Raw genomic sequence first — 144179 nt, 5'->3', positions numbered from 1 at the left:
CAGAAAAATATGCCACAAACATAATATTAAAGGCCACATTTCTTGACTCTAAGAAAAACTTTTTTTTCCATTTTTAAAAATTCCTAGAATCAGAAGGTAACATGAAATTGGTGTGGATTCAGACATGAGTGTATTACTTTGCCACTCCCCTCTCCCTGTAAAAAAAAAAAAGGTGTTATTTAGTAAATGGCTCATCTGACAACTGACAGTGAAACAGACTCAAGGAAGTATGTGACTTATACTCAATTGTTCCCACACCTCATCTGCTGTTTCCAGGTGAAACATTGATAACGATAGTGCAAGTTTAGCAGCTGTTGCCCAAACTGATTCTGACAATACTCAGCCCTCTGGAAAATGCCTGCATTCTCTCGAGTTCACCAAGCTCTCTAGAGCCAGCACCAATCCTGCCCATCTGGGCTGAAACATAGCTTATTTCTCCACATTTCACAGACACCTTTACTAAAAGAGCTCCTGTAGCAACTGCTTGGAGCTTTCTCTCCCTAGAGTCTGACCATGAGACCAGGTATAGCAAGCAAAATAGGGGATTCCATTCTGGCCTCCTGCCATGCCTGCCATGTGTGTCCTCCCCATGGGTCCTTATGCCCATGTAAATGAATTCCTCAAAGACTTATCTCTGCACTGCATGCTCCACCGTGTCATCTGATACTCCAAATACACCCAAATCCTACCAACTCAGTTGGTTCACTCTCAAGACCCTCTCCCACCCACTATATATCTGTTTGTCCCATGTGAGTAATCCCATATATGGCTCTAATATACAATTACAATTTCTTCTTGTAATAAAGAGAACAATGATCCATCTGACCAGAAATGCTCATAAAATAAGAGAGACCCAAGAGAGGGCCTAAGAGCTAAACATATATAATCAGGAAAATATGGTAAGATTATGTGGGAAAACTGTGTAGGATGGGGTCATTTTATATTAAGTTAGACTGTGTAGCAAAATCTTAATGTTAGCATTTCATAAATGCATGCTTTTCTGATGTTCACCATGACCACTGGCAATGAAAACCAGGCTCCTTCATTAGTAGCCCGGAACAACCACCAAGCAGCTAGAAGTAAGGACAGTAGGAATGAGGCCAGGGAGCCTCTTCCACTGTCACAAGCAGAAGACTTTCATCAGGGACAAATCACAGAGTCCATACTTATTAACAAGAACACTTTGAGAAAAAGAAAGGGATCTAAGATGAGATGTGAAGTCCATTGTTCTGGCACCAGGAATCACAAATAAATAAAAAGCATCAAACGACAGCTGTAAACCTCTCTTTAAAATGTAATAGTAACAGCTACCACTTATTGAACACCTACTGTGTGCCAGATTCTGTCCTGAGCCTTTTGTATAACACAATTCTTTATCAAATAAGTAAAATGAGCTTTAAAAACCAAGTGTCACTATGCTTAAGCCAATAACTAAAAGAAGTTAAAGTTAGAAAATAGAATGGTTTCTCCAGAGCTTGGGGGAGAAACCCAATAACCATTAACCAATAACCATTGGAGGTTATTGTGTAGTGAATTTAGAGTTTCCATTTTTTATAAAGTGAAAAGAGATACGCCAATGGGTGGCGGTGATGGTGACACATTGCCAGTGTATTTAAGGTCACTGAACTATACATTTGAAAATGATTAAGATGGCACATTTTATGTGTATATTTGTACATTTTACCATAATTTCTAAAATTGTAACAAAAACATCAAAAGAGAACCAGAACACAAAATAAGAGGTTGAATTTACTAGCATACATATTCTTCTGGATGACACATACAATTTTAGACTTTGGTCAACTCATCTAAACATAAGCAACACCACTAAGCTGTCCTCAGAAGGGCTGCTGGCGTGTTCCTTGCCCCCAGGGAAGTCAGAAAGTATGCCGTTAATGCTGGGAACAGACATGATTTTGAGGATCAGCGTGTTATTTACTACACTGTAGCCAGCCCAGAGAGATGAGAATTGTCCCAATCACTATGATCTCCAGGGAGAAATTAATGCTCCTTTCTGGAACATTCATACTCTAACATGAGGAGGATTTCCCACCAGAACTCAAGAACTTAAAAATAAAAGAAAATCACTCTTAAAAACCTGTACTTTGTTTAAAAGAACACATGAAGCCTTCCAGTGCCCTTAGGATAAAATCGAGCCCCTTAAGATGGTGTTAAAGGTCCATATGGACCTTATTGACCTATTGACCCTACTCACCCTGCCAGCCTCACCCACAGCCTCTGATGACTCTCATCCTCTCTAATGAGAAGGCCTTGGAGTTACACAAAGGCTTCGCTCACCACTTACATCTTTGCAGTTTCCTCTGCCTGGAATTCTCTTCTTTGCCTCTTACCCCCTCAGATGGGCCAAGTCCTGTTTATGCCTTGGAGCTGAGTTTAACTCTCACTTTCTCTGGGAAGTCTTCCTTAATTCCCATAGCATGAAATAAGCCTCCCTCCTTTAGGGACTGTCCTCGAAGACCACACTTCTCTGTCTCTCTCAGCACGCTGTGATGTTCTTGAGCACAGGGATTATTTCACTTGTCTCATCTTCCCAGGGCATAGAACCAAATGCACAGTTGGCCAGAATAACCATTTGTAGAATGACTTAAATATCTAGATGAATGCCACCACCATGACCACAAAGCCAGGTATAGGACACAGTTCTTCCCAGTACATTTAACCTGTGCAGTGCTCCTTCTGAGTAAAAAAGTAAAGCAAACTGGCCATCATCTTGTGTACATCAGTCTTTTAAAATATATGACAATCTTTTATACTTCTTATGGGAAAATAAAAACCCAACGACTTTAAACTTTCTTCTCAGGTCTTATCACTCAGTCCTTTAGTCTTGTTTCCTTCTTCTAAACCATCAAAATAACTTTTGAGATTTGATGACTCCAAATTATTTTAGGAAGGAGTTCGTACAATCTAGCAAGAATGTAGTCAGGGCTAGTCAGGGTTTCCTGATGAATGATTCCTTCACTAGAGGATCCCTTGGTAATATACAAATAAATTATCACAATTCCTCTGCTTAAAACTCCATTTTGAGCCTGGCACTGGTGGCCCACACCTGTAATCCTTGCTACTCAGGAGGCAGAGATCAGAAGGATCACAGTTTGAAGTCAGCCCAGGCAAATAGTTCGAGAGATCCTGTCTCAAAAATACCCAACACAAAAAAAGGCTCGTGGAGTGGCTCAAGATGTAGGCCCTGAGTTCAAGCCCAGTACCACAAAGTTAAAAAAAAAAAAGAAAGAAAACAAAAAAAAACTCCATTTTGAGCCAGGCTCTGGTGGCTCATGCCTGTAATCCTAGCTACTCAAGAGGAAGAGATCAGGAGGATGGCAGTTTCAAACCACCTTGGGCAAATGGTTCTGAAGACCCTATCTCAAAAAAAAACCCATCACAAAAAAAGGGTTGATATAGGCCCTGAGTTCAAATTCCGGTACCACAAAAACCCTCCATTTGCTTTCTCACTGTACTTAGGTTAAAAGCTAAGCTCCTGACCCACAGAGCATGCCAATTCTTGCCTGCCTTCCTCGTGAACCTAATCCTCTACCTTTCAGCCTGCTCTGGTGCCATTCACTCCACTCCTGCACCCTTGGCCTCCTGGCTGATCCTTAAACGTGAAAATTTGTTCACACCATGGACCCTCATCCCCACTGCCCTCAGGTATTTCTGTAGCCTTGATGCACACTTTGTCAGGTCTCCACCCATATAAATTCATTCTATTGAGATCTTTTGTTTCCATCACATGCAGAGCACCCCTCTTCCCACACTAGTGAATATCACTTTATCTTGTTTAATTTTCATAGCTGTCCTCACCACATAAAAATGTATCATTTATCATGAAACACATAGATGTTGGTTTATCATGTGGTTTGCATCCTCCCTCCCCCACTCAGTCTTTCTTGCCTGTCCTGACCACTGCATCTCCAGCTTAGGACAGTGTCAGAACTTAATGGAAGCTTGTGAAGTGTTGACTGAACACATACATTGCTTGCTGGTATGGGTTTACTATAAGCTGGTTTTGGAGTTGGTATCTGTACAAATATTCACCATTTAAAGGGAAAGAAAGACTTCTAAGCCCTGATTGGATCAGCTTGGGGATTGAATTCTGACTCTTCCCATTACATGATCTTGTAGGAAGCTATTTATTCTCTCATAGGCTTGGCATCCCCTTCACAAAATGTGGATAATAATAACCACTGCATACAACTATTATAAGGATTAAATAAACTTACCTACATGCTCCATGAAAATGCATTTTCTCTACCCAGGGCTAAATTAGTACCTTAAAACTGGTAAGTAGGGGTCTTTGCTGAATGATCTGAATGATCCATCAATCGAATGACTGTGTCAAGGGGCCTGCAGGCCTGAGATGCCAGGAGGCTTAATAACAGGGAATTCCTTCCCTATCCCCTCAAGTCAGAAGAAACACTGGAATATCTGAAAGAGAATGTTCCTGAGAAGAAAATTTTGCCAAAAAAATAATTAGGTTGAAAAGCCATGAAAATGACAAATGGGTTCTGTGAATTATAAAAATCCTCAGTAGTGAAGCCAAACCCCTTATCCTGTTGTTTTCTTTCAGGGACTTTAAAGCTTTGTTTTGGGACACACAGAATATTTTGTTGTTGTTGCTGTTATATAAACCAGATATTAAAGATGATAAAATAAAAAAGTAAGGCGTGTTGGCACTGCACTGTCTGAACACACATTATCTAATGTCTAATCAAGCCCTGTATGGGGCTCCAATACAGCCCCATGGCAGGTCAGATCAGCACACAACCCTAAACTTTACCCCAGAGATCCCTGTGGAGTGATCTAAAGTCAAGGCCAGAGACCATGTCACCTCTCAATTGAGAGAATCATAAAGACACATGGGAAGGTGTTGAAATGGCCATTAAACACATTTGCTGCCCCTTAAATGTGACAGCATACATAAGAGCATATTCAATCATTTAGAAGCCTGTGAGTGGAAGGATATTATGGGAGAACTTGTTGCTAGTAAGTAATGATCTAATGCTAAAGTAAACCACTCTCCCTTTAACGAAAAGGTTGATGATTGCAAATAGCTGGAGTTTTTCATAGTTTTCTCCCTCCTTGATATTTTAATCATTTTAACCCCTTTCCCCATCCCTTCATTATAATTTGTGCTTCTACAGAAGAAAGGAAAGCCGTGCTTTGTAGAGAAAGTACTTAATGAGAAAGATTTATAGGAAGTAGAAAAAAGTATTTATCCACATGTGCGTGTAGTATGTCCCAAATGGATGGCAAGTCCTGCTCACTCTGGCATAGGCATGGCGGCTGCTCAGCAGGCAGAGGAAGCTATAACTCATGTTATAAAAGACAGGCTGCACAGCATGACAGATACTAGCGGCTTTGAACAGTTGTCATTAAATAAATATCTATTCTTTTAAAAAGTATCATAAAAGCAATACTAATATAAAATTGCTATAAAACAAATAAAGGAGGAGTGGTGCTATCCATATGCATGAGTAATTTTATACTCATGTGTGGTCAGAGAAGAACACAGTCGACATTTTTTTGTATAACAGAGTAAACATTTTTGCAAGTGGCACTCATAATGATCATATTTGATTATCACATAAGATTCTACTAAGTAGATGAACCATAGCCTATGCCTTATGATCTCATTTAACCTTAATTACTTCCTTAAAGACCTCCTCTCCAAATACAGCTACACTAAGGGTTAGGGCAACAACATAGGAGTTTTGAGTGACACAAATATTTTGTTCCTGACATTGAAACCATATGTGAAATATGGCATCATGTTATTTGGAATTATGGCCTTGGTATTATCTTCATTTGAAGACTAAGCGTATTGCTGGATCAAATGGTAGATCGATGTCCAGCTTTTTAAGTAGCCTCCAAATTTTTTTCCAGAGTGGTTGTACTAGTCTATATTCCCACCAACAGTGTAAGAGGGTTCCTTTTTCCCCGCATCCTCGCCAACACCTGTTGTTGGTGGTGTTGCTGATGATGGCTATTCTAACAGGGGTGAGGTGGAATCTTAGTGTGGTTTTAATTTGCATTTCCTTTATTGCTAGAGATGGTGAGCATTTTTTCATGTGTTTTCTGGCCATTTGAATTTCTTCTTTTGAGAAAGTTCTGTTTAGTTCACATGCCCATTTCTTTATTGGTTCATTAGTTTTGGGAGAATTTAGTTTTTTAAGTTCCCTATATATTCTGGTTATCAGTCCTTTGTCTGATGTATAATTGGCAAATATTTTCTCCCACTCTGTGGGTGTTCTCTTCAGTTTAGAGACCATTTCTTTTGATGAACAGAAGCTTTTTAGTTTTATGAGGTCCCATTTATCTATGCTATCTCTTAGTTGCTGTGCTGCTGGGGTTTCATTGAGAAAGTTCTTACCTATACCTACTAACTCCAGAGTATTTCCTACTCTTTCTTGTATCAACTTAAGAGTTTGGGGTCTGATATTAAGATCCTTGATCCATTTTGAGTTAATCTTGGTATAGGGTCAACCAGCAAAACCCCTTGTTCCTTCCTATTATTGCTTATACTCTCTCTACAACAAAATTAGAGATAAGGGCAAAATAGTTTCTGCTGGGTAGTGAGGGGGGGGAGCGGGAGGGGGTGGAGTGGGTGGTAAGGGAGGGGGTGGGGGCAGGGGGGAGAAATAAACCAAGCCTTGTATGCACATATGAATAATAAAAGAAAAATGAAAAAAAATAAAATAAAAAAAAAATAAAACTGAGTAATGTTCAAGAAAAAAAAAAAAAAAGACTAAGCGTGGTTTAATGAGAGGTATGTGAGTGTCAAGCACACAGGGTAGAATAGTGATGATTAATTTTGTCTTAAGTTAACCAAGCCGTCAGGTGTCTACGTATTTAGTCAAACATTATTCTAAGTATTTCTGTAAGAGTATTTTGGGTAAACTTAACATTTAAATTGATAGACTGAGTAAAGCAGGTTGCCTTCTCTAATGTGACTAGGCTTTGTCTAATCAGTTGCAACCCTGAGTAGAATTAAAAGTTGACCTTCCCCAAAATAAAAGGGAGGTCCTCCTGCTGAATGGCCTTTGAGCTGGGACATCATTTTTTCCCCTGACTTCAGATGCAAGCTCAAACACTATTCTGTCTTCTTGAATCTTCAGCCTAGAGCATTTGGACTAGCTCTATACTATCAGCTGAACAGGCCTTCAAACTGCCATAACATTTCCTTATAATAACTCTCTGTCTCTCTCTCTCTCCTCTCCGCTCTTCTCCTCTCCTCTCCTCTCCTTCTCTTTCTCTAACCTTCTCTCTCTCTCCCACCTTACCTCTCCCTCTCTCTCTCTCTCTCTCTCTCTCTCTCTCTCTCTCTCTCACACACACACACTATTGCTTCTATTTCTCTGAAGAATACTGACTAATACACAATTCCTTCCATATACTTTTTAAATATTTAAACATTCTCAAACTTAAACTGAAGTGTGCCTTAAGCATAAGTGTTTTGAAGTAGAAGTATGGTGGAGTTTTCTGATTTTCACAGAGCTCTATTTGAGTTTAAATCATCTACTTCATTTTACCACAGTTGGAACCTCAAATTGTTTCAAATAAAATTTTAAATGCCAGAAACAACTTCCTTAAGATAAACCTAAGCTTGGAGGATGTACAAAGCAACAAATGGAATGGTGCTTGCTTCTTCAGGCACAACCCCTAAGAATTATCTCCTCTCCTTAACCCAGTGTAATACAAAAGGCTTTAAAATCATACATCTATACAGGTGATGTGAATATGTATATGTGTGCGTGATGAAATAAGGATGCAGGATGAGAGAGCGAGCGAGTGGGAGAGAGGGAGGGAGATAAAGAAAGAGAGAGCATAAGAAATATTCATTAGAAAGAAGAATCTCCTATTTCCATACCAAGAAAGAGATGAATTTCAAATTTCTTCCATATTTAAACTTGAAATCACTAAAATACCTTGTAAAGACAAGGAATGACTATAAAACCAAAAGAGAAAGGGAGTTTAAAAATATATCTCTCTTTCCAAATATTGCCTACAAGGAAAGTCACCTTCCAATTACTTCCAATTACTGGTCATCTGATCTCTTTCATTTGCAAGTAAAGAAGAACAAAGTTTAAAAATGTTAACAAAGAAACATTATTTTAAGAAAAAAGCCATTAGGACAAGTCAAATGGTCACTGGGAACTTATGGGTAAAAACTAAGGGAAAATTAAAGCTACATAATTATTTGAAAGTGATCTGCTCACTTCTCAAAGATACACTTAGATAACAAAGGTGTCTGAAAATACGTGCTTACAGACATCCTGAAGAACATGCCAGCTAATTTTTAGGGTGATGCTCCAGACTCAGAAAATGTCCAATCATTCATTCTTTTGATACGCAAGTCATTTGCTTAATAAATATTCATTGAACATTTCCTTTTCTTTCTTCTTTTCCAAAATCCCAAACTCTAGAACTTTCCATCACCAGCTTCTGCCCCCAACACCTCCATCTAATTCCATACTGATCTTGTTTTTTGGGGCACAGGGTCTCACTATGTTGTATAACTGGTGTCAAACTCCTGACCTCAAGTGATCCTCCCTGTCTCAGCCTCCCAATTAGCTTGAACTACAGGACTTTCAAAGACATTCTTATATGGTTCTTTATGTATCTTACATTCCAAACATGAACTCCCATATCGCTTCCCCATTAAACATGCTCATGCATGGACATGTGCACACATAGACACAGCCTTCCACCCTTTCAGCTAGGGGTACACTGTGAATGATGGCTAAAACTTTATCCACAGGGCATATGAATTCTTAAATATTAATTGGTGGAGTATGAGGTATTCTAAAAAAGAGATGACAGCAAATACATTCTATTCTCAACAAATACCACCCACTCACATGCTTATATTCTGTGTCATACAAAAATACAAACACCCACATTGTTAGAGGAATAGAGATAAAAACCTTAGGAATTAACTTGCAAGAGTTTTCCACTTCCAAAATGTTGCCAACTTTATCTACAAGCACAGTATGAAAGAAAACACAGACTCTTCTGGAAATACAAGAAAAATTTGAATGTTCCATTTTATCTAGAGATCCAAAAAGAAAGGCAGAAATGAGTTACGTCATTGTCACTTGCAACGTAGTCATCATCTTCACTATCAACAACATCACCACTTCTTTAAAGGGGAGCCATAGGAAATATTGTCTAGTCTACACAACTTTCCAGAACCATTTGGGTTAATTTTATCACAGGCTGACAATGTTGGAGGCTATCCATTTTTCTCCCTTTTTTGTTAACAAAGATCATACTTAACCAATTGTAAAGATTAAAAGGAGACCCTGAGTCTTCTTTTGGCTTTGCTTGCCTGTATCTTTGGCTGTATATCAAAAGCACTCAAGCATTCAATTTTGCCATCATAATTCTTTAATAATGTGCCTTGTAGTATTGATTTCAGTAAACAGACCCTAGAGAGCCTAATACATTTCAGAGATTTTTATGAATGGTAAATAGGCCCATTTGGTCGTGTCTTACAGAGTAATAAATGTCTGAGCCAATTTCCTTTGCCTTTCTACATGAAGCACCCACTTTTTGCCTAATGCAAGTGTTGAGCAGAAGTGGAACTGGCTGATTTAAGAGTTCAGGCTTCAGTGTAGACCACAAAGATGGGTACCTGACTCTGCTAATGACTGGTGGCTTGAGAATAATTAATTCCTTCAAAAATAATTCAGAAATATTTATTGAATAATGACAATCATCTAGACACTATTTTAGGACCTTATGATATACTTAAGAACAAAACTTAACTCCCTACCCTTCTGAAGTTTACATTGTAACAGAAAGAGAGTGAGAAAGAGCAATAGTTATCATAAAAAAGTAAATAACTACACATTGCATTTTTGAATGTGTTAAGTATAACAGAGGGAGAAAATACAGAATTATAGAGATTCCTCAAGAAACTGAAAATAGAATTACCATATATGATCCTTCTATACCACTCCTAAGTACATCTCCAAAGAAATATAAGTCAGCATACCACAGAGTTACTGGCATACCCATGTTTATTGCAACACTCTAAATAATAGTCAAGTAATGGAATCAGCCTAGTGCCCAACCACCAATGAGTGGATAAACAAAATGTAGTACACATACACAGTGACGTATTACTAAGCCATTCAGAACAACGAAATTATGTCATTTGCAGAAAAATAGATGGATTTAGAAATTATTGTGTAAGCAAAATAAGCCAGACTCAGAAAGACAAACATCACATTTTCTCTCACATGTGGAATCTAGACCAAAAAAAAAAAGAAAAGGAACAATTACACGAATATGAAAGGAGGACTGGCGGGGCAGGGAAAGAGAAGGGTGAGAAGAGGGGGTAAGTATGATCAAATACAACGTATGAATGTATAGAAATATCACAATGAAACCCCTTTGAATTATTAACAAAGCTAATAAAGTGTTTTTTGAAAATAAAGAGAACACAAAGTAAGAGGGATGGAAAGATGAGAGGTTGTCATTTTAAATAAGGCAGTTTAGGTAGAACTTGTGGCCATTTGAACAAAAATATGAAGTGGATAAGAGATTTTGCCATGTCTGTAGAGTTCCAGGAACATCACAGGAGTCAGTTTAGCTAGTACACAGTAAACCAAGGACAAAACAGTAAAAGAAGAAGTCACATAACTAAGAAGAGGTGATGGAATGTGTAGGTCATAAAGCAACTCGGAGTACTTTGTAAGAGTTACACTCTGAGTAATACTGCAGGGTTTCACTGCACAGATTTGAACAGATGAGTCGCATCATTTGACTGATATTTAAAATGATTACTCTGTGTCCTGTGTGATGAATAGACAGGGGTAAGAGAAGAAATGGAAGATCTATTCAGAGATTATTCCAATAATCTAGAGAAATGCGAAGCTGATTGCACTATGGATAGTGAGACATGGTCTGACTCTGGATGGATTTTGAAGGTAGAATTTTTTTAAATACCCTAAGAGATTTAGATGTGTAGATTGAGAATAAGAAAGACTCAAGAATGACTTGGCCTGGGTCCCACAGTTGTATGAGGAGATAATGTTGCAGTCAGTAGAAATGAGGGAGGCTGCAGGTGGAGCGTGTTAGGGAAGACAATGAGTCCAGTTGTGGGCATATTGATCTGAAGACCACACATGAGATTTCTAAGTGAATGGAACAAGTCTTATTCATTGGGTATGTATGCCTGGAGTTTCAGACTAGAGAGGTTCAGACTAGAGATATAAATTCAGGATCGTTGTCCTCAAGGGATCACCAAAGAAGTGAATACAAATAGATAAATATAAAACAAAGACTGAACCATGAGGCACACCAGTACTAATAGATCAGGGAAAGCAGGAAAACTCAGCAAAAAGAAACCATAAAGGAACAACTGCTGAAATAGGAAGAAAATGAGAAGACATGAACCCTGAAAATCAAATGAAGAAAAGAAGACAAGAGTGAACAACTCTAAATGCTGGTGAAAATTCAATTAAAATGAAGAATGAGAATCAACTACCAAATTTAGCAACCTGAGGTTACTGGTAACCATGACAAGGACAATTTAGGTGAAGTAGTGGGTGTAAAACACCTAATTGGAATTGGTTTAAGAGAGAAAGAGAATAAGTGGAAACTAAAAATAGTGAGCATAAGCAATGATTGTGAAGAATTCCAGTAAAGGAATGTGAAGAAACAGGTCTGTAGAGAAAGTTTTCATTTCGTTTCCTTTTCTGTGTTTTTTACAAAGAGAGCATGAACTGTATCTGTATGCTAATGAACCTGTTCCAGTCAAAAGTGAAAACTGACAAGTGTAAGAGAGGAAAGCAGATGCCAGAGCAATGCCTTTGAGTAGATGAGAGGGTAGGTAATGCAGAACTTCTAAAATTGGTCTCAAATTTGATGATGGAAGGTCATTCATGGTACTCAGTGAAAAAGCAGGTAATGAGGGTGGATAAATGTAGGAATGGCAGGCATTGTGAGATCTTATTGAGTGCTTCCTTTTTTATTGCTTTGTTTCATTTATTTTACGAAGTAAGAAAGGTGATCAGCTAAGGGTAGCTTGGGGAAGTTGATGTTGGGGGTTTGAGGAGAGAAAAAGTCTGAAGTAATCGTTTCAAGACTGTAAGAGTGAACTTACTAAAAAAAATACAGTCATGGTGTCAAGCATTAAACATGTCACACATTCTGAGGTTCTCAGCCTAATAGCAAATAACTATAATCAGATGTCTCTAAGGTATCCAAGATTTGCATGTCTAAAGTAGAATTCTAGAGTCTCTCTCACAAAGCATCTCTGTCACCAATTCCAATCTTTATTTATTTACTTATTATTTGGAGGTATGGGGTTTTAAATCAGGACTTTGTACTAGTGAAGCTTGAGCCATACCTCCAGCCCAATACCAATTCACCTCCAGCCCAATACCAATTCCTGCCTTTTGCATTTTACTGCCATCCATCAACTGCAGAAGAAAAACCTAGAGAACAAGCTTGACTCCTCCCTGTCCAGCAGTACCTACATCCAGTGCATAGCTAAGTCCTGCCAACACAGTCTCAGAACTGTCTCGCTGCTGTCCACCTCCCTGCGAGGTTCTCTGCTACCATATCATGCCAGGGCTATCATCACCTTTTTGCCACTGGTCTCCACACATGCATTCTTGCTTTCTTTGAGTCCATAGCACCAAAAGTGAACTTTTGAAATATAAATCAAACCATTATTTCTCCTATGCTTTAAAATATTCAAAATAATGGTTCTAGATGACAGGTAGCTGAATTTATTCATAATTCATTTATGTTGTGAGAGTGGAAAAGGCCTTTGAATCATGGCATAAAACCTAGGTGCCAAAAAGTACAATGTCATGCATTTGACCACCAGAAATCAAAGCTCTACATAACAAAACATCAAGCTGGTAGGATGTATTTGTTACAGTTATCACTAAGCATATTTTCTTAAACTACAAATTGATCATTTCATGGGGAACTCAGATAAATCAATTGCATAGTGGAAAATGGTTAAAAACATTCACAAAATACAAATATAAAAAGCTATAAACATAAGAAAAGAAACTCAAAAATTCAAACTTTGCATAAATATATTTCAAGAGATAATAAGTTGCCATTTCCTGTTTCCCAAATAGGCAACACTCTGGTTTCTCTTCATATAAATACTTTGCCTTTTACCAACTAGTTAAAAAGGAAAATATTTTACTGACATCCAATGTTCAGGGGAAAAGAGGCCCTTTCATTTATTTGGAGGGAGAAGTTTTAAATCAATGATTCCAGAAGGATAATTCAGCATTATCTTTCAAATTTTTCAAAATACATAATAATATTTCTTAATGATGACACTTGCAAAAGTGTGCCAGGATTTTCATACAGACAGGTTTCTTCTAATATGGTTTGCTATGACAAAGCAAAACAAAAAGACACAAAAATCTCAATAGGTGATTTTATTCTTTTTAGTACTGGGGATTGAACCCAGGGCCTCACACTTGCTAGGCACTTAAGCAAAACCTCCAACCTAGATAACTGATTTTGAAAACAAAATCCTACATTCTTAAAATGCAATATTATGTAGCTTTTAATACTAAGAAGATATTCTATAAGTGTTGATATATTTTAAGTGAAAAGATAAGGTACAGAACATAATACAAACATTTTCCCATTTATATATGTGTATACACATAAATATTTACATATTTCACATGGTTTTGAAGGAAACAAAATAAACTGTTTAATAATGACCCCCCTCTGGGAAAAGTGCTTAAGTATCAGAGTAAGAAAGAAAATGTGTGTGTGTATAAAAATAGAATTTTTCTTTTTAATTGAAAAATACCATAAGGCTAGTCTAGGTGTAGCAATTATAGATCATTTAATTTTTGCATTTCTCTATATGAAAACACAATTAAATACTGCACTTTTTTTGTGTATGTGTGCTAGAGAACAAACCTAGCACCTTGAACATGCTAGGCAAGTGCTTTACCCCTGAAATACACCCTCATCCTTTAAATGCAATACAATTTAAAAAATAAATGATTTTAAAATCTTTCCAATGGCTCCCTACTATTCTTAAAATTTAACCTTGGACTTAGTGCTCTGGACCTAAACAACATCCTCAGGGTGTTTCCTCAATTTCCCAAGCATGCCATTGTATTAGTGCTGCCAACAGTTTCACTGCCCTTCTGCCAGGGTATTCTTCCCTGAAATCCGTATGGCTAATTCCTTATCTTGTTCTCATTGCCTAAATGTTATTTCCTCAGATCTTTCTCTACTCGCTCTAATTAAAGATGTTCCATCATTTCAAATTATCATCGCAGGTCCTGTTTGAGTTCTTCATATTCCCCTGTGATTATTTTTTCTTTAACTTTTTTTGGCCTACTACTAGAATAGCCATATTGTTGATCATCCAAACAGTAAGACTTTTGAGAAAGAAAATTGTTGAGCAGCATTGGCTCAAGCCTGTAATCCTAACACCAAATGGCCTGGGGCATAATCCAGGTAGTAGAGCACCTGCCGAGGAAATATAACTTCAACTCAACTTCCAGTAGCACCAAAAATGAAAGAAAATGGGAAAAAGGAAATTACCAGATAAGCTTAGAAGCTCAATTACCAGTTCATCCATTGATGGACATTTAGGTTAATTCCATATGTCAGCTATTTTAAACAATGCTGTAATAAACATGGAAGGGCAGATATCTCTTTTCAATATACTGACTTAATTTCCTTTGGCTATATGCCCCATGGTGCTATATCATGTGACAGTTCCATTGTTAATTTTTGAGAAACCACCATATCCTGTTTTCCATAATGGCTTTAACAATTACATTCTCACTGACAGCAATAACACAGATAAACATGGAGAACATGATGTTAAGTGAAATAAGCCAGGCACAAAACAATAAATGCTGTGTGACATCACTCACATGTGGAATCTGAAGGAGTTGACCGCAGGAAGTAGAACATGAAATGTTGGTTGTCAAGGGGCTGTAGAGGAGGGAGGACACTGAAGAGATATTAGCTAAAGGATATAAAATTTCAGTTACAGATGAGGAGTAAGTTCAAGAGATACATTGTACAACATGGTGAGTACTGATAATAATATAGTATATTCTTGAAAAACACTAAGAATGGGTATAAAGTGTTCTCATCTCAAAAAAAATTAAATACCAAAGAATAAACTTAACAAAGGACATAAAGGACCTCTTCAGGGAGAACAACAAATCACTGAAGAAAGAGACCGAGGAAGACTATAGAAGATGGAAAGATCTCCCATGCTCACGGATTGGTAGAATCAACATAGTAAAAATGGCTATACTACCAAAAGCAATCTACTTGTTTAATGCAATTCCCATCAAAATCCCATTCATCACAGAGATTGAAAAATCTATCATAAAGTTCATTTGGAAACACAAGAGACTGTGAATAGCCAAGGCAATACTGAGCAAAAAGAACAATGCTGGAGGTATCACAACACCCAACTTCAAGCTATACTACAGAGCCATAGCAATAAAAACAGCATGGCACTGGCACAAAAACAGATATGAAGACCAGTGGGACAGAATTGAGGACCTGGATATGAATCCACACAACTATGCCTATCTTATTTTTGACAAAGTTGCCAAAAACATATGATGGAGAAAAGACAGCCTCTTCAACAAATGTTGCTGGGAAAAGTGGATATCCATCTGCAAGAAGCTGAAACTAGATCCATGCCTGTCACCATGTACTAGTATCAACTCAAAGTGGATTAAGGACCTTAATATCAGACCTGAAACCCTGCAGTTAGTGCACAAAGGGAATGCACTGGAAACAATAGGAATAAGCAAGGACTTCCTCAGTAGAACTCAAGTGGCCCAGCAACTAAGAGAAAGGATGGACCAATGAAATTAAAAATATTCTGCACAACAAAAGAAATGGACTCTAAATTGAAGATACCACTCCCAGAGTGAGAGAAAGTATTTTCTAGCTATACATCAAAGGACTGATAAACAGAATACACAGGGAGCTCAAAAAACTAAACTTCCCCAAAATCAATGAACCAGTAAAGAAGTGGGCAACTGAACTAAACAGAACTTTTTCTAAGGAAGAAATCCAAATGGCCAAAAAATACTTGAAAAAATGCTCACCATCTCTGGCCATAAAGGAAATACAAATCAAAACCACACTAAGATTCCACCTCACCCCTGTTAGAATAGCCATCATCAAAAACACCACCAACAACAAATGCTGGCGATGATGCAGGGGAAAAAGGAACTCTCATACACTGATGTGGGAATGCAAGCTAGTACAACCACTCTGGAAAACAATATGGAGGCTTCTTAAAAAACTAAACATAGATCTGCCATATGATCCAGCAATCCCACTCTTGGGGATCTACCCAAAGGAATGTGACTCAGGTTACTCCATAGGCACCTGCACACCCATGTTTATTTCAGCACTATTCACAATAGCTAAGCTATGGAAACAGTCAGTATGCCCCATAACTGATGGATGGATCATGAAAATGTGATATTTGTACACAATGGAATTTTGCTCAGCCACAAACAAGAATGAAATTTTACCATTTGCAAGTAAATGAATGGAACTAGCAAACATCATCTTAAGCAAAGCTAGCCAGGTTCAGAGGCCAAAAATCACATGTTCTCCCTCATATGCTGATTAGAGACCCCAAATAAATGCAGTAATATTATTGGAAGTGGGTCACACACTAAGGAGAGAAAGTGCACGGGAGGAATAGGGAAAGGGAAGGGAACCTAAAACTTGAATGTGGTTGATGAGCTCACTGTAGAGGAGTGAATATAGTAATCTTAAACTGGCAGAGGCCACTATGGGAAGGGGACCAGGAAATAGGGAAGAGGTCTGGCAGTGATGAACCAATGTGGATTGCAATACACAAGTGCATGAAAGCAACACTAGGAATCTCTCTGTATAGCTATCTTTATCCCAAACTAGCAAAAATGCTATGTCTTTCTTATTGTCTCCAATGTTTTCTCTTCAACAAAATCGAAGAGGGCAAAACAGGGTCTGCCTGGAAGTGGGGGTTTGGGGGAGGAGATGGTACAAACAATGTATACACATGTGAGGAAATGTAAAAACAATAAAATAAAAGTAGAAAAAACAAAAAGAAATGACTCAAAACAGGCAAATATTAAGAACTTATTTTAGAAAGTAATTTCCTGACCTCCTCCTTTCCCTTTATGCTGTTTTTTGTTGTTGCTATCCATAAACAAGAGTAGTGAGCTTTCCAATTTATTTTTGGTTGACCTTCAAATTTAATTTAGCCAGCTAATCTATAGGAACCACCTCAAACTGTAATTCTTTCCCTACTTCTGACAGTCTCTTTACTGCACTTGACTAAAAAATACTACCATGCAAATAGTCCTAAAGAATCATTCCCAACTTAGAAAGGGCCTTTGTCAGGGTAGAATTCAGAACCACAGTTAAATATGTTGCCAATTTCCCTCTAAATTGTGATATCTAAATTAAGGAGAATCACTTTTATTTCCCACTGCCTGGCCATAATAGATTACAAATCAGTAAAGCTTTAGTTACACATCTACCATGATCAATCTTTAAATAATTCAGCATTTGACAATGACATGGAGCACTACCATTTATCAGTGCTATTACACATATGCATGTGTGTACACTGAGTAAAATGGAGCCTGTGGGAGTATAATTCTTTTATGTTTCACTACTGGGGTTTGAATTCAGGGCCTCATACTTACTAAGCAGGCACTCTACCACTTGAGCCCCTCCCCAATCCCTTTTTGCTTTGGTTATTTTTTTTGGATAGGGTCTCATGTTTATGGCCAGGTTGGCCTGGATCTCAGTCCTCCTCTTTACACTTCTTGTGTAGCGGGGATAACAAGCATGTGCCACCATGACCAGATTTTTATTGGTTGAGTTTGGGGTCTTACTGTTTTTTGCACAGGCTGGCTTTGAACCAAGATCTTTCCAATCTCAGCCTCCTGAATAGCTAGGGTTACAGGTATGAGCCACTGTACCCAGCAAAAGAGTGTAATTCTTGAGACTCCAAATAACTCAAAGGAACAGTTGTGTTCCTTCTTAAATTCGCACTTGGGACAATAGCATGAGTTGGTAAGTTCAAAGGAAGCCAAAAAATTACTATTGAATTATTTCACCTCATTTTCTTATCTTTCCAGATGAGGTAGATGGTATCTAACTTGTGAGGTTTTGTGGAGGTAAAGTAGGAATCTGAAAGCAAATCTTGTTATCCAAATAGCAACCAGCATGGTATCTGGTATGTATCAAATGTTCAATATGCAAACTTGTTTCACATTCCTTCCCACCTCCAGTCCTCCACAGGACACCTGCGTGCATTTCCATAGGACACCTGTGTGCTTAATCTCCCTGTGGAAATGCTTTTGCTTTCTTGATATTGCTGTCATTCTCCCTCCACTCTGACTCATACAGACCACACACATGATGCTTTGACAAGCCAACTGGAGATAGGCATATTTTTACATTTTTGATTTGATCCTAAGAAACAATCTATTCTACTTTATCTTTTTTAAATTACAAAGTCCTATACATAAGAAACTTCTCCCTCACTTTCAGTGAGGATGAGTGACTTATCTGAGAATCTGGGAGAGGGTAAAAATCAAGAGTGCACCATCCAAAACACTGTAAGAGTTGGGAGTGTAGACGGAGTTCAGAGTCTAAGTGTCTAGTGGTGCTATTTAGTAGCACCATGAGCTAGAGTTGATTTTAAGATCATGAAATATCTATGGCATAAAACCAGACATATCAACATGTCTTGCTTGCTTCAACAACTCCCATCAAGACTATAGATGTTGACCTTGTTGCTGAAATGGCTGCTCCATGCCAAATACTTTGACCACAGATCCCAAAAGAATAGGAAGAATTCTCTTTTATCAGGATTCCAAAAGTGCAGCCTGGCCTTTTCCTTTCACAGGTCTTTGGGCTAAGCTGAATTCACCACCACTAAATGACAGAACACCAGCCTGGGTCTCAGAAGGCAGTTGAGGAATTGCAAATTTTCTGGAGTTTACGGATTGGTGGCAACATTGACTCTTCCTTGTCCTATACCACTTTATCTGAAGACCTCAGCCCCACAGCTCTAGAGTCACTCTGTCAGGCAAGTCTATTTATCCTCATTCAAGTAGGGCTTTCCAAAGATCCCTCCATTTCCCCAGAAACATAGAGTCAAGCACTTGGATTGGAATTTACCTGTTCTCATCTTACTACCAAAAACATCAACTATATAACTTTTAAACTCCACAATGATGATAATGTTAAAATGCAAATCTTGTCAAATGCCTTTGCAACCCGCCTATTTTTTTTCCGGTGCAAAATATGAATGTAATTAGTAATCAGTGTTTGAAGTTTCTCTTTATCTATGTAAAGCTCCAGCTCAAAATATTTTAGTATCTGTTCTTTCCATCAGCAATGCCAAATGAAGCATTGAAAATTCAGCTTTACACACAACAATTAAAAAAAATAAATCCCCAAAGGATATAATTACTCAAATTCAATTTCATAAGGATTGTAACTGCTTGAAAAAATGAAAAATAATTGCAAGACTGTAACTGATATTTTTGTCTAACAAAACACAACTAAATAGAATAGGCTAAAGTCTATATGTATGTTTATTAAATATAAATGAATGGTTCCCAAATTAAGCATATTTATTTTCAAGATAATTTCCTGATCCACAAAAATTTATAAGTGGTATTAAGTTAGGAAAAGTAAGAAGCCGGGTGAGGTACTGGTGGCCCTTCATTTTGTCTTAAAAGTGGCAGAGCTAAGTCAGATCACCTGAACAAATGGTACTAGGTTTCTTTTCATTTTTGGCTGCACCGATGTATTTTTTAGTCTTTCACTGTGACTCTCTTGAAATGTACCTTTATCTTCTCACAGGTCTCTTGGGTACATCATATTCCCCTCAAAAATGATCATACCTCTTTAAGGACTTTTGCATCTGGAATAATCACTTTATATACACCCCTCTCAAGTTTTAACCAAATATCAAAAGGAATCAGACAGACCTGAATTACACCTCTATCTCTGCAGTTTTGTCAACGTATGATTCTTATGGTTGATGAGAAGGCTTGGTCCCTCACCATAAAGGCTTCTTGTTAAAATATAGCAGCTAGGTTTTTCCCAGGGTAAATAATGTAAAAGAGAGTGAGTGGCACATACTTGTAGTCCCAACTACTTGTGAAGCTGAGGTAGGAGAAAGACTTGAGCCCAGGAGTTCAAAACCAACCTAAACAACATACTGAGACTCTGTCTCAAGAATAAAATTAAAATATAACAAAACAGAGTGAAACAGTACTCACAACAGAAGCATCTCTTTATTTCCTAACCTCAAAAGCAGCATCTTATCACTCCTGCCATATTCTGTTCATTAGAAGTAAGTCATTCACTCCAACCCACACTTGGAGATGGAATTACACAAGGGCACACACACGTACAGAGGTGGATATCATTGAGAGCTGTCTGTCACCAAGTCCTTGACCAATCACTTGTGTCTCAAAGCAAATCTAGATGACTTCTCTGAGATGGAGAGTTCCTGGATGGGCAGGCTTCTGCTCTCCTCACTACCTCTGTACCAAGTTAAGAGGAACTGAAAACCTGTGACCCTTTTAGGAGAGTTCCTATTTGACAAGTGTGTTGCAGTGCTTCAGACCATGTTGATACAAATGCAGTTGTACTGCAATTTCATGATGCAAGTTCATATAAAGGGTAAGTGGAGAACATAGTCCAGAAGACCCTTTGTTACCAGTATATCTGTCCAAATTCTACCCTTGCCCAAGCTGATACAATTTTCTCAGAATGCTGTGCATTCCCTGGATTGTCCTGGTGTTTACTTACAAGTCTTCCAACCCAAGCATGAATATTTTCATAAGCATTAATTCTGTCCTTTGGAAAGCTTTTCATGCCACTATGGAATTTATCGGTGTGTTAAATTTACAGATGCTACCCTTGGAGTTTATATAATGATCCTCTTGTGACCCGAAGGAGTTAATGTGACACACAAGAACAAATTTTTAATGAAGATAACATCTGAGCACTGAAGATAATAAAACACTTTGTTTTGGCATCCTACGGAGATCTTGTTTTATGATTTCTGAAAACAATGCATAAACACATAATGACTTTTGTTCTGTGCCTGCAGAACTAGAAATCATACTTAAATACCACTACAACTTCAAAGATAATCAGCAAAAGACACACACTGTTAATTTGAAAGCTAAGTATCTTTGCTTCAAATGCTATAAAAGGTATATCACTATTACCTATGAAACAAAACAGTCATACAGACAAACTAGAAAACCCTGATGTTCAGTGTTTAACAAAGCCCAGAGGTTCTCCATAGATGCTCCCAAGGACCCACAAGGAAGGAAAAGGTGAAACCAAGTAGACAGAGCTCCAGACTTCCTGACCATGGCTCCCACTTCAGTCAAGGTAAATCTGTCTCCATCCATTTCACACACGGGCTTTTCTACAAGTGCTTGCAAAAATGGCACATATCTAGGGCTGAACAAGTAGATTGCTTTGGGTAGTATACCTATTTTTACTATGTTGATTCTGCCAATCCACGAGCATGGGAGATCTTTCCATCTGGCGTCTTCTTTGATCTCTTTCTTCAATGGTTTGTAGTTTTTCTTGTAGAGGTCATTTACGTCCTTTGTTAAGTTTATTCCTAGGTGTTTCATTTTTTTAGGCTATTGTAAATGGAATTGTTTTCCTATATTCTTTCTTATTTGTTCATGGTTGGTCTATAGAAAGGCTACTAATTTTTGTTAAGTTGATTTTGTATCCTGCTACTTTGCTGAAGCTGTTTATGGTGTCTAGGAGTTTTTAGGTCTTTAAGGTATAAGATCATGTCATCTATGAATAGGGACACTTTAACTACTTCTTTATCTATTTGTATTCCTTTTATTTCTTCTTCTTGCCTTATTGCTCTTGCTAGGAATTTTAGGACAATGTTGAATAGGAGTGGGGAGAGTGATCACCCTTGTCTTTTCCTGACTTTAGAGGTAATGGTTTCAGTCTTTCCTCATTAAGTATGATGTTGGCTCTAGGTTTGTTATATATAGCCTTTATGATGTTGAGGTACATTCCTTCTATTCCTAGTTTCCTCATGAAATGCTGCCGAATCTTTTCAAAGGCTTTTTCTGCATTTATTGAAATGATTGAGTGTTTTCTTGTTTTTGCTTCTATTAATGTGCTGTATTACATTTAATGATTTGCATATGTTGAACCATCTCTGCATCCCTGAGATCAAGCTGACTTGGTCATTGTGAATGTTACTGGATTTGGTTTGCATTATTTTTATTGAGGATTTTTGCATCAATGCCCATTAAGGAGGATGGCCTGTAGTTCTCCTTTTTGGATGTGTCCTTGTCCAGTTGGGGGATGAGTGTAATACTGGCTTCATAAAATGAGTCAGGCAATATTCCTTCCCTTTCTATTTCATGGAAAAGTTTAAGGACAATTGGTATTAGTTCTTCTTTAAAGAAGAACTCTGAACTCTGGTAGAGTTCAGAGGAGAATCCATCAGGTCCTGAACATTTCTTTCTTGGGAGATCCTTTATTTTCATTGTGTGTTATAGATCTGCTTAGGTTATTAATACCCTCTTGGTTCAGTTTTGGATGGTCATAAGTATCTACAAATTTGTCCATTCCATTTCTTCTAGATGTCCAATTTATTTGAATATAGTTTCTCAAATTAGTCCCTGATGATTCCCTGGATTTCCTTGGTGTTTTGTTGTTATGGCCTCTTTTCTGTTTCTGATTTTGCTAATTTGGGTCTTTGCCTTTCTCATTTTAGTCAGATTTTCCAGGGGCTTGTCAATCTTGTTTATTTCTTTCAAAGAACCAGCTTTTTGTTTCATCAATTCTTTCTATAGGTTTTTTGTTTGTTTGTTTGGTCTCTATTTCATTGACTTCAGCCCTTATTTTTATTATTTCTGTCCTTCTGCTTGTTCTGGGTTTCACTTGTTTTTGTTTTTCTAGGAGTTTGAGATGTAGCATTATGTTACTTATTTGTGATGTTTTTGTTTTTAGTATATGCATTCATGGCTATAAACTTTCCTCTTAGAAATGCCTTTGTTGTGTCTCTTAGGTTCTTGTAGGTTGTGTTTTCATTTTCATTAAATTTCAGGAACTTTTTGATTTCCTCCCTTATTTCTTCTATGACCCACTGATCACTGAGCAATGTGTTGTTCAACCTCCAATTGTTTGCATATTTCCTGCTGCTGCTTTTGTTGGTGAGTTCTAGTTTTAATGCATTGTGATCAGATAGTATGCAGGCAGTCGTTTTAGTTTTCTTATAAAGATATGGTTTATTTTGGTGAAAGTTCCATGGGCTGCTAAGAAGAATGTGTATTGTGCTGTTGCAGGGTGAAATATTTTGTAGACATCTGTTTAGGTCCATTTGATCTATGGTGTCATGTAGTTCTAGGATTTCTTTGTTGAGTTTTTGTCTGGATGACCTATCTGTTGGTGATAGAGGAGTATTAAAGTCTCCTGCTACCACTGTGTTGGGGTCTGTATGTGGTTTTAAGTCCTTTAAAGTATGCTTAATGAAGTTGGGTGAACTGACATTGGATGCATATAAGTTGATAATTGTTATTTCCTTTTGATGCTCCTTTTATTAGTATGAAGTGACCTTTGTCTACTTTGACTACTTCACCTGTTTTGAGATACTAGGATGCACAGGTAATTATAAAATTTGAAGGGAAGACCACATGCAGGACAATGTTGTTTCTATTGGACAGTAATATTTTTTGTTTTTTAAAAGAGGTCATAGTTTGCATTTTAATATCTAGCATCAAAAGCCACAGCCTAATACAAAAAAGTATTCAAAATATGTTTGCTGAGAAGACAAATAAATGCATGTTGAGCAATATATAAATATGTAAAGAAAAGGTGACAATGACTTCTTTTGCATGACAGTATAGCTGGAAATGTTCCTTTCAGGAAAACTAAACAGCTGCTTCTTATATATTCTCTCACCACATGTGTATGTGCACACACACACACAGAAAATGGTAAATTAAACAGATTATTCTTTCCCTTGGAAAGAATTGTCTGTTATATACCCATTATAGTAATAAGTTTAGAAGTATTTTCATTGTCATGAGGGCAAGCACTTTATTTGACCTCTCCAGGCAACAGGAGGAAAATGTACAGTTAGTTTTATTATATTGGTTAAATATCAAGTCACAAAAATTATAATTCTATTGACTATTTTAAGTGTTAGCCTAGAAGGAAATCTTGCCTTTTCTGGAAATACTTTTCCTTGATGAATTCTGTCACTCCATAAATACTCAGTGGACAAGATACAGAAATACGACTTTTTGTCACATGCTAGGGAAAATAAATCTACACTACAATGTGACCTGCATTGAACTTTTCCTACCAAGAAGTGAAATATAGGTTTAATACCCAAAACACTATCACAATAAGGACACACAATACATCTTTTATATTTTATATTCAGCAGTTAGTATGCAATTTGACACACAGTAGATGTCAACAGACATTTGGTGATAGATAATGCCCCTCATGATCACTGTGCCCACACTATTCATCCTTGAAAATGAATGATAGCATTTTTTAAAGTTTAATACAGGTATAGTTTAGATACTATAAAATTCACTTGGTTTGTAGAATTTGTATCCTTCACTGGGTGAGCTAAACCTCAGAGATACTTGTCATCTAAGGAATTCCATTTGAGTCCCTTTCTAAACTGCTTTCACATAAGTCACCAAGCTACTGCCACATACCCTCCAAACTAATTTAGTGAAGGAGGGACCCAGACCTAAAGGAAGTCAGCCTGCAGGTTTTCCTTAGTTCATGAGGTGAGCAAATAGGAAATTTATGTCCAGTAGGGAAAAAGGTGAACACCTATACTAATCATACACATTTCTCACAGAGAATGAACTCAAGGCACAGAGAATTAAGGACCTGGAAGCTTAGCTACCACACTTAGAGTGTAGCTGAGACACAATGAGAAGCTGTACCACAGCAGAGGGCAGAGCATGGAACCCCTACTGTATGTGCATACTCCCTTTGCCAGCTAGCTCCATGCAGGAGTGAGTGAGTCCCAACTAGCAACTGGGACATGAGGATATTAAAGCTTGGAAGACAGAAAGAGTGTGCACACAACAATTATATCAGTCAAGGCCTCAGCAGGAAACAGCTGGCACACACAAATTGGAGAATTTGAGTTTACTTAACAGACAATTTACAAAGGTCTAGGTAGGCATCAGAAAAATCCAATAGATGATGATTCCATTCACACCTAGGCCTGAAACAACAAGGGAGTGAATGAGTAGCTAGAACCTAGAAGCAAAGATAACATGTGAGGAGGTTTGTGCAAGCACCCCTGTGGCCTCTAGTCATTGGAAGGGGAACCAGCAAATCCAAAGTGACTCTTCAAGGAAGGATCCAGGGAAGTATACATCCTGACCCTGCTCACCCTCTCTTGAACCCCTGCTGTGGTCACCATTAGCCAAATCCAACTTGGAACCAGAGGTCTAGGGAGCTCTAACTAGCAAAAGTTGTAGAAGGGGAAATTGGAAGATATCTTCAGAGCGGTAAAAAGAAAAGGTTGGCAGGCACCACATTTAAGAAAGAGAAATGAAATTGTGTTTCAATGGTGTTTTAAATTTGTAATTTTTACAAAAACCTGTTTCCTGTGAAGAAACAGGAATGTATGCCACATTTTTAGGGAGAACAAACTAGGATGAAATGTCCTTTTGGGCTAGATATGTAACTAAATCCTGTAATCCTAGCTCCTCAGAGGGAGAGATTGGGAAGATTGTAGTTAGAGGCCAACCTGGACAAAAAGTTCACAAGACTCCATCTCAACCAATGGCTGTGTGCAATGGTATACACCTGTCATCCCAATTACAGAGGTAAGCAAACATACAGGATTGTGATCCAAGCTGGCCCAGTCATAAACTGAGATCTTTTCTCAAAAATAACCAATGCAAAAAAGGCTGGCAGAATGGCTAAGATGGTAGAGAGCCTGCCTTGCAAGCAGGAGACCCTGAGTTTAAACCCAGTATTATTTTACTGGGGTCTATCTGTGTTTTTATGTCTAGTAGTATTTGGTCTGTGAAATTTGGTGTGCCAACATTCAGTGCATATATGGTTACATCAGTAATATCCTCTATCTTTCAGTGGTTTTCCAGAGACCTTGCATGTCTGTACTTCTCTACTTTTTTTCTTTAGCATATCTGAATTTTTTAATACATCTACCTTGCCTTCAAGTCCTGATGTTCTTCTTCAATTTGATCCAGTCTATTGGACAGGCTTTCAACTGAGACTTTTTTTTTTAATTTGTCTTATTGAACTTGGTATATCCAGAATTTCAATTTGATTTGTTTCAAAATGTCTACATCTATATGGAATTTCTCTTTCTTATCCAACATTGACTTCCTTATTTCATTCAGCTCTTTATTATATTCTCTTAGAATTCATTCAGGCATTTATTTACCCTCTTTAATTTTGTTGACAATTCTTATAATCCTTATTTTCAGTTCTTTTTTCTGAGACATACATCCTCACTTCACTATCACTAGTATCCATTGGTACAAAGTTGTTGACTTTTGGAGGGGTCTTATTTTTTTCATATTTTTTGTGTTTCTGAACTCAGATTTGTGCATCTGAGACCAAATAGTTTATTGGAAATTTCAAGTGCCTTTAATCTTTCCATTGAAGTATTCTTAGTATTCTGGCAAGACTATGGTGTGGCAGGGTTGAAATACTTTTTGTTTCTCACCACCAGACTGCAAGGATGGCTCAGTAAGCCAAACTTTTGCCCACATGCTCAGGCCATTCAGCTTGATCTCTGGCACTGCTCAAATTGAGGAAAACTAGCTTGAGTCTCTTCTAGAGGAGTCTGTCATCTGTTTCTTGGCTCCTTTCACTATTGAAGTTTCCCTTCTTTAGGGACTAATAGCTGCCACTAACCACTTCTTAAGTCATGAACCCAGGCTTTTTTTTACTTTAGTATGCTTTTAGATAGGGTCTCCCACTTTCACCGGGGCTGGCTTCAGACTGTGATCCTCCTACTTCCACCTCCCACATACCTAGAAGTACAGACACGTGTCACCATGCCAAGCTTATCTTTTGAGATAGTGTCTTACTAACTTTTTTGCCTGGGCTAGCCTTGAACCACAATTCACCTATCTCTGCCTTGTGCTTGGCTGGGATTACTTGAGTCACTTTTTAAAAATAATTATTGAACATACACGTCTCAACAAACATAATGTGAAGACAAAGAATATAAAGATAATATAAAGAAATACCCTCTGTTCATAGGTGCTTAGGTTCTGATCAGGAAGTCAGATGCACACAGATAACTATCAACCCCAAGGTAAGTGCTAAATCAAGAAGATGACCAACTATCTTGCTGGGCTTAGCATAAAACAGATGAGGAATAAAACTTTATAATTAAATGTCTTGGAATTAACACTCATCTGAAAAATAGATATTTTTAACTGAGATTTTTGTCAAAATTAGAATATTCTGAGTTACTAAATCTTTCTTAGAATGAGTTAAATTGCATTCTTACATACATTATCAGTTTTTTAAGTACAATTGCTATAATAAAATTATTATTAAGTATAATAGAATAATAGTAAGTACTAATCAGTACTTAAAATAATAATATTCTCTATTTATTAGATATTGTTTTCCTCTGGTGGATTAAAAGTTCTGTAGAATTATTTAATTACCTGAAGTTGTGACTAAATAATATATATTCTTTTCAGAATTCCTCTGTTGTTGCGATTAAGTATAATTAGTGTAGTATCTGACTTTCTCTAACATGAAGGAGAAGGGCTCACTGTATGGATTATTCCATAGGTGATGAATAATACACCATAGCTATTTGGTGTAGCCCAGTCCTGAGAAGTCCTGCTTGTGAATCATTCAGCATACATTTACAAATACTGTGTGTCAGACACCAGCCGAAGAGAAAAGCAAATAAATGACAATCATTGGTGACCAGCTAGTCTTTGATGCTCTGTGAAAATATTTCACTAGGGTGGCTAAGCCAACATTGTCACCTCTGGTCACACAGAAACTGAGAGTCTATATGTTAAACATCATCAAATATATAAAGTGCTAGATAAATCACAAGTTACCAATAAATGCGACCACCCTTCTTCCCTTCTCAGAGATGTTTCTTTAATTTGTACTAATTTATGACATTTTCCCATGTCTTTAATAAACACATGTCTTGTTATTTCACTTTTTATATTTCATGTGAAATGAGTGCCTTCAAACAAAACTCTCCATGTTATCCAGAGTTGTTTCTGTGCACTCATCTGTCTCTGATCTTTTTCTCATCCAAGGCTGGAGTTCCTCTAAGTGCTGTTTTGTTTTGTTTTCCTGATGAAAAGGCCAGGAGGTGACAGGGTGAATATGTGCAAGAAATGTTGACTTCTGGCTTCTGTGAGAAGACAGCATTTGACTCCTTTCCAAAACAATCTAATCTGCAGAGAGCATCAAAGGTTAGTAGGCTGCTCTGTTGTGATTGGAGTATTTCTGGCAATCTTTTTGAGAAAAAAAAAAAGGATATGTTTCTTCTCTGATACTCAAATCTCCCTAGAATGGGGCATTTTGCATATGGTTTACAATACAATGTGTCCGTCCTCAGGTTATCTCCAGTCTGAGTTCACAAAGAGAAAGGATAGAAATATGTAATTTTTAAATAAATGCTTTTAGCTTCCAGGTCCTGATCAAACACAGGACAGTTCTAATCACTGTGCCTTGCTCTGTATAAAATTCCTTTTATAGCTAACAGAACATAATTTATTTATTTATTGTTTTAAGTGACAGTTTTACCAGTTCATGATGTTTCAAGATTCTTACATGAAAAAGAAAAATGTCCTGATAAAATCTTCACTGTTTATCATAGAGTGACTTATAATATTTTTGTCGTGAGCTTTTTCCCCTTGGGGCATTTTTTTCTGAACCACCACAATTGCTCTGGGCTATAGAAGCATCTTCTTTGGAAAATTCTGTTTTTCTTCTGCAAAGTCTCCAAAGGTTTCAAGAGTCTCAGACTAGTAATTTTTGAACAGCTTTATTAAGGTTCAATAGATCTAAAAATTTGCATGATTAAAGTGTACAAGTTTATAAATTAAGCACCCATGAAATTATAACTGCAATCACAATACTAAACATATGCGTCACCCAAAAGCATTTCTTGAACCACTTGAAATCCCTTTCTCTTGATCCATACCCAAGTCTCAAATCCCTAGGCAACCAACAACCCACTTTGTGACACTATAGATTAGTTTTCATTTTCTCTATCCTGTGTAAATGAGATATTATTAACTCTTTGTTGACTTGTTCCTTTCATTGAACTATATTTTCAGATTCATCCATGCTATACTATGATTAGTAATTGATTTCTTTTTATTGCTGAGTGTATAACATTGTAATAGACTATTACAGTTTACCAGTTCACCTGATTGTAGACATGTAAAGCTGTTTCTAGTTTGGTACTATTACAAATAAAACTGCTGAAATAATTCTTGTATGAGGCTTTATACATATTTTTACTGGCAAAATATCTAGGAATGGAATTTTGGGATAATATAGAAGGTATGTGTTTCAATCTTTAAATTTCAAAGTATTTATATAATTTTGCATCCTTGAAATCAGTGTATGAGTTTTGTAGTTCATCCATTTGTTTTTCAGCCTTGACATGGCCACCTCAGTTCCTGCCATTCTAATAAGTCTACAGTGGCCTCTCACTATGGTTTTAATTTGCATTCCCTGGTGACTAACCAGGATTAGGGATTACCCTAAGACTATGACTCTAGGAATACTTTCACGAAAGTCTAAACACAGCTTCAGAAATCATCAAGCTCACCATGTGACTGTTTCTAAGGTTTGTGGCTCTAGCAGTTTCTGTTCTGGGTACGCAGATTCTCTCTGGTGTGTCTCTCTCCAGATTTGGGGGTGGCAGTTTGTCTTAAAACTTTAGGTCTCTAATAGATCCAAGAAAAGTCGGGTGTTTTTTTTTTTTCTCATTTTAAAGATGGCAGTGATGACATCCAAGCTTCCTGCATGTCAGGGCTGAAAATCTGTGTGTGGAAAGGTTTTTGTTATAAATTTCAACCAAAATTGATTCAATAGGACTATTCTGGCTACCGGTTCTGTTTCTTTCATGAGCCTTGAAAGTTTGTGTTTTGAAAGAGTTTGTTCATTTTAAGTTGTCATATTTATTAGCCGAGTTTCATATCTTTTAAGGTCTATAGAACCTGTAATCATGTCACCTAACTGTGACATTAATAATTTGTACCTGCTCCACTTCCTAATTACTCTGGCTGGAGGTTATCATTTCTATCATCTTCTGATACCAGCATTTACTTTCACTGATTTTCTCTATTGGTTTATGTTTTCTGAATTACTAAATTCCATTTTCATCATTTCATTTTCTTTATTTTGTTCGATTTAGGCTTCATTTTTTTCTTCACCAAACTTATTTTTAAAATTTTAGCATGTTTTTGTATTAGTATACAATATTAACACAAGGTACATACTTTGAATAATTTCACCCCCTCCTTCATATTCCCATCCCCCTTCCTCTACTCAGTAAGCTTCTTAATAAGACGAAAGCTAAGACCACTAATTTGGTAATTTCTTCTAAAAAGGTTGTTTTCGTTCTTATAAACTTAGCTGCATCCTACACATTTTGATATGTTGCTTTAATTTCCATTTAGTGAAAAATATTCTAATTTTTATCATTTCTTTGAGTTTGGATCATTTAATAGTATGAAGTCTCTTGGTACCTTTCTCTCTCTCTTTTTCTCTCTCTCTCTCTTTCTCTCTCTCTCTCTCTGTTTCTCTCTCTCCTCTGTCTCTTTCTCTCTCTCTCTCTCTCTCTCTCTCTCTCATTACTGGGAATCAAACTCATGGCTTCATGATCTCTGGGCAAGAACTCTACCACTCTACCACTGAGCTACACCCTCATTCCTTCAACCTTTAACAAGTCTCTCTTCCAGTGCTGTAAAAACGCCGTAGCTCTATTTTTTTGTCTGATATTCTCTGCAAGTGGTCTCGAGATCCTCTTTGCATCATGGTTTTAAACAATGTGACTTTTTTCATGTTTGTTTGGGTTCACTAAGCTTTTAGATCTGCACATTCATAGTTTTCACCAGGTTTTGAACTCTTTTTTTTTTTTAATGTTTTTCTTCGGTTCCTCCTCTTTATCCTTTCCTGACAGGACTTCAATTACTTGCATGTCAGCTCCTTGAATTGTTCTCTTAGTTCATTTTTCAGTGTTTTATTTTTCTCTCTGTTGCATTGTGGCTGTTTTCTATTGCTATGTCTTCAAGTTCACTAATGTTTACTTCTGTGTCATCTAATCTCCTGTTTACTTCACCCAACATATTTTTAATCTCAAAAATTGTCATTTGCATCTCTTAAAAAGTTTGAGTTTTCAGCCTCTCCTCCAGCTTGTGAATAGATTTAATATAGTCACCACTAATCTTTTAATGTCTTTTTAACTAAGTTTACCATCTGTGTAATTTTCAGACCATTTTTATGATTGACTTTCTCCTCAAAATGGGTTTCATTTTCCTGTGGCTTTGCACCCTTGGTAATTTTGCTTGAATACCAGGCATTTCATTTTATTCCTTGTTAGATATTGGATAATTCTGCTTTCCTGTAAATATTTTTGAGGTTTGTTTTGGAACATAGTAAGTTCTTTGAAAACTGTTTGATCTTTTGGAGTCTTTTATGCTTTGTTAGGTGGGAACAGAACACTTAACACAGGACTAAGTTTTATCCACTACTGGTGCTCTCCAAGTTAGGTTTTTCATTCTGGCTGATAGCAATACACATGCTTCCCAGCAATATGTGAGCTCTGTGCACTGTTCCCTTTACTCCTTTGGGATAATGTGTGTGTGTGTGTGTGTGTGTGTGTGTGTGTGTGAGACTGGGGTTTGAACTCAGGGTCTAGTGATTACTAGGCAGGAGCTCTATCACTGGAGCCATACTCCAACCAGCTTTCCCTTTTTGCTCTTGTTATTCCTCAATAAGGCCCCATGTTCATAGCTAGTTCACAATCCTCCTATTTATTCTTCCTGAATAGCTGGATTGACAGGCGCATAATACCACATCAAGCATTTGTTAGTTGAGATGGAGTCTTGTGAACTTTTTGCCTGGGCTCCCTTCAAACCACAATCCTCCATATCTCCACTTCCTGAGTAGCTGGGATTACAGAAGTGAGCCATGGAACCCAGCTCCTTTGGGATGTGTTTTACCCCTGCTTTGATAGTTCCTCATGTGTATGTACTGGTGAGTACATGACTGAATGTTTGTGGTAGAGCCTCTGCTGATTTCCAGTGTTTTCTTGCTGTGCAGGTGCCTTTTTTCTGTTCCTCTGCCCTGCCAACTCCAGAGGCCTTCATCTCTCCAAATTTCCAGATCATCCATCTCCCCAGGGCAGAGAGGAGATCATTCTCCTGGAGTCCTGTCCTGCAAATTTTCCAGGGAACAAACTGAGACAATCACAGGACTCACACAATTTCCTTCCCATCTCTAGAAATCAATATCCTCAACTGCCTCACGCCCAGTGTCTTGAGAACCTCTGTTTCATATATTTTGTTGTTTGTTTAAGTTTCAAGTGGGAGGATAAGTCTGATCCCAGTTACTTCATCATAGCCAAATAAGAGCTTCTTAGAGTAGTTTTACATTACTTACTATTTAATTTGGTATACTTGTACCATTTGTAATTAAATTGGAACTCATACTTGTGCTTCCAAGGGCTGGAATGGGTAGATGGTGCCTTAGAGGTGACTTGTTTTTCTACTGACATTAGATTTTTTAAAAAGATATATAAAAACAAATCTATACTTCAATTTCCAAGGAGGGTATACAGAGGGTTTTTTCCCAGTTTAATTTTAAAACATGAAGCAGTTGTTTGATAATTCCTGCAAATAGGGTGGGCTTCATTTAGCTATGCCAGGGAAATCATTTTACTTAAGTTTTTCATTGGTTTTGAAAGTTCCTTAGGCATGATATAACACATATCATTTTAAGCTATAGAGAGCATAACTTTCAAATGATCCATGGTTTTATTTGCTCTCTTTCCTGCCTTTAACATCAAAATCTAATAATTTTGTTCTAGAGAGCGATGTGTTATGATTATTTTGGGGAGGTAATTTACTGAAAATATCTAAGGGTGTATGTTATGTTCTTCAAAGGTCTAAGGTAGGAAAATTTCTTATTGTATTGCACTTTTATTATTATAACTATTATGACAACTATCATATTTCATAATCTTAACCAAGATCATATATCTGCATATTCTATATTGGCAGTAGAGGCTTTGTCACTGCATACATTTAAAATATTATTTGGAGTTTATATTACTATCATTTTGGCATATATAAATCCATCTTTTGTGGATTGTTACAAAATGTCATTCACATAAAAATAATTAAGAGGTAAATTCTGCAGTGCAATACAACAGGCAAATGATATAAAATCAGGTGAATTGAATACTAAATGAGACTAGACTAGTGAAGTCCTAGATCATTCACAATCCTTACAAATATACTGATTAAAATAGAGAATAGTATATTTCTCTGACAATATAATACATCTTACATTTAAAATGTTTAATGTAAAATGTATAAAGTTGTTCTATTTCATTTTCTTCTAAGATTTCAGAGAGCCTGCTGAGTACTCTACAGATTTACAGGAACTCTGAGTGGTACAATAGTCACATTTTAAGAAACCCTGCTATAGAAAATCCAAACCATCAACCCTTTTAAAGAAATACGTACAAATGTTCCTGAAATCCATCCTCAGACTTCAGGCTGGGAATCATTCTTACAGATGTTAACTGTAAGATCATTAGGATACAGATTCTCCAATAAATATATTATAGCCAACATAACAGTCTTTTGCCCCCAAAAGCCAAATAATCTTTGAAGAAGAAACTAGCTGGGATTGGTTTCTCAAAGGAGATAATCGCAATCCCATAGGTTATCCAGTATGAAAACCTGTATGAAAAAAAAGGGTGCAGTTTTATAATTACAGGAATGTTGGCAGTCAGATATCATTCATAGGCAATTGATTATCCTTTATGGGTAATCAGATTTGAATAAATAGTTAGAGTCTTTTTTAGATATTGCTAGACTGGAGATTACTAGAAAGACGCATGATAAATCTAGAATATCAGACAGGCCACAGATATATTTCCTTAGTGAGACAACGATGCTTTTATAAAACACAAACAAAAACCCTGATGTGAGTCTTAATGTTTGGCTTCGGCACCAGTACAGTGCCTCATGAGAACAGATCTTATTTAGATAAGACTAGAAAGAGGACATTTATACAGATTACATCCACTTCACTACTTAGGTGGCAGAGTTTTAAGATCACTAATTACTATTCACGTGCATGCAACTTTAAAAAAATCAAAATGATAATATTCTTTTCAAACATATGATAATAATTCTACTTTCTAAAAAAAATCTTCCTGATTCAATTTTCTTTACAGTTAAAAATCATTTTAGTGTAAAATAAAAAACAAACAAAAGTGCTTTGGATAGGCATAATTCAAGTTTCATTGAATATGTTAGAATTTCATTTAAGATGTTTGTTTAAACTTCTCGTTCCCATGTCCTCCAGTAACCCCACAGTACATGGCTTGACACATGTTGGAATCTAATCAGCTACTCTGATGTGCTGTTAAGTCTCTTGCTGATATCTCCAGGTGCAGGTGGACATCCATCAAAGGTACCATTGAAAGAGATCAAGACAGTAACCTTTCTTCCTACCAGACACAGTGTTAGTACTGTAGATAATTCACAGAGATTCTGCCATCCCACAAAGTAAAACAGCTCAACCTTTTTCAAAGTGAGGAGATAACTGAAACAGATGAGTACTGCAAGCTTTACAACAAGCGACTGTCAAGTAATTCTGGAGACTCTAACCCAGTATCTCAACACCAAGTAATTAACACATCCTAGTTATAGTCAGGACTTTCAAAATTTCTATTCCTCTGGTGGCTTTTTAGAACAGTATAAATAAAGGGCTTATAAATAAGCATGGCTTTCCCCCACTGGCTTCCTTCAAAGCCTGAAACCACCTTAGTATGGAGCAAAAAGAACTGAAAAATCTTAAACATTCACAAGCTGTGGGCATGTTTCAGAGCCTAGGGACATATGAGAGAGAAAACTGAACTCTTCCAGCTTGAGCAATTCAAGAAATTACCAAAGGAACGCATACAGCATGCACAAGGCTTTAAAATACAGTGATACAGTCAAGGAGGTGTGGCTGGAGTTGTCAAGTTGAGAGGGGAAAGGTATCCAGAGCTGGGTTGTAGCCTTTGCCCTGGAAAGCACCCTGAATTTATGTCAGAAGACCTGATTCCTTCCCAGCTCTACTACTGTCATCTATTTGACCTGAGGTAAGTGACTTCTAGTCAGTTCCTGTGGAAATATATAACCCTCCTAGGATAGTTATAGGAGATGATATTTTAACAAATAAAAGCATCTGGAGTCTTGGCTTAAACTTTCTGAATTAATGTCTTTGAACATGTCAATTAACCTCTTCAAATATGTTTCTTCCTAGAATGTATGACAAATTGCTAAAATAACCCCAGTGCCTGTGCAGGATCCCAGTAGGTAAACATGAACCATGCCCACACCAGATGATCAGGACTCAAACGAGAGCCAGAAATGGATTACATTAAATGGGTAATGTACACTGGCATATACCTTTATTAAGAAAGGGTTTTTGGAAACTGACAAGTCAGTTGTGACTTTGTGAATTTATCTATTCTAGAAATATGCAATCTTACTTATTTTGATTAGCTTAGAGTCAAGAGTTTGATAAATCTGGTTGATTTTGCAGAGCATTTGGAAGACATAAATGGGATTTGTGCTGAGAAAAGTTCCTGACAGGTGGATTTGGGGCACACTCTGTAAAACAAACATTCTTACAAAGTTCTTTATAGCAAATTCCTCCCCCGTCTCCTCTCAGCCAAATACTGGTCCAGTCATGAAGAGACATGAATGGCAGATGGCTTAAATATTTAAGAGTGAACTAAGGTTGAGTAATAGGTTTTATTCAGTTAGTGTCTTTGTTATTCTATAATCTCCTTCCTAAAACCAATACTAGCAAAAAGAATGAAAAGCAAATGAACAAAAAAGAAAACTTCACCATTTCTAATAAAATAAGAAATAACTACTACTATAAATTTCAATCTAGGAAGAGAAGCATTGAGATACAGTATAAATTGGATCAAATTCAAAAAAGAGTTGAGAAAAAAAAAATCCCTGAAGAACTATGTCAATCCCCAAAATCCATCCCAAGAGTATGGCAAAATTGACATAACAAACCAATCATCCTGTTTCAAACAGCAACATCTCAGAGCCTGGACTAAGGGAAGGTCACTGAAGAAACGGGACTTAAAGAAGATTCATTCAGACTGGATCCTTTAGGAAAGTATGCAGTTGGAAAGGCAGAAGAGGAGGGAGCAGCAGTAATCTCTACAACGTGTACAGAAGTCAATGCTGGGCCATCATAGAGGCCAATGATTTGCACGATGTCACCATCAGCCAGGCACATCTTCATATCACCTAAAACAGAGATGCAACTGTGAAAACCCATGACAGTAGAGTCAGTGAAGGGGCTCACTCCTCCAGCTTGTTCCCCTGTCTCTTGACCTTATTCCTCCACAAGCACCAGACACATAAAACATGCCCCCTATTTAAAGATCAGCAGTATCTGAAAAAAAAAGAAGTAAACAAAACAGTGCATGTATAGTTTAAGAAAATTAAGTAAACAAAAATGAGCAAAAGTTAGCAGTATTATAAAGGAAAACACAAAAAAGTGAACACTAATTTCCCCATGACTTAAACAAATTATTATCTCTCTGAAATAAGGTATTTAAAATAACAAATGATTCAATAATCAAAGTGAAATGAAAACTGAGTTTCAAAAGTTTACTGTGAATAAGAGGATATGCAACCCTTCAATATTACTTTTATGTTGGTTATATGTTGTGATGATAAGCCTTTTTTATGTTAGTTTTAATAAACTAAATCATAAAAATGAAAGAACCTGTAGACTAAGGAAAGCATTAAACAAAGTTGTAGGATGTAAAATCAACTTAAAAGTTAGTTTTCTATACTATACATTTACAACAAATTATCAAAGTGGAAATTAAAGAAAAATGCCACTTATAATAGCATTAAAAAGAGTAAAATACTTAGGAGTAAACAATCAACCAAGGACTTGCACATTGAAAACTATGAGACATAGGTTACATAAGTAGCCATGAACAAGTGGAAAGACATACTGGTAAAATGCCCATACTACTGAATATCATCAATGGAATCTTAGCAAATTGCCAAGGAGGAAGCAGCAAAAAGGATGTTTTTCAGTGAAATTGGTATGAAACCCAAGACCCTGAATTGCCAATGAGAAAGAGCAAAACTGAAAGGATTGCAGTTTGTGATTCTTGAAATACAACAAGAACAATATGCTATGAGCATAAAAATAGACACATAGACCCATGGAACAGAAGATAGTTCAGAAAAAAAATCATGCATATGTGACAAACTGATCTGCAACAGGGTATGAGAAGTACACAATGAGGGAAGAATAATCTCTTAAACAAGTATTATTGGAAGTATCTGCATGCAAAAAAAACAAAAGTGCATTTTTATCTCATACCATAACAAAAACCATCTTAAAACGGGTTAAAGGCTTAAATTTATGACCCAAATCTGTAAAAACCTTAGAAGAAGATATAGAGAAGTTTCTTGACATTGGCCTTGTTAATGATTTCTTGGGTATGACACTAAAATCATAAGCAACTAAAACAAGCATTGACAAATAGAATTGCATCAAACTCAAAGACTTCTGCACAGTAAAGGAAACATTCGAGAGAGAGAAAAGACAACCCACAGAAACAGAGAGAAATTGTATACATGCATCAAAGCATTACATTGTACATCATAAAACATATGCAATTTTTATTTTTAACTATGATTTTTAGAAACATTAGATACCACTTTAAAATATATTAGCAGGAACTTTTCAGAAATAAATGACTTGAATATGCTAACTGAAAAGACTGGGAGGAGTAACATTACAGAGAATAGTCTATGCAAGACATTTCTGAGTGAAGACACTTATTGTAGTTCAAGGTTAAAATGTAATAGTTGATCTAGAAAAAAATGTGAACTCAGCCAGGTGTGGTGAGACACACCTGAAATCCCAGCACTGGGAGGTTGAGGCAGGAGGATCATTTAGTTTGAGGCCAGCCTAGACTGCATAATGAGACCCTGTCTTGAAAGACAAACAATTGAATAAACCCAACTCTAATTGGCAAGAGACTTTTAGTAGCATACAAGTAAGAAGACTGTAAAAGAAAGTCCAAAAGATCCTCAGATAAAATAAACCAAAATTTTATTCCTTAAATATAAAGGCAACAATTATATCTTCAGATAAGTAGAAAATCAGGCCATACAAAATATGAATGTAAAAAGATTGATGGTGATACTTAGTTCAAACCAAGATGGGATAAGAGAAATAGGGCTTATTCATCCTCCTAAGGAAAAAAAAATAAGAGGACATAATATATGAAATAATAGTTTTCATGTGTCTGGACATTACCCAATAAAGGACTGTGGTCCCCAGGAGGAGCAAAGATCCAGACCCTACAACTGTCCAAGCTTGCTGTCTAAAAAGACCAGCTTACTGTGCCAGGAAGTGGAGCATAGGTGCAGCCCATGCTGTGGGTTGAGGAGATGGAGCTGAGCTTCCAAGGGAGCTGAGCTTCCATGGCAATTGACATTGCAGAGAGCAAAGCACCAAAGAAGAAATTGCTCCATGTTGGGAGCTCACAGACACCACAGCAGTCCCCTCTCTAATATTCAGCAGGTCACTGAGAGTGCATTCGTGTGAGGAATATATTCATATATGTATAGCATACAGGAAAAACAAACAAGCACATGAGGAAAGGATCAATGTCGTTAGTTATTAATGAAATTTAAATAAAATTCACAATGAGACATCCATCAATAGAATGGCTAAAACTTTAAAACCTGCTCATACCAAGTGTTGACAAGTTTGTAGAACCACTGGAACTCTCATTACTCATTGAAATTTAACATGGTATAGTTTCTTTGGAAAATAGTTTTACATTTCCCTAAAATAAACATACACCTACTCTATCACCCAACCATTCCACCCCTATCTGTTTCCCTAGGAGTAGAAGTAAAAGCAAGTGCCCACACAAAAACTTGGATACAAATGTAATGTTTATTTGTAATAGCCAATGACTGAAACAGCCCAGGGAAAGGTGAATGATAAGAAAACTGCGGTTTTCCATAGAAAGGAATACCATCCCCCCCAAAGGAACAATGGTTTTATTTGGAATAAAACAAAGAAAGTGAAAATAATTATGTGTCGACTGTCAGAAGACAGAAGAGTATCTTCTTATGATTCCAGTTATTTTTAATTGACACATAAATCCACAACATTGCATGTATTAATGGAATATCATGTAGTGTTTCAATACTTTCCCATACTGCATAATATTTAAATCAGGTTAATCATATTTATGTCCTCAAACACTTCTCATATCCTTATGATCAAAAAATTCAAAACCCTTTCTTCCAGATTTTTGAAATGTACAGTGAATTTTTTTATTTTTGGAAATAACTTTAATGGTCAGCAAAATGAAAAATTATGGCATATCATGAAATACTTTGCAGGCATTCCAAGCATTTTTTTCAATTTAACCGGTGATTTTCCTCTTAGTAACTGAGAAAAGCATAGAAAGAAATACTCAAAGTATTTTATCTCTAAGTAGAAGAGGAATGGTTATTCATGCTTAACTTTCATTCATTTTTTGTAACTTTAAATGTTTTATAAATTCTCCACAATGCATTGCTCTTACATCAAGGGAAACTATTTTTAAATTAAATAATAAAAATATTTTTGAAGTACTTGAGACTTTAAATGGCAGAGGCCATCTCATTAATGCAGAAACAAAATCATTGTGGATTTTAGCACTCACTACTTATCTTTTAAAAGTTGCCCATTTTGTAAACACAATCTTAAAAGACCAATTCCAGAATAAGCATGTATAATAATACAATTCCTTTTATGAAATGTACAGTACACTACTCACCCTACTGTGCAGTAGTATACCAGAACTTTTTGTTCCTATCTACCTGTAACTTACCCCCCATCCATTAGCCTTTCTCCATCTCACCCCTTACCCTCCCCACCTCTGGTCACCAATACTCTACTAAACTTCTATGAAACCATCTTTTGGATTCCACATATGAGTGAGGTCATGTGGAACTTGTCTTTCTGTACCTGGCTTATTTCACTTAACATAATCATCTTTAGTTCCATCCATGTTGTTGCAAAAAACAGGATTCCATTCTTCTTATAGCTGAAAAGTATTCCAGTAACATATATGTACCACATTTTCTTTATCTATTAATGAGTTGATGGATACCTTGCTTGTTCCCATTTCTTGTCTAGTGACAAGAAACAGTGAATAGTGCTACAATGAACATAAGAATGCAGGTGTCTCTCCAACATACTAGCTTCATTTCCTCTGGATGTATACCTAGTAGTTGGATTGCTGGGTCATAAAGTAATTCTATTTGTAGTTTTTCAAAGAGCCTCCATACAATTTTCTCTAAGGGCTGAAATAATTTTCATCCCTACCAACAGTGTACAAAGGCTGCCTCTTCTCCACATCCTCACCAGCACCTATTATCTTTAGTCTTCTTGACAGCAGCCATTCTTCTCAGGCTGAGATGACCTCTCCATATGGTTTTGATTTGAATTCCCTTTGGTTTCATTTATTTAAAATTCTAGAAAATGCAAAGTAACTTATTGTGCCAGGAAGCAGATGAAGGGGTGACTTGCAGATGTCTGGGATGTGGACACACAAGAAGTTTGCAAAGGTGAATAAGGAAATTTTTTAGTGTGATGGATAAATTTATTAATTTGATTGTGGTTATGGTACCAGGCATATGTCAAAGTTTATCAAATTGAACACTTTAAATAGATAGTTACTGTATACCACATACCTCTGTAAAGCTGAGAAGGAAAGTGCTGTTCTAAGAATATGAGTCTTGGATGTTTGTGAAAAATGTTTTAGATGGTTTTAAAAAATTTGTTAGTATATAATATTTTAATACATGAATGTGTCTATAATTGGTCATCACAAATATAAGAGAGCTAACTGAAAATTTCTTTTCTTCTCCTCTCTCCTTTTTTCACTTTGGATGAAGCCCTATTTGACACACACTATAAAAGCTCACTGCAACTTCTGGTGTTTTAGATAGCTTTTATAATTACTGATCCCTGCTGCAGCTGTTTGTGACAAGCTTGAATTAAATAGAAATGTTTCTGACACTTTCAAAATCTAAAGCCAACAGATAGTCTCATTTTTCCAATATACAATGACAGCCCCAGAACACACATATCTATCATAATGAAAATGAGAAAAACTGATCTATTAAAGGAAAAGCACCATCAGACTGTGTAAAAAAAGTCTGCCCACAAGAAATGCATGTACAGAAAAGTCATTTAGAAAATCTGTAAATAAATGGACAAAATTATACTAGGAAAATACACCTTTTGCCTACCCCTTTCCCCCACCACCACTACCATAAATATGGGAAAATTTGAAATATCTTAACGTCAGATAGAGTTTTTAAAGTAAAAAATGAGGAAACAAAGTAAAATAGATAACAAAGTGGAAGTTTTAAAAATAAATTTTGATGCATCAAATAGTGTCATATCATCATTTTTAAGCAAGCAGAAAATTTTGAGGTGGGATCTGACTTACATTTATAAAAGGTCATTCTGAGTTCTGAGTTCTGTGTTCTGGACAGGCTTCACAGGTGCCATGAAAGAAGTAGGAAAACTAGCTAGGAAACATGGTGGTTAAGCCACACAAGAAATTGCAGTGGCGTAAACCAGGAGAACTGCAGGACCAATATAATAACAGGGGTGAGACAGTGATATTGTGAACTTGAAGTTGATGCTGTGATAGGTAAGACTTTAGGAGGCCTTAGCTGGAAGTGAGTAAATTTTGCATGTCAGAGACCAGAGTGTGGCACCCAGCCTCCAAGATAGGCCCCAATGATCACCACTTCCTGGCATTCACACCCTGTGCAGTCCCCTCCCACACATACTATGGTTGGTCTGTATGACTAATAGAATATTCCAGAGTGACAGTATGCCACTACTGAGATTAGGTTATAAACCACATGATAGCTTCTGCCTCGGTTTCTCTCCCTCAGATCACTTGCTCCGAGGGAAGACAACCCACCTTGTCATGAGAAACCCACCTGGAAGGGACTGTTGACTTCTAGCCAACAGATCGTGTGAAATTGAAGCCCTATGTTCATTAAGTTACCTTGAAAATACATTCTGTACTTCCAGTCCGTTTCTCAGATGACTGCATCCTCCACTAACATCTGAGCTTCACCCTCATGGTCAACCATGACCTAAAATCACCATGCGCACAGAATCTACCAGATAGTTTTAAGCCACTAAGTTTCAGAATATCTTGTTATATGGAAATAGATAACAAATACAGAGCCTCTCAGTTTATTTTTCATTACTCTTCTCTGTTCTTTTTTTTCTTTTATTCATATGTGCATACAATATTTGGGTCATTTCTCCCCCCTCTTCTCTGTTCTTATGGTTTGTGTCCCTATATTTAGAAACTACGAATTTACTCTATGTCTTGGTCAGAATTTACTCCAATTGCATTTTTTATTTCAATAACACACACTGTCTTTTTCTTTTTCATTCTCTTTTTATATCTTTGTTTCAAACTTTCTGATTCTTTTTAAATGAAGTCATGCCTTCACTAAAGCATTTGAACATCCTCAAAACACTTATTTTAAAGTTTTTCAGGCTATGTTGTTATATGAATTTCATCTGAATTAATAGCATCTAATTATTGACTATAATGGCTGTCTTTGAGTCTTGACTGTCTTTGAGTTTAGGAATCTTAATTTTCAGCCTCATTTTGGGTGGGAAATATATTTGCTGCTGTTGTTGTCTTGCTTAACAACATGTGTTTTCCCCTCCATCTTCCTTCCTCCCTTCCATGAAACTAGTCCTTTATTGTCCTAGGCTTCTGAACTATGATTTAGAACCAGCACTTAGAGTAGCTTTTTAGCATACCATCCATGATAATACTGAGAATATTGTAGACCAAGCTGTAGAATCAATAAATGCCTTGGTTTAGATCCTATCTGAGAAACTGTGGCCATATCTTCCTAACTCCCTAGACTTCAGCTTACAGTAGCTATAGACCTGGGCATGAGTTTAAAGCGTGTCTTTTGTCCTCTCTTCATGAGCTAGTGATTGCAGAGTCCCACTCTTGCACCTGGCTTCAAATAGGCATGAGCCCTTCATCTCAAATGGAGTCCTTTAGGTTCTTCTTATTCTTTAAGAATTCTATTCCCAAAAATAGATTATTTTAAAAAAATAATAAACAAACCTGTCAAAATTCATGTTTATGGTCTTTTCTGAAGATAAAGTAATTAGAAATAAGTCTGTGCTCAGTAAGAACATAATTTCCTGCCTTCCAAGTAATCATCCAGAGTTATGCAAGGAAGAGTCTGGGCAGTGGTGGGGGGCTCTTAAAAACTTCAAAATTCAAATCACACCATGTTCCTTTTCTATGAACAACATGGTGCCACATGCAAAGCCTTAAACAATTTATATGAACATATCATCTGTATATGAGGATTCTTTCAAGCATGAGAAAGTACATTTTTTTCCTTCCCAAGCTTTGGTGAGCCTTACTTATGTTCTTAAATTAACATGCCTTTACAAAACCCATCACCATGTACCATAGTTACCATCCTTTAATGCTTCAATGCATAGATTTTATATTGCATCACTTGCTTTGTTCATTCATGTGTTCATCCATTTTCATCTTTGAATTAATCTTCCTTTAAAGGATGAATTATGAGATTTTAGAACATATTGCAAAAAGTATGTCTGACAAGTATTAGATTGGGTTCCTCTATGAAAATTGTGTGTGTGTGTGTGTGTGTGTGTGTGTGTGTGTGTGTGTATGTAGTTTAATGTGGAAAAGAATCATGTCGTTTTCAATAATGGTTTCCATTAAATACTGGAAGTCCTGAAAGGTGAGCTTAAGAAAATTCTCAATATTTGTCATGATGCCAAAGACAAATCTAAAGAGCCAGCCATATTACTCTTCCTTATGGGGAAGAGTAATAATTTGCAAGTGCTCAGGATGATGAATTAAGTCCTTGGGTGGGGGTCAGCTGTCTGTCTGACCTCATTGCTGACTTATCTTCCACGGTAAATAAATGACCACACTGCTGTATTCTACACTTCCTTTGCTCATGCTTCTATGCCCAGCTTCACTGTTATGTCAGGGTTCTACATTTCTCGGATCCTCACTTGAGCAAAATACCCTGTGCATACCTGTATGTAGGTATGTTATATTGGTGGACGGTTTTGAATTCAGGGCTTTCTTATAGAGCAGGTGCTTGACTGCTTGAAACACACCTCCAGTCCAGTTTGCTCTGGATATTTTGGAGATTGGGGCCTCATGAACTACATGCCTGGGCTGGCTTAAAGCCACATTCCTCCTGATAGGTCTCACCCTCCCAAATAGCTAGGATTACAGGTATGAACCACTGGCTTAGACTGCCTATTTAAATAGCCTGAGGGGAAACTGGCATCTCTAGGATTTAATCCCTGTAAGACAGTCAGCAGTAAAGCTGCTTGCTCTAGGAAGGAAGCCTTCACTAACTCCCTCCTCCATGTGTCCACCACTCTTGATAATAACTTCAATTATAGCACTTACTATGTTATAATACTTGGTCTGCATGTCTCTCCCCACTGTCACCTTTTCCTGAGAAAAGAAAATATACATTTTTTTTCTATCATCACTAATCTCCAGTTTTCCACATACTTGATCCTCAAGAATTTATTTCATATGAGAATTGAATATTGAATATACACATAAACTGCATGTATATGACAAACACAAGGAACTGATTTCATCCTTTTTGTATGTCTTGTGCTTGTGATAGGGCCCAATGCATAATAGGTACTCAATGGATATAAGTAAGGTTGAAGTGAAGAAAGTCTATTCTTTCATCCATGGGGTAGAGAAGTCTGCCTAAAAGTCATATTATATAGTTCCTGCTAGTACCTAGATTGAATGATAATCTTGTACATGGAAACTCTATACCCTTAATTTAATATTGAAATATGATCTAGACCATGCCTTTCTATTTCGCATGGTTCAAAGTAGACAGATTTGAAAAGGAATTAACTGTCACTTGCTGGCATAGACATTTGTTTTTAAATATAGATGGAAGTTTAATTCCACAGAATCCTGCATCTGGAAGGGTACTATGATCAAAACTATTGGAACATAGTTTTGATATATTGTACCTAATCATAGAGTTGGATTGTCAACACAGAAATACAATGTAGAAGAAATTTGGCTTTTTATTACTATTTCAGATTTACTATAAATGAATTTGTAAGCATATTAAAACCTCAACTCAGCCATCCAGTTTCATAGCCATGTTCTTGACTGTGTCATTCGCAATAACTGCCTCATGACTAAAATCTAGATTTTAAGCTTCACTCTTCTGATCATTGCAACCTACTTTCAATAGATATTGACTCCCACTTCTTTTCATAATGTCACTTCTCTCTTTTTCATTCCACTAGACATGACCTATCTCTTCTTATATCATCTTAACTTGAATAAAAACCTTAATTCTGCTTAAGCCAAAATGTTACTTTTTCTGGGGTATTATTTGAGTATCTGGTGCTAGGTGAAAAACAACAGAACACTTTTCTGATTGACTTTCATTTCAGTTCATGAATGTCAATTTCAAATGGGCACACAATCAAGGCCTGCCTCTTCAGTTACATTTCTCTAGTACGTGATTCTCCCACTTCCAAAATAACTACCTCAAAACTTCCCTCCACAGTTGTGTTTGCTTTCTTGTACCACACTCAGTTGATAACCTTGCCTCAAATTTCACTGAAAAAATAAGAAAAAAAATCCAGGTAGGAATACCTTCTACTTCTTATCTTCAGGCACATTTTCTGCTTTTCTTCCTATTACTGTGCATGAGGAGTTCCTGCCACTAACAAAATTCACCCTGTCACCCAGGCTAGGGATCCAATCCCCCATTAAGGAATTCATTCCTCTAGTTTCCCTTTTCTCTTTTGCAATGGTAATGTCCCCAGAAAAAAGGCCAGAGTTCATCATTGTACTTCAACTGATACTTTTCGTCTACCTATTCTGGTAAAAAAAAAAATCTTTGAAGAGAATTTTGTTAGTACTATTATTTTCTCAAAATGCTTTCTCTCTACAACATAGTGTGACCCCATCTTTACTTTTCAATTATCCCATAGAATAAGAGCCATGTCACATATTGAGAGTGAATTGGTAAGTGAATGAGAACAAATGACAATTAGACCTTGGACATTTCAAGGACAACTTAGTGACAATTTAAACTCTATCCTCCTTTTTATAGAATGACCTTGAGCATAGCTGAAGGTCTCTCTAAAATAAGGCAGCTCAAAGGCCTTTTCTAGATCAAAAGTGTTGTGTCTAGACTAGAAAGAGAAGCATCAAGAATATTTTTCATAGTGATCTGCACCAACATGCACAACATGTGGCCAAGAAAAAAAAGGACTTGCTGTCATGCACTGTTGGACTTCAGCCATCCATGAATTGGGATTATCTATTTTAAAAGTTATATAAAGAGGCTGCAGTATCACTCAGTGGTAAAGCACTTGCCTAGCATGCGTGAGGCCCTGTGTTCAATTCCTAGCACCACACACATGCACACCCAGCCATATGGCACCAGTTATTTGCTCTGCTGTCACAGGATATATCTTGCTTTCTATAACATTATCATAATAATCATCATTACTATTATTGATATTCAGAGATTTAAAATAGGATAAGAAATGGAAACTGGCAAGAGAATTCTGGTCCTTAAAGTCACAACACATACACAAAATTACCACTCTCTATAAAACCTACTTGCTGACCTACCATTAGAGGAATTTTTCAAATATCCTCGGCAGAAGGACTATAACTCAACTGACAGCAATAATCTTCAGTTTTATAATCACGGATTGCAAAGGACAAGAGCTATATACAAATATATGACTAGTGTTTCTTCCAAATTAAACCTCATTCAAGCAAGTTAATTATGAAAGTTCAAAGTAACTTTTAATCATATGCTATCTATACCATTGAAAGCTCTTCGGTTGCAAAGCAAGAGAAACTAACAGTAGCTTGAGCAAACGAATAAAAACAATCCATCAGAAGAATAAGAAATCTTATCGGTGAAATGGGGAAATATGGTTAAAGATGAGTAAGAACAAAAGCAGAAACTACAGCAAGAACACAGCCAGAATGAATGCATTCCTATGAAGATGCGAATTTCAGGGTGAAAGCACCCAATTGGCTACCATTTGTCAGCCACCTGCTCCCTGACTAAGAAGGTCAATGTACATGCTTAATAGTTCCACAAAATTGTACCCAATGACATGAGGTTACTTCCTGAGAGTAAATTATGCTTTTAGGTAAGAGAAATGGACACTTAATCAACCAAAAATCTATCACTTGGATCAAAAAAAGCACATAATAAAAAGGCATGTATTCATATGTACTATTGTGTCTTTCACTGACAGTTCTGCCGCAAAATCAAAACAGGGACAAGAAGGTTTATTTAACATTCAATGAACAGATTTAGGACATTCTGAGTTTTCCTAGTGACACATCTACTGTCTAATTAATAGCTAGAGATAATTAATGATGTTGACATTTATACCCCTCATCTGTGTCACCAATTCCTACATCATACTAATTGGCATTTAAAGCCATGGGAACCATGCTTTTTAACTGAACACAATCATGCTGTTACAGTTTTTTTTTTAACTCTAAGACCTATTGTCCTATTGCCATATTTGTATAATTTTCTAATCATGCATAGAGAAATTACTCAGAAAGCATGAGAAATCTGAATAGGTTTGTGACGTGTCTATTTTTACAAATATAAGAGAAGTTATAAATGTAAGTTCACTTCCTAAGGTGGTTTTCAAAATCTTTGTGAATCTACAAGAATGACCACATGAAAATTTTGGTCTAGTAGAAGTCTGTTGTTAGTATTCCCTGGATTTAAGAGAAAAAAATTACCTTGCTGAAAAGGTTTATAACTAAGAATTCTGGACTCTTAAGCTAAAATTGAACATTATGCCCTTCTTATTTGTGTAATTATAAAAAACAAACTGACATGTGTAAGCTTTAAAATGGTGCATTTAATATACAATGGTTGGGCTTATGGACAAAGAAGCAAAAGAGGTTTGAAGAAAGGAGAGAAACAAGAGAGATGAGAGAAGAGAAAGAATAAGGAGAAAGATTTGATAAGGGCCCTTTCTTATTATGCCCACATTCTCCTTTTTAAACAAGAACCAAATAAGTAATTATTCCTCAAAATTCTGAGTGAATCATCTTCAGTCACAGGTGCCTCAACACCACCATTATTAATTCGGATGGTTTATTGAAGTGTCTAATAGATGTGACCACAGCATTTCCTGAGCTTTCAAGGGCCAACACTATGTTCCTACTTAAATCTCTAACAGAACATAACTTCTTATGAGATCTAACAAACCTCAAATGTGCATGAATATAAGTACTAGTCTCAGCAAGTCCATTCATCTTCTGAGACCCAAGTTTCTAGCACTCATTGAAAGGTAGACACACTGCCCTGTGGCAGCTATCATTATCTTGCTCCCTATTTCCTCCTACTTTCTCCTTTAGTGCTTACTTCTACTCCCCATCCCTGAGAGAACACATGGAAGGAAAGGTGAGCCCTAGATCTGAAAGCTTCCACCAGGGAACCAATGAGGAAACATAATTCACATAGGAAAGCATTTTGTTTTATAGCTCAGATGCTAAAACATCCTAACAGGTACTGAATGAATCATTGGGTGTCTTTCACCTTTCTCTGGATGTAAAATTAATTTTTCTAAATCCTTAATCATCCCTTCTGGAAATATTCCAAAGGAGAGCCTTCCTTAGAAGCACTTAGTCTAATTAACTACCTTGGGTTTTACCTATTTAGGGACTCACATTACTCCTTCAGTAACAGATAGTTTGCTTGCCAGCATTTAATTCTTTGTCTCCAATGGTAAACTGATTTGGGCCATTAGTCTCTTAATGTTTTCATACCAAGAACACTATAATTTGACTCTAAAAATATGTTTTCAAATGCATCTCTTTTCATAAAAGGCTAGGAATTCTTTTCCTTATTTTTATTTTCTCTCAACTCTCTAAAGTCAGGAGGAATAAGAAAGAAAAATTCAGATGAAAAACATTTGTCTCATACTTTTTTGATAAGAAAATGTCTTCAACCATCTAAGCCAAATAGACTGGCACCAATGGCCCAGACCATGGAACAAGTGGTCATGGCAACATGGAACCCTAAAGAGAATGTGACTTTCATCACACAAAGCTCTGGTTGCCTGAAATCTTTTCTTTGTGCTTTCACACACATATGTCCAATTAATCCCCATATCCTGCTAATATTGTCCTCTAAATATTTTTTCAAACTCTACCCCACTGTCTACTAACCACTTATGCCTTCATTAATGCTTGTATTCACTATCAATCACTTGAGCTGTAAAACAACTTCCTTATTAACCCTTTAATCCATTCCCTTCCCATTCAATTCCATGTCCACCAAACTGATTTTTCTCAAATTCAAATATGATATGTAGCCTTCCAGATTAAAACTCCTTAAAGGCAAATAATTGCCTACAGGACAAAGCCCAAAGTCTTTAATAAGGAACACAAGATTCTCGATGCCTTGTTATGCAAACTCTGCATCTGAATCTTATTAAAGATGACCTCACTTCATTTTCTAATTCCCTTAGACACAGCATTTCACACCTCCACGTCTTTGTTTATAAAAGGTGTCTTTTGTTTGGCCTATCTTCCTTCTGCTCTCTGTGTTTATCTATTTCCTTCATTGCTTTATGGTTCAGTTCTGGCTTCACCTCATCCCCAAGTCCCAAACGCACTCCCAGGGCCAGCATCCTTTTCCTTCCTCCTCCACCTGAGTGCATGCCTCTGTTCTTGCACTTAACATAGATTGTAATTTATCTGGAATTATCTTTAAAAGTCCATTTACTCTATGTTAAGACAGAAATTATGAGTTCATCTTCTATGTGCACCCATGCCTGTTGAATCAATATAGGAAGCACTGGTAAGTGGTACCTTTACCAGAAGCTCTGAGATTCTTCACTGTTGCTCCCCCATCAATTGTACCACTGTCAATTTTGTGGTTTACATGTTTGTGGAAAATAAAATAGATAAGATCCCACAACTGAGTTTCTCATTTTATAATACAAAGAAAATATTTCTCCCTAAACATAGTATTAAAGTTAGAATAGAGTAGTTGATATTTTGTGTGTTCTTCAACTATAGTAGAGGAGAAAAGAAAATAACCAGAAATCACATAAACAGAGAATAGGGAAGTCATCTCAACCAAGTCCTAGTCATCAGAAAAAAGAGTAAAGAAATCTTGGCTTGTCCAGTCTTCTCTACCTGATGGAGATGCAAATCTAGAGCCCTTTCCCTGTGATGTTGTTCCTTCATGGGCAACTTCCTGCTCACTTCCATGAGAGAGCAGATAGCAAAGATGTGAAAGCCAGTGGGCCCACATCAGTATCAAAAGCAGCAGCAGCTCGGGCCCCCAACTCAGAAGCACATGAGTTATTCTCTATGCTTGCCAGTGAGAGCATCCATTATAATTATTGATGAATCCTCAAGGATCACCTAGCACTAACTTGCTGGATGCAATGAGGCAATCAGTCCTTGAGTGAAGGGATGGAGAGAGAAGAGGAAACATAGAGAAGTACAAACAAGGTGAGTCAAGTTACAAGAGAGAAAAGCTAAACAGAAAGAAAGAAGGGAAAATTCCCTACATGAATTTCTTGCCAACACAATCCAAAGAAGGAAGGCAATATTTTTGCCAAAGAGAGGGGATGTCCTTCTGGCTCTAAAGACTGAACTCACCTTCAGGAACTCTCTTTTCTTCCATAGTGTCCTGGTTACTGGCCTTTGTTTCTCTCTGACTCCCATATTGTACAGGTGGTAGCTCTAATCCCAAGCACACAGAGTCAGTCTTGCAAAGAGGTTTGCATTTCCTTTTTTGAAACTACCTTTACATTTTTACAATATTTTTATTGTAGAAAATGTTATAACAAGTGAAAACACACCAAAACCTTCTACACATGTAGAATTCAGAAATCAATGCATATATAGGATAAAAATTAAATTATAATACTTAGAAAACTTGCTTATTAAAACTAGGAATAGGCTTTAAGCATTTTTCCCAGGTCATTTTCTTTCATAATGTTAGTTGAATAACATTTCACTGGGAAGTTGTGTCATCATATATTTAAATAATTGCGAATTGATGGAAAGTTAGATTTTTCTAATTATTTCCTATTATTAGCATTTCTATGCTAAATATTTTTGTAGATAAAATTTACATAACCTACAACAATTTCCCTAGGTGGAATTGCTACCCATGGAATTATTAAATAAGAAGGCAGGGCAAAATGACAGATTAGAAACTTCTTCTCTTTGACTCTATGAATGAGAGGAGTCAGGGTAACAAAGAACAGACTATATTATAAAGAAAGGAAGAGCATTGGAAATCATGAAAGAGGGATAGACAGCTTAAAAACACTAAGCAACAGAAATACAAGAGAAAAGTAGGAAAGAATCTGCAGCACCAACCCAAGCTCCCTGGTGGACTGGGGAAGCCAAAGACACAAGCACAAAGGTAAGCCAGGAGTCCCTGGCAGACCTAGCCATGGAACAAGCCTATTCTTCCCACAAGACTTAAATCTAGTGCAAGGTATGACCTTGACTACTGTTGCATAGAAGACCAGCATTGGGGAAATACATCTTGCCACTCCTTACATCTCAGAGTGCTATAGTCAGGTGCCACCTTGAGAGGTGGCTACTGTCTACAACTGATCTGAAAACAAGGAACAGTCATGGCTCAGGGAGCCCTGGGGCAACCCACAACAGTGTCTGGGTGAGATACAACCAGGAGAGGGGTAGTGGAAAGGGGAAAGGTCTGATGTGGACCCACTAAGAAGGTTAAGCAGTGGGGAGCTTTGACAGCCAAGGGTGTCATGGTCAGTGGTCCTGCCCTGTCTGGTAAGGAGCAGGTCTCATTGCCTGAAAATCACTGCAGAAACAGAGTTCTGACCCCATGGCTAGTACAGTGCTCAGCCTCCACCTCAGCTGCATGTACTGGGTGGGACTGGGAGCTCTGAGCCCAGATCTGGCAATCCCTCCCACAGGGGCATTAACTGCTGGGTGGGGTTTGAAAGAACTGAAACAGCAGGCAGAGTGCCTGAGTCCTCAGTTCCCCACTTCTAGTCAAGTATGAGACAAGGTGTTCATTCTCTCCACTCTCTTTGAACATACTGCTTGAATTTTGCAATAGGGCAAAAGAAAGAAATAAAGGGATATAAACAGGGAAGGAAGAAATCAAAGTGTCCCTATTTGCAGATGATAAGAACCAACACTTAAAAGACCTTAAAGACACTATCAAAAAATCCTTAGACCTAGTCAATCTTTCAGCAAAGTAGCAGGACAGAAAATCAGCATTTAAAAAATTAGTAGCTTCTTTATATACCAATAATACACTTAGAATGAAAGCAGGAAAATGATCTTATTCATAATATCCTCAAAAAATAAAATACCTAGGAATAAATTTAACTAAAGAGGTAAAAGACCTCTGTGATGAAAGCTATAAATCCTGGAAAAAGAAATTGAAGGTCTCCTATGTTTATTGATTAGCAGAATTAACAGTAAAAAAGAGTACACTACCTAAAGCAAATCTACAGATTCAATGCAAACCCCCATCAAAGTTCCAATATCATTATTCACAGAAATAGAAGAATCAATGCTAAAATTCACATGGCATTCAAGACCCTGAATAGCGAAAGTGATCCTGAGGAAAATGAATAGTACTCTTTTTTTTTTTTTTGCAGTGCAAAAAAGGCACAATACCTTAATTCAAATTATACTACAGAGCCATAGAAACAAAAACAGCATGGTACTGACATAAAAGAAGATACATAGACCAAGGGAATAAAATAAAAGATCCAAAAATAAGTCAATACAACTACAGCCATCTGATTTTTGACAAAAGTCAAAAGTGCAAAATCAAACTTCAGAGAAAAGAAAGCCTCTTTAACAATGGTGTTAGGAACACTTGACAGTCACATACATAAGACTGAAACTAGATCCCTATCTCTCATCCTTTAAAAAATCATTTCAAAATGCATCAAAGATCTTGCAATAAGACCTGAAATTTTGAAACCACTATAAGAAAACATAGGGAAACATTGGAAGATGCAGACATAGGCAATTATTTTCTATATAAGACTCCAAATGCCCTGGAAATAAGGACAAGAATTCACAAATGGAAGTATATCAAATTAAAAAGCTACTGCACATCAAAGAACACAATAACCAAAATGAAAAAGAAAACCTCCAGAATGGGATAAAAATCTTTGCCAGCTATTCATCAAACAATAGGTTAATATCCAGAATATATAGAGTCCAAAAAATAAATACCAAGGAACAAATAATCCAATCAATAAATGGGCAAATGAATTGAACAGACAGTTCTCCAAAGAGGAGCAAACAGCCAATGAATACATGAAAGTTGTGCAAAATCCTCATCCATTAGTAAAATGGAAATCAAAAGTACACTGAGATTCCATCTTACCCCAATCAGAATGGCTATCATCAAGAAGACAAACAACAAATGCTGACAAAGATGCAGGGAAAGAAGAATGCTTATGCACTGTTGGTGGGAATGTAAATTAGTCTAGTCACTATGGAAATCATTATGTACATTGCTCAAAAGACTGAAAATAGAACTATCATATTGCTCCAGTTATGCCACTGCTGGGTATATACCCAAAGGAATCAAAGTTAGCATATAATACAAATACCTGCATGCCTATGTGTATCACAGCCTTAGCCACAATAGTCAAGTTATAGAATCAGCCTCGGTGCTCATCAATGGATGAATGAATAAAAAAAATGTTGTATATACACACAATGAAGTATTTTTCAGCCATAAAGAAGAATTAAATCATCTTGTTGCAGGAATATGGATGGAACTCGAGATCATCATGTTAAGCAAGAGAAGCCAGACTCAGAAAGACAAATATCACATTTGTTCTACGCAGAATCTAGATCTAAAAAATAAAATGCAATGAGGGACAATTGGGGGAAAGCCAGCTGGAGGGGAAGGATAAAAGAAGAGATTGATGGTAGGTAAATATGATGAAAGAATAATACATGTGTGCATGAAAACAGAATAATGAAAAACACTGAACTTATTTTAAATAGAGGAAGGGAATAGAAAGGGTAATAGAGTGTATAAATATGATCAAAGTATATTACATGCATGTATGGAAATCTCACAGTAAAACCCCTTTCTACAATTAATATATGCTAATAAAATAATTACTAAGTCAAAAGATACGGAAGTGCTGAAACTATTTATATTTAAAACCCAATTGCCCTGTGGAAAGGTTAACCATCCTCTCAGTGAGGGAGAAAGTGTCCATTTCCCTATACCCTGCAGGAAGCTTTTGGAAGCAGAGCAGTTGAAAATACTCCCACACAACTCCTATTTTGAAACCAGACTATTGATTACAGACAGTTTAGTCATCCACTTGACTTCAACTCAACACTTATTGAGTACCTTTCCTGTGCTCAGCAGTATAGATAGAACCAACACATTTAATTAGTCTAACAATCGCTAATTTATTTGTCCAAAGTTACACTGGCTCATACAGAAACACTTGTGAAAAAAAAATTTTTAAGTACTTCCCATTTGGAAATCCATCTTTTATGGTTTCTGATGTTCATTCAGCCTCTTCCTGATGAAGAATTAATGACATAGAGTTCAGTACTGGACCAACCCATGCCCAAGTTGAGTCTTAGTCTGAGAAAAGTTCTCTATTGTACTGTACCCAAAATTTCTTCCTGTAAATTCCAAATATTAGTCTATTATTACTAATCAAGAGATCATTTCTTATTCAAATATGAATGAGGACACCAATGAGAGGTAAGAAGCATTAGCATTTGATCACTGATAAAATATGAGTCAGGGAAGAAAAAGAAGGAAGAAAATCCCTCCAAGACATCCTCTCTGAGTAACTAGGATGGATTACTGCCTAAAGGTTTCAAATTCATAACTGGAGAAGATGAAGTCTACAAATGTGAATGCAAGCCCAGTACGCTGAGTTTATGCTGAGTTAACTTTTTATTTGAAGACTTTTAGAAGTGATCAGCTATTCTCAGAACCCCACAATCCCCACTACTCTCTTTTGTCTGAGACTCAGGGAATTTCTTTCCTTTATATTTCCTGCTTGGATCCTGTAGGCATTTGATTTTATGATTCCTACTAAGAGTAACTTAAATGAATATGTCAAGAGTAATGAAGGACTGACCTAGTTTGGGACAAACAGGGTAGCTCAGTGGTTTCTAAGCCTTTTTTTCCTTGAATTGCATTCTTCAACTAAAAATGAAATATCCCTCAGAAATCCCACATAAAACACAGAAACTTCAAGGTACTCCAGTTAGTTGAATTGGAAGACTGGAGCCTTCACTCTCACAACTACTAGCTCCATTCCCAATTAACACAACACAATCTCACAAGCCTTAAGGATCTGGAAGCCACAGTTTGAAAACATCTGAGATAAGCGATAAATTAGTAAATGTATTACATATTGTATGTATTAATTAGCAATATCAGTATCATATCAATATATATTAGTTTATCATTATTATTTCACATTACATTTTTTGAGGTACTGACATAGCTATAGGAAAAATGATCAGCAAGCAATTGAGTACGGAGAACAAGAGATTAGGTGAAAGTTAAAATCTGGACAAAGAGTTCACATCCCTATAAAAAAGAGATATTTAAAGTTGTGGCAATGTATGAAATGAGAGGACATGAGTGGGCAGGAAGAGAAAAGAATATAGATGAGAACAGGTCTTTGGGGAATGTCTACACTTATAAAACCAGGGAAGAGTGAAAAAAATCAGCCCAGTAGACAGGTGAATAATCTGACAAGGAACATGAAAATCTGACTAGTGTAAAATATTAGAAATCAAGGAAGCATTGAGAGAAGAGAAGGACCAGGAGTCAGGAGTGAAAACAGAAGGCAGAGTGCAAAGGGGATAAGCAGTGAACCAGGCAGAGTGTTTACTCTCTTGAGAATCTTGTAAACAAAAAAAAAAAAAGATACCAATAGGGTGACAAGGTGAGGTCCTAGCCAGAAATATGGAGAAGTTTCTAAAAATATTGTGTTAGATGAAAGTCAAAACATTTTTAAGGCAAGTGGGTGGATATATTCCCTTAGTTCAATATAGCAGAAGAGTGAAGACACCTCAAGCTTCCTACAAGTGGCCCCTAAATTGTTGTGGGCACAGTTGAGACTGAAGCCTGTACCAGGTTGAGAGTCCGCGGTAATGCACCAGCACGACCATAAGGAAGCTCTTTCCCCTTCTAGTCCATCAGAAGTTATTCAGCAATGGGAGAAGTTAGTTTGTTTTGCCTATGGGGAAACAGAGGAAAAAGAATCCCTCCCAAAAAATGATGAAAACATGTGGACCACCTGTAGGCTGAGTGACTTGGATGTTCCAATATCTGTTGTGATCATTTGGCTTTACTCAAATTTGTGAGGTCATGGTTAGGGTTTAAGTCCCCACATAACAAGGCATATTTCTTTATTTGAGCAGTCAGTGCATCGCATCTAGGGCTGGTAGTCTTGTAAATTTTCATCACTGAATGAAAATAAAATCAGGAGTGAGAATGTATTGGAATAAATTAAACTAAAATAATCTAAAATGACACTTTCCTTTGTGCAAAAATACAGATGCTCCTCAATTTTCAGTGTGGGTACATACCAAAAAGACTCATAGATAAGGTAAAAATATCACGAGTTGAAAGTACTTTTACTATGCCTAACCTACTCAACATCATAGCCTAGTAACATCACATACGCTTGGGACACTACGACTGGCTAAGAGTTACGGCTTTGTGCAATTGCTCAGTGTCACAGGGATGTATCCTACCATGGTGGGCGTTGCTACCATGGGAAAGATCAAAACTCAAAATTTGAGGAACAGTTGCTATTGAGTACATACTGTTTTCACACCATCATAAAGTTGAAAAATCATAACTTGAATCACCATTAAGTCAGGGACTATCTGTTCTTCTTATTGAAGCTATGCTTAATAAGAGAGGTTTGTGAAATATGGATGTCAGAATCCTAGCAATAGTCATTGAGAATATAATGCAATATACTTCCTCTTTTTATTAGCATATATCAATTGCACAGAGGTTTCATTGTGATATTTCCATACATACATATGATGTACTTTGATCAAATTCACCCCTCTGCTACAATTTCTTATGCCCTTCACCCCCTTTTTAAACAAATCCAGTATTTTGTGATGAGAATGATAGCCATTATTACTTATAGATCCCCATGATGCTTCCAGCTCTTTACATACCTTGTGCTGTTTAATTATTTAATTTAGAAATTGCATAAAATTAGACCTTCTAAATTTACTTTACAGATGAGGAAAAAATTTCACAAGGGCTAAGTGACTTCCCAAGGTCACATGATTAATAAGTGACAGGTCAGGATTACATTCAAATATCCCTCATATGTGAGTGTCAGAGATTCTCCACCAGTCTACACTACCTACCACTGATGTCAGATATCACCCTTCACAACCCATGTACCAACTGACTCTTTGATGTCAGTCCTCCAGCAGTAAACCAAGTATTATTTGGCAGTTTTCTGCCTCTGCAGGACCATCTGCATCACTGAGCTGTGACCATATTTTATGTGTCCCAGAAAGGTAGATTGTATAATTGAAATTAAGATACAAAACTATTTTGGTCTTGGAGCAGCATCAGATATGAAAGCAAATATGGTTGGCAATCCCTGACACCCTGGGGAGGCTCCTGATCAGCAGAGTGATCTCACCCAAATGATGATACTTGAAAGCCAAGACTGTGGAACTGGATATGTAAGCGGATTTTTTCAAATGAGAAGCAACAGAGCTGCCTAGAAGTTTAGGCAAGCCATTTTTCCCTACAAAGCTTAGAGAGGGGAGAGATGATAAGTTTTCTATCCTGCCTTCTGCTGGCAAGTGTCAAGCACGCTGAGCAGTCCAGCGTTCTGCAGTGTGTGGCCCAGAGGATTAATATGGACAGGCATGGGTAGGTGGATAGGATTTTATTCCCTCTGTGAAGTCTTACTAATCCATTTCTCCCATGCTTGGTTACTGCAAATCCTAAGGTTTTATCATTTCCATTTGAAATCTGCACAAATTACACTGAAGTTTGCTCCCCAGATATGTTTGGTTCTTCTTGCCAAAATGAATTCCATATAGCACAATAGGTACTTAAGGGAAACAGAAATATGAGATCCCTCTCATGCCTGAATAAGCTTCAAGACATTCATGATTACCTAGTCCTTTCCTCTGCTCCTTAAAAGTGAAGAAATGTGGCTTGTTTGTCTTCACGATGTTGTGAAGATAAGAGCAACCTGGTTCACATGGAGAGTGGGGAATTGCAAAGTTCTTGCTTAAATTCAGACCAGGAATGGATAAACTTCTCTGATTCACAGAGAAAGTATAGAATTTCTTGGGTATCTGGCCAGGTGAGGACAAAGGAGAGGGATGGAGCAGATAAAAAATGAACCAGGCTATGACTGTATTTGTCCTATTGTCAGTATAATACAGGATATCAGTGATATTTTCCAGTACTCCATGAGCCAAGAAATGCCTGCAAAAGACCATGACCTTCAAACAGACCACTACCTCTTTAGAAGAGCCAGAAACATTTACCACTTAGCTGAACAAGATGAAGTTCTATCAATCTACTTTCTTATCACTGTGGTACACTAATCTTTGATGTAAAAAAAATCCATAAGCCTATATTGATAGAAACAAGTGATTTTTTGAATAAGTAAATAAGAGACAAAGCTTCCATAAAAATATATTCCACACTATGAAGCTATTCTGCCCAGAACTCCTCACTCCTTCAGCATGGGCTATACAGTGACTTTCTTCTAAAGAGTATAGTATGGGAAGAAAGAAAAATCAATGACTATTTAGGAGAGAAACCTGACATAGACTATCCCAACCACATGGTCAAAGTCAACATCAACAGCAATAAATTATGTTGACAGCATGTACTTTTGATATAATGTGATGAAAGTGACACTTTACATTAGTAAAAAAGCTATAATAGTGTAGTTATGAGAGAAATATCCTACATCACACCTGACCAGTGTAGTCCTTAAAACTGTCAAGTTTATCAAAAACAAAGAAAGTTGGAGTATGGTCTGAATATTCAGGTAGCACCCTAAAATTCATAATATTGATATCTTTTTTCTCAAGGTGATAGCATTAGGAGACGGGGGCTTTTTGAAGTGACTAGGTCTTAAGAGTGAAACCTTTATGAATGGGATTTAAATTAGGCCGGAGAGCAGCTCCTTGCCCCTTCCACCATTAGAAGACAAGAGAAAGGTGCTGTTGATGAGGAGGAGGTACTAGCCAGACACTGAATCTGCCATGCCTTGAGAACCTCAAGAACAGTGAGAAATAAATTACCATTGTTCATATGTCACTCAGTGCTACAGTTTGCATCTGCACTGCTCATGTGTTAAAGGCTTGGTCCCTTGCCCATAGTGGTATCAGGAGGTAGTGGAAGCTTAAAGAGGTGGGGCCTATTAGGAGGTCTTAGGTCATTGGGTGCTTGCCCTTGAAGGGAATTGTGGGACCCTGGTCTCTTCCTCTCTCTCCCACCAGACCATAAAGCAAACAGTTTGCAAGCTCCACACATGCCTCACCCCAGGCCTAAAAGCAAGGGGACCAACTGACCATGGGCTGAAATCTCCAAAATTGTGAGATAAAATAAGCCTCTCCTCCTTTTAATTTGATTATCCAAGGAATTTTTTCATAGTAATGTAAGGCTGACTAACATACTCCATTTATAGTATTTTGTTACAGCATCCCAATCAGACTAAGGTAGTCTGAGAAATTCTCACAACCAATATGAGGCTAATGAGACATGACAACTGAGAGTAATGTAGACTCTTGGATGGAATCCTGGAACAGAAAAAGGATGTGAGGTGAAAACTAAGGAAGTCTGAATAAAATATAGACACTAATAGTAACTGATAATAGTTGTAATTAATAACTAATATTAGTCAATAGTATGCATTTGATAGCATTGATATTTGTACATAATTATAACAAATTCACCATGTTAAGTTAAATAATAAATGAAGTCAGATAGAAGGTATATGGAAACTATATTATCTTTATAAATTTTCTCTAAATGAAACCTAAAAACTGTTCTAAAATGTGAAGGCTATTTTAAAAATGGATGCATACATAATAAAAAATATCATGTTTTTAAAATCCAAAGGCAGAGAGTTGCAATGAAAAAGTCTATTGTATGACCCGTTACTGGTTCTGTGTCAAGGGCTTGCCCCTTTCCCAGCCTCAGTACTCATGTCTGTGAAAGGCAGTGTGGTGTCATGGTTAAAAAGCATAGGCTTTGGGGTCAGACAGTCCTGCATTTGCATTACAGCACTGAATTTTATATGTTAAATGACCTTCAACTTTAGACTCATCATCTAGAAACAAGGCCTATCCCATAGTGTCAACATGAGGACTAAACAAGAGAGAGTTTGGAGGCATTTAGATAAATAGAAAGCAGTAAAAAGTGTGAGGAATGAGTCACCAGGAGGACGTAGGGCCTCTGCAGGAATAAAAAGCCCTGTGAGCACTATTTGAATGGACAAAGCTATGTCAGACATTGTCACAGGGTGATGTGTTCTCAGAGTCAAGTCACAGGGCAGCAAAGACAAGACTACACACAGAGCTTGGGAAATGAGGACACCTTCCCTTGATGCAATGGATCTGATAACATCCCCCCTAAAGAAGAGGACCTAAGGAAACGAAGCAGAGCTGCTTATCTGGACCTGTAGATGAAGAGGGACAGGATAGAGCTCTGTCTTGGACAATTTATGAAGAAATCAACTGACAGTCTTCTTTATTTGAGCAGGTTAATGGAGCACATTTTGTCAGTGGATATTAAAATCTTCATTCCTTTAGAAAAATCACATTCCTTTAGAAGGTGCATTGCTGCACCTTCCTCTCTGTGACCACTTGCCTCCTATAAAATTATAGCTTTTGGAGAAGAATAAAATGGTTTCCAGGATTCATAGGGGTTGAGACTTCAGCACTTGTCAAAGAATACCCTAAAAGTGGGCATTGGTCTTTGTCCTCTCATTCCGCTTGGTGAGGCAAAACTTCCAGGAGCTATCCTATATCCCTACTGCCAGAGATGCAAAATGCAGGCTGAATCCTTTGAATCTGACCTAATCCTATGTAAAAAGTTATCTTCATTCTTTTCGGCTATTATGTGACCCTTAAAAAGCACATTTAGAACCATTTCAGGAGCACTAAGTTAGCACAGGAGAATGTACAACCTTTTTCAGTCTTTGTCTAACATCACGTTAGGGTAAGGAAAACCCAAGGCAACCATAACTCCTCCCATACCAAAAACTGACAAGAGTAGAGAATGGCTCTGGAGTCAGAGAACCAGGAGGTAAAATCCTGGCCCTGTTGCTTGCTAGCAGGGTAGACCTTCAAAGAGTTTGTTTAATTCTATGAGCCTCACTTTCCTTATCTCCAGAAGGGCAATCCGTTGTTTTTAAGACTCAAGCTAGAGGATGAATGCAAAGTGCCTAGCATTGCACTAATACATAGTCGGCATTCAATAAACAGCAAGTTTATTACAATAGGGGCTTCTAGTGAAATAGAGGTAGTCCCAGAAGTCCTGGGGAATTTGCTCAATGTGGTAGGAAAAACAAGGTACAGAAATGGGCCTAATTAATTTGAAATTAGTTGAGAAAAAATTCACTGTCAATGAGATTGGGAATCATTCCAGTTGGTTGCTTATTTGGATTTGTTCCAAGTTTAGTCATCTTCATTTTAATTTACAAAATGAGATGTGAGGCTGCTCCTGAGAAGAAAGGAGCAAATGAGGGAAGTTTGGCCAATTCCCACCACTTCCATCCATGACCCAAAAAGCCAACACCCAACCAGTAGCTGTCCACCTCCCAGAAGCCTCCTATACAGCCTTTTATCCCAGAAACAGAGTCTCTTTGTGTATATTGTCATGGAGGAGAGCCATGGTGCCAGAGAGGATTACAAACCATCCCAGCCACAGGTGAAACAAAGACCTGCCACCCCATCCTGTGTACTCTCCCCACACACCCCCACTCCTGGGCTAATTCAGGAGACAAGTGAATGCTGAAAGCTAAAGAATTTAGAACTGATTGATAACAACTTCAGTCCCCTGAGGCTTACTTGTTCCTTTTTTAAAAAATTTGTTCTACTTACCAGCTGCTTCTGTTCACAAAAGGCCAGGAAACATTAGCACCATATGTCTTCTGGTTATCTGATGTCTAATGAAAAATGTAGTTAAAGGATTCATCAAATTCTAATAGAAAGGCAAGCAAGGGAATCAGCAAAGTTTCCTTCAGACACATCAAGGCTTCACTTCCTCTGGGTAAGCAAAGCTGTGGCTTGTGGCCCTAGGTTCTCCTAGCTGTTCACTCTCCCTTATTGCTTTGCATCTGGAGTGTATTGAGTAGATAGATACCAAATCTAAGGGAGAAGTGAATATAAGGGAAAAATTGTCCTGAGCCATGCAATTAATACAAATGCAGAGGGTTGACGTTAATCTGAAATTAGAGTTCCTCTCTTAAATTCTAGAAATATGTTTGCTTGCAATGTATGGCCATATTTTGGTAAAGATTTAAAATGTATATTTATGACTTGTGAGACATGAATTTGTATTCTTTGCTTCCAGTTAACAAAGCAGTGATAACTATTCTCATCTGCCACTTGCCACAGATGACCATAAACCCCATTCCTCTCAGAAAAGGCTCAAATTGACTGGCTATTTACAGAAAATGAAACTATGCCCCTTGATTGAAAAATAATACTTAGTAATCTTAAGGGTTTGCTAGAGGAAAAAATACTTAATACTCTCCCAGCACTTTGTCCATATCTTGGCAAATTATAGAACTATAGTTAATTGGCTTCTTATTTGGTTGTTTTCCCAATAAAACTAGAAATTCCTTTAAAGAAGGGACTGCACTTTTGTATATATTTCTAGCACCAGTGCTTGGTGCTGTGGTATACAGAGGCATGTAGCATTGGGATAGAGAGAGATCTGAGGCTGGTTAAGTAGCTGTTGCAATAATCAATGTTAGTGGTTTCTGTTTTAGTCAAGACAAGTTATAAAAGGATTAAAGAAGACCTTGTCCAGAACTGCCTACAGAGAGCAGTGGATGTCACAAGAATGATCAAACTGGAGACCTAATCAATTATTTCATACCATGAATGAACATAGTAGCACCTTGTCCTGTATTGCCTAAAACCTCCATTATATGCCTTGCTCCAGACAGTATTTTCAGCTACAAACAGTACTTACAGAAGTCCACTGTGAAAATGTATCTAGAGATATCTCTCTCTTTAGCATCTTTCATTCTACATTTTCCTCAGCAACAGTCACAACACAGACTCTCTCTGTATGTAGGAAACATCAAGCAACCCAGGTCCTGGGCACTTCCCTGTCCCAACATACTACCTTAATGCAAGAGAAAGACAAGGTCAATCCCACTTCCCTAGGTCCCAATAGCAAAGACAATCTCATCTCTTCCCTTTCCAATTCCCACTGGCTGCTAGCCTGACAGCCCCACTGTGGTGTTTTATAAATTCAGCCCTCAGCACAGACACGCTGACTGGGAGTAGGCAGCATACACAGCAGAGATCTGGCCTGAGTTAAATGCTTTTCCACTGCTTCTGAAAGTGTGACATCTCATCTGATGTGAGTTAACTCCAACTGCACAGACTCCCCTGGTACAAGGAGCATGTCTACGTTTTTCAACCAACCTATTATCTCTGAGTCCCTGACAGAGCTTCTTTGTGCCTGACTTGTTCCAGCTCCATCAGGAAAATTCACTGTTTCATGCAACCATGCAAATGGTGTATCTGGAAATCTATGTGTCTCCTTTTGCAGCTGTGTTTTCTAATAGCAAATGCAGAGATCATAGGTTTGGGGTTTTGCCCCAATTTTAAAATAATTTGCAGGAGAGCATGAAAACTAGTATAAATGACATTTTATCCAATTAAGCAATACCTAACCTAGAAGCCAAAACAATTACAGGTTAGCTAGAAAGGCATCCAGGTGGGCTTAGCTAAAAATTCCTCTTCATCAGAAGATGACAAGGAGGAGGGAACCAGGAGTGATTGCCATGTCTGTTGACTCAGCTGTCCTGAATGGAAGATGATATTTATTAAGGATTTTAATATTCCACACTCAGGATGTTGTGAAAGCTATAGGAATGGTTTTCTTGAAACTAAAATATGCAAGGGAAATTTCAATTCTATGCACACATTATGACAGAAAATTCTTCATTTTTTAAAAAAACTTTCAGCTTCTATTTTTGAAACATGCTCCTAGAAACAGGAAAATACCATCTATTGCTTTCCCAGTTTTAGCCTGTTTCATTTGGCAGACTGTGACTTCTTCCCTCCTGGTATGTGCTCGTTCAGTGAAGGTGGTGGTGGGGCTGTTCACCAGTGTGTTCCAAGGTTCTTCCTGAAGGAGGTCAGTACAGAGCATGGGAGAGTAGTTGACACGTCTCAGATGACAAGGCAGTTATCATGTTTGGTTCCTTTCTCTTAAGGAGGAGAAGACCTTGGAAAATAACAGTTTCTCTCTGACTGAGGAATACATTCTAGACACTCAGAGACAGTTGTATCTAGACAACTGTAATAGACAACAAAGAAGGAAGCCCAGTTTTAGTACTGAAAGAAATAGCGTTTCACTCTTCAAAATTAGAAACAGCTAAAGAACCTTTAGATAAACAGTGACAGAGGAGAATGAATAGAGAACCTCATCTATATGACAAACTGACAGGGAAATGGATGCCAAAAATAATTAATTGGCAGTTAGCCCTAAGTAAGAGAGCATTAGATCCTCCTCCCCTCCTACCTCCTTTTCTCCCAGAATCTTTTCTTTCTTCCGATCTCTTCCCCCTTCCCTCTCTTCGCCTTCATTTAAGGTAACTGGAAAACCATGCACAAGGAGAATAATGAGCTCTCTGGTGATACATTATACAATGACTTTAAAATGGAAAAACACTAAATCCATAGCTTTTGAAGGGTATGTGGCAGGAGCAAGAGAAACTCCTTGACCTGGGTAAATGTGACCACTAAATTATCCAAACACCCTTTTTTGCAGGTTGTCCCACACCCTCTCCCCGCCCCCAGCCAATCTGTAAGAGGGGTTCCTAGTAGTCAAAGGACCACACTATGTCCTAGCTGTTTTTCCACATTCTCTATTACCCACTTCAGTTATTGGTCACCACCTGGAACTCCAGGGCCAAAAACCTATTCCAAGATTTGGTTTCCTTTCTGGATATTGCCTCCTTTGAGTGAATAACTTCACCATCTAGCCTCCAATAAATGATTCTGTCTCACATAGAAAAATTCCACCAACCAGGGTCCTGCAAACAACAATTACACTTAGGGGCTATTTCCATTCTAGAAGTTAATTTTCAGCAGTTAATTCTTCCTGTAGTCTAAGCTACTTAAGACTGACTTTACAGAAGAACTTCATCAAGATGGTCTGGAGTGGGATTTGAAACTGCACATCAGTGTGCAGTGCTGAATGTGCTCCCAGGAGAAATATTAAACCAAGAGAAAGGGGGCACACACACACACACACACACACACACACACACACACCTGTGCTTTCATACTCACTGCAGCACTATTTACAGTTGCAAAGATATAGAAAAAGCCTAAGTGTCCATCAACAGACACACAGACATATGCAAGGGAATATTAGAATTCTAAATATTCTGAAAAAAATGAGATATTGCCATTTGCCAAAATATGGATGAGCCTGGAAGACATTATGCTAAGTGAAATAAACCACACAAGGAAAAATATTCTATCTCCCTAATATGCAGAATTTTTTTAAAAAATCAAATACACAGAGTTAGAGAACAAATCTGTGGTTTCCCAAGACAGGGACAGGGTGAATATCGAGATGTAGGTCAGAAGAGTCAGAGTAGCAAATATGTGGATAAACGAGTCTAGAGATCTGATCCAGAACAGGACTAGACTAATAAAATTGGATTATCTGTAGACTTCATGCTAAGTGAGAATTTTAACTGCTCTTGTCACAGAATAAAATGGACAATTATATGAGATGATATATATTTTAATTTGCTTCATGATTGTAAGCTTTTGCTGTCTGTGTATATCCTATAACATTATGCTGTTTATCTTAAATGTACACAATAAAATTTACTTACAATTATCTATGAAATAAACATACATTTCCATATGGCATCACCTTATGTTTGTGATATTTCCGATGGGACCTCTCTCTCCTTCAACAGACCAGTGGGCCAAGATATCCAACCTTCTCACTGCCAAGAGAAAAAGACACACAAACTGCCCAGTTGAGCAGACGCCAACTCCAGCATCACGAGGTATGGGGATGGTACATGTTTAAAACTAGGCAAAAACTAGCAGGCAAAGAAGAAGGTAATCTCCTAATTCTAAGGCCATAAAATAGATCAGACCCACCAATTGTTGGAAGCCAGGGCTTTACAACTAATCAATAATCCCTTGATTTCAAACATCAGTACCAAAAAGAAAAGGAAAAAACATACTGCCTACTTTTAAGGCTATGATTATGTGATTAGGTTATCTAGGATTGCTATGGCTACCTAATTATGTTTGAGCAATGTGCCTTAAAAATATGATATTGCAGCACTATGCACAATAGTCAGGCTATGGAAATAGCCCAGATGCTCTACAACTGATGAATGGATTAGTAAAATGTAATTATATATACATATATATATATATATATATATATACATACACATATATATACATATATATGCACATATATATATGGAATATATGGAATGAGATACTATGTGTTTGAAGGTAGATGGATGGAACTGCAGATCATCACGTTAAGCAAAGTAAACCATAAAAACAAAGTAAACCATAAAGAACAAAGGTCGTATGCTTTTTCAAATATGTGGAAGACAGATCCAAAAGATAAAAGTATACAACAATAAAAACATGATCATATATACATACACACACATATGTACATATATATGTTTGCAATAGTGGGAGTATCTTAGGGGACTGGAGGAGGCAAAAGAGGAAAAGAGAATGATGAAGTGAATAATATTGAAACACATTGCATCCGTGTGGAAAGAAGGAAGAAGGAAACACATTGAAAACTGTTGAATAACTAGGGGCAGAGGAAAATATAAGGAAGAGTAATAAAGGGGGTTAAGCTGATTAAAGTACAATATATTCACAGGTGATATACCATGCCAAAACCCTAGGAACAACAAATATGTACTTTAAAATATGAAGGATGGGAATGTAAAAGAGGTCCTATTCAGGAGGAAAAGTGAATGGAGAAGGCAAAAGAGGGCAAATATGGTGAATGTACTTTATACACATGTATGAAAATAGAGCATTGAACTCTGTTGAAATAATTTCAAGTAGGGGGAGAAAAATGAGGAAGAAAGATGGCTAGAATGAACCCAACCAACGTCCATTATAAGCATATATGGAAATGTCACAATGAACCCTCCTGTACAACTAATATATGCTAGTAAAAATGTTTTAAAATGCAAAAAAAGTTTTAAAAAAAAGAAAATATGACAGTTGGAAAGGACCCTGGAATGCATCTTTTTAAAGTAACAGTTTTATTGAATTCACTGAATATAATTTTTAATTCTAATATATACATATAGTTTTACACCAATCACCACAATTTAATTTGAGAAAATTTTTATCACCAGAAAATGAAACCCTATACTCACAAGTGTTCAGTCCTTATTCTCTCCCCTCTTCAGTCCATAGAAACTACTAATCTGCCTCTATGGATTTACATCTTCTGAACATATGTAATTTTATAGTGTATGGCCTTTTATGACTGGCTTATTTCACATAGCATATAAGATTTTCAGGGTTCACCCATATATACGGTGTATCAATACCGGCCTTACTTTTAAAGATGAGTGTTTCATTAAATGGCCATGCTTCATTTTGTTTATCTATTCATTTGGTTATTTCTGTTATTTTTTATTATAAGGCATAATGCAGCCAAAATCACCTGTATACAAGTTTTTGTATGGATAAGTTTTTTGGTTCTATGGGAAAATATTTAGAAATAGATTTTCTGGTTTACTTTGGTAACTCTAACTTTATGAGAGGCTGCAAGGTGTTTGTCAAAGCAGCTACACTGTCCCATCAACAATGTCTGAAGGTTCCAATTTCTCCACCTTCTCACCAATAATTTTTAGAATATTCTACAATTTTCAGTATAAAAGGTTTACATTTCTTTCATTAATTTTTTCCCAACCATTTTGTTCTTTCTCATTCAAGTGGAGCGATTTTCTTAATATCTTAATTACTTTTCTAAATTTTATTTTGGTTTGTTCTCACTAGCATGTAGAAAAATAATTCTTGGTGTTTGAATATTTAATATTGTACCCTGCAACCTTGTGGACTCATTTATTAGTTCTCCAGTATAAATCTGTAATTTGGGCTGTAAATTTCCCTCTACATACTGCTTTTCCTGCATTTGGGTAATTTTGGTATGGACTGACTTTCTAACCATCATACTTATTCTTCTCTTACTCTAGTCATTTTTTTGGTTAAAGCTTATCATACCCTATCTCACTATAGCTACTTTAGCCCCCTTTAGGGAATTGTGTGGATCTTTTGCCATCTTTTACTTTCAATTTATTTGATCTTTACATCTAAATTGTGCCACTAATAGAGAGAATATAATTGATTATATTTTTTATTCATTCTTTGAACATCTAGCTTTTGATTGGCAGGTTTAGTCCATTTACATTTAATGTAATAGCTGATAAAGCAAGATTAATAGATTTCATTTTTCTGCTTTCTATATGTCTGGTATCTTTACTTCTATTACTGTTTCTATTGTGTTTCATAGATATTTTCTAATGTACCATTTGAATTTCTTATTGTTTCTTTTTCTTTATATTTTTTGTGTTATGTTAATGGCTACCTGAGGGTATTAAAAATAACATCTTAACTTACAACTTTCTAATTCAAGAAACAGAAACTTGATTTCAATTATACAACAACATTCTTCCAGTTTAGCTCTGATTCTGCTTCCTTTGTGATAATACTGACATATAAATGAAAACTGTATATTTTATCATTCCAGCAACACAATTTTATAGCTATTATTTTATGAAGTTCTCTTTTAATTCAGAAAGCATTAAAAGAGCTATTAAATTTATGCATTTATACTGTCTTTTATATTTATCTATGTAGTTACTGTGCCAATACTGCATATTGTCTCACAAATTCATGTTACCATCTCTTGTCCATTCTTTTCAGGCTGACATACATCTTTTAGCATTTCTTTTATGGAATATGTGAAAGCAACAATTCAATGAGTTATTATTTATCTGGAATGCCTTAAGTTTTTTATTTTTGAATCATAATTTTTTTCTGGGTAGAAAAACCTTGGTTGACAGTGTTTTTCAGCACATGGAATGTGTCTTCTCTCCACTTTCTGGTGATCTGTCTTCTAATTAGGAAAGTAAGCTGAAACTGAGATCTCTTCACAATGATGGGTCATTTTTCCCTTGTCACTTTCAAGATTCTCTCTTATGTTTGGCTTTCAACTATGAAGTTTGACTATTTGTCTACATATAGATAACTTTGAGTTCTGCATGGTGTCAAGTTTCTCAAATACACAGATTAAGGTTTTCCTCAAATCTGGGGGGATTTTAGTCATTATTTCTTCAAATATTCTTTATACTCTATTTCTTCTGTCCTGTCTTTCTGGGGCCCCTGTTATGCATATGTTGATATGCTCAGTGTTTTCACATAGTCCTCTGTTGTTCTACTCATTTTTCTTCACTCTTTTTTTTTCTTTTTGTTCCTCAAAATGCTTAATTTCTATCAACCTATTTTCAAATTCCTAACTCTTTCTTCTCACCACTCAAATGTGCTGTTGAGCCCTTTCAGTGAATTTTACATAGCAGTTATTACACTCTTCAACTCTTGAATCTCTATTTGGTGTTTTAAAAAATGATTTCTATCCCTTTACTGATATTCTCTATTTGATAAGACATATTTTGCCTTAATATTTTATTTTTTAGGAATAATTTCTTTAGCTCTTTGAACATATCTAAATGGCAGATTTAAAATATGTGCAGTAGTCCCATGTCTTTTCAGCGATAGTTTCTGCTGGTATTTTCCTATGGATGGGCCAGTCTTTCTTTTCTGATGACCTCTTAATTTTCATTAAAAACTAGATATTTAAAATAATACTATGCAGCATCTCTGGACGTTTTTAAACTACTCCCATGCACATTTTATTATTTTTTAAAATCAGTTTTGCAAGATCATTCTATGAACTTAATATTCGTTGTTTTGTGTGGTCACTGAAGTCTCTTCTTAATTAACTTTGAGATCAGTTAATGATTGAATAGTTTTCACTAAGTGACTTAGACTAAAATAATTGCCCTAGCCTTTGCTAAGAGACTTGGTGGGTGTGTTGGGGCATGCTTTCAGTGCTCAAGTAGGCAACTTACAATTTGTCTTGGTCTTCACTTCCTGATTACACAGAGCAAGATGCAAGATTAGAGCTTTTTCATGTCTTTCCTAGGCATGTACACATCTGCGAACATGTCTGTTGACATCTACATTCCCAGGACATGTTACTCGGCTTTTCATCATGGTAGAAAATACCTGAAAGAAAACTGCAAATGAAGAAAGATTTATTTTTGCTCATGTTTTCAGAGGTTTTAGTCCACAGTAACTTGAATCCATGGCTTCTAGGCCTGCGTGTGGCGAAACAGAATATCATGTCATGGAACATATGGTACAGCAAAGTGGATCAGCTCATGGTAGAAAGCAGATAGAGACAGAGAAGAACAAGCAGCCAGGGACAAGATATGCTCTTTAAAATCATGCCCCTGGTGACCTACTTCCTCCAGGTAGGCCTTACCTCCTAAAGTTTCCACCAGCTCCCAATAATGCCATCAATTTATGAATCCATCAATGGATCAATCCACAAATTAGGTCAAAACCTCATGATCAAATCCCTTCCCAAAAGCCCATCATCAAGCAGCCAAACTTCTAACACATGAGCTTTTGAGGGGAGACTTTGTATCCAAACTACATACAGGAATACCTTGAAGCTTTACAGAGCCTCATGCAGAAATCTCATTCCCAACTTTTCCTTTTAAGTTTTGTGTTCTGTTTCTTCTAACTCCAACTGGTTACCACCTTGGGCCGTGTTAGACAATTACCACCAGTTATTTTTGGCAAATGCTCACAGAGCGTGAGTTATTAACCAGATCAAATGAAAGCAAACCCTGGGAATAGAACATTTTTCTTATTTTAATGAGCTGCCAGACAGGTAAAATAGCATCAGACTTCTTGGTATTGGACAGTTAAAGGCTCATTCCACCCCCACTGGTAGCATAATAATTGAGAGGGTGTTGGCTGTTAAAGCTACAGAAAATCAAGGGAAAGGGAGATGTTACTGGAGCAACTTTAAACTCACAAAGCTTACTGTTGTTACTACAATCTAGCTGATGTTCTTGAATGAATATTTCTCAGAATGTCTCATTCCTTTAATTTTCAGAAATAATGATTTTGACTTTTCCCAGTGTTGTCATGGCTTCTTGAGAGTAGTAAATTTTCAAAAGCCCTTATTCCACCATTTCAGAGTGTTTTTCCATCTGAAATATGTCTTTATCTTATTCTATATTTTTACAGCCTTCAAAATATCTCTGTATGCCATATTCATAATTTTACATATATTTAAATAAATGTCACTTATAGCAAACATATGCTATTATGGAAATTGCTTTTCTCACTTGTTAATAGGGTATAGATCTTTCCATATCAGTAACTGTACCATCATTTTAAATGGCTTCATTCCACTTAAGACATATTTCCATATTTTTTAAAGGTTATGTTATATTTGATGCTTAATGCATATATCTAAATTGTTAAGCATAACCACAAAATGAGCACTCATGAACTCAACACTTAACTTAAAATTATTAAAACTTTCTTCAAAACATTTAAATCAGGCTGAATATATGAGATATACTTTGTGGATAGAAAAACTCAACCATCTGAAGATGTCAATTCTACTCAAATTAATCTGAAGTGCAATGCTATAAGATTAAGAATCAATAATATTCTATAACCTCAACATGGCTGTTGAGGAAATGAACAAGCTGATTCCGAAATTGACATGAAAGAGCAAAAGCTAAGAGTAACTGAGAAAGTTTTTTACGCTATCTATAAAAATTAATAATAAAGTATAATAATTAATATGATTTACTGAATGAGACACCAAACATAACAGAAAGATTGACAAAAATGATTTATTTAAAATGAATAATAAGCAAGAATCAAAATGAAGATGACAGAAGAAGATAACCAAATGGGGTTCCTAGTGGTCACCTTCTTTACAAAGAAGAACCAGAATAAGAAATAGCTCCATTTTTAAGGCATTGGAAACCTTGTTAGACATGGCACAGTGGACTAGAGAGTGGAACTAAGCATACTACAGACTACAACCCTAGCTCCCCAGCCAGGGGGTACTACCCAACATGTATACAGGTGAATCCCAGGGAGCTCCTTTTCTGTGGACACTAGCAGCCTCAGTAAACATGCCAGCAACCTTAACAACAGAAAAATATGGTTGGAGACAAGTTGGAAGCTCCAGAGAAAGAAATTGACTTCTCTCTCCACACCCCTACCAAATCTCAAGCTGTTTTGCATAGGTGAAATATTGGGGGTGGAGCTATGCTTCTGTCAATACTGCTACCTAACCAAGGTACTCAGGCAAGCTGGCACCTTAATCTGCCTATGCTGTGTAATCATCCAAAGCTGCCTATGTAATTGGCCTGAGCCTCTGCTTTAATCAGACCTGCTGGGCTTGAGGTTGTGCCACCACTGCTGAGGAAATATCCATTGTGCTCTGTGTTTCCAGTGTAGCCATTTCCAGTGCTGGAATGGCCATTCAGTGGATGCTCCACCCACTTGCTATGTGTCCCACACTCACCTGGACCACTAGAGGACCCCCTTCCCCACATGGTTCCTGGGGAAACAAGGGCTCCCTGAGCATGAAATCACACACATCATGCTCAAACTCATTGATTACAGTTGAGAAGATATAGGGAGACTGTACTATGGTACTGTGGCTAGAACCAAAGCCAAAACAGTTTACCAAATTGCCACCTCAAGAAAGGCAATGAATATCTTTCAATGAAATAATACCAAAAATTTTCTCTCTTCTTGGGAAAGACATGGACATCCAGATATAAGAACACTACAAGTCCCTAAAAAATATGACACCATATAATTCTCAAACTGTCAAAAGTACAATATAAAGACAGAGTTCTAAAAACTGCAAAAAAAAAAAAATCACTGAGTCACATTTAAAGGTAACCATATTAGACTAACAGCAGAACTCTCAGCAGAAACCTTACAGATCATGAAGGAATGGAGTGACATGTTCTAAGTCTTGAGGTAAAATAACTATCCATCAAGAATAATGTGCCCAGCAAGGCTGTTCTTCAGAAATGAAGGAGAAGTAAAGACTTTCCAAGAAAGGCAATAATAAATAAATAGGTGTTTAAGTGACTACTACCCCCAGAAACAAAAGAAAGATAACATTATCAAAACATGTGAATGTATACAATCTTTCTTAAGAGCACATATGCAAAACAGAATTAGAAAAGGAGCAAATGTGGAGAAGCAAATGTTATAAATACAGTTAATCACCAAACCACAAAGATCAATAAGAGAGGGCAAAGAGCACAAAAGATATTCAAAAGAATTAGAAGAAAATCAACAAAATGGCAAGAATAAGTCTTTAACTATTATTAATAACCTTGAATGGACGTGAACTAAATTCTCCAATTAAAAGGTACAAATAATTCTGAATAGATAGTATTAAAAAAGTTCTCAAGACCCTACACTATGCTACCAACAAGAAACTCACTTCATCAGTAAAGACACACACACACAAAACTTTAAAGTGAAAAAATGAAAAATTATATTCTGTTCTAAAAGAATCCAAAAGCAAGCAGGAGTGGCTATACTTCCATCTTACAAAATAGACTTTAAGACATTTCCTCAGGGCATGCACATGGTGGTGTTTGTGTGGGGAGAACAAATGAGCTCTGGTATATCTTGCTCTTCTTATAAAGATACTAAGTATTTTTAATCAAGGCCCCATATGTGTCCTTAATTACTACTTTAAAGGCTCTATCTCCACACACACAATCATTCAGATTTCAGGGAGATACAACATTCAGACCACAGCAGTGACTAGTTCCATTGATTTCACCTACACTTGTGTATTCCTATCAACTTATAAGCCAAGGAATCCTGATTTACAGACAAGAGTTTTTGCAGAGATGAGAGGGTTGCCAGAGAGACCTGCATAGATCTTATTTCTGAATTCAGATGTAACTACAATGGATAGGTGTTGATGCAACTCATTCTGAATATAATACTCTAAAATGACACCAGGTGATAAGCTATTTCATTTGGTCAATGGTATTTTTCAGAATTTTTTGTCTACCTGACTAAAATGCTTAGGGAATAGCAAGTCAAGAAAAATACCTTCCTCTAAAGAACTCTTTTCCTTTTCTCCGTCTTTGTCTATACACATTCACATATACTGGTGTAATCATTTCCATTTTCAAATCAGGTTCTATTCATTATTGAAAACTTGGCAAAACCACACAGTATTATAGACAGACAAGAAACATCGAGTATGATAAACAGCCATAAATCACACCTGACAAATATGAGCTCTGCCTAGGTAGACAATTTTCTTCTTCACTCTACTGAAATAAAGAGAACCCTTAAGAGCTCGAACTGTGTGCTCATTGACCCTTGTGCTCACAAAAGGCAAAGGTCTTGTTTGTGAAGATCATGCCTTTTTCCTGTAGTATGTTAATCTTCAAAGAAAGCAGCCAATTTCTCAACTGGAAATCCCAAGTTTCATCAGTTTTGGATGTCTGTGTCTATTATTCAACCAAGTGAAGCAGAGCTAAGAGTAGAAGATTTGAACAGAGAAAAAGTGGGAAATTTTTCATTTTACGATATTAGATCTGAAAGGAAATTTTTTGTCTCTCCAAATGTTCTTCTCTTGTAATAAAAGCAACTTGTACTGGAAAATTGCTTGAATTTGAAGACTTGGAGAAACATAAAAGTAAAGGGATGAATAAAGCTAAATAAAAATCCTACCTGATTTATAGAAATAGGATGGCCCTAAAATTTTCATCAAGTACATTTATTCTAAATGCTTCCCACAGATATATTAGGAAGAGAGAATTAAAATAGTTCTGATTGTTGATTTAACTTCCCTTTATTTGTAAATCCTCTATAAATTGAAAATACATGACATTTTGCGTTTGTAAAACTCCACAGAACTTTGCAGCACAAAGGGCTTGAAACTTAACATATACAAATTTTAAAAATCATTTGAGGTCAGACGTTCCCAGGAAGGACTGCAGATTGCAACAAGAGAATCTCACTGTATAATAAATACAAGAAACAGCCTCACTGAATAAGGCAAGAGAAAATGACACTGATCAAAGTAACTTTGACTTACTGAATGCAGTTGAATTTCAGTAAAAGACAAAAGCCCCGTGTTGGACTTGATAAAGTTGCTCTCCATAGGGATGTGGTTTAGTAATTCTGACCCTACTACAAGTATTTACTGGAGTTAAAGAATAAAGTAAATGGATGGTGAGTGATAGGAACTAGGTTTCTCACTATGGGATTGAGAATTTACCAATAAGCAAAGGAGAATTAAGTGATTAATATGGTAGTGAGATTAGACTAGAATGGAAGCATTAGTATAAGTTTATGTTTACTATAGATAACAAACATTCACATATAAAAATATTATAGACATGTATAAATACACATTAGTATACTTACTTATATATTTCTTTGCTGTATCATCTGTAAGAGTCTAAAAGAAAAAAATCAAAACACACTAGTTACTATGAGCTCAACTACTGCTCAGATCTTGATTTATAATACCATTCTCCAATAAAAGAAATGAAGTCTTCTTGGAAAATGAATGATTCTGGTCCTAGAATAGGAAATACACAAAATGAGTCAGAAGTATTTTCAGTGATAGAACATAGAACATGCATACACATTGCTGGTAGTATGTCAGAGGTGTAGAGGAGCCAGGTAAAAGACCTCTCAATGGCTAAAGGTAGAACAGCTTGAGCAATAAATAGCAAATAAATGATAGATAGATAGTAGATAAATTGATAGATGATAGATGGATAGATAGATGATAGATAGATAGATAGATAGATAGATAGATAGATAGATAGATAGATAGACAAAGTAGTTCTGGATTATAGCCAAAGTAAAAAATAAATATCCAAGACTCCATACTGACATAATTAAATTACTGAATAAATTAATAAACAGGAAAAAGAAAACAAGTCTCCAATATTTAGAATATGAATTCAAAACTTGTGCAGATAATCTGCCCATAAGAAAACAGGATCCATGGGAAACATGAATGGTTCAACCAATGCAGACGACTAAATGACACATGCCATATTAACAAAATGTGGATAAAATCATTTGGACATTTCAATAGGTACAGAGAAAGCCTTACAAAATTCATCACCCTTTCTTGATTAAAAAAATACTTAACAGATTAGATATGGACAGAATGTACTTCAACACAATTGAGGCCTCCAAAAAGGAGAACTACAGGCCAATTTCCTTAATGAATATTGATGCAAAAATCCTTAATAAAACAATGGGAAACCGAATCCAACAACACATCAGAAAGATCATACACCATGACCAAGTTGGCTTCATCCCAGGGATACAGGGGTGGTTCAACATATGCAAATCTATAAATGTAATACAGCACATCAATAGAAGCAAAGACAAAAACCACTTGATCATCTAAATAGATGCAGAAAAAGTCTTCAACAAGAGCCAACACCACTTCATGATAAAAGCTCTAAGAAAATTAAGAATAGAAAGAATGTACCTCAACATTGTAAAGGCTACATATGACAAACCTATAGCCAGCATCATACTTAACAGTGAAAAACTGAAACCATTCTCCCTAATGTTAGGAACAAGACAAGGATGCCCACTATCTCCACTCCTATTAAACATAGTAATGGAATTTCTAGCCAGAGAAATTAGGCAAGAAAAAGAAATAAAAGGAATACAAACAGCTAAAGAAACTGTCAAAATATCCTTATTTGCAGATGATATGATCCTATACCTTAAAGACCCAAAAAACTCTACCCAAAAACTCTTAGACACCATAAACAGCTATAGCAAGGTGGCAAGATACAAAATCAACTTAAAAATCATTAGCTTTTCTATACACTAACAACGAACAAACTGAGAAGGAATATATGGAAACAATTCCATTTACAATAGCCTCAAAAAAAAAAATCAAATACCTAGGAATAAACTTAACAAAGGAGGCAAATGACCTCTACAAGGAGAATTACAAACTCATGAAGAAAGTATTGAGGAAGACTACAGAAGATGGAAAGATCTCCTGTGCTCCTGGATTGGTAGAATCAACATAGTAAAAAATGGCTATACTACCAAAGCAATCTACATGTTTAATGCAATTCCCATCAAAATCCCAATGACTTTCATCACAGAGATTGAAAAATCTACCCTAAAGTTCATTTGGAAACACAAGAGACCACGAATAGCCAAGGCAATACTCAGCAAAAAGAACAATGCAGGAGATATCACAATGCCTGACATCAAACTATATTACAAAGCAATAGCAATAAAAACAGCATGGTACTAACACAAAAACAGACATGAAGACCAGTGGAACAGAATAAAGGACCCAGATATGAATCCACACAACTATACCCACCTCGTTTTTGACAAAGGTGCCAAAAATATACTATGGTGAAAAGACAGCCTCTTCAACAAATGTTTCTGGGAAAAGTGGTTACCCATCTGCAAGAAACTGAAACTAGATCCATGTCTATCACCCTGTACTAGTATCAACCCAAAATAGATCAAGCACCTAAATATGAGACCTGAAACTCTGAAGTAATTACAAGAAGGAGCAGGAAACACTCTGGAACTAATAGGTATAGGCAAAGACTTCCTCAATAGAACCCCAGCAGCCCCGCAACTAAGAGAAAGGATGGACAAATGGGACTTCATAAAATTAAAAAGCTTCTGCACAACAAAAGAAATGGTCTCTAAACTGAGGAGACCACCTACAGAGTGGGAGAAAATGTTTGCCAGCTATACACCAAACAAGGGACTGATAACCAGAATATACAGGGAATTTAAGAAACTAAACTCTCCATATCAATGAACCAAATAAGATATGGGCAACTGAAGTAGACAGAACTTTTTGAAAAGAAGAAATTCAAATGGCCAAAAAACACATGAAAAAATGTTCACCATCTCTAGCCATAAAGGAAATGCAAATCAAAACTACACTAAGATTCCACCTCACCCCTGTTAGAATGGCCATTACCAAAAACACCACCACCAACAGGTGTTGGCGAGGATGTGGGGAAAAAGGAACGCTTAATCCACTGCTGGTGGGAATGCAAGCTGGTGCAACCACTCTGGAAAAAAATTTGGAGGCTTCTTAAAAATATAAACATAAACCTGCCATATTGATCCAGCAATCCCACTCCTAGGCATATACACAAAGGAATGCAACACAGGTTACTCCAGAGGCACCTGCACACCCATGTTTACTGCAGCACTATTCACAATAGCCAAGTTATAGAAACAGCCAAGATGCCCCACTATTGATGAATGGTTCAAGAAAATGTGGTACTTGTACACAATGGAATTTTACTTGGCCATGAAGAAGAATAAAATCTTATCATTTGCAGGTAAATGGATGGAACTGGAGAACATAGTTCTGAGCAAGGTTAGCCAGGCTCAGAAGACCAAAAATTGTATGTTCTCCCTCATATGTGTACTTTAGATCTAGGGCAAATGCAGCAATGTGGTTGGACTTGGATCACATGACAAGTGGAGAGCGCATACGGGAGATATAGGAATAGGTAGAAAACCCAAAACACAAAAGTGTTTGATGTCCCCACTCCAGAGGAACTAATACAGAAACCTGAAAGCAACAGAGGTGATCATGAGAAGGGGATCAGGAACCAGTGTAAAGATCAGTTAGAGATGAATCAACTTGGGTTGTAACATATTTATACATGAAAGCAGTGTTAGAAATCTCTCTGTATAGCTATCCTTAACTACAAAAACCTCTTTGTCTTTCTTATTATGCTTATATCTTCTCTTCAACAAAATTAGAGATAAGGGTAGAACAGGTTCTGCCTGGAAATGAGGTAGGGGAGGTGGGGAGCAGATGGTAGAGAGGGGCAGGGGGGGAGAAATGACCCAAACAATGCATGCACATGTGAATAAATGAATAATTTTTTTAAAAAGAATGAAATTGAAAAAACACAAATAATATGGAAATATATCCCATGTTCATGTATTGAAAGACAAAATATTGTTAAATGTCCACACTGCCCCAAGACATACCAATTCAATACCATCTCTATCAGAATTCCACTGGCATTTTTCATAGAAGTAAAAAATTGCCTCACATTGACATGGATTCACAAAAGTACTTGACTAGCCAAAATAATCTTGAGCAAAGACAGCAAATGTGGAGGCATCATACTCTCTAATTTCAAAATATAGTGCAAAGCAATTGTAATCAAAGCAGCAAGGTCCTGGTATAAAACAGACACACCAACCAATGAGCACGATAGAAAACCCGGACATGAACTCATGTACTTGTAATTTTTGACAAAGATTCCAAAAATACACAATGAGGAAAGGACAGTTCCTTTCATAAATAGTGTTAGGGAAACTGGTTATCCACCTGCAGAATGAAACTGGATCCTTATCTCACACCATATAAACACTAACTCAAAATGGATTAAAGACTTAAATGTAAGATCTGAAAATGTAAAACTACTAGCAGAAAACATAGAAGAAATGCTGCATAACATTGGTCTAGACAGTGATTTGTGGGGAATATAACCACACAATCATAGCAGCAAAAGCAAAAATAGACAAATGGGAATTTTTTCAAATTAAAATGCTTCTTTCCAGCAAAAGAAATAATTAACTAAGTAAAAAGACAACCCACAGACTATAAGAAAATATTTGAAGCATATACTTCTGATAATAGGTTAATATTTAAAATATATAAGAAACTCAAACAAGTCAATACTTTAAAAAAATTTAAAATGGTCAAAGGATCCGAATAGACATTTTTCAAAAAGAAAGACATACACACTGCCACCAAGTACATGAACAAATACTCAGTATCACTAATCATTAAGGAAATACAAATTTAAATCACTGCCCACCTGTCAGAATGGCTTTTGTCAAACAATATGAAAAAGAAGTGTTGAAAAGGATGTGGAGAAAGGGAACTCTGGACACTGTTAACATAAATGTAAATTAGTATAGCCACTGTGGAAAAGAGGATTTTAAAAAATGAAAACTAGAACTATTACATGATCCAGCAATTCCACTACTGCTTATATGTCCAAAGTAAGTGAAGTCAACATGTCAAAGGCATATCTGCACTCCTGTGATCACTGAAGCACCATTCAGAATGGCCAAGATATGGAATCAACTTGTATCCAACAACAGATGTATGAATAAAGAAAATGTTGTACACACACAAGGGAATGAAGGCATTGGTAGTATAGTGGTCAGCATAGCTGCCTTCCATACACAAGGGAAAGCTACTCAGCTTTAAAAAGTAAAAGAATTTCTGATATTTGCAACATCATGGATGAATCTAGAAGACATCAGGTTAAGTAAAATAAGCCAGGTACAGAATGACAAAAAAATACATGATCTCCCTTGTATGTGGAATCCAAAAAAATAGAGAATAGAATTATGGTTATCATATGCAAGGTGAGCAGGAAGCTAGGTACAGGGAAAAGAATCAAAGAGTATAAAGTTTCCAGTAGAAAGAATAAATGTTTAGCTATATTTCCCAGCAAGTTGATGGTATCAATAATAATGTATTATTTGATAATTTAATTATTTAATAATGCTTATTTGAAAATAACTAAGAGACTAAATTTCATGTCTCACTACAGAAAGTGATAAGTAATTGAAGTGGGGCTGTATTAATTGGCTTAATTTAATCAATCAATGTTGTTTACATATATCAAAACATCATACCATGCCCCATAAATATGTGTATAATTATGACTTGTTGATTAAAATATTAATTAAAATGCTAATTAAAGATTTAAGTGAATGAAATAGCTCATGAATCATGCTCATGATTCTACAAAATAAAATCTATTAAAATGGATATACACTAGACTTCTACATTAGTCTTCACTGGTGCCACTTGACATGGCAGTGTGAGTATTCATCAGACATGAATTAGAAAATCTGTGTTGTAATCCCCATTGGAATGAATTTATTGGCCCAGATTAGATCAAACATCTGGTCTACCCTTCTGTCAGGGATTTCCGGAAATACAGGATTCCTGGAAATACAGGATTCCTGTGTCCTGTGTCTGGGCCAAGACAGCAGGCTTTCTGTTGCAAAGTGACTAACATTTCCACAACTCACCTTGACTCCTAAAATTAGAATAGACCCCTGGGGGAGGGGAACTGAGTAATTTTAGAATAGTTAACTTCCTCTTCAGCACATGAGGACACAAAGGAGCTACAAAATGGTAACAGGTATTCTCATTTTATCATTTCTTTTCTATTTATTATTCTGCTTCTCTCCTTTGTGACAATGGCTTGGTTATCTTGCAGTACAGTGTACCCAGAAAAGCCAGATCTTATTTTTCCCCTCATTCATCAATTTTTCCAAATAAAGAGTTGATTTACTAGTATCTTCTAAAAACTCAGTGAGTTTTGTTTTTCTTTTTAATTTTGGTAACAATACAAACGTTGGGTTTAAATGATATTTGATGTGTTTCAACTAATAATTGTTCCATTGATGCTCAAAATTTTCTCACTAGTAATCAGTGAGATCCTACTCAGGTTGACTTCCTAGTCCTATAATATGATGTATTAATCTTTAATAGTTTCCTTGATTTCTGAGATGACACAACTCTAGACTCATCTTACACATTTCACTCCTCAGACCTGGAAGCTGCAATTTTTCTCAGAATCTCAGTTCCTTTTCAAGGGAAATGGCATTTGGAGAACACAACTCAGGTGCTGGTAAATTTGTTGCCAGTAGACAGATCTAATAAGTACACTTTTTTTAAGATAAAATAAATCATGATATAAAGTTGACACGATTAAAATTCAATATAGAATGACAGGATTTTTACTTACTTCATTAACATTACATATTAACGTCTTTTCAAGATCATGGCACTAATTGCCCATTTTCTTTAACACACAAGTCACACACAAGCAATGCTATCAATATAATTATTTAAAAACACCTGAAGACTTTCCCAAGCTCTTTGTATATCAAGTATATCTCACTAAGAATGTACAAATTACTTGGGTTCTAGAGGACACATGAAATCCTTTCTGTTTGGTGTGCCCTTAACTCAATACAAAATTAAGTTCAGTAACCAGTGTAAAGCTCAGTTAGAGATGAATCAACTTGGGTCATAACACGTGTACACGAAAGCAATGCTAGGAATATTTCTGTATAGCTATCCTTAACTCAACTAGCAAAACACTTTGTCTTCCTTATTAGGCTTGTCTCTTTTCTTCAACAAAACTAGTGACAAAGGCAGAACAGGACCTGCCTGGAACTGAGGGGGGAAGGCGGAGAGGGTGGGGGAGGGAAGCAGGGGGGAGAAATGACACAAACAATGTATGCACATGTGAATAAATGAATAATAAAAAAATTAAGTTTGCTTATTTCATTTTGTTTTTGATTATTAAAAATTGCTTTTAAAATTTCACTTCACTTTGTAATTGTAGAAAATATTTACATGGTTTCAAATAAGATTGAAAAATTGTTCTCATTAAAGAAATGTCCCTTCTATCACCCAACACCTCCCTTTCCCACTCATAACCTCTCATTAAAGTTTTAGTTTACCTTTCAATTTTTTAACCCACATTTAATGTGTCATCTTTCTTAGATCAGATTTCACACAATTCTCAACATTTTTTCACCTATGTGAACTTAAACATCATGTTAGAGTTGTAAATAAATTCCTCTTTTCTTTTATTTGGCTATATACTATTCTATTGTATGAATGTTTCATAGCCTATTGATAAACATTTCAGCTCTTCCCAGACTATAGATATTATAAAAAATGCCTAAAAAGAATAGTTTTGATCATGTATCTTTATATATTACACTAGTGTTGGTTGAGATGGAATTTGACTACAGAATTTCTGGGTCAAGATAAATTCATACATACTGTCCAACAGGGATTTTTTCCAATCTGCCATTTGAAAAATGGTATCAGATAGTACCTTTAATTTTATTTTTTTGTTATAACCAAAGTTGATCATCTTTTTAGTAAGAACTATCTGCCTTTCTTTCTCTAAAATTGTTCTTTTTTCTAGTTTATTTTTCAATATGACTATTTGCTGTTTTCACCTCCATCTGTAGAAGTTCTTTATATATTATGGATATTAACCCTTAGGTTTTTAAATATTTAAGTATTGTCCAGTTTATTAGGATTTTTTAAATTGTGCTTATGGTTTATTTTTTGCCATGTAAGTTTTTTTAAATTATTTTTGTTTTCAAGTTTATCAATTTGTTCACATATTGCATCTGAATTTTCAATCTTATTTAGACATGTTTTACCTACTTCTAGAATGCCAGCTTTCTGTCACTACAACAAATACTTGAGGTAAATCAACTTAAAAGGAGAACAAATTTATTTTGGCTCATGGTTTTGGACGGTTCTGTCTACAATGGATTGACCCCATTGCTGCGGCCCATAGCACCTCATGGCAGAAGCACAGAAATGCTCACCTTGTGACCAGAAAATGATACAGAGAAAAGACAGAGGTTACCTGATCCTCTTGGAGGGGATATCCCCAATGGCACAAACACCTCCCACTAGGCCTCACCTCCTAAAAGGTCTACCATCTCCAACAGCACTATATACTGAGGACCAAGCCCTAACAAACAGAACTTTGCAGGGATATTACAGATTGAAACGGTAGCATCTAGCTAATGGAGAAATCCAAAATTTCTTCTAATATTGTATGGTTCATGTTTTACCTTTAAATCCCTGGTCTGTGGGGAATTTGTGATGGTTATAATTTGAGGACTAGCTCTCATTATTTTTCCCTTTGTGGTGATTCATTTGTATCTCACATATCACATTGTCTGTCTTCCCATTCATTTGAAATGGCACCTTACATATGTATAATTACCTTCTGTAATTAAGTCTACAGTGTTTATGAATATTTCCGTTAGTCTGTCTGCTTGTCTATATGCATCTAATTGCACTGTTTCACTGATGCGGGTGTTAATATCCACCTGGTCCATGCCCACAAATTGCTCTGCTTTTCTGTTTTCTAAACTATCCTTGTATGTTCTTCAGATGCATTTTACAATCAGTTTACCTTGCTGAAAACTTAAAAGTATCATTCTTAGAAATATTAATACATTTGCAAATAAATTTAGGAAAAGCTGATATTTTATAACATTGTGTCTATCCAAGAAAATGGCATATATTTCAATTTGTTTTAATCTAGTTTTGTGGGTTTTCAAGAGTGTTAATATTCAGAGTCCTCCCAAATAGATTTTTACCATTTTGTGATGTTTATGCCTAGTATTTTATCTTCTTTGGTGCCTCTCTTCCATTATTTCTCCTCAATGAGTCTACTGTACTTTTGAAGCTCATGAGTTTTTCTCTGTTAATTTTGTTCCCTACTATTTTAATATTCTTCTGTTGTTTGTAATATTTTCATACTTTTTTTTGGTTGGCCAAGTCATATCTTTTGCAAATACAGAGATAAGCTTTTCCTTCCTCTTGTAAAATTTATTTTGATTTTGTTACTGGGGATCAAACTCAGGGTCTTATACATGTTAGGCAAGCAGCTACTGAGCTGCATCCCCAGCCCTTTTTATTCTTATATTTCTAATACTTTATCTTATGTATTTGCATTAGCTAATAATCTCAAAATAATGTTAAAAATAGTAAAGAGATGGGTACATCATCATGATTTTGACTTTAAGGAAAGTCTACTATTTCCCCCATCACAATGGGGCTTTGGGGTTTCAGTATATACACTATCATGTTAAGAAAGTAGAAATTAATACTTTTTTCCTTAAGTGGCTTTTCTGATATCTATAGCAACAGCCATATTATTTTTTGTTCTCGCTGAGCTACATTTATATGATAATTACATAGTGGATTTCTTATTATTAAGTCAACTTTGTATTCCTGGGGGAAAAGCCCACTTGGTCATGGTAATTATATTTTAATATGCTGTTTGATTGTATTTGCTAATATATAAATCAAGATATTTGTATCAATATTCAAAAGAGATTGGTTTGTTGGTTTTGGTGCAATCTTTGACAGCTTTGGAGTTAATATAATACCTGTTTCATAAATAAATTTGGAAGATTCCTATGCTAATGGTATAATTTATGGAACATTGAAATTACTTGATTTTAAATGATTTCTCAGAACTTTCCTATAAAATTATCTGTCCTGGAATTTTTATATTTGTGTGAAAACTCAACACTTTCCCATGTTCTTCTAGGATAAGTAAATATTGCATTCCACCCCTAACCAATCAATTTACTAAGAAAAACTTATTTTAGAAATAATTTATTTTAGAAAAATAAACAGAAAAACTATCTTAGAAAAAGATTAATTTCTCTGTTTTGAATTTATTTGCACAAGATTATGCAAGAAAGTCTCATTCTTTTTTATATATGTATTTACTCTTTATTTAAAGACAAACTATTTTTACCTCATTCTTAAATATGATGATGACTGCCACAGGGTTGTCTCTACCCGTTGGACTGAGCAAGACTTGAAATCTGGGATTACTTTGAATTCTATCTCTCCTACTTTTTGTTCCACAATGATTTTGTCACATTTTTTTTTTTTGCCATAGTACCCAGCTTTGCAAAGATGATACGTCATCAGAAGGAATGTAGCTCTGTTTACTGTTGAATTTGTGAATGACCTTGAGCTAGTAGTTCCCAAAGGTCTGAAAGACGTCACTGTGTTTCCTCATTTTTTAAAAAAATCTCACAGCATTCCTGTGAGCATATGGTGGCATGCTATTTATTCTTTTTCTAATTATATGCTATTTCTATGACTTTTGAGAATTTTTGCTTTCCCTCTTCTCTCTTTTATTAACTTATACAGAAATATTTCATTATTCTAATTTAAAAGATCAAGAAAATAGTCACTTTTGACTTTCTTCCCACTGTGTGGCAAGGATGCTCACATATATTTTAATTTCACTGTTTCCCTCACTCCTGATACTTTTATTTTTATGATCAGTTTCTTTAATGTTAACAGTTGTTATTGAGATAAATTCATAATTCCTAAATGTGTGCAACATACAAGAGTTACACATGTTCCATATCCTTACCAACACTTCGTATTGTCAATATTTTCTAGTTTAGCAAGTCTGGTGTTCACATTGTAACAGTAGGTCATTGTGATTTTGTTTCCATTTTCCTGATGATAAGGATGTTGGGACTTTTCTCATTCAGCTGTCTTTACTTACATATTGCCTTTTTAAACCTTATGAAAATTTTTACTAGGTTATTTTTACGTATTGATTAGTGGGAGTTACTTATTCATCATTTGTAAGGTTAAAATATTGTAAGTATCCTTTCACATTCCTCGCTTTCTTTCTCTTTTCTTGAGGGTGACTTTTGTAAAAGAAATGTTCAAGTTTTATGGAGTCCAGTATATAACTTCTTTATGTTTAGTGGTTTCTGTGTCCTCGCTAAGAAAACTTTGTGTGTGTTTTTTGTCTAGAAGTTTTTAGCTTTAGCTTTGAGATCTATGACGTAGCTCCAATTACTTTGTGTATAGTGAAACAAGGCTCAAGTTTCACTTGTTTCTATTCGCATATCTAACTAATATATATACATTATATATCTTATATGTGTAAGCCTTTATATATAAGAAATTGCATATTATAAGCATTTATATTATATGTGCATATTATACTTTGACACAATCCCCACTACCTTGCTAAAGGCACTTACCAGAACTTGTTTATAGATTCCCCTTTGCATTTTCTATGTATCTAATCATGTAATTTGTGAACAAATACAGTGTTACTTCTTTCTTTCCAAGTTGTATGTTACTAAATTATGTCTCACTTTTTTCCCCCTGGCTGGTAGTTTGGCACAAGGTTAAATGAAAGTAGACAGAAAAGATAATTGTTTTAAAAGGAAAAACAGTCAATAAATTGTATTAATTACAATGTTGAACTATGGGGTTTTCACAGATACCATTTATAAAATTGAAGAATTTCCTGTCTATCTTAGTTAACTGAGAATTTTTATTTTGAATCAGTATAGATTTTTGTTAAGTGTTTTTATTAAAATAATGGTATATTTTTATTTTTTCCATTAACCTGATAAATTACATTGATTTTCAAATGTCAAGCTAACCTTATGTTCCTGATAGGAAGTTGATTTGGTCACAGCTTATCATAATGTAACAAATTATAAATATACATATGAAAAAAATACATATAGAGAGAGTCAGAGAGAGCGAGCATAATGATATTTGTATCTGTGTATAGATAGGATACTGCTATGTAATTTGGTATCTTGTCAAGTTATTGGAGCAATAATCCCATTTTATTTATTTTTTTAAGTTTTAGCAAGGATTTATTTAGTATAACAGAATAAAGTATAGATAAGGTGGAAGGAAAGAAAAAACAGAGAGAAATATTTCCTGTTCCCCACACAGGAAAGGGGAGCAGACTCCAATAATACCATAGAATGAAAGCAAGCACTCACTCTATCTTTTCTCTTTAAGAGTTTGTGCAATATTGATATCTTTATTAAACATTAAGTAGAATTCACCAGCAACATAATATAAGGTTAGAAATGGTTCATAATTAGAAATTAAAATTATTTAACATATCTGTGTGCTTAGATTTTGTAGTGATTATTGTATCCATTTTTGAAAAATGTGTCTTAAGGAATTTGTCTATTTTCTAAGATGCTTAATTTATTAAATTTACTATAAGGGACACAGAGATCCTATATTTATAGATAGTTGGAAATCCTATGTCTCTTTAAATATAAATTAATGCTTCTGATATTTATATCTTGATCTTATATTCACGAACACTTAAAATCCATGGGTTGACTTTTTAGTTCTTGATTTTTGCTGTTATTTCTTCTACATCTTTACATTTCCTTTCTGCTTTAACCTATGAAAATTTGAAAGTTTTCCTTCCTTATCCATGATTACATTTTCTATTGTCAATCTGCTTCCTACAGATGATTTGGCTTTGTTCTTATGTATTGAAATTGTTTCCATTCTTTACCTCATGACAACTACCTTCCAGACCATCTTCTCTTTATTATTGATTACTTATGGGTCATAAAGGTCATGCCTTCATATCTTTTATTGAGAATGCTAAATAGATGCCACCTAGATATCCTTTTATTTCTTTTCATAAATAATTTTTAGAAGTGTACTTTCCTTTTGAGGCTTCAGGATAGAATCACTACTTCTTGGTGCTATACAACTTTTCATAGTTTCAATTATTTTGCTTTTCTTTGCTTGTTTGTTTATATTGACCCTTGACTGAGTTGACATCTGTTCAGGTCAGGTGGTGCAAACAGACATGGCAAATTGTGTGTCCTTAAGCATCTCTTCATTGGATATTTGGGGCTATGTGAGATAACTTATCTCAAATATAAACTTAGAAACCAAACAATAAGTACATATCTAATCCAGTTTATGTTGTATAACAAACATTCATGCTTTGTGACTCTGTTGAATTATTTTACTCCTTTACTCTTGGAGAGTATTAGGCAATTAAATACGTATCTCAGGATTCAAGAAAGTAATGCATATCTTCCTCTCCCTTGTCTTTTTGTATTGGAAGCTGCAGTATAAAGTCAATGGAGAAAGAGATGATTTATATGCTTGAGTTAGAGGAAGAGGTGAAATTCTGGGACAGTGGTAAAGAGTTTTACTACTTCAGAAAAAACTTTCTATGCAATATTGAGGTGACCTACTTGATTAGTACACCCCTTTTCTTCCTGAGCTTGAGAAAGACAGAGAAAATGAGTCAACCGTCTGGCATAGAAGGATCAGCATGCATAGCCTAGGGAACTGTTCCTCAATCTAATCAAATCAGTTTTTCAATTCCTAGAAATTCCGCAAATGCTACCCTACAGTGCCCTCTTATCATTCATTTCCAGTGCTGTTGCAAATTGTGTATATATCTTCAAGGGTTTTCAAAGGATAATCTGGAGAAGACAGCATGCACTTACTGCCTCAGAATTTCCAGTGATCACTTGAAATAAAAGCTGTGTTTTCATGGGTATTTCTTTTAACTTTCTGCTACTGTCAGTCATAACACAAATCCTATTTTGCCTTGTTTAGATATGTAATGCCAGGACCTAGAAATATATAGAAGCACAAGAGAGAGCCATATTTGTGAAATTGAAGTCCTTAGTCTAGTGATGGGTGGTAATCCGTGGGAAATAATAAATTTTGTATCCTGTACAGAAGCCAGTCGCTTTTCACAGAATCTTCTGTCCCTTTGTGGACTGGTCAGGGAAAAGGAATAAGGAAGTGCATGATTGCAGACATTTCTGAAAGCTGAAAGTCAAGTCTCTTTCAATAAATATCCAACTTCTATTTTTTTTATTCAGGAAAGACCAACCTCCCTCTGATTCTTCTATTCTTAGCAACAACATCACACAATTTAGCTCAAAAAAAAAACAAAACTAAACAAGGCTTTTGGTAATAACATGTACCTATGCAGGATTTGGAAGTCAATGGGGGCATTTATCTTATTTTTGAACAAAATTCTAAAATATTATTTCACAATTTTCTCAGTTAAAATAACTGAAATACACAAACTGAATTCTGTTCTTTGTTCCTCAAATTCCAGGGTCACATCTATAAAATATAAATAGTAATAGCGTCTATCTCAGAGTGTTATTAGGCAGACTAAATAAGACCAAATATGTGATACACTTAATAAAAAGAAAATAAATTAGTAAAATTGTTTGTAGGAATAAGCATTATTGAGGTTATCAGAAAATTATTTTTTATAATTTAATCAATTAAAAAGAAAAAAGCAAAGCAATAAAAGTATTTCTTTTATAATTATAAATTTTTAAACAGCATTCTAGCAATGTTGTTTTTCTATATTCCATAAAATACCAAGCATGATATTCAACTCAGAAAAATGCTGTTGCCTTTATAGATAATGTATGATACTAATTTCATATCTGGCTCCTTAGGCAATAAAGTCTTATAAAGCAGAGATACATCTAATAAATCCTGCATACAACCAAGCCCAGGACCATGCCTTTCTTGTGTTTCCAGGTAACACTTCCTGTGGTAGATATTTTGTCAATGGAATCATATTACTGAAAGAAGTAGTCTGTTCCTTAGATAGATTCTCAACTCTTACTTATGACTCAGTAGAACTTTGCAATTTGTGGAATTGGTGTGTCCCCATGTCCAGGTGATTAAATACACACCCAATGTTGACTGAGCACTTTCTATGAGTCAGGCAATGTGGTAATTGCTGGGGAGACAACCACAGGACACAGCCCTATCTTCAAAGATCTCAAATTACAACTCAATATGACAAGTTCTTCCAATACTATGGAATAAAATTTGTGAATCTTCTAGTCAAATCAGTGAAGTCTTGGCTAACCTCTTATAGCCACATAACTCCCACAGAGGGTTTGACTCAGGGGTTTGAATTCCTACTCTGCCAATCACGAGTGGAGTGAGCTTCAGCAATTTATTTAATCCCTTGAGAATGCTTTCTGCAAGACAGGGATTATAACAGTTTCTAATTAACAGAGTCATGGAGACCAAATGATTTAAGCAAATCTTTTTCAGGCATTGGTACTCAGAAGCCCTCATTCATCATTATTATCTGTTTGCTTTCTTTCAATGGCCTTCCTGAAGTTTCAGTCAGGTTATATGTGTGCTCACATCTCAGGCACGCCAGAGTAGCCAGTGTTATGGTCATTCAGTGAAAGCTATGATCGAAGCTTAAAGGAACTTATTTAAGTCTTATCTAGATAATGAACTGGCTAGACCTGGAAGATAGGAATATTTGTTTAAAATGATATTAAAGTTGAATTTGTACCTGTGTGACTTTAATTACACAAGAAACCAATGCTTACTGAAAATATAGACGATCAAAAATTTGGTAAAAATCATGATCAGCTATCATCCTGCCATCCAGAACATTTTGGTGTATTTCTAGCCTTCCTTCTATACATGCATGTTCTGCTAAAATGCATCTAACCCACTGCTCATCTCCATCCAACCCACACATGGAGCCACTCAAGCATCTCTGAAGAAGAGGTTGACATTTGATTGACCAGAGTTCAGAACAGCTGCTGGGCCATAGTTAACCAGTGGACCAAGTTATTATGCCTTGAAGACTCCAAGTTCTCCCCTTTGGCTCATTTCCTTCTATGATCCTGTGATAAGGAAACCAAAGACTACAAAACGGGGTGTGTGTCCCATCTATTCTTCTAACTGAGTAGATAACTTAGGTCAAGACAGGCTCTACAGAGCCAGCCATCCTAGAGTCACTTTAAAAGTTCCCACTAAAAGATCTCAAGATTTAACTGTGTTCTCCCCTGTCTTTTAACAGAGAGCTAACAAGGCAAATTAGACTCTTAGCCAGTTATTGGTGAACGATACCATTGCCTTCTCTTCTTTCAGCGTCACTCACTTGATTAGCAGCATCATGACAAAGACACATGATCAGCAAGGCAGAATCCTTGCGTTCTTGAATCCCTGACCACAATGCCTTTACAGAAATACCAAGTTCACATCTCTCACCCCTCAAAGTATATATGAATAAACCCACTTATTTTTATAAAAATGAAATTGCATTGTACTTATCACCTTATTAATTACTTATGTTAGTGACTAATCAATAACTCAATCACATATTTTTTATGGATAAATATATTAAAATACTGACAAATATTCATATATATTAAAGCTTCCTCATCTTTCTTTTACTGATTTTAATGATTTTGTTGAATAAAGACTACTGTAATTTATTGAGATAATCTCCTATCATTAGAAATTTGTTTCCAAGTATTTACTGTTAAAAAGAACATCTTAGTGAAAATCCCTATGCATGTATATTTGTGTCTGTGCTGATTATACTTAATGAATATATTCTCCCCATCACCATGGTAAATATACGTAGTGTCTTGCATGCATTCTACTAAAGCTTTACTTCCCTGGGTCTATATCCAGGTAGCTAGAAGAAACTCATAACCATTCTGCTTCAAATGAAATTGCATGCAAATGGGATGAACAGGTTGAAGCCCCAAACAGGATTAATTGGTCCCTTAGGTAACTAATCTTGAATTCATAATGGCCTCTTTGAAACAAAGGAAATGGCAGTGCTGAATTCAGCTATCAGAGTCAGGTCTGAGAACAGGAAGCACAATGGACAAGCAGAGATTGTTGGAACTAATTTACCACAGCTGATGAAGCTCACACTGCCCAAGTGACTGGAGTTCAGATATTGTGAAGGGTAATAATTATGGAACCTCAGAGTCACACAGGATCTGGTGAGGAAGATTTAGAGAGCAGCTTGGAAAGTTTTTTGGGATGTTGCTAGAGCCACAGACCAAAGGCATTCTTTTCTAATCTGTAATATCTCCCTCATGAGTGCATTGTCAAGAGACAAATCTAAAGAGTAAAATTTCCTTTAAAGGACACCCCAGAAACAGAGCTTCCCAACTCAAAGAAACATTGTCAGTGATGCTGTGTTTGAAATCAAAACTGAAATTTATAAGTGATGATGGTATTGATAACAGTCATCATCTTTTAAAACAGCCTTTCACCATGTGGAAGAAAAAAATTAAGAACAAAGCTGATGACCTCCACAAAATAAATTGATAAATACACTGTAGTGGCAGTTGAGAACAGTTTCCAGGGACTTGGGCCACTGTTCATCCTCTCCAGCAGCCCCAACTATGATTTAAAAAAAAAAATCTTCACTCACTCTTCAGCTACTACTGTTTCAGCCTGGGCATTATCTTTCAGTCCTTATTACTTCATTATATGCCTTGTCCTCCTCTGAAAAAACTGTGCACCCATCACATGGTGTGTTCCTGCCTCTCTCCTGAAGGCATGTGAGCCAGGCTTTCCAATCAAAATAACCTGTGCCTCTGAAGATAGTGATTGGTCAAGACGAGGATTCATGATCCAACCTTAGCCAATGACAATCATTTGTTGAAAACCCATGGAAAACTGAGAAAGAATGTCTGTCCTTCAGAGAGACAAAGCATAGAGCTGCTTGATGGCATCTTAGTCATTATAAGGAAAAAGTTTTTCAAGATGCTCAAGTGGGAGAACTTGAGAACTTTTAACTACTTCTCTTTGAGATAAATTTCTGTCTCTTGCAACCAAAAAAAAGAATCTCATCCAAAAATCCTGAAGTCATTGATTTTTGCAAGAAGTTATCTGACTCTAAAGAAAAGACTGATGTTGGAAGTGGAAAATTCATCATAATTCATATATAAGTTGGATATACCATGGAAATTTGATTCTGGGTTGATTTATGCATCCTAGGATTATTTGTGCGGAAGAATCCATTGTATTCACATTCTTTCTTGGGTACAGGACTGGCCAAATAGAATAATAAAATTCTTACTTCACTGTTGACTCACTCATTCATTTATTCAAACTACATGTGACTTTTCCATCCTCTTCCAACATATGCATCATTTACCGCTCAATCACCTCACCTTTATTCAAAGAGCAAACCCAGCAATACTCTTATGCTGGAATGTTTTGAACACACTCCAATGTAAAGTGGAGTTGTGGTTTAATGGTGGTAAAGTTTTGGTTTTATAAGATGAAAACATTCTGGAGATGTTTCACAACTACTGAGCTACACATTTAAAATGATTGAGATGGCAAATTTTACATTATATGTTTTATAATAAAATTAGAATAGTATTAGACAAGAAGAGATTTTAAATACTTAATAGTGCTACAAGCTGAATCCATCTGAGGAAGAAAGCTCTATCATTGGAGGAACTTTTTGAAAGCACTTGGAGGGACCATACTATTGGTCTGACACCAAGGCTTTCCAAGATGACAAAAGATATTTTACATAATACATAGAAAAGGAGTTAGCTCCTGAAGTAAGCCCAGGACAGAGAGATGAAAGACAGTAAAATGGTAGGAGATTGACTTGGATATGATTTGACCCCTGCTTGTGACCACATGAAATACTTTGTACTGGTGAACTCTTTGGGGACAAATTCCTAAAGACATAACAGTATATTTCAGTACATATCTAGCTCAGAGGACCATTTAGATGAGCCACTGAGAAGCAAGGTAGAAAAAGTCCCAACTGATGTTTAGATTTACATGGTTTATAAGCCACTTCACTACTCAAAACCTAATTAACCTCTTTAGTAACTTATAAAAACGGGTACTAGCTCTCATCTGATTTTACAGGCAAGGTAGCGAAGGTCCAGAAAAGCTGGGCATGTTGTCCAAAGCCAAGTAATCAATAAAGGAGAAGCATAGTCCTCTGAATGAAGATCCCACATTCTCTGCATACACATTTCCACATTGTCCTCCACAGCCACCCTGCAAGTCTTTCCTCAAAGCCTCAACTCCCTCCCTAGTGTCAGCTCAAACCAAACCTCCAGCGTGCAAGGGCTGACGGTTAATGCGGGTGCTATCTGAGACTGCACCGTTGAGTGCAGGTCAGGACCATGATTCTAGCCATCTTTAAATCCTCAGTGCTAGGTGTCTGGAAGGTATTTGAATGTGTGTTGAATACACACCATTTCAATTTTATACATTTATGTGAACTCTCCCAACAGTGCAAGATATGAAATCAATCATTTCTTGATGAATTGGATTCCAATTTATCAGATTTTTCCTTGATGTGACTAGGACATTGCAGGATGGAACTGTATTCAACATATTGTTTTTTCTCTTAAACATATTGTCTCTCCTCACATCTATGATAATAAATGTGAAGGAGAGCTGATTGAACAAGTATAATTCCAGAATTAGATCACTGAAAATCTGAGCCCTCAGACATCTTTCTTAATATTCCTACCTTCTTAAACTTAAAACCCTTCAAATGTATTTTCACATGAAAGAAATTTAAATATTCATTTTATTCTTTTTACATTTCATATAACCATTCAAATGAAAGACTTTTAAAAACTGATCTCCTTCAAAAACTTTTGTTTTGGTAATTCCCTGCCTCCAAACAAGTCAAAGCTTTAAGCTTCTGACACATGTGGGTAATTGCATTTATGTTCTGTTACTTGGGATAGGAGAGACGTAACTTTCTTTTTCTCCATTATGCCAATTGACAGAAATAGCCAGAAGACTTTAGGACAGGAAAAGTAGAAGAGGTGACTAGGTGTCTCCTTGAGGCAGAGTGAAAAGAATCAAGCCCTCGAGCTTTACATTTGTGATCTTGAGTCAATCACTCATCTCTCTCTGCCTCCTTTACTTCAAGTAAAAAATTAAAGGGCAGGATTACTTAAAAACACCACATTCTAGAGAGGGCCCCAGGCAATGAACGGGATGACAGAAGTCAGAGATGATATAGTCCCTTCATCCAGCTCCGAACAGAAGTTCAGCTTGGCCCATTTTATTATTGAATGGACTTAGGGGAAAACTTAATTTGACAAAAAAGTATCTCATGCTTAAGAAATAGTTGAAAAACACTTATTTACCATCCTTTTGTAATTCAACATTTCTTGTCCCTGAGATCACTCTAAAAACTACTTGTCTAAATTTTCCCATTGTAGTACGAATGTACCAAGTGGTATTTGAACACTGTGCCATGTGCCATCATATTCATGACCTAACTTAACTGACACATACTTGCTGATGTTTATCAAATTGCCATTGCTAAGATAGGAAGGAACTGCAGAAGAAATGTAAGGTAGCAGGGCATGATTGATTCTGCACACATTTGACGATCAGTAAACAGAGCTCAGGTTCTAGCATATGACATGTGTTTACCAATGGTAACCACATTGTTGAATGTAGACTTGGACAATTCCTTTAACTGGTCAGACTCAAGTTTTTCACCTATAAAATGGAGAGAATGTCTATCCATAGCTCCTCTTCGGACTGATAGTAATGTTTAATATGCTTTGAGGGTTTACAATCTAACAGACACTCTACATCTTTTACGGAGCAAATCTATTTAATCTTCACATTAACCAAATGAGATTATTATCACAGTTTACATAAAAAATAATATCTGAAGCATGGATAATTTTATTCAAGACAACATAGCTGGTATGCAGAGAGGCTAGGCTTTATACCCAGAGAGTATATAACTCCAGAGTTCACAAACTCAAACACTGCACATAAGATAATGGTGTGGCAAGATATATATTTCACTGCCTAGACCTGAGCAGGCACTCAGTAACAACTAATTCTTTTCTCTCTGGCACTAATTCCATTCTACTTACTGTGCAGGTGGTGATATTGCACAATAAATAACAATAGGATATACTTCCAGTACAAATAAGTACTAAAGTACACATACATATCAATCATTCTATAATAAAATTTAAATGAAGAAACCAAAGTGTCTATCAGCAGAGAGAAATCCATGGAAGGGGTGGATTTTGGGGCAAAACTCTGCAGAAAAGATGCATTTGAAAAGACTAAGAGAGGTAAGTCAGCCCTTGAGAAAAGTGAAATGCTAGCACGTGGAGCTAGGGTCTCGAAGAGAAGTTGAAGACTTGTTATTGCTCAGTTGTATTTTCATAGACATACCCTCCTTCAAACAAATTTAACATATGAAAAAAGATTTGGTTTTATTAGGAGAATTAACAATTATTATTAAACTTACAAAAAGCATTCTGATTCTCAGAAGAATAAACCGAACTTATCTTGAAATAACCATCTCCTTCCTGGAATTTGTTAAGTGTTTGATTTTTAAAAAACAAATTAACTTACGTGCTATTTTTAAACGTGGTCATTCCAAAAGCAGCAAGAAGCATGACTGTTTTGAGATCAGAAATTTTTCTCCTTTAAACCAAATACTTTATAAGGTTTTGATATATAAAACAGACATAAAAAGAGAACAGCTCTGGCTGAAGTCAAGATGTTAAGGAAAAAACCTGCATAACCCCATAGAGACTAAGTCAGCAAGCAGTCGTCCTTCAAGGAGTAACACTTCTCGCTCAAGCGACTGTGCTAACTCTCTCTGTTCTCAAGTGTAATGTCCAACTAGAATCTCTGTCAATATTGGCTGTGTGGTATTATCACTGGCGCTTTGATCTCAAATCACAGCAACAGATGGCTGAAGGGTAGCTGATGTACTCTGCCAACCCCAAGACAAGTAAAGTTAACCTAAGTCCATGCATTCGCTGTGTCCTTTTGTGGAGTCGTGTTTTACTTATCTTTTCTATCCCTACTTTTGGGTATATGAAGCTACTCTTCCACACCATTTCTTATAAGTCAAACATAAAATGATACCCAGAGAGAGTTGGCATAAGTTTCTTCATGAATGTGAGACCAAGCCAAATGGGAGATTTTTCACTGTTCTTTTACTAATAAATATGATTTTCTGTTTTGTTAGTTTTTTTGCGATACTGGGATGTGAACTCAGGACCTACACCAGCCCTTTTTTGGTGTGTGTAAAGGTTTTTTTTGAGATAGGGTCTCACAAAACTATTTGCCTGGACTGTCTTTGAACCGCAGTCCTCCTGATTTCTGCCTCCTGAGTAGCTAGGGTTACAGGAGTGAGTGACCAGTGCCTGGCTTTTGTTCTTTTTTGATAAGTATGCCCCACCTATATTTTCTTGGTGACTTGAATTTTGTGTAGAATCATCAACCACTTCAACAGAACAAAAGATGAGCATCTTCAATTTATAACAAAATCAGTCACTTGAAAAATTCAGGTCTCTCCAAATGGTAGGTTATTAATAACTGATAACAAAAGAGAACTAATTTCCTTCCCCTAAAAGCAAATTCCAAAGAGCCTTATAGAATTGCTCCACTAATAATTTTAGAAACATGTACTTCCACTGAAATGCCTGCAAAAAATGAAACATGCAATCTTATCTACCTCTAAAACAGAAAGATAAACCTATACACACAAGTGTTCTTTCCCTTTTAATTATTTTTTCAGTTGATTTAAGTACAGTTGATAAAAATTAAATATACCTAATGTGTACAGCATATTTTGATACACACTGTGAAATGATTACCACAAATTAGCTAATAGATCCATAACCTCACAGTCACCTTTGTGTATGTGTATGTGGTGAGAACATTTAAAATCTAATCTATTGGCAAATTTCAATTAACAATAGTCACCATGATGTATATTAAGTATGCAGAATTATTCACCCTGCATAACTGAAGAATTGTACTTTTCCCACCCACCCTTAGCTTCTGTCAGCCACCATTCTACTCCGTGCTTCTATGAATTCAACCTCCTTAGATTCCACATATAAGTGAGATCATGTGGCTTTTGTCCTTCACTTTACATAATGTTCTTCAAGTTCATTCATTGTCACAAATAACAAGATTTTTTTTTTAAAAAATTGGCTGGGACAAGTGTCAGGCCCTGAGTTCAAACCCTACTACTGCATATATGGGGGGAGGGGCTGGGATTGCGGTTCAGCGATAGAGTCCTTGCCTGACATGCGTAAGGTCCTGCATTCAATCCCCAGCACCTCAAGAAATGTATATAGTGAAAATTAATACTTTGTAATTAGCAAACAAAATTTATTTATATACATAGTGTACAACATGGTGTTTTGAAATATGTATGTTATGAATGGCGAGATAAGGCTAACTAATAATATATATGCATTACCTGACAATTTTTTTCATTATCAGAAAAGACACTTGATATAATTTCAAGCTGCTTAAATTTATTAAGATTTTTCTATGGCCCAGTGTATGACCTATCTTGGAGATTGTTCATGTGATCTTGAAAAGAATATGTATTTTGTTACTTGGAATATTCTGTATGTTTGTTGGGTTTATTTGGTCTACAGCATTATTCAAGCCCTCTGTTTCCTAATTGATTTTATGTCTAAATGACTGATCCATTGTTTAAAGTGGGGAATTTAATTCCCTTATTACTGTAGTTTTGTATATTTCTCTCTTTGGGTCTGTTAAAATTTGCTTTATAAATTTAGATGCTCCAATGTTGGGTTCATATACATCTACAATTTTATATCCTCTTGATATGTTGACCCTTTTGACACTGCATAACAACCTTTTGTTGCTTGTGAAATTTTTATAGTGAAAATGATAGCAAAGTTTATTAGGAATGAAATTTAGTGTAACAGGATAAAGTAGGGAGGAATAGGGAAAGGGGGACAAACGTTTTCTGCTCCCCATGCATAAAATGTGACCAAAGACTTCCCTGTGAATATTTTATTTAAGTCCTATTTTGTCTAACATAAGTATAACACCCTAATCTCTTTTGATTATCATTTACATAGAATACCTTTTTTCCATCCCTTCATTTTCAGGCTATGTGTGTCAATAAAGCTGAAGTGAGTTTTTTTGTGGGCAGCATATAGTTGGTTCTTAGCTTTGTTTTTATTATTATTTTTTTTTTTTGTCTTTTAAAATCCATTCAGTCACTCCATGTCTTCTCATTGGAGAATTTAATCCATTTTCATATAAAGTAATTACTGGTAAGAACTTACTACTGCCATTTTGTTGTTTTCTGTAGTTCCTTTTTTTCTTTCTTCCTGTTGCTGCCTTCCATTGCAATTTGATAAGTTGTATGCTTTCATTCTTTTCTCTTTCATCTACATACTATAGACTTTTTCTTCATGGCTACCATGAGGATTGCAACTTAACTTTGACCTCACACAAAAACTCTATCTTTTAACTTACCCTCCTCTTACACATTATGTGATTGATGTCACAATCTATATACTTTTATTGTGTCAATTAAGTTATTACAGCTATTTAAAATTTATTGGCTGGTTTAGGGTGTTATGGATTGAATTTAGGTCCTCACATGTTTTAGGTAAGTACTCTATCACTGAGCCACACCCCCAGCCCTGAAGTTATTTTTCATACTTTTATCTTTTATACCATCATTACAGTATTTTTTGTATTTGACTCTATTCTTATCTTTATAGTGATTTTTATACTTTTGTATGTTTTCAAATTCTTAGCATCCTTTTGTTTCAATTCAAACTCCCTCTAGCGTTCTTGTAAGGAATGTCAAGTGGTGATGAACCTCTTCAGATTTTCTTTTAACTCTTCTCCACTTCTGAAGGACAGACACTTGCTAGGGATAGTAATTTTGGTTGTCACATTTTCTCTCTCTCTCTCTCTCTCTGTGTGTGCGTGTGTGTGTGAGTGTGTGTTTCTTCAAGACTTTGAATATATCATCCCACTCTCTTCTGGCTAAAAAATCTGCTAATTTTTAAATGGGGATTTTCCTTAAATGTGAGTTGCTTCTCTCTTGCTGCTTTCAAATTTTTCTGGTTTTGACTTTTGTGAGTTTGATTACAATGTGCTTCAGTGAAGATCTCTTTATATTTAATCTACCTGAGGTTCTTTGACATTCATGGATCTGAATGTCCATTTCACTCTCCATATTTGGGAAGTTTTCTGTCCTTATTTTTTTAATAAGCTTTCTGCACTCTCTCCTATTGTTCCTTCTCAAATTTTCATAATGCTGTATTAATTTGCTTGGCTTATCCCATAGGTTTGTAGGCTTTCTTTGATCTTTTTAGTTTTTTTCTTTTTGTTCCTCTGACTATATAATTTCAAATGGCCTGTTTTCAAGATCACTGAATCTTTTGATTTATCTAGTCTTCTAATGAAGCTCTCTGTGGAATTTTTCAGTTCAGATGTTCTATTCTTCAGCTCCAGAACTTCTGTTTTGTTCTTTTGTTTTTTTAGTTTCTGAAGTTTTCTTTTTGTCCGTGTATTGTTTTTCTGATTTTGTTTAGTCATTCATCCATATTCTGTTGTAGCTAACTGAGCTCCTTTAAGATTATTATTCTAAATTATTTATCAGGAAGTTCATAGGCCTCTACTTCTCTGAGATGGTTGTAGGAACTTTCTTTTTTCCTCTTTGGTGATATCATATTTCCATGATTATCCATGATCCTTAAAGTCTTGTGTTGGTGTCCATGCATTTGAAGAAGTGGACACCTTTTCCAGGCTTTATAGACTGGCTACAATAGAGACAACTCTTCACCAGTCAGCCCATCCAAAGATTCTGGTGGGCTAACTGGCAAGGTCAACAGGTAGACTTATTCCTAGGGTCCTTGGACAGCCTACCCTGGTAACTGGATCCACAGGGATAGGCCTATAGCCTCAGTCCACATGAACAAACCTGGTGCCTTATCTACCCCCAAAAGAATGAGTGTAAGCCCATCAACAGAAGAGTTCCTAAATTAGCTGCACAATGCTCAAGAGAATATTTTTTTTCCATTTTTGCTTTTCCATTACAAAGGAGCTATTACATTTTAAAAACAAGAGATTCTTTGAAGTGTATGATTCCAACTCCTACCTAGAGAGAATGGACTCCTCCAAGAGTGTCTTAGAGTGTAGGATATAACTGACTAAAAGGCATGATTGGAAAAATTTCTTATCTACTTGGCCTAATGAAGACAAGCAAGTTTGGGATTTTAGCAGGTGCAATATTCAAGAAAGTGAAAAAAAATGAAATGCACAAAGACATAAGAGATGAGTTTATAGAACATGGACTTCTTAATTCAGTATATGCTGTATATTCTCTGCCTGCATCAACCATCATTCTTCTGTAACTCGGTTGACACACCCATAGAGAGTCACTTAAATATTCATCTCAAGCCATGAACTCTCACAAGCCTTTCAGGGTGTCAGTATTCATTTCTAGTTACACAAATAATTCTAGATAATTTTCCAATGGACCCACAGGAAGTGTTTAGGCTAGATCTGGAAGAAGAACTCATAGATTGTCAGATTTCTTCTTTTCCTATGTGAAAAGATTCTCTAAATCTTCAGTTTCTTGAGTAGCTGGAAAATGTCAACTCCTCTGGTGAAATATGGCCTAAAAGAAAGATTGATTACTTTTTGGAAAATGTTTGAAGAAGTCAAAGGTTTTACCTAAGTGCAAGATATGGACAATATATACTACCAGCTTTCCTGGGACAACATAAATTGTAAATATGATGTGAAAGTGTAATTATGAAAAGACTGAATATGTATTACTTAAATAAAAACTAATCTATGGAAGGCTGGGAGAGTGTGGTGGTGTTGTCCAGAATCATGATGGCTTCTGCATCTTCAATGCAAAGATTCAACTTTCAGCTCAGTTTCTAAACTGAAATCTCTCTGAGGCATTTAATATCCCCTGTCCTGTGACTAAACCATAACCTAGGGAAAAAAAGAATCAGTCACCTAGGAAAAGAACACAGAACACTAAGATAATAGATAATAGATCAGAGATGTAGGACCCAGACTCTTAGAGAAGCTATTTCCAGGGTCAAAAGTAACATGGAAGTAATCAATATTTTGCAGACTACATTGGGGAAAAAAAACTGTGAGGACACTCTTAAAGACAACATTTTGAACTCTTTATTTCCCTTTTGTCATCCCTGACAATTTAATACAAAGTACAGATTTTCAGCTCAACCATTCTAAAGAAGCTTTTTCAAAGAGCATTGTCCACATCCAGAAGGGGTATCAAATAGGGTCAGTGCCCCCTTTGAAGCAAAAGTATTGATGACAATATTCCAAAGGAAAAAAATCCCAAGAACAAGTGAGATCAGCACAGTGGGTCAGGCAGTCCACCAGGAAATTGCAAAGCATAATTGGGAAATTTCTGAATTATATTTCTTAAGGGAAAAATAATTCTCTTTATATCCTTATTTCAAGCTTGACACTTTCTGCAGGAATAGATTACTTAAAATGAAATAATATGATAACACTTGAAGCAATTTAATGTAAAATCAGGTTCTATATTATTCATTCATTAATTCTAAGAATAGTGTGTTTCTCAGGCCCTGACACAAGGACTTATGGATGGAGAGTAGATAAGAAGGGGGATGATATCACACACACACACACAAAGGGAGCTGTTGGTGTAGGCCTAGGGCATTGAACACGGATCATGGTCACAGATGTGGGGTACAGAGTAAGGAAAGCATAGCTGCTAACTATAATGTGAATCTTACAGCTGACCATGCAGAAGGGTCAAGAAAACAAAGTACCTCTTAGTCCGGTTAGTCAAGTCCTGGAAAGCCATCCTGGAGGCTACAGGATAGGCTTTTCCTCCAGGAAGCTGCAGGAGGAGGAAAGAAGCTAACCTGCAATGTTGGCTTACTCTACTCTGTGCACTGTTCTAGGAAGTGAGCACATGAGACAGCTTTACCAGGGAGCACTCCATGATTTGTTTCATCATTCTGCTACCTTCTAAGCAGCCCCACTACCACCACCAAGTCAAGACCCTCAAGCAGTTTCTTCTTGTATTCCATTGGCTGTCCCCTGCCAATTTCATCTTTGAACCTTTCTGATATGTCCCTTCATGTTCCTCCAAACCCTTCTCCCTCAAGGTCTTACTAGGTAACAGTCTGATCAAGCATTTGATGGATTTTTAATGTATTGTTGACTTTCCCTTCCCAGACTATACCTCAATAACACCTTGTCCTCCAGTAGATTTCAAGGCTTTCTGGGGGAATTTTTGGCCCAATGATATACTAGGAGAGTGAAGAATGAGGCTGCTGAAATCATTTTAAATTGCCATGTAATGGGAAGCCTTGAGTTGCTTCTTTGTTTTTAACATGATAGAAAAGGTCCCTATCTACATTAGCCCCTCTCCACACTAGATTCCCAGCCCACCCTGGAAATCCTCTGCTCTCCTCTCCTCTTCAGCTTTTGGCTCATTCTCCCCAACCTCTCATCTCCATGGTGGTGATTTTGTTTTTGTTTTGCTTTTGCCTATGCTTGCAAAAACAAAACAAACACTGCTACAAAAACTCAGAGGAATGTGTTTGTTTTACTAAGTTTGCCTCCTTGCAAACACAAGAGGGCAAAACAATCAACCACACACTAAAGAGATTAGTTAGAAAACTCCTTGGGCAGGTAAAAGTGTCATTTAGAATTTTAATCACAGATGCAAGCAGCATGTGTCTAATCTTATTATAGCACTGTATTATACCAAGCTTAAAGTAGAATGTAGCTAGTTAGCTACCCAGATTTTCTCCATATCCCAGATATGAGGATATGGAGAAATGAAGAAATGAAGAGACAGTGGTGCTGCAAATTGAAGTTTAGACTGACTTTTTAGAGAGGATAGTTTCTAAAGTGTAGTCTGACAAAATGAAAGTTGAGATTCTGAAATCACTGGCTATAAAACTTAAAACCACACAGCCCCAATGATTCAAATACCAAAGAGAAGTTAACCTACAAAGTAGCAAGAAGAAACAAACTTGCGTTTCCCTCCCAGGGAAGTTGAGAAAGCGAAGTGATAAGGCCAAAAATGGGAACTGTCCCAAACCAGTCACCTGCTCAACATTCTTATTCACATAATCCCCATGTGCAAATTCCTTTGAGACTGAAAGAGAGGAAAAGTAGCATGATCACAACGGAAAAGGAATCTATAAGTATTATGAGGAAATATAATAGATGTTATTTTGCATTTAACAGGTGAATTTTGCTTTTAAAGAACTCTTCTATTAAAGTTGCAAGTGGAGTGTATAAAAAAAGAACTATATTTGATTCTGGGTTACTGGCCTGTGGAGAACTTCAGTAAAAAAGTGAATTAGAACATTCAAGGGAGATGCATTTTCTTTGTAAAAACCCAAGCCTTAACTGAAATTTCCAGTGCACCATGCCACACGAGGACAGCTTGACGGAGCAACAAATGCTGTTCTCCGTATGTTGGCAAAAGCGCTGTTTTGACAGTTCATGGCATATTTTGCAGGTCTACTGAGACCTCCAGCATTGTATTAAAGGAAGGATTTAGTCTTGTTTCTATGGAAACCATAAGTACTTTGTAAGCCTGTTAAACAAGACAGTTTTCAATGTGGTATCTTATTCAAGATGAATAGTTTTTGCAATACAGCATGGTAAATTTTGCTATCTGGATTTCAACATCTGCCTCAGAAAATTATAAATTTATGATGACTCTGCAAATAAAAGGACCAGCCAGCCACAGTGCAAACACGCTCCAGTGCACTCTGGTCCACGTGCTGGAAATCAGAATGTCCTCTACCTAAAGAAAAAGAAATTCTGCCCAGACGCAGGAGTGACATTTTCCTTCAAATTACTGATAAGATACTAGCATTTTCCTAACTCACTTTCATTTGTGTTTCTCTTAATTTCTCACTTTTCTTCACTGCAAGGAGATTAAGTCATTTAAAATTACATTGGTTAAAAGCTTAAGAAACAAAATCTGTTATCTCTTCTACTTGCTAGCTGTGAATATTCACGTATATGCTCTAGACTGTGTCATTTACTGTTATATTCAACACCTATCAAAACACCCAGCAAGCAGGCTAAAAAGTAGCTATATTAATATAACAATGCCACCACTTTTACTGAGCAACAGTTATGTTACAAATATCATGCTAAATACTTTATAGGACTTGTCTCTTCTAATTCTCTCTGTAGCCCTATGAGCAGATGCTTTGACTAGCCCAATGCACAGAGAAAGAAATTGAAGTTTATTGAGGATAGGAAATGTGGCCAATGTCATACAGCTGGTAAAACAGCAGAAATGGAATTCAAAGTTTGGTCTGATTGCAAATCAGTGATCTTAACACTGTGTTATTCTGCATATTGCTATATGAATGAACAATTAATTAATGATGTAACACCTCCTTTGTTCCCTCACCTCTGAAGAATAAAGGGAGATGGCCTTTACCTCATCATTACCTTGTAATGATTCCCTGGTTCATAAGTCATAAAGAACTATACAAAATTTAGTACTAATATTAACTATTACTGACTCTGCATTTGCAAACCAGACAACACTTGAATATAACAACAACAAAAAAAGTGTTCAGATTTCTTACTTTTTGCATGTGAGTTACTTTTAATAGTAATGTCCAGAAAGCATCACAGAGACCGTGAATTGCAAAAGCAATATGAGTAAGTTAGATAAGCCTTGATGAAAAAGCAGTTCTTTTTACCTTTTCTCTGAACCAAGGGCCAACAGATCTGAGAACTGAAAAAGAGTCTACAAAACTAAGGGCATCCTTTAACCAGAGTCAGTCACAACTGCAAAGTGGAGGCAACCAGGCTGCTGCTGCATTCATTGTGGAGGAACTGGGTTTAGGACAGAGCCAGGAAAGGTAGAGAGGCAGCACATGAGCACCTGGCCAGAATTTGTTGATTAGCTGGTGATGACACACAGCTCTGTACACACAGCTGTTTGAGTGCTAGAGTCTGACCTTTATTTCTGAAGACCACAGACTCTCATAAGAGCTGTCATTTTCTGCTCACCACCATGCTGTGAGGATGGACACTTATCTTTTTTTATTGTTTTATTATTCATATGTGCATACAAGGCTTGGGTCATTTCTCCCCCCTGCCCCCACCCCCTCCCTTACCACCCACTCCGCCTCCTCCCTCTCCCCCCCCACCCCCTCAATACCCAGCAGAAACTATTGTGCTCTTATCTCTAATTTTGTTGAAGAGAGAGTATAAGCAATAATAGGAAGGAACAAGGGTTTTTGCTGGTTGAGATAAGGATAGCTATACAGGGCATTGACTCACATTGATTTCCTGTGCATGTGTGTTGCCTTCTAGGTTAATTCTTTTTGATCTAACCTTTTCTCTAGTTCCTGGTCCCCTTCTCCTATTGGCCTCAGTTGCTTTTAAGGTATCTGCTTTAGTTTCTCTGCGTTAAGGGCAACAAATGCTAGCTAATTTTTTAGGTGTCTTACCTATCCTCACCCCTCCCTTGTGTGCTCTCGCTTTTATCATGTGCTCAAAGTCCAATCCCATTGTTGTGTTTGCCCTTGATCTAATGTCCGCATATGAGGGAGAACATACGATTTTTGGTCTTTTGGGCCAGGCTAACCTCACTCAGAATGATGTTCTCCAATTCCAGAGGATGAACACTTAAATGCCGAGGTAGAAGCAGCACATGAAGGGCCTCAACAGTTCTACCTGCTGAGTTGTGTAGGACTGCAATCAGCAGAAATATGGGGACAGGGTCAGGACCCAGGCAGTGAACAGATCCAGCTGCAAGTCCCAATCCACTGCTAACTAGTTGTGTGGTCTTGGAAATATTACTTAGCCTTTGTATACTCTGGTTTGTAAGGTAAGAAATAGCCATTGTACCTCTTCTGGACACTCCATGTGCAACTTTTGTTTTGTTTGAGACAGGGCCTCACTATGTAGCTCAGGGTGGCTTTGAACTCATGATCTTCCTGCCCTCATCCCCCAAATGCTAGAATTACAGGCATGCACCATTATGCCTGGCTTGCACACAACTTTTAATACAAGAGTTCTTCAAATATAAAATTCACCTACGATGGCTTCTTCATAGTCGACTTGCCATTTCATAGTAATTACACTTTACCCTCAACCTACAAGCTAGGTCATTCAATTTGGTTTTCATTTGCTGGAGAGAGGCATTCCTCTCCAGGAGTGTCATAGAAAAAGGGCCCATTGAATGCCAGCTGTCATTTTGATATGTGTTGTCGTACTTAGAAAACCTCAAGTGAATGTCTTTATGTCTTCAACTGACCCTCTGCCTTTGCGTATCAGACAGCCTCTGTGTGGGGAGACTAACAAATACATGAATGAATAAAATATTTTAAACATTTCTAAATTATACTTGACTTTATGATGTCTTACTTATTATGCATCTTCTATATTTCTAGGCACTGGTGGGATAGTGACAAATGATTCAGTCTCTCTGGGTATTCACAGCAATACCTAGCACTTAACTGATATTTGATAAATATTTTTGCAAATTGGTATGTTAATTAAAGGTGGCATTAAAACTTAGGTCCTTGGAATCACTGTGACAAATGTATACTTTAAGGCCTAAAACCAAAAATTTAGTAAAGGATTTTTTAATTTACTAAATCATGGACTTGTGGAAAGACTTTCTTATTCATGGTTTGAAGACAGAGCTAAACCCAGGGTGAGCAGAATTACAAAGTAATGCAGACCTGGGTGTTTTACCACCAAGGCCAAAGGATTCCAATTTATAGCTGGCTCTTTCTCTGCTTGCACGTGATAGAAAATATCATCCATAACACGCATAGTTACCATTTGTGTGGTGTGCATGTGTTTGGGTGTGAGTGTGTGTGTGGTGAGATCTACTCTCGTAGCAAATTTCATGTAAAAAATACAGTATTACTGATTATGGTCACCCTACTATACATCAGACTATTATTGGTTCTTTGTCTGTTAGTCAGAGATTGAACATCCTGACATATTGGAAACTATTTCCCTTAAATATTTGCAGGCAAAAAACAGCCTCCAAATAATTCTTGTACAACATATGCTAATTTAAAGTGGGTGCAGTTTTAAAGACAGCATCCTATTGTTTACAAGTGGGGGACAGACAACACAGAATGTAACTGTACAGTCCAGTGAGAACAGATAAATGAGAAAAGGCTGGAAAGTAAAATGTCACTCATTCATTTCCTATCCTTACATCTGTCTTGAATCTTCTCCTAAAGATATAAAAGGAGAGTGTGCCTGGGAAAAAATGGCTTCAACAACTTTAAGAAAAATGTGACAAGTAAGATTATTCTAATTATCAGCTCACCTGCCTTGTTGGAAAACTTTGGAAGATGCTAATTACACTGAAGTTGTGTTAAGCCTCATTACAGTGCCTGTCTCAGAGGAGCCCATGCTTCATTGCAAGCTGCAGGCACTGTTGGAGACTAGAGCTCTCCTAAAGGACTGTACAGCCTAGAGCAGCCCATGCCAAGCAGATGCTTTCAACTACCAGTGTTGGATCAATTTCACTCACCATCACTGTTTTACAGCACTGAGGAACAAAAGGATTAGGGAAGCAAGAAATTTGGGAAGACTTCATTTATTCAAAAATGTTTTATCTTCTTATCCATTTTCAGAATCCCTAGATTGAGTTATTCTTGCCTTCATCCAAGTCATCTAATCTTACTACTTACCCTTTCCTACCCCTTCCCCATGTCCCCTTCTTTCTTAGCAGGTTGGACTCTACACGTTTTTCAAATGAGCAGGGATCACCCTGGTCTCCATGCTTCTGCTGGAAATTTTTCTACTTCCTGGACACATCTGCACTCTTATTCTCTCAAAGTAACACTGCATGTAAACGCGTATGGTCCCAAAGACCATGATGGACAGGAACAGAAGTACCCTTTCTGCATCTCACCTCACCTCAGTCCTTAGAAGCAGCCACTTCGCCTCTTAGCTATTTATAGACTATAATTGCCTCTGTGTTTCCAAATAATTTATTCATTACTGCTATCTCTTGAATTTTAAACAATATCTACTGAGTTGTTCTTATAATAGAAAAGAACTTCACATCTTTTACTATATCCTCAAGGTTTTTAATCACATTCAAAGCACTATTTGATTGTTTTAAATTATTTACTTTGACCAAACAGCAATCTGTGATTATGGTTCCATTCTTATACAACTTTTCTTTTTCCTAGAGTTAAAAATAATTTCATTTTGTCTTTAAAGTTCTTAATTTTCATTCTACAGCCTCTGAAAGTTCCTTGAAATACTGTTAAATTTTTCTCTTAGATCTGTCTGCTAGTCTACTAAATCCATTCCTTTCCTTTTCTTCATCTAAACTAGACTGGCCCTAGCTTTAGAGTAGAGCTGTCAACCTGGATCTCCCTTTGAATCTCTTCTGTTAGGTTCCCTACTTCCCTGGTCAACCTGTCTTTCTTTAGTCTTCAAGGTAGTGAAGAACTTCTTCCAGGATCTTCTTGAAATAGCATGCTTGGAAGATATATTTTTGAAATCGTACATGCCTAAGGCACTTTTATTCTACCTCATACTAGATTAATCATTTTACTTAATATAGAATTCTATGTTGAAAATCATTTCCCTCAGCAATTTAAAAACCTTCTCCATCTGTCTTCTTGTACCCAGCATTGGTATTGAGCACTGTAATAGCATTCAGATTGCCAGTTATTTGTATGTAATCATTTTTTCTTCTCTTTGGAAATTTTTGGAATCTCCTTTTGGTTCATTAGACTGGATACTCAAGAGGCATTTTCGATCAATGAATGTCTATGTTTTGGTAATAGGGAATTTCTTACAGGATTATGTTGATTCCTTTCCTCACTCTTGCTTACCTTCTGGAGTTGTTCACTTTCATGTTAAACACTGATACTCTAGCTTTGTTACAATCTCTCCAAATACCTGATTCTCTTATCCTACTTTCTGGGAAGTTTCTCATGTGTAATACCCTCTTTGGGGTGCGGTGTGTGGGTGCATGCCTATAACCTCAGCACTCAGGAAGCTGAGGCAGGAGGATCAAGAGTTCTAGGCCAACCTAGACTACATAGCAAGTTCAAGGCAGCCAGTCTGGACTACACAGTGAGATCATCTTGAAGAAAAAAAAATACTCTCTTCACTGTTATTTTTTATTTCTTTCTGAAATTCCTATTAGCCCAATTTGGAATTCATCTAATTTTCTTAACTAATCTGTTCCTCTAGCTCTGGACCTTTTTGACACTGGTGCTAGCCAACTACTAAAACTTTCTGGGGATTACCTGAGTGAGTTGGCTTATTTCTCATCAGTATTTGCTCTACGTACCTGGGCTTGACTTTCTCCCTGCTGCCCAGTTACCTTCCAATCCTCATCTGCCTTTCATCCTAACATGCTTGTTTTGAATGACAGATGGTCCTATCTCATTTTCTTTGGCTTGTCTTAAATTTTGTATTTCTTTTTTTTCCAAGAGGAGAAAAGAAAGAATGATCTTTTTGCCACTTTAAAATCATTATTCTCTTCCATAAACTGTCATGTGGTACTCTGACTTACATTTTCCTTTCCTTCTCTCAGATCATAGAGTCAAAGCTAATGAGCATAATGGCTGTGTCCTCCCCAGGTGTGGTGGATCTTATCTGAGCCATTTTCTTACACTCTGGTCAATTTATAAATGCTTTCATCTAAACCCTCTGCCTGAAGAACTGTTAGGAACTTTCAGGAACCACTCTGCCTGATAATCCAGAAATAATAGGAAAGTACTACCCCCGGGCAGACCCTCGGGATTCCTTTGGGATCTCCCCTTACGTGAGATAACAGTGCAGTGTGTAATAAATCACTTTTTTATAGTTATCCCACAGGATTAAGCTCTGGTTGCACACAATGTTGGCTGGCTTGATAGGATCTCCTTTAGGGGGCACAACTCTAAAAACATTGCTCTGAAAACAGTAGCATAAGAGTTCCTAAGAAAAAATTGGATAATTCAAGAGCAGATAACAGTCCAAACTCTATTGCTATTGACGAGGAGCAGGATGTCTAACATGCTGTGGCATCAGTATTACCAGGACTCATCTGTGGTAAACTGAGATGAGATTCAGGTGGAAGCAGAAACACTGGCCTGTATAGCCTCTCCAGCATGTCATCTGTATGGTAATTTTAAGCACAAATGGAGTCAGTATGTTACTCCATTGTGCCACTGATGACTGAAGAAAGAGAAAGTCAGGTTCAAGTCATACTAGCTAAGGTCACAGAGTAGAAAGCCAAAGTCTTCTCTCACAGTGATGAAAAAGATGTTCAGCTTCTTCCCATATTCCTATCCATTTGTCCTCAAGCCAAGAATCAGTCAATTCTCTGAAAGTAAAAGCGACCTGCAGAATGTCAACTCACTTTATTTCTAGACTGGTTGTCCAAATTCTGACCAGGGCAGCAAATATCTGCTCCCTCCAAACAAATTATTTTATTTTATCTGACTTTTTGGTTGTTCTAGTAAAATACTTGTCTGATTGAGCTACTCCATCATAACTTTTTTTATTTAATCTTTCTATTCTATTTAATCATCTTTTGTCCGCTAAATGTCAATATGTTCCCAATTGTTATGGCAACCAAAAATTTCTCTACAAATTTCCAAATGCTCCTAAACTAAGCAATATCATTTCCATGAGAAACTAGTTACAACTAGTAATTAGCAGTCTGTGCCAAACATGGTAAATCTTTGCCAGGAATTATTTCAGGAATCTAGATATAAGGCAATGAGCTCATGAAATTTCTCTGGTGTAAGTGAATGGTCCAGTTAATGCTCATGCTCTAAATTGATCAAAATAGACTAAACAGAAATGATTCATTCTATCAATGTTGTGTTCTCCTCCCCCCACTTCTGCCCCTGCTTGCTGAACCAGGAATCATGTAACCTTCTTGCACTATTAATATAGGTGCTATCTTATTACCACAGCAGTAGGAATTGTGCTTATGATGTTATCAGAACTATAGGTGGTAGACTGAAGAGGCAGAAAACAACTTGAATTCTTGTTGCCATCTTTTCACTGCTAAATCAACCGCTTTAAAGCCTACCCTACCTCTGGACATCTAACTTTGTGAGATAGCTATGTTTTTGCCTAAGCAACTTGATAAAGCTTTCTCTCACAGTAGAAGGCATTTAAACTATACACCGTGAGGAGAGGATCTTACTGTCTCTTCTATCATATGTAATCCACGTCTGCCTCTGGCTTACATGATCTACCTAGAAAAATCCCTGCTTTCCATCCTTAGGAACAAATCTAGCAATTATCTGTGGGGCCAACTGAGAGTGCCCTTTTAGAATTGTTATCCCTCTTCATGAGATAACTTAACAAAGAATCACTACCAACTACACACCATACTCTCCTGAGTTCTGAATGATCCTGTGCTCCATGTCCTAATACTTGTAGTGATATTTTAGTATCCCTTATAGATTGATGATCTGCCATGCCTTCTTCACCTGCTTCTAAAGTTAGTTCTTCTTAAAGGATTTTCAATAAAACTAGTTGTAACCACACTATTTTTTAAGAAAATGAATGAACAAACAATGAATATGGAGATAAATTTTAGTTCATCTTGGTATTCATCTTGGTAGTGCTAGCTATACTATCTTGGTATAACTGAAAGCTGCTCTGAAACTAGTCAGACTGTTAATTAATGAATAAACTATCATGCACAAATTAAACCAATACGGTACATGGCAGAGGAGAACAGATGGGAGGGGATATTATGTAAACTCTCTGTATGTAGATAAATACCTCCTTCTGATTAGAAGGAAATAGAAACAGGGGTTCATAGGCAAGGATGAGTTATGCTTTGCGTGAAGTGGAGAGAACAAGAATTTCTGAGAGCGGATCCTTCCCCTAGGCCCACTCTCTCAATCATTCCATCTCTAACACCTCCAGCATCATTCCCCAGCATTGCTGCATGAGCCTCCTAATGCCCTTCAACAGCCTTGATTGTATCTATTCATCGCACTACAGTGAAGTCATTCTTCCAAATTATAGCCATGGTCATATCATCTCCCTGTTTTAAACTCTTCGGCAACACATTTTTCCTCAGAATAAAGTTCCAAGTCCTTATCAAGATGCACAAGTCCTCCCACATCTCTAGTCATTTTGGCACTACTTTAACTGATGCTTTAGCCATCCTCAAATATTTTCAGGTCTAGGAAGATGCCATGCTCTCACTCACCTTTGGATATTATAAATGGTTTTTTTCTCTTTTTCTAACCCATGACTTAATTACAATTATGTTCTTCTGCAAGTGACAGCAGGATACTTTATTTCTTGTTACAGTCTTGAACTGCTATGGAAACTCTAATGCAAAGTCTCAGAAATGAGCTGTACCTAATTTGTGTTCTGCTATGCATGGCCTACATGTCTAAGTTAACTCCAGCACCAGCTATCACAACTACATCACACTGAGGAGGAAAAAAAAAAATAGAGATGAGGAGTACATGTGTTTTCTTTTTGGAGTAGCCATGTCCTAGCTAAAATTCTGTAATTCTATAACTGAAGAAGCAAGGGAAAATGGGGGTTAAAGAACAACTAGCAAAGTATAACACAGCCTAGAATAACCTCCACTCCCTCTCCTACAGCATCATGGCCAACTCTTGGTCACTTTAGGTCTCAGCTTGGTGGCTCCATTCTTACAGAAAGCTTTCCTGAGCCACTATCACAAGTCTTAGGTTAGATGGCCTTTCTTTATGCTCCCATTATCTCTGACCTTCCCTCCCCAATCAAAACATAATCAATTCCATCATACACAGACTAAGTGATTTGGCCAAGTCCTAAAACAGCAGGAGAAGGAATTGGTAAATGGGCCAGGCAGTCTGCATCTAGAGTCCAAATGTCTTAAACTACCTTACAAAGTTTGCCTCTTATTATTTGTGTGTGTGATATTAGGGTTTGAACTCAGGGCCTCACACTTGCTAAACAGGTGCTCTACCACTTAAGCCATTCTGCCAGTCCTAAGTTTGTCTTTTATTATTTCCTCACTAATCTCTATGAAGGCAGTAAGTTGTCAAACTCAATTGCCACTATATTCCCATTACTTGGCCCAAATCCTAATAATTAGTTCCAAAAAATATTTCTTAAATCAATGAAAAGCAAACAATAGTGTTAGACAAACGTGATAACCACTACACTACGGAAAGAGATAAAAGCAAAAAAACAGTGTCTCTCTCTCTCTCTCTGTGTAGTCTTCAGCTATTCTGTACTATCTCCAGGACCCAAGCAATTTACGTAGATCAAAGAGTGCTGTCCTCTGACTTCTAACTGACCATTTGTTCCAGTTCCTCATGAAACAATGGAAAAAAGTAAGGAAGAACAAAAAAGTCTCCTACAAAGCAAAGAATTTCAACTTGGTTTTAGTAGAACTAGAGCCTAAACCTCTGGGTCCTCATCTAAGATACCATCTAGATTCCTGGATGGGAGGTGTAGCTCTGAACTTCTAAGGTGATAACCCCCTCAGTAAGAATAGCCGGGTCAAACAGAATCACTCACAGGAAAGTAACAGGAAGAACCAGATACCATGAATCAACCCACTCTCCTACGTGCCTTTATCTTTTCTATAACCTGGATTTAGAACTGATAGCTTCACTACAATGTCAAAACATAAAGCATTTTTAAATCAACTTTTTTGGGATATAGTTACATGTTTTATAGCTCTGCACTCCATGTGTTTTACTCATATACTTTCTGCTAGAAAACCCAGTGATTTTATATTTATTTACATTCTGTGGAAACTGAGGCTGGAATAAGTATCAAGTCATCTCATTATCAAGCCAGCCAATATCTTATTGCTTTTGGTCAAAGATCACTGTAAGAGTCACATCATTTATAAGATTATTCTTTAAAACTCTGGCACATTGTCCCAGATGTATAAATGTGAATACATATTTGATGGGTTCTGAAGTTATTTACAGCAAAGAAGAAAAATCCAAGTATGATTTAATATTAGCCCCTAAGACATCCAATCATGACGCTGGAAATTTGACCTGAGGGCTGAGTACACTGGGAATATGGAGTGTAAGTTGGATCCGGGAGAATTTAGAACAGTTGAAAAATAAACTCTACTTCATTATCACTACCAACACCCCAATCTTCCTCCCTCCACATCACATTTTTACTTCATAGTCTCACTCACAAGCTAACAGGTGAGCTATTAACAGGTGAGGTACAATACACAGCTTGGATTTCCCCTCAAGAAATCTTGCTTTTCGATTATCCACCACGACCAGGTAGGCTTCATCCCAGGGATGCAGGGGTGGTTCAACATACGAAAATCAATAAACGTAATAAACCACATTAACAGAAGCAAAGACAAAAACCACTTGATCATCTCAATAGACGCAGAAAAAGCCTTTGATAAGATCCAACATCATTTCATGATAAAAGCTCTAAGAAAACTAGGAATAGAAGGAAAGTTCCTCAACATTATAAAAGCTATATATGACAAACCTACAGCCAGCATTATACTTAACGGAGAAAAATTAAAACCGTTCCCTCTAAAATCAGGAACCAGACAAGGATGCCCACTATCTCCACTCCTATTCAACATAGTACTGGAATTCCTAGCCAGAGCAATTAGGCAAGAAGAAGGAATAAAAGGAATACAAATAGGTAAAGAAACTGTCAAAATATCCCTATTTGCAGACGACATGATCCTATACCTTAAAGACCCAAAAAACTCTACTCAGAAGCTTGTAGACATCATCAATAGCTATAGCAAAGTAGCAGGATATAAAATCAACATAGAAAAATCATTAGCATTTCTATACACTAACAATGAGCAAACTGAAAAAGAATGTATGAAAACAATTCCATTTACAATAGCCTCAAAAAAAATCAAATACCTAGGTGTAAACCTAACAAAAGATGTGAAAGACCTCTACAAGGAAAACTATACACTTCTGAAGAAAGAGATTGAGGAAGACTATAGAAAGTGGAGAGATCTCCCATGCTCATGGATTGGTAGAATCAACATAGTAAAAATGTCGATACTCCCCAAAGTAATCTACATGTTTAATGCAATTCCCATCAAAATTCCAATGACATTCATTAAAGAGATTGAAAAATCTACTGTGAAATTTATATGGAAACACAAGAGGCCACGAATAGCCAAGGCAATACTCAGTCAAAAGAACAATGCAGGAGGTATCACAATACCTGACTTCAAACTATATTACAAAGCAATAACAATAAAAACAGCATGGTACTGGCACAAAAACAGACATGAAGACCAGTGGAACAGAATAGAGGATCCAGATATGAAGCCACACAACTATGAGCAACTTATCTTTGACAAAGGAGCTAAAAATATACGATGGAGAAATAGCAGCCTCTTCAACAAAAACTGCTGGGAAAACTGGTTAGCAGTCTGCAAAAAACTGAAACTAGATCCATGTATATCACCCTATACCAAGATTAACTCAAAATGGATCAAGGATCTTAATATCAGACCACAAACTCTTAAGTTGATACAAGAAAGAGTAGGAAATACTCTGGAGTTAGTAGGTATAGGTAAAAACTTTCTCAATGAAACCCCAGCAGCACAGCAACTAAGAGATAGCATAGATAAATGGGACCTCATAAAACTAAAAAGCTTCTGTTCATCAAAAGAAATGGTCTCTAAACTGAAGAGAACACCCACAGAGTGGGAGAAAATATTTGCCAATTATACATCAGACAAAGGACTGATAACCAGAATATACAGGGAACTTAAAAAACTAAATTCTCCCAAAACTAATGAACCAATAAAGAAATGGGCATGTGAACTAAACAGAACTTTCTCAAAAGAAGAAATTCAAATGGCCAGAAAACACATGAAAAAATGCTCACCATCTCTAGCAATAAAGGAAATGCAAATTAAAACCACACTAAGATTCCACCTCACCCCTGTTAGAATAGCCATCATCAGCAACACCACCAACAACAGGTGTTGGCGAGGATGTGGGGAAAAAGGAACCCTTTTACACTGTTGGTGGGAATGTAGACTAGTACAACCACTCTGGAAAAAAATTTGGAGGCTACTTAAAAAGATGGACATCGATCTACCATTTGATCCAGCAATACCACTCTTGGGGATATACCCAAAAGACTGTTACTCCAGAGGCACCTGCACATCCATGTTTATTGCGGCACTATTCACAATAGCCAAGTTATGGAAACAGCCAAGATGTCCCAGCACTGACGAATGGATTAAGAAAATGTGGTATCTATACACAATGGAATTTTATGCAGCCATGAAGAAGAACGAAATGTTATCATTCGCTGGTAAATGGATGGAATTGGAGAACATCATTCTGAGTGAGGTTAGCCTGGCTCAAAAGACCAAAAATCGTATGTTCTCCCTCATATGTGGACATTAGATCAAGGGCAAACACAACAAGGGGATTGGACTATGAGCACATGATAAAAGCGAGAGCACACAAGGGAGGGGTGAGGATAGGTAAGACACCTAAAAAACTAGCTAGCATTTGTTGCCCTTAACGCAGAGAAACTAAAACAGATACCTTAAAGCAACTGAGGCCAATAGGAAAAGGGGACCAGGAACTAGAGAAAAGGTTAGATCAAAAAGAATTAACCTAGAAGGTAACACCCACACACAGGAAATCAATGTGAGTCAATGCCCTGTATAGCTATCCTTATCTCAACCAGCAAAACCCCTTGTTCCTTCCTATTATTGCTTATACTCTCTCTACAACAAAATTAGAGATAAGGGCAAAATAGTTTCTGCTGGGTATTGAGGGGGGGAGCGGGAGGGGGTGGATTGGGTGGTAAGGGAGGGGGTGGGGGCAGGGGGGAGAAATGAACCAAGCCTTGTATGCACATATGAATAATAAAAGAAAAATGAAAAAAAAAAAAAAAAAAAGAAAAAAAAAGAAATCTTGCTTTTCATCTTTCATTTTCTTGTCCAAATATCAAAGTATGTCACAAAATGTCAAGACATAATTTAGCTACAAATAAAGTGAGCATAAATGAGGGTACCCAGAGAATGACGAAGCTGATTCTAAGAGAATTTTTAAAAATGAAGACATTTAGTGAGTATATGGGAGGGATAATACTGAGATAAGGCTACTAAGTTAAACATGAAATAGGTTGAAACCCTGAGAGCACTAAGCCCAGAGTCATTGTGTTTAAATCTATTCAAAAAAGGATCATCTTGAAAATGTCACATCTCACCAAGCTTACAGAACTGTTTAATCAATTGGAAAAAGTTTCTTGACTCTGAAGGAGTTAAAGGATCTTTAAGAAAGATCCATTAGACAATGTTCTTTCTATAATATTAAAATTTCACATGATCATCCCTTTGCCTCAATTCTGCCAATATCCTTCAGACAGTCCCCGAAAACAGGCAGGGATAGCAATACTTCACTCAGACAAAGTAGACTAAAACTTACATTGATCAAATGAGATAGAAAAGGACAATCTATACTAATAAAAGGGGAAATACACCAAAAGGAAATAACAATTATCAAACTATATGCACCCAATGTCAATGCACCCAATTTCATCAATCATACTCTGAAGGACCCAAAAGCACATATTAACTCCAACACAGTGGTAGTGGGAGAACTTAATACCTCCCTATCACCAATAGATAGGTCATCCAAACAAAAAATCAATAAAGAAATCCTAGACCTGGATCACACCATAGATCAAGGGGACCTAACTGATGTCTACAGAATATTTCATCCAACTTCTGCACAATATACATTCTTCTCAGCAGCCCATGGAACCTTCTCCAAAATTGATCATATCTTAGGGCACAAAGCAAGCCTCAGCAAATATAAGAAAATAGAAATAATCCCATGCATTCTATCTGATCACAATGCATTAAAACTAGAAATCAACAACAAAAACAGCAGTAAAAAAACACGCAAACAATTGAAAGCTGAACAACACATTGCTCAATGAAGGAATGGGTCATTGATGAAATAAAAGAGGAAATTAAAAGGTTCCTGGAAGTTAATGAAAATGAAAACACAACCTACCGGAACATATGGGACACACCAAAGGCAGTCCTAAGAGGAAAGTTTATAGCCATGAGTGCATTTATTAAAAGGACAGAAAGATCTCAAATCAATGACATAACACTACAGCTCAAACTCCTAGAAAAACAAGAAGAAGCAAATCCCAAAACAAGCAGAAAGAAAGAAATAATTAAAATAAGGGCTGAAATCAATGAAATAGAAACATACAAAGAATGAATGAAGCAAAAATCTGGTTTTGAAAAAATAAATAAGATTGACAGACCCCTGGCAAATCTGAGTAAAATGAGGAGAGAAAAAACCCAAATCAGTAAAATCAGAAATGCAAAAGGAGAGATAACAACAAACACCACAGAATCCAGGAAATCATCAGAGACTACTTTGAGAGTGTATACTCTAATAACTTTGGAAAATCTTCAAGAAATGGACAGATTTCTAGATACTTATGACCATCCAAAACTGAACCAAAGGATATAAATCACCTGAATAGACCTATAACACAAAAAGAAATTGAAGCTGCCATCAAGAGCCTCCTAAAAAAGAAAAGTCCAGGACCTGCTGGATTCACTGCTGAATTCTGTCAGATGTTTAAAGAAGAACTAATACCAACCCTCCTTAAACTCTTCCATGAAACAGGAAGGGAAGGAACACTGCCTAACCCATTTTATGAAGCCAGTAGTACATGTATCCCAAAACCAGGCAAAGACACCTACAAAAAGGAGAACTATGGGCCAATTTCCTTAATGAACATCAATGTAAAATCCTCAATAAAATAATGGGAAACTGAATCCAACCACACATCAGAAAAATCATCTACCATGATCAAGTCAGCTTCATCCCAGGGATACAGGGGTGGTTCAACATACACAAATCTATAAATGTAATACAGCACATCAATAGAAGCAAAGACAAAAACCACTTGACCATCTCAATAGATGCAGAAAAAGTCTTCAACAAGATCCAACACCACTTCATGATAAAAGCTCTAAGAAAATTAGGAATAGAAGGAATTACCTCAACATTGTAAAGGCTATATATGAAAAACCTACAGCCAACATCATACTTAACGCTGAAAAACTGAAACCATTCCCCCTAAAATCAGGAATGAGACAAGGGTGCCCAATATCCCCACTCCTATTCAACAGAGTACTGGAATTTCTAGCCAGAGCAATTAGGCAAGAAGAAGAAATAAAAGGAATACAAACAGGTAAAGAAACTGTCGAAATATCCTCATTTGCAGATGATATGATCCTATACCTTAAAGACCCAAAAAACTCTACCCAAAAACTCTTAGACACCATAAACAGCTAGAGCAAAGTGGCAGGATACAAAATCAACTTACAAAAATCATTAGCTTTTCTATACACCAACAACAAACAAACTAAGAAGGAATATATGGAAACAATTCCATTCACAATAGCTTCAAAAAAAATCAAATACCTAGGAGTAAATTTAATAAAGGTATATTAATAAATTTAATATACCTGACTTCAAACTATATTACAAAGCAATAGTAATAAGAACAACATGGTACTAGCACAAAAACAGACATGAAGACCAGTGGAACAGAATAGAGGACCTGGATATGAATCCACACAACTATACCCACCTAATTTTTGACAAAGGTGCCAAAAATATACAATGGTGAAAAGACAACCTCTTCAACAAATGTTGCTGGAAAAACTGGTTACCCATCTGTAAGAAACTGAAACTAGATCCATGTCTATCACCCTGTACTAGTATCAACCCAAAATGGATCAAGGACCTTAATATCAGACCTGAAACTCTGAAGGTACTACAGGAAGGAGCAGGAAACACTCTGGAACTAATAGGTATAGGCAAAAACTTCCTCAATAGAACCCCAGCAGCCCAGCAACTAAGAGAAAAATGAATAAATGGGACTTCATAAAATTAAAAAGCTTCTGCACAACAAAAGAAATGGTCTCTAAACTGAAAAGACCACCCATAGAGTGGGAGAAAATATTTGCCAGCTATACATCAGACAAGGGACTGGTAACCAGAATATACAGGGAACTTAAGAAACTAAACTCTCCTAAAATCAAGGAACCAATTAAGAAATGGGCAACTGAACTAAACAGAACTTTCTCAACAGAAGAAATTCAAATGGTCAAAAACCACATGAAAAAATGCTCACCACCTCTGGCCATAAAGAAAATGCAAATCAAAACCACACTAAGATTCCACCTCACCCCTGTTAGAGTAGCCATCATCAAAAACACCAACAACAACATGTGTTGGCGAGGATGTGGGAAAAAGGAACCCTTGTACTCTGCTGGTGGGAATGCAATCTGGTGCAACCACTCTGGAAAAAAATTTGGAAGCTTCTTAAAAATTTAAACATAGATCTACCATATGATCCAGCAATACCACTCCTGGTGATATACACAAAGGAATGCAACACAGGTTACTCCTTAGGCACCTGCACACCCAAGTTTATTGCAGCACTATTCACAATAGCCAAGTTATGGAAACAACCAAGATGCCCCACTACTGATCAAGAAAATGTGGTACTTGTACACAATGGAATTTTACTCGGCCATGAAGAAGAATGAAATCTTACAATTTGCAGGTAAATGGATAGAACTGGAGAACATCATTCTGAGTGAGGTCAGCCAGGCTCAGAAGACCAAATATTGTATGTTCTCCTTCATATGCAGACTTTAGATCTAGGGCAAATACAGCAATGTGGTTGGACTTGGGTCACATGACAATTGGAGAGCACATATGGGAGATATAGGAATAGGTAGAAAACCCAAAACATGAAAGCATTTGAGGTCCCCACTCCAGAGGAACTAATACAGAAACCTTAAAGGGACAGAGGTTATCATGAGCAGGGGATCAGGAACCAATGTAAAGATCAGATAGAGATGAATCAACATGGGTCATAACACATGGATACACGAAAGCAATGTTAGGAATATTTCTGTATAGTTTTCGTTAACTCAACTAGCAAAACACTTTGTCTTCCTTATTATGCTTATGTCTTTTCTTCAACAAAATCAGTTATAAGGGCAGAACAGGACCTGACTGGAACTGAGGGGGAGGGGGTGGGAATGGTGAAGGAGGGGGCCAGGGTGGAGAAATGACCCAAACAATGTATGCACATGTGAATAAATGAACAACAAATAAAATAAAATAAAATAAATATCCTTCAGACAAAGTCCATCATGAGTTCACGTGCATGAAACAAGTAGGGTTTTATTGCTCACTGTGGCAAGGGAGAATGTACACTATGGAGAACTATGGGGTGTTTCAACAAGAACATATGAAAGAAATCTGTTAAATGACTGGGGTTTTGGTGGAGTGATTTGGAGTAAGGAGTCTACAAAAGTCAGAATTCGCCGTCCGTTGGGTACTGTTAGATGGCAGGGGCAATTCAATGATTTGATAGCTCAAATGTCTAATTTAGGAAGACACACTAGAAAAATGATAAAGTTGTGATAGCTAGAGAATTAATAATCACTCATTTCTTCCCCCCCGCCCCCAAAAAAGATATTTGCTATTTTGTGAAAGGCACAGTGACCTTATTTTTGTCTGTGCTTTTCAAAAATGCTTTTGTTTTGTCTTGTTTTATCAGCATAACCCTGATCTCATTTACCTCTGAGTGACCTTTTTTTTTTACTATATGAGATGGACAAATTTCTTTTTTTCTTCATTTATTCATATGTGCATACAATGTTTGGGTCATTTCTCCCCCCTATCCCCTGTCCCCTCCCTTTTCCCCTCCCTCCCCCTCCTTCTCCTCCCCACTCCCTCGCTTCCAGGCAGAAACTGTTTTGCCCTTATCTCTAATTTTGTTGAAGAGTCTCTGGGTGACCTTGTCTGAGGTTGATAGTCTGTGAAATTGTTTATATCTGATAGGAGATTAATATGGTCTAGCTGTAAATGCCAGACCACCTTATGAATATCAAAGGCTTTTGTTTTCTTTCTTTTTGGAAATTTTTTCTTAGTATCACAAATGCATAAGTGAAGGAATGCTTGCCAGAATCAATTTGATGAAGGAAATAATGTGACATTCCTCACACTAAGGAGCAATGAAATAAAGTTCAAACATGTTCTCTTCATCCTCAAGAACAGTTTTCTTCTCCATACCCTGTCACCTCAGGAAAACCCACACTTGCAGCAGCAATGACAGTGAGCATACTGAAGGGGAAGCTGCAAATCATTGCTGAATGCTCCAGACAGTTGACACAGAACTCTCTCATCTTTCAGATAGGACACTGAATTTACACTGGTTGGGCCCCAGCAAGCAAACAGACATGATCAATGCCCAGAAAGTTCTCAATCACTCAATCTTCTCTCTTATTTACCATTACATTGGAGCCCAGATGAAGGAGTTTAATATTCAGACCTTTTCCAAACTCCTCCTACTTCTGCAGATGGAGTTTCCTGCACTGCCCATTGCTCATCCCCTGTTTGTGGCTTACTTCATTCATAAGACTTTCTCATGCTAATGAGAAATGCCAATGGGCATGAGGTGGGCAAATGGGAATTGCTTGTGCACAGCATAATTTTTGGCATCTTCTTTGAGACTTTTGTGACTTTGGCCAGTTTCATACTAACCACTTGACTTAAGGCACCATTCTAATTTTCTGTAAATCAACTATGCAAAGACTTTGCTAGCTTGCTGAAAGTTTTGAGTATATGCCTGAGATCCCATGATAACACATATCAGAGTCAGTCTTCCCACCATATCTATCTGACTCACAACCTGCCCTTTCTCTACCTTGATGGAAAATCCCACTTGACTAAAAAAAAGAATATTGTTACTTTTCATCTTTTCAGACAAGATTTTAATAGCAAAACTAAACATGTTTTGATTTATAAGTGATTAGAAAGGGTGGGATATTATCTGGTGTGGATAATGGAAGATAAAGATGAAGTGTGAAGTCTTACCAACATTTGGCTTCCAAGTGAGTTATTTGAGAAATTATAATACTCTCAGACACTTAGAGCCCCTCCTGAGCTGTGATCGAGTTGAGTGCCCCTTATACAGGAGATCAAGTGAAAAAGGAAGCATTGTGACTGACCTGGGAAGCACCTTGCAGGTCTCCCCGGAGTTGGAAGTCAATAACTTTCTCAGACACTGCAGTGCTCTCTGCTTTGCTGAGTGTATTTTCCTTGTGTTGAATAATATCTTCCACACATTCCTCTTACTGCTAAAGGTCAGGTGTTGAAGGACTCCATTCCTCCCATCACTTTAGCTGCCATAAAGCACCCAGACCACCTAGTTCCAGGATTCTGGAACTAAATGAGTCATAAGGATAATTTTCTGAAGGCCTATCAAAAAAAAACTTATTTAGTTTTGGGACATTACATTTTCCAAAGAGTTTACTCTATTCCCCCCACCCCATACACACATACATATATTCCATTCTAGGTACTTTTCTTACACTGTGACAATGACACTTCTCATAAAGAAGTAAGATCTTTATCTGACCCACCACCTCCTTGAATCTGGGCTGACTATTGTAATTGCCTCCACCAACACAACGCAAAAGAAGTGTCATTGCATAATTTCTCAGGCTAAGTCATAAACAAAATATAGCCTCCTCTTTCTCTTCCCCAACTTCTTCCCCCTCTCTCCTTGATGTCCCTTGTAATCCAGTCACCACGTTTTTAAAAAGCCTAGGCCATAAAGAGTAGCCACATGTGGCAGTTCCAACTGACAGCTCCAGCTAGGACCCCCATCAATTGCCAGATATGTGAGTACTTGAGACTCAAGATGATTGCAGCTTCCAGCCTTCAAGCATTCCTGCCAAGGTCCTTGATATTGTGAGGCAGAGATAAGGCATTCCCATTGTACCCTATCTGAAATCCTGACCTATAAAAATTCTAAGAGTTAATGAATAATTGTTATCACTTTCAGCCATTACGGCATGGGGTGATTGGTTATACATACAGTATTAGATATAGATGGACTTAGCAGTGAAGCCATCTGAGAAATATGCCCATCTTGAAACATGATTCTAGATATAAATTCTTTTCCTTTCTTCTCTTCCACTGCTTATTCACACATCAAAGGACTTACAGTGATGCATGTCACAGAATTGCCTTTAGGTTAATCATGGAAGCAATAAATGTAAAAGTGTAAAACACCACTGTAGTTGCTATTACCAGACTTTCAGAAAACACACTCAATCCTACATGAGTAGTGTACATATGATGTCTTATGTGACTGTCATACTATATTCTTGAATTTATCTATTGAACAGAGGAAAAACTGCAAATATAAATGTCTCAATGTCTGAGGCACAAAGAAATATAGTTTGACTTGAAATTAGGTGAAATTAATTGTTGACAAAATGACTCAAGTAGTAGAGCTCCTCCCTAGCAAGGCCCTGAGTTCAGCCCTTACAACACTAAATGAACAAGCAAACAAATATATACATACATAAATAGACATCCCTGGTTTTCTAAAAATTTGTTTTAGAGCTAGGCATGGTGATTAATGCCTGAAATTCCAGTACTTGGAAGGCTGAGGCAGGAGGATTAAAAGTTCAAGGGCATCTTAGGCTACATAGCAAGACCCTGTCTCAAAACAAACAAAAAAAATTAATTTGGGTATTATTAATCTATTTACCTCCCCACAGGTAGCCCAATAAGTGGTACAGGAGCTACCTGTACCATGTGTATAGTAATTATTATACACATTAACCGTACAAATTAATGGGTTTCACTGTAACATTTCCATATTTGCATATATCATGCTTTAATCAAGTTTGTCCCTTCTACCTTCTCTTGTCCCCTTCACTCCCACCTCTCCCTTGGTCCCCTTCCCTTTCCTGAGCTACTGGAGTCTTGTTCAAGAAATATTTGCTTTGCCTATATCTTGAAAAGTTTCTTCTGATAGTTTCAACATTTCAGGTCTTACATTAAAGTGGTCCATTTTGAGTTTTTTTTTAACAAAGTGGGAGATATGGGTCTAATTTAAATCTTCAACATGTGGATATCCAGTTTTCCTCAACATTTGTTGAAAGGGCTGTCTTTTCTTCAACTAATGTTTTTAGTACCTTTGTCAAAACTCAGATGGTTATACATGTGTGGGTTTATTTCTGGGTCCTCTATTGTATTATATTGGTCTGTGTGTGTGTGTATGCCAATACCATGTTGTAAGACAAATATTCATTACCATCTTTCATAGTTCTGTGAGTTGATTTGGTTTTGCTGAGTTATTCTTAGAGTCTCTCATGCAGTTGAAGTCAGATATTAACTGGAGATACAGTCTTCTCAAGGCTCCACTGGGCTAAATGTAAAAAAGACTCCTATGAACGGTACATCATCTAGTTCTATCAACCAGAACACATTCACATAGGACTCCCATTGAATTCTTGTACCTCCTATAGGTGACTGTGTTCGAGAGGGCAGTCTCAAAAGTAGGCATTGCAAAGAGAGTCAGGAAGAGTTTCTAAGACTACTTATGAACTATATCTAGACATCATGCAGCATCACTTGTACCCTATTTTATTGGGCAAAAGTGAGTCACAGGACCAGCAGAAATTCGAGGACCAAGAGGTGTGGTTCATAAGAAGACTCAACTTGGAGGAGATGAGCTGCCACACTAACCTTGGACAAGTCATATAAATCATGCTTCAGTTTTCTTCTATTCATAAAACTGTGGTGAGAAATGTGAGAAATGTGCCTGTTTGATATGATGGCTGTAAAAATAAAATGAAGTAATACATGTACAATGGTTAAAAGAGCAACTGGACATAACAGTTGGTCAGAGAAAGTTACTGTTATTATTCTTTCTGAGGGAAACCATACTAGACATTGGGGCACTATTGATTAACACACTTTGAATGCCTTAATCAAATATTATACTGCTTCTAGAGACCATCACCAGGGCCCTGATCATTCTTGGACAGAGAGCTTCACAAACACATATTTTTTTGGTGGGACTGGGGTATGAACTCAGGGCTTTATACTTGCAAAGCAGGCATTCTACTGCTTGAGCCACACCTTCAATCCATTTTGTTCTGGGTATTTTGGAGATGGGATCTTATGAACTATTTGCCTGGGCTGGTTCTGAGCTACAGTCTTCCAGATCTCAGCCTCCTAAGTAGCTAGGATTATAGGCATGAAACCCCAGTGTCAAATTGGGACACAGTCTTGCTATATGGCACAAGATAGCCTCAAACCATCCATCCTCCTGCCTCAGATTACTGAGCTCTGGGATTACAGGCATGTACCACCATGCCCAGCTGTTAACAGACTTTTAGTGAGGATGTCTCAAAATCAGCTATACCTAATAGACTTCAAAGAAAGAAGATCAAGGAGAGTACCCGTTGATGCTCTTCAAATTATTAAACATTGTTCTAAGTGGATTGGTTTATCAGTAAGCCTTTTCCTACCTACTTCAGGGCCTAGCTCAAGCACGTCTACTCTCCCAGGGGTCAGTTTCAAAGATTCAGAGACAAGAAGGGACTTTGTCATTCCCAGGACTCTTGGCCCCAATTTGAGAACTTTCTGCACAATGGGCTATAAAGCTGGTGTTCCTTTTAGAAAAAGAAGAAAAATTACCCCAGGCTTTGCTCAACTGAAAGGCTACATGGCTGTTAAGAAATCCTTGGCTTGGGCAGGCCCATAGACACATCCTCTATGACAATGCAAAGATTTTTCACTGAATAAACCCTAACATAAGAGAGCAAACTCATAGGGCAGAATATAGAAGTACCATTTCATGTAAGTTTACCTACTTTTCTTCTAGTTTCCTTTAAAGTTCTCAGGAAGCAACTGAGCACTGCTATCATCAGTTCATCTGTCTCTAAGTTCTCTAAAGATCCTCAGTTAAGCAGCCTTTTCAGTGAGAACACAGACTAGCAGTGGTGTGGTAGAAGTTGGGAGGCATTAGTGTAGTCACTCAGCTCCAGGATTCTTCTCTTCCATTTGCCATCTTTCCCCAAAGGTCACCAAAAGTGTTGTTTTAATTTCACTGACCATGCACTCTTGAAAAAAAATACATTTTTTGAGTTGATTCCTTTCCTTATGGAAATGTATTATTCAGAACAATGGCTGATATTTAAGAAAAATTGGGGGTGGGAGAGAGGTGAAAGATATATATATTTGTTAGCTAATATGAGCAAACTTCAGGAAGGCAAGAGTAGAACTGAACAAAGAGAAAACTGGAACTAGGAACTTCATACCTGTTGGAATCTCCCTAACTCTCAAATGTGTCAGCTTCTTTTAAGCAAACTCTACAACTGGAAGCATGGACATAGCAACAAAGGGATTATATTCTTTTACCCTCAAAAACCAGGGAAGAGAGAGATCACAGTGTTCCCAAAAGTAAAAAAGAAACAAAAAAATTAAATCCTAAGGAATAATGCAATTGATCAGCCTAGATTAGGTGTTTATCTATGAACCAATCACTATGACCAAGGAGTAAGTCATAAAATGATAAAACTCCCATCTAATTCATGTGCCTGCAGGAGGAGATAGAAATAAAATCACCAAATGAAAAAGAGTGAGGTTTCCAGAAGAAGGAAGAGATCCAAGACTCACTCATAAAACATTAATAACTATGGCAGCCTATGACATTTTAAAGACTATAATTTCATCCAATCTGTTTTCTATATGAAACCAGTAGACTAGGGGAAAAAAAATTGTTGGTAGGTATGGGGGGAAAGGGATAAGGAAGAGGATAATTTTAATCAGGATTTGTATATATTTATAACTGTACTTATAATAGTGATTTGTGTGACTTTCATGTCAACACACATGCAAATATCTTGTCAATCCATGTAAAGTAGTTTTTCTACAAAATATGTTTACTACAGTCATGGTCTCCAAGAAGGAAAGAATTAGATGACAGAGCACCAATGTCAATATAAGGGTGCTAGGAGTGGAGCAAGAGTGATGTCAGGCAGTGTAGTCTGAACAAGAAAAAGAGTGAAAAAACGAAGTCAGAGACTCCAAAAATAAACCTCAAAGTCATCTTTTGCCTTCAAGAAGCAGACTTTGGTTTAGATTTTGGGATCTGATTTTTGCATGCTTCTCCCAACAAGTAGCATCAGTTTTTCTCCAGGATTCCAGATGGAATGACAAAATCCACTACATGGCTGAATTTGCAGCTCAAGTGTTCTCTATTTCCATTCCCAGCCTGAAAGCAGTGGGCAGCTCCAGCAGGTCTCTAGTCCAAATCCAAATGCCTAGAAGCATTGCATGCATGATAAGCTACATGATGAAGCATATGCATTTTCTTCTTCAACTTTTACAGGCAAGCTTTATCAAATGAGAATAATTAAGGACTGAATAGAGTCATTTCATGGGCTACATTTTGGCAAATGAGTCTTAGACTTGCTAAAAATTTCTTAAAATCCTTAACCTCCTAATGTAAAACCATGTGAATCTCAATATTTGACTCCAGAATGGAAAACTAAAGTAATTTTATTCACTCTTTGCAGACTGATGTTCACCTATAAAATAGAAGCATAAGACAGGTTAATTCAGTCTCTTCATGTGAAAACTAGAAGTAACAGTAGTCATATAGTAATTGCAGGTGCAATGATCCTGTGTCTGCCACAGAGGAGACGCTCACTCAACAGTAGCTGGTAATAGCACCAATAAAGGAAAGAACTTTAGCATTAGGGAGGTTTTCAGAATGTCTCCCAATTTTGTAATGAATCATTTCACTATGTGACTGGCCATATCAACATAACCAAACCACCATATCCCTCTTATAAAAAGGATCGAAGTCCTTTCTCTCTCTCTCTCTCTCTCTGTCTCTCTCTCTCTCTCCCTCTCTCTCTCCATATATATGCAGCATAATGAAACCCATCCAATACTGTTTGAAAATATAACGGGGGGGTGAACTTGTTCAAATTACACTGTATGTATGTATGTATGGAATTAAAATAATCAAACCTCCTATTATTAATATATGCTAATTCAAAAATAAGGGCTGGATGAGTGGCTCAAGTAGTAGAGTGCCCATCTAGCAAGAGTAAGTCCCTAAGTTCAAACCCCAGTACCTCAAAAAAATGACCTATTTTTAAACTGGTTGAAATCATCATAAGTTCGGACTAAGGTAGAAAGGAGACAAACAGAGGGGATGAACCAATCCAGGTTATAAAATACACATACATGGAACTGTCACAACGAAACTCTCTGTATAGCTGTCTTACACAAAAATGTCTTTTTTTCAAAAGTGGAGAACAAGAAGGCAAAACAAGTCCTGCCTGGGGAGTTGGCACCAACTGGGGGATGTAGGGAAAGGGTGTGGGAGGGTGAATATGGTGCAAGTACTGTGTACACATGTATGAAAATGGAAAAATGAGACCTGTTGAAACTAGTCCAGGAATGGGGGAGGGGGAATAAAGGAGAATGATGGAGGTAAATTCAACTATGATATATTATAAGAACTTTGGTAAATGTCACAGTGTACCCCCAGTATAACAATAACAATAATAAAAAAGATTAAAAAGATGAATAATATTTCATTGTATAAAAACTTTTTAAAAACATGCCCCCTCTTACATCATTACCTCATTGTTCGAAGAAAAAATTCACTTCTTTTCCAGTTTTGCTTAGTAGGGTCAACATTTAAGGGGGTAGAGGGGTGAGAAGCTGTTAGAACAGGGGGAGAAAGTTCAAGAGAGTGCTGTTTTACTGGGTTTTCTGAGCACTAACTTAGTATAAGTTACATCTTGCTCAGTACAGTCATGGCACAGAATAGGCAATGCAAGACATAGGACAAGAGCCTCCCAGGTTAGAGTAGTATAAAAAAGAACACACAGACAAAATGACTCTGACAAGATCCAGACAACAGAAATCTTACTAAAGTCCAATAACAAAAAAACACATGTATTATAACCAATACATAGGACTCTTCCATTACTACATATTTTCCAGGATGATCCCAACACAAATACAGGTACAAAGTAACAGTTATATGGTAAGTTAAGAAGATAGTGCCAGATTTGTAGGTTATTGTAGTGAATTTTCCTAAATTTGGAAATGAAATATCAAAAAAGAAAGAAATGATATTACTAAAAGGTTATCTGTCTGCCAATTCCACAGATGAATTTTAATTGATAACTTTGTAAATCAAATTCTATTTTCCCAATGAATGGCAATCACCAAGAGGGTCTCTTTCCTTTATGAGTCATCATCAATTGGCTTTTTGTCCTTAGTCTTTTAGCTTTCAGTTTGTCTTCTCCCAATCTCTTGTCAAGTGGCTAATGATCCATAAACAAGCACTTAGGAAAACAGGGAGCTTACTTTGTACTGCCAAGAATTATTTCCTAATTCAACTTGTAAACCCTATTCCTTCTTTTATTCTGATTATAGCCCAGACTTTTCTTAGTGCAGTAAGTTTTCTTTAAAAAGTGCTGAATACAACAAAGTTATCTGGAAAATTTTTCTTCCTACTTCATGTTTCTAAATCCCATAAAAAGTGTTTTCTCTCTTTCCAAAACCTTGAAATAAAGAAAAGCCAAATTCTGCCTTAATCATGGCATTGACTGTGAACAAGAAGCCTGACCTACTTCTCTCATTTAGTGTCACAAAGTCCTCTGAGCACCTGCATTAGAAAAAAAAAAAAAGACAGGATGCAAACACATTTGCTGGACACCCACCATCGGACTTGTGTAAACATTCAGATTTCAAATTGAACATCCTATGGAATATGGATTTTAATCTAGTCATGGACTCAGATTTACAAGACTGTAACTACTTTTCTTATAAATGGACATTGTTAGCTTCCAAGCTTCTACTTATTCATTAGTGGCAGAAAACCAAGTCTTGCAATTCAAAATAAATCAAATTATTTCTACTTTAAAACTCAAAATGACTCTTTCTGGCTTGAATAATCAGTTAATTTAGGGTTCCCAAATACTTCCTTAATTTTACCTTCTCTTTCCAAGGGATTTAATTAGTTTATGGAGGAGACTATAGGCTTTGTATCATCCTGGCACCATGGGAGAGAGGCTGGAAGCATTGCAAACTCTGTCTATCTGGCTTCTGTTCAGATGGCCCTGGTTCTTGTCAGCTGTTCCCATTGTACCTAACAGCCCTCCCTACAAGAACCCTAGAGTTTTCTCTGCCCATTTCATCCCCATTGAGAGTGTATGTGGACTTCTCTTACATGCCTCCTTCCTCCTAGTTTTCTAGCCCTTTCTCAACTCACTTCTTCATTCACACTACAGCCATGAACAACATTGAGGGTCAAGATGAAGTGGGCAGTAGTCCTGGCCTTCTGTATGCTATGCCTGGTCACCATGTGTACATAGCACCCACCACTACTGCATGCATTTTGGATATGGCCTCCTGTGAGTTTATCTCTCCTCAGAATTTCAAGCACGAAATGGGGCCTGAGTCCATTAATAATCACTAATCTCCAAGTCTGCCAGGGCTTTGTAAAGGATCCATATCTATTGCTTGGACTCCAGCCCCTCTTTTTCTAGCCTTTCTCTCTCCTCCTCTCAGTTGATCTACATTGCCTCCCAGTTGGTCAAGGGGCAAAAGAGGCTGGAAGCAATGTTTCAAGCTTATAATCTTAGCTACACAGAAGGTAGAGATCAGGAGGATTGTGGCTCAAAACAAGCCTGGGAAAAAATTAGTGAGACATCACCTCAATCAATATGTCAGGCACAGTGGTGGTACCTGCCATCCTAGCTAAATAGGAAGGTATAGGTAGGAGGATGCAGTCTGAGGCTAATCCTAGGAAAAAACAAGAGACCCTACCTGAAAATAAATAAAGCAAAAGGGCTGGGGGTGTGACTCAAGTGATAGAGTATCTGCATAGCAAGTGCAAGACCCTGAGTTCAAATCCCAATACTATAAAAACAGGAGTAAAAAACTAGTTTTTAACCCCATCTATGTATCCTTTTAAATCTCTTGTTTTCAGCATGTGCTGTATACTGTTTTCCGCAAGGCTTTGGCTCTTGATCTACAAAGCCAAGTTTTGCAGATTCAAAACCATTTTATTTCTTCAGCCCCTTGCCTTTCAAATATTTCTTCCATATTAAGAATTTCAAAATATCATTTCAGCAGTGCAATTGACTTATTTTATGTTGGGTGCTACCTGCCCCCTATCTTTCAGGCAGTGTCCATAGAAACTACCACCAGCAACTGTGTAAATTGAGGGATAAAAAACCCTCAATTAACTCAAGCTGATGCTTGTATAATTTCTGATATCTTTATATTGATGGAATTACATCAACAAAGATTTTTGAGGGAGTCCCCGCGTTCATGGAGTTTGCACTCTACTCAAGCGAGATACATAACAAGTAAAGGAATGATAGCTCTACATGGAATTTCCTTGTGACATTTCCATGTATGTATGTTATATAACCCAAATTGGTTCTCATGTCCTCTATTTTTCTCCTTTCTGCCTTAGCCCCCTTCTTATGGTGATTTCAACTGATTTAAAAATTCTATATTCATTCTTGTATAGAAAGTTCATCGCCCATGTTCACCTTCTTAACTTCCTGTCTTTACCCTTCCTCTCCTATTAGTGACCTCCCTTTAGCATAACCTGTTTTTCATAACATTGCTTATTGGTACCAGTATGGGAGGGGCGAGGATTTATTAAGGAAAGGGTGAAGGAGCTGAATGTAGTGGAAATGTTATGTACTCATGTATGAAAATGGAAAAATGAGACCTGTTGAAACTATTCTAAGAATGAGGGAGGAGGAATAAAGGAGAATGATGGAGGGGGTGAATTCAACTATGATATATTGTAAGAACTTTGGTTAAGTGCCACAATGTTCCCACAGTACAACAATAATAAAAGAAAAAAAGAAAAGGAATGAATAACAAGATAAATTCCCATTATTGTAAATTTTATGAAGTAAATAAACAGGTTGACATTTTAAAAGTAATTGGAGAAAAGAAGGGAGCTCAAGGAAGTTCCCCCTAAGGAAGTAAAAGTTGAGCTCAGACTTGAAGAACAAAGGGGCAGACATGTGAACAACTAACAGAAGCTCTTTCTAGGAAAAGAAAGCAATGAGTACAAAGCCCAATGGCAGGAAAGAAGAAGACAATGAAGCTAGAACTTCATGGACATAAGGGAGAAATAGAAAATGAGTCAAAACCAAAATTGTGAATCCCAGTAGGCCATGGTAAACAGCTCTGATATTTTCTAAATAAAACAGAAAGTTGCTGGTGGGTTTTTAATCAGAGAAATTGCATGTATTTAGGTTTTTCAAAAGGCTGCTTTGTTTGGAGAATGGCTAATTAGGGAAGTAAAGAGTGAGCTATGGAAAAAAGGAGAAAAGAGTAAACTATGGTGACTGATTTCACCCAAGTATATCATGAAGATTTTAAAAAGTAGGAGGACTCAGGATATATTTTTTAAATATCCTCAAGGAAAATTACTCAGCTCTTTGTGGAAAAGGGTTGAAATATCAAACTTCCAAATTACGTAATTGTGTCTTTACTAACTCGTCATTAATAACAACATTGCAGTATGAAGACCCAACTTACAAATGCTCTCCACACCACACCTGGCTGATCATTAGAGGCTCTTGAGGAAAATCCGGACCTTTATGCCTGCTGTGTTAGTCACCTTTCCATTGTTATAGAAAAATGTTTGATAAAACAACTTAAAGGAGGAAAGATTTATTTTGGTTTGTGGTATCAGAGGTTTCAGACTGTGTATGTCTGGCTCCATGTCTGGCAGTAGGAGCGTGTGGAAGAGAGGCTGCTCATAGAATCCAGGAAGCAAAGGGGGAGAGCAGGGAAGGGTCCCAAAATACCCATCAAAGACACATACCCCCAACAAAGACCTACTTCCTCCAACTGGATCCCACTCCTAACAGCATATTCAGCTATGAACTCATCAATGGGAATGGGTCAATCCATTGGTGAGGTTAGCACGCTCATGATCGAGTCACGTCTCAAGTATGCACCTCTGAACATTGCTGCACCAGGGAACAAGTCTTCAATGCATGGGTTTTGGGGGGAAATTTCATATCCAAACCATAGCAAATGTTACAGAGATGCCAAGCATCTTGGCAAGGTCCTTTAGCCTCTTCTGACCCAAAGAGTTCTTATTTGTTCTCATATCCAAGCTGCATAAGAATACCTGAAACATAAGAATGCCTATTTGCAGGATGTCATCTAAATCCAATTTGATGGTTATTAGTTACGTTCCACCGTAATTGTCAATATTAGGAATTTTGGGGGGTAAAATCCAATTTATTCCCCTTCCCCTTCAGCTTCAGGCCACCTGATGAATCATCCACTTAGAGTTTCAGGCTAATAAATGCTTGATTCAGTTCTCCTCCTACCAGGCAATTCTGCCTCTGAAATAACAGCTACAGTGAGAAGAGAGAGCAGCCAAAATTCCTTTGAAGATCAAAGTAAATAGTGAGCAATGTCAGTGAGTTATAAGTTTCTTAAACATGCAGTGGTTAGTTGTGTCACTAGGGGAGTTAAGGATCTACTATTGCTAATTAGAATAGACTTTTCATATCTTACATACTCACCAGGTGTCTAGCTATTAGAGAACACACACAAAAAAAATTGTAGTCAGGTGCAACTTAAAGCACTAGCTGTATTAATTGGCCAGGCAAGGGCTTGAGAACCTCAGAGGATAAGATTGGCCTGACCTGGAAAATGCAGTTTGGATAGGAGAACTAATTAGAGATCTTCAACTTGATAAACTCCTAATGCTGTACCAGGGAGCTCTGGAGATATCTTGGCTGCAAATCAAACTGAAGCTACCTCCGCATCCAGCTGCACAAACCTAGTTGATAGCCAGAGAATGAAGAAAAATATTGAGAGATAGGCCCAAATTCATCTTTATCCCTCTACACCGTATCTCCAGCAAAATGGCTCAATGATTACTCTAAAATGGCATAATTATGTTAGCTACTCTTCCTACCTTCACGAAGTATAAGTGACTAAACAAGGAAATTTTCAGTCCGATAAGAAGAGTAAAAGTCTACCTCTCCAAGAAACAGTAACTTTTAGAAGAATCTGGTATAGCACTAACCTGAATATGGCACTCCCTTCACCTATGCTCTTGTACATAAGCCCAGCTCCATTAGAGTCTGGCCCAGGAGACAAAGAAGAGACGGTTGATAACAGCAGTCTTTGCCATTGCCTTATTCTTTTCCCCAGTAAAACTGAGGATCTGTACTTGGCTCACTGATCCTTTCTCTTCCCATATCTCCTTAAAACTTCATTGCATTATCATTTTAAGCTGATAACTCCAAAATCTGTATTTCTAGCCCTGACCAGTCCATGTTCAGATGCATTTGTCCAATCACCTACTAGACACAGTCACAGCAAGTTCCATAAACATTTCAAAATTAACATAAGCCAAATTGAATCTCATAGAACATATTAACTTTTCTGCCTATTTCCATTCCAAACTTCTCCTTCTCCTAAATGTCCTATTAATGTTACAGCACTTCTACCGTCTACCTACTCATCAACCCAAAAAACTAAGAGTGATGCTAGACCAGCCCACACACACATTCCACCAATTGGCAAGTTCTGCAGATTAATATTCTGAAAGTTCTTGAGTCTGAAAACCTACGCTAATTTTGGTCTTCTTCATTTCCAAAACTACAAAAGCAATCTCCTAACTGGTCTCCCTGTCACTCTTTTTTGGACCCTTAAATCCATCCTCCATAATGTCATCTATCTAAAGTAAACATCTGACCTCCCTTATTTAAACCCCTCAGCAATAACTCATTGCTCAGAGTGAAATATGAGTTCCTTAGCATGGTACATAAGTCCTCCAATACCAGTTCCCCACTTACCTCTTAAAACTTATCTTTCTACATCACTTTTAAGTTCTAGAGTCATCAAAATACTTTTCCCTCCATACTCCATGATATTCAAATTTCTGTGACTTCATAAATGCCTTTGTCCACAATACCTCTTCTACGTCCTTTCTCCCAATTATTTCCACCCATCACGATTCAGCTCATGTCATTTCCTTCTGGAAATGCACCTCCAGCTTCTGCCTCGTACCCCTCCCACCCTGTACCTCTGTAACACTTGTGCCTATCTCTTACTAAATGCATGTTATACCGAAATGATCTATGTATATTTCTGAGGCTATAAAGGAGTAAATTAGTAACAACCCTCTTTCTCCTACCCAAGTTAAAAACCAAATGAAAAAATAAAGAAGCTAGGTGTATGAAGATAAAAATATCACTTTTATTACTGATAAAATTAATACTGGGGAAGGCAGCAGAAGTCTCTGAGCCAAAGGAGCCATGAGTTACACATTATGCTGCACAGTTCCTGATTGATCTGAGTCTCCACCAACCTCCCCCAACCCTCAGTCACATGAAACTCTGCCTGCTCCTTCAAATTTACATAGGGAAGTTTGCAAGAATATATACTGTTTTCAGGTAATTGTATCCACTCCAAAAAAAAGGAGAAAAAGAAGGGCTGAGACTCAGGCTCAATTCTTTCTGGAAGAGAAGTCAATTCTCTTTACACAGGAGTGAAGTAAGGGTCAAGGCAAGAATTCAGTATAGTTGAAGACAAACCTTTCTCCAGAAGAAAAATAAAAATCAAAGTACCTGGAATAAGTGATATCTATATCATTTATCTTTTTTCTTATTATCATTTTCTTGCCACTGCTTATGGGAACAACTGCTCAGGACCTGTGAATTTGTTGTGTCTTTTTCTGCTTGTTAAACAGTCATTAAGAAGCTCTATCAAGCCACTATCACCAGGACCCATTGCCCTCTTTCTAATTATTTCTGAGAGTCCCAGCAGGTATCACTTAGTGTCCAGGAAAAAGTCTAGTCAACTGACAAATGGCCTCTTTCACTTTCTCCTCTGCCTCTTTGGCCACTTTCTGACCAGTCCCCAATCAGTCAGAGAGGTCATTCTTCCTGATGGAAAGAAAGGGTACCTCAACTTAAGAGTAATGACTATATTAAACTTCCCTGAAGAATCTGAATAAAGAGGCCACGGCCACACACTTTCTTGGGTTAAGAAGAGCCCAGTCCTGTCCTTGCCCCATAGCTGAAGAGCCCAGCTTCTCCAGATCATCCAAATGTTGCTTGTTTACCCAACTAGAAATGTGAAAAATGCTTCAGTTGAACGAGGCGCTTACACTTTTCTGGGGTATGGCTCAGAAAGTGAATCAACACAAATTACTTGTTGCTGTGGTCTTGTTGTTGTTGTTGCTGTTTTGTTGTTTTATTTGTTATCCAAAAAAGTAGAATAGAAATAAATTGAAAGTTCAAATTTCATGAATTGTACTGTTTAGTAAATCTAAGCACTGGCATCTTGGTCCTAGGATTCACTTCATGGAATATGCACAACAACTTACATGGAGCTCTGTGATGAAGTAAAAGACAATGCTTCTCTATACACACAGTGTTAGTGAAAATGAACGTCAACCTTACCTCACACCCCCAGTTTTTCTGGAACCCAACATCAATGTTGGGCTTGGGACTGGTACAAAAGAAAGGTCATAAGCACCAGGATGAACTCATAATCACTCACCCTCGAACAAGGAAAACTCTGTTGTTGGTATCAGATAACATTCTTGAGCCTATCTAAATTGCTAGATATGTCTGATCTTTGCAGGAAATTCAACTGCATACCCCGAAAACTCTACAAAATACACCCTCAGAGTAAAGCACATAACCTATTTGGTTTTCCACCAAGGCTCTACTTAACACCTCTGTACCAGTTCTAACCAACAGAACATTCTGAAATGATGGCATGTTTAATCTGCATTTTCCAATGTGGTAGCCACTGTCCACATGGGACTGCTGTACATGTGCAATGTGGCTAGAAACACTCAGGATTAGCATTCTAATTTTGTTTTATTTTAATCAATCTTAAATGTCTCTATGCACTGCATGATTACCATCATTCAGTAGAACACTTCTACAAGTGGGAAAAAAAAAACCCTTTAAATTGACCAAGAGGGCAAAAAAGAAAAAAATGAACAAATAGAATTGTATCAAAATAAAAAGCTTTTGGACCTCAAGGGAAGCAATGAGCAGAGTGAAGAGACAACTCAACGAATGCAAGAAAATACGCACACACCATCTGTCTAACAAGGACTAAACATTCAAAATATATAAGGAACTCAACTCAATAGTAAGAAAACAATCTAGTCAAAAAATGGCAAAGGAACTGAATAGATATTTCTCAAAAGAAAACAACACAAACTCAAATATGTATAACAAAAAAGGTTCAACATCACTAATTATTAGGGAAGTAAAAAGCAAAACCACAATGAGATATGATTTCATTCCAGTAAAATAGCCATTATCAAAAAGATGAATGATAACAGGCTCTGATGAGGAAACAGAGAAAACGGAGTGCCTATACATTGCTGGTAAGAATGCAAATCAGTACAGCCATTATGGAAAACAGTATGGAGACTTCTCCCAAATTGAAACAGAACTACCATATGATCCAGAAATCCCATTGCTGGATATATCTCCAAAAAATTGAAATCAATACGCCAAAGAGATATCTGTACTCCCATGTTCATTGCAGCATTGTTTATTATAGCCAAGATCTGGAATCAACTTAAGTATCCATCAAGAAATGAACAAAGGAAAATGTGATTATGATTATGTGATTATGCAATCACTATATATATATGTATGCCTGTATGTACATACTCAATCACTATATATATATATATATATGTATGCATGTATATACACACTCAATCACTATATATGTATATATATGCACACATATATACATATGTATATATACACTCAATGCAATACTTCAGCCTTAAATAGAAGGAGCTTGTCCTTTGTGATGACATAGATGAGCCTTGAGGACATTATATTAGGTGAAATATATCAGACAAAGAAAGACCAATACCACATGAACTCATGTGTGGAATAAAAATTCTCACAGAAACAAAAAGTAAAATGGTAGTTACCAGAGGCTGAGGACAGGGGGATTAGGGTGATGTTGTTCAAAGGACACAAAATTTCAATTAAACAGGAAGAATAAATTCAAGAAATCTGTTGTATAATATGGTGATTTTAATTACCAAGAATGTATTGCCTACCTGTAAGTTGCTAATATAGATTTTAAGTATTCTCACCACAAAACAACGTGAGATAATACATGTTAAATAGCTGAATTTGCCCATTCCATGATGTATACATGTACCAAAACGTCATGTGGCATACCATGAATGCATAAAATTTTTGTCTATTTCTTCTTTTTTGTGTGTGGAACTGGGGTTTGAACTCAGCACTTCACACTTGCAAAGTAGGCACTCCACTACTTGATCTGACTTCCAGTTCATTTTGCTCTGGTTATTTTGGAGATGGGATCTCAGGGACTATTTGCCCAAGCTGACCTCAAACTAAATCCTCCTGACCTCAAACTACATCCTCCTGATCTCAGCCTCCCAAGTAGCTGGGATTAGCAATGTGAGCTACCAGCACCTGGCTTATCAATTTTTTTTAAGTGACCAAAGTTTCCAAAACAGGTAAATAACCTGGGTAAAAAAAATACTAAATTAATACAACTCAAACTTCACCTAATAAATAATAAAAAAAAAAAACCTTAACTTTTCATAGTGGGGCATCAGGAATATGAAATTTCTTAGTACGCTGGGACAGGGATTTTCTAGCATATGCATAATTTTAACCACCTCCATATCATATCTGTGTGTTTTAGTTAAAAACCATGCTTAAAATTACTTTTCAAGTAAAATGATGCTTGAGGAAGATGCTTCTTATAACCAGCAGGATTATCTCATACCAGGTAGGTGCACTTGTTCCCTCTCAGGGAGACGTGAGATCACATGACAGGTCAAAGGTAACAAAGAAAACAGTTTTTCTGACTCTGATCAACATTCCTGTCTTCTTAGCCTTGGCTCCCAAAGTTCAGTAGCTTCCCTTTGCCTGTGAAAGACAGCCAAGGTAAACTGAGTGCTGAGTCCCATTTAAACTTGGGGAAATTCATAAGATGTCTGCAGGGGTGAGCCTTGCCTCCTGGTTTTAATAAAAAAGATTAACAGCAAAACATAGAGACAAAAACCCAAGGAGAGCCTTGTGTTGTGTTAGACAACACACATACTCAGACATCTGGGTACTTTATTTTTTTTCAGTGGCTTTTTTCATTGAGCCACGCTCAGGGCTGCGATGCTACTGCACATCTCTGGCTAATGTGAATGAGTTCGAACTGTTTATTCGGAGTAAGATACAATTGTAAATTAGCTCTTCCTTAGAGCATGCACATTTTTTAAAATGGAGCATCCTGCTGAAGCAGGTAAGATATACAGTTATGCCATGACAGGAAGTTCAGAGTGCTGTGGGAAGCAAAATCAGTCTCTTCTGAAGACCCCCTGTGACTGTCACATTGAAGCTGATGCTTGAATGTTAGGTAGGATTTGTTAGTGAGGCAAACCTGGGAAAGAAAAACATTCCAGGGCAGAATAATAAAAGCAATAATAATAACAGCATATAGGAAAAACGAAAGTTCACAGAGAGACTGTATGGTGCATCTGAGTTGCTAAAAGAAATTTTGTATGGTAAGATGTTAAGAGAAAGGAAGATTGGTGCAAAAAAAAAGCCTGTTCCTGTATGCACAGGAATATTTGGTGTTTTGGCGTAGTTACCCAGGCTTTTTGGGCTGGTTCTGTACTCAGTTCAATATATTTGAGTACTATGCTGGTCTTTGCTCTGGAAAAGGCCCCATTCATTCGTCCGAATCATGATCCCCTCGGCAGTATAACAGGTCTCCTTTCCTTCATGTAAGCTGGAATTCATCTCCAGAATGCCTCCTCCGACGTTGTCTGTACTTGTGGGTTTCTGTTCCTTACAAACGTGAACAATCTGAAATTGAACTGCCTTTTGAAACACCAAGGTTTCCCACTCAGAGGCAGACAATGAAGGGTCAAGATGTGCATCCTCCTGCATCAGATTGCTCCAGCAGGATTAAATAGGAAAAATCCTTGCACTTAACCAGCGTACTAATAAGCCAAAAAGCAAAGCAAACAAACTGCCTGAAAACCAATAAAGTGCCTCTACTTATAATATTCCCCTTGAACACCTATGAATGGTTTCTAAGTATATGAAAGGGACTGTGCTCCCTGGAACTCGAATACCCAAAACACTGGGGAAACAACAACTCTCCAGCCCTCTGGAGATGTGAGATTGCTAAAGGCCTGCCCTCCATGATTAGGTAGGCAGTCTGTGCTCTCCAGGTGTGGAAATCAGCACTCCCCTGTCACGCAGAGGTGGAGTGGCTTGACCAGGTTGTAAAAGCAACCCTCAACAGATCAGATAAAGAATTCTAAATTCTAATCTTCTCTGTGGTTACTGCTTAAGCCAGAAGGCTAAAACCCATACTGACTGCTTAGCGTAATAGAATTAAAAGTAATTTTTTTCAATGTTTTTCACAAAATTTCAACAAGTAATGATTATTTTTATAAACCAAAAAATGCTGTGCTTAAAAATATCAACGAAGACTAAACAGACTTTGGCTATTTTCAAACCTGGGGATGGAGTTGATTCTGTCTCCAACCACCTTGGGTAGCAATAATTAACTTCAGTAAAATTCTGTGGAGTAATTATTATCATTCTTATTTTGCAGGTGATAAAACTGATGCTCAGAGGGAATAAATAATTTCTCCAAAGTTACATGCTAGCAGCAAAATAAGGACTCAAATTCATGTGCTTCTGATTTTAAAACCTGTGCTTTTATTACTAAGCTACACTAGATCTAGGTTTACTGTTGTTCAGAAATCAGAATTGAATCAAGCAAGACTGGGGCCCACTCTTCCACATGTATTCACTATAATGCTTTTAGCTATAAATAACTCAAACCACCTCAAATAATAAAGAATTTTACTGACTTCCCTAACTGGAAGAACAAAATACAATGAGCTTTATACACCATTTATTTGGAGCTCTGCTTGAATTCTGGCTTTTCTCTTGCTTTGGCTGTTCTCCATATGTCTATTTCTTTCTTATGTTGATTTGATTCAATGTCCTAAGGCAGTCTCCAGACCAGTATTGCCCTGCCCATCCATCAAAAGAAAAGACCTAGTTTCCACTGGCTCTCTCTTACAGGCAAGGGAGTTTCTTCCCTAAAATCTACCTGAAAAAAGCCTTTTCTAATATCTCATTGGTCCAAATTGTGTCAGGCTTCCCATTCTTCAACCATTCAGTGATGCTAGTCTCTTCCCCAAGCCACCTATTTACAACTAATTGAGCCAAGTGTTGGCTAATCATTCATAGCGATCTCTACATCCCATAAGGAATACTTTGCTAAAATTAGAAGTGCTAGTATCCAGAAATATTTGTATTTG

At 36.8% G+C, this 144179-nt stretch overlaps 1 long non-coding RNA gene across 1 annotated transcript; it reads right to left on the bottom strand.

The window, feature by feature from the left end:
- Positions 1 to 61664: 61664 nt before the first annotated feature.
- LOC141420906 (uncharacterized) lies at positions 61665 to 126146 on the bottom strand. Its single transcript, XR_012445627.1, has 5 exons — positions 124978 to 126146; positions 76307 to 76340; positions 70915 to 71082; positions 66648 to 66723; positions 61665 to 62676 (listed from the first exon to the last, which is right to left on the bottom strand). It is a non-coding gene; the product is annotated as an uncharacterized lncRNA (long non-coding RNA).
- Between the last annotated feature and the right edge of the window lie 18033 nt (positions 126147 to 144179).

Source organism: Castor canadensis, chromosome 2 (genome assembly GCF_047511655.1).
Source record: "Castor canadensis chromosome 2, mCasCan1.hap1v2, whole genome shotgun sequence".
Taxonomy (NCBI): domain Eukaryota; kingdom Metazoa; phylum Chordata; class Mammalia; order Rodentia; family Castoridae; genus Castor; species Castor canadensis.
Note: the sequence above shows the minus strand (reverse complement) of the source record. Positions and strands in the feature narration are given on the sequence as shown.